General features: G+C 49.5%; 6 protein-coding genes and 3 long non-coding RNA genes across 16 annotated transcripts in view; 1 reads left to right on the forward strand and 8 right to left on the reverse strand.

Annotated features, from left to right (window-relative positions):
- The window catches only part of VSTM1 (V-set and transmembrane domain containing 1), an 18,257-nt gene extending 17,602 nt beyond the window's left edge, over positions 1–655 (forward strand). For both annotated transcript variants that reach the window (XM_082677293.1, XM_082677294.1), the window contains one exon: positions 474–655. In XM_082677293.1, coding sequence (XP_082533419.1) covers positions 474–593 — 120 coding nt within the window. In that variant the 3' untranslated portion in view covers positions 594–655. The remainder of the gene's footprint in view (positions 1–473) is intronic.
- Positions 656–12,661: 12,006 nt separating this feature from the next.
- Positions 12,662–16,697, reverse strand: LOC309837022. The gene is made up of 3 exons (XR_014298201.1): positions 16,216–16,697; positions 15,796–15,960; positions 12,662–12,796 (listed from the first exon to the last, which is right to left on the reverse strand). It is a non-coding gene; the product is annotated as an uncharacterized lncRNA (long non-coding RNA).
- A 283-nt stretch (positions 16,698–16,980) lies between these two features.
- Positions 16,981–18,147, reverse strand: LOC309837021. Its single transcript, XR_014298200.1, has 3 exons — positions 17,913–18,147; positions 17,619–17,802; positions 16,981–17,102 (listed from the first exon to the last, which is right to left on the reverse strand). It is a non-coding gene; the product is annotated as an uncharacterized lncRNA (long non-coding RNA).
- A 5,496-nt stretch (positions 18,148–23,643) lies between these two features.
- Positions 23,644–26,141, reverse strand: LOC309837020. Its single transcript, XR_014298199.1, has 3 exons — positions 26,081–26,141; positions 25,857–25,897; positions 23,644–23,932 (listed from the first exon to the last, which is right to left on the reverse strand). It is a non-coding gene; the product is annotated as an uncharacterized lncRNA (long non-coding RNA).
- Positions 26,142–34,149: 8,008 nt separating this feature from the next.
- Positions 34,150–51,459, reverse strand: CACNG6 (calcium voltage-gated channel auxiliary subunit gamma 6). Its single transcript, XM_082677278.1, has 5 exons — positions 51,420–51,459; positions 49,040–49,480; positions 44,010–44,084; positions 42,129–42,266; positions 34,150–34,837 (listed from the first exon to the last, which is right to left on the reverse strand). The coding sequence occupies exons 2-5, from the start codon at positions 49,353–49,355 to the stop codon at positions 34,599–34,601; spliced, it is 768 nt and encodes a 255-aa protein (XP_082533404.1). The 5' UTR covers positions 49,356–49,480; positions 51,420–51,459; the 3' UTR covers positions 34,150–34,598.
- A 5,132-nt stretch (positions 51,460–56,591) lies between these two features.
- CACNG8 (calcium voltage-gated channel auxiliary subunit gamma 8) lies at positions 56,592–69,694 on the reverse strand (the record flags this gene model as incomplete). Its single annotated transcript, XM_082677283.1, has 4 exons — positions 69,424–69,694; positions 60,127–60,210; positions 58,836–58,976; positions 56,592–57,349 (listed from the first exon to the last, which is right to left on the reverse strand). The coding sequence occupies exons 1-4, from the start codon at positions 69,599–69,601 to the stop codon at positions 56,592–56,594; spliced, it is 1,161 nt and encodes a 386-aa protein (XP_082533409.1). The 5' UTR covers positions 69,602–69,694.
- Positions 69,695–86,084: 16,390 nt separating this feature from the next.
- CACNG7 (calcium voltage-gated channel auxiliary subunit gamma 7) lies at positions 86,085–101,261 on the reverse strand (the record flags this gene model as incomplete). The annotated part of the gene is made up of 5 exons (XM_082677281.1): positions 86,085–86,342; positions 86,695–86,840; positions 99,752–99,892; positions 100,300–100,386; positions 101,066–101,261. 5 exons carry the CDS (start codon positions 101,259–101,261, stop codon positions 86,085–86,087), a joined length of 828 nt encoding a protein of 275 aa, XP_082533407.1.
- A 4,839-nt stretch (positions 101,262–106,100) lies between these two features.
- On the reverse strand, positions 106,101–123,881 carry PRKCG (protein kinase C gamma; the record flags this gene model as incomplete). Of its 2 annotated transcripts, XM_082677253.1 has the most annotated exons (18): positions 106,101–106,289; positions 106,385–106,525; positions 107,801–107,908; positions 108,997–109,077; positions 110,754–110,892; positions 110,997–111,059; positions 111,151–111,242; positions 112,564–112,752; positions 113,086–113,238; positions 115,402–115,431; positions 115,704–115,791; positions 116,073–116,207; positions 116,869–117,025; positions 117,602–117,733; positions 117,883–117,994; positions 122,165–122,247; positions 123,270–123,301; positions 123,712–123,881. In XM_082677253.1, the coding sequence occupies 18 exons, from the start codon at positions 123,879–123,881 to the stop codon at positions 106,101–106,103; spliced, it is 2,094 nt and encodes a 697-aa protein (XP_082533379.1). The 2 variants fall into 2 exon arrangements, with proteins under 2 accessions (XP_082533379.1, XP_082533380.1); XM_082677254.1 differs by lacking the exon at positions 113,086–113,238.
- Positions 123,882–126,457: 2,576 nt separating this feature from the next.
- MYADM (myeloid associated differentiation marker) lies at positions 126,458–134,863 on the reverse strand. Of its 6 annotated transcripts, XM_082677269.1 has the most exons (5): positions 134,808–134,863; positions 134,185–134,416; positions 133,334–133,475; positions 131,059–131,134; positions 126,458–129,370 (listed from the first exon to the last, which is right to left on the reverse strand). In XM_082677269.1, the coding sequence occupies exon 5, from the start codon at positions 129,366–129,368 to the stop codon at positions 128,406–128,408; it is 963 nt and encodes a 320-aa protein (XP_082533395.1). In that variant the 5' UTR covers positions 129,369–129,370; positions 131,059–131,134; positions 133,334–133,475; positions 134,185–134,416; positions 134,808–134,863; the 3' UTR covers positions 126,458–128,405. The 6 variants fall into 6 exon arrangements, with proteins under 6 accessions (XP_082533395.1, XP_082533397.1, XP_082533393.1 ...); XM_082677271.1 differs by lacking the exon at positions 134,185–134,416; XM_082677267.1 differs by lacking the exon at positions 133,334–133,475.
- Between the last annotated feature and the right edge of the window lie 6,966 nt (positions 134,864–141,829).

Here is a 141,829-nt window from a genome sequence, read left to right on the forward strand (position 1 = left end):
CGCTTTGAATTCCAGAGTAGCTGGATTCCAGCTCCCAATGTCCACTATTTATCACCAGTGTGGTCTGAGTCAAATCACAAAACCCCCATGATTTGGACCCTTCCTTTCCTTCCATATCTAAGGGGAATCTAAAAGGCTTGTGAGAGTCTAGTGATGTCATAAACATAAAGGGTTTATTGGAGTTTCTGGCAAATTTTAAGGGTCAGATGGATGGCAGGAAAGCATCATTTAACAAATATTAACCAATTTACATCCATCCAGTTTTTCTACTTAAAAGACTGCTTATTTGTGATTTAACATTAATGAGCATTATAATATCTAAGAGCAGTTGCACATCTGAAATGCATCTGGTGAGACGGAGGACCTCAATTTTTAATTTAATTTAAATTCGTTTGAATGTAAGTCACCGCGCGTGGCTCGTGGCTACTGTATTTGGCATCTCAGCTCTACATGCACGTCTCTTTTCCTGAAAGCCTGAAGAATCCCAGGGAGTGATCTATGTAAAGTTAAACACCAACGCACTGTCTGAGGCAGCTTCTGTCCCCACCGTGGAGCCCCCAGGGTCGTGTGACTACGCAACACTGAAGGTATAGAACTGAAGGAAGAGCTTCTTCCCTGGGAAGGAGAGAATGGATTAAGATGACGGAACTTATGAAAGCCCAGGTGACTCTGTGTCTTTGGTTCATTATCCATAATAATAAAATATTTTCCCTTCTCACTTCCCGTCCTCTCAACAATTACTGGGTGGGTTTTCACAAAACTGGAGCGTAACCTTTGTATGGTTCGACTTAAAACATGGGCTAAGAATACGTATGGTATCTCTGGGCTGGTGGTACTCATAATACTCACTTAGGGAGTTCAGGACGGTACCATGTAAAGAGAAAATGGTTCCTCAGAGAAGACTACGTGATTGCTCTCTGGTGAGCCATCCCACAGACACAGAGATTTCAAAAAGGAGCACAAAACTACAAGCCATGAAGGGAGACACTCAGTTGTGAATTAACAAATTCCTAATTCCTAATTCCAAATTACCATGCACCAAGGTAAGCAGCTAAAAGGCTAAAAGTATTGGGGACATGATTCTTTCAGGCCGTGCTGGGCAGCCCTCAAGTCAAGACCAGTTTCCTCTTTGACATGAATGAAAGGGTTTTCTTACTGCCATCGTATTCCTGTTTATATTCTTTCTTTCTTATTATTAAAATCAAAGGCTGCAATAAAGTTAGACTTACAGAATCTATGTGGGTTTTGTCACTTGGTGCCCATAACTTAACTCACGTTAATACAGCATTGTAAGGATTTTTCTGAGTCTGGGCTTTTTTGTGTATGTGACAGTGGTACTGACCACTTATAGATGGATACAAGTACAAATATATGAGCTTTGCTTCCAAAGTTATGTCACTCAATCAGGTTTCAAAGCCATCTTAAAATATATGAATGAACTGTAAATATTTGGAACATATATATAAATATTCTTAACTCAGTAGCATATGCTGGATAACTTCTTTACTTTTTGGCCGTGCCGTGCAGCTTGTAGGATCTCAGTTCCCCGACCTGGGATTGAACCCAGACCCTCGGCAGTGAGAGCAGGGAGTCCTAATCACTGGACCACCAGGGAATTCCCTGGATAACCTTATTAAAGTTTTTAATTATGAAACAATTCTATCATAAAGAAAAACACCCAATAATATAAGTGGAAATGTGCACTGACCTTATTTTCAAAACATTAACACTTTGCTGTGTTTTCATTCTAGCTCTCCCAATCCATTTTCCTTCCTCTCTTCCTAAGAGGTCGACATTACCCAAAGGAGTATATATTATACCGATGCATTTTTTTCATACTTTTACTCCTCAAGCATCTATCAATAGTCAATCTATGGTAATATTTTGTGTGTTATTACAACATTATACATATATATGGAATCATTATTACAGTTCTGTCACCTTTTTTATTGCCATCGACATTATGCTTTTGAAATTCATCTAGGTGACTTTTGTGTCTCTATCTCATTGTCTGCCGTACAGAATTCAGTCGTTAACCACACCATGGAATATTATTCAGCCACAAAAAAGAATGAAGCACTTTTACATGCCACAACCTGGATGAACCCTGGGAACATTATGCTAAGTGAAAGGAGCCTGGCACAAAAAGCTTCATATGTAGGATTCCATGTATATGAAATATCCAGAAAGGAAAAATCCTTAGAGATGGAACGCAGATTACTGGTTGCCGGGGGCTAGGGGAGGGGAGGAATTTGGAGTGAGTGCAAACAGGCATGGGGTATCTTTTTGGGGTGATGACAATGATGTAGAATTAGACAGTGGTGATGGTTGCACAACCTTGTGAATAAACTAAAGACCATTGAATCGTACACTTCAGAAGCATAGATTTTATGGTAGGTGAATTATATCTCAATAAAAGAAAATTTTTAAAAGGACTTGGTTGTATGCACAAACCGTGGTTTCTCTTCGTTCTTTCCCGGACTGCTAGATGTTTGGGTTGTTTCCAATGCTATGCTGTCAGCAAAATGCTGCAATAAACATCCTTGGAGCTGCCTTCTCGCTCACATGTGCGATCTCTCGAGGGTTTACATTTAGAAGTAAAATCTGTCTTCTATGATGTCCACACCTTTTAACCCACCAGAAGAGGCAAATTGATAACGAAGGTAGTTTCCCCTATTTATTCTTCCCCCAAGGATGTATGTTTCCAATTCCCTGCATCCTTACCAATTCATAAGTGTATTAAACTTTGGAATTTTTGCTGATGAAATATGTGAACCCATGACCTGTCTTAAGCTGCTTCTAGAAAGATACCTCATTGCTGCTTTAATTTGCATTTTCCTGGTTACGAATGAGGAATATTGACCATTCGGGGTTTCTTTTCTGTGAATTGTTGGTATTTTCTGTACTGATTTAAAGGGCATAATTATATGGTAGGCACACCTTTCCTTTGTAAGCTATATGCTGCAAATACCTCCAGTAAATCTATGACTTGTATTTTCATTCTTCTTTGTATCTTTTAATATTGGCTACTCTAAGTAATTCATCTTTTTATTTCTATTTGGAGAGATTTCTTCGTGTCTGGAAACTTAACATGAGAAATAGTCTCTCCTCTATGTTCTCTGAAACTTAAAATCTTAAAAATTTTGTTTTTTTAAAAAAAAGTTTTAATTTGGTTTTCATATTTAACCCATCTGAAATTAATTTTTGTCAAGGAGTGAGGTAAAGATCTAATTTTTCCATTTAGATAATCAATTGTCCCGGTACCCCTTATTGAAAAGCTTGTTGTTTTTCATTTGATGAAATGCCTTCAATTTGATGAAATATGATCATTTCTATTTTCATCTGCACCACCTTCCATTGCCAGCATAGTTCAGACACTTGGATGGAAATGACAAAAGGAAAAACCTAACTTGAAAAGACTTTAAAAGAATAAAGAGGGACTTCCCTGGTGGCACAGTGGTTAAGAATCCGCCTGCCAACGCAGCGGTCACGGGTTCGATCCCTGGTCCGGGAAGATCGCACATGCCGCAGAACCACTTAGCCCCTGTACCACAACTACTGAGCCCGCGTGTCACGGCTACTGAAGCCCGCGCACCTAGAGCCCGTACTCCACAGCAAGAGAAGCCACTGCAATGAGAAGCCCACGCACCGCAACAAAGAGTAGCCCCCCGCTTACCGCAACTACAGAAAGCCCTCATGCAGCAAGGAAGACCAACGCAGCCGGAGAAAACAAAACAAAAAAACAATAAAGAAAGAAGGAAAGAAGGAAGGGAGGGAGGAAGAAACTCAATCATGTAACCAGACAAAGGAAAAAGACAGCTAGAGATAGCCTCAGACAACAGTCAATACATCCACATACCCAAATGCCTTTTTTTCTTTATGTCTCTCGCCTATTTCTATTTCTGTGTCATCATTATTATTCAGACCAGCTGTCCCTATGAGTCTGGAACTGATAGTGACAAGTCTAGGCTCACAGCCTCACAGACTTTCATCCAAAGAGGTAAGGGGGGCCTCCTACTTACTGGATCAATTTAGAAAAAGACATTATTGGCTACCTTTGGAAGATGCTAGAAACACAACTCACAAAATTTTAAAACGCAGAGGAAAGAAATCAAGTGTTTCTCCTGCCTTTCATTTATAACCTGTACCTCAGGACAACCAAATAAATGAATAAGCCAAGTTTCTACTCATACAAGTGCTACAACTAATAGGCAAAGAAGAAAACCTCCAAGTCTTATCTTTGGTTAATGCATGCCCACGTTGTCGGGAATAATAACAGAGGGTCTGGTTAGTGTCTTTTCCTCCAGAAACTGTATGTACATGATAGAACATCCAGAGACAAAGCAGAAGGGACCTCAGATGGTCAGAATCAAAGGGATTTATTTTTTTCAAAGAAGTACCAAAAGAAGTGGCAGATCTCATCTAAAATCCAGGCCAGAGGTCAGCAAACTTTCTGAAAAGGACCAGAGGGCAATATTTTCAGCATCTGTGGGCCACAGGACCTCTGTTGAGACTATGCTTCTCTGCTGTTGCAGCATGAAGGCAGCCATAGATGATACACAAACAGGGACAGCTGTGTTCTAATAAACCTTTATTTATAAACACAAGTTGTGGGCCATAGTTTGCCAACCCCTGTCCTAGACCCATGCTTTCTGAAATCTGAGTGAATCACCAGAAGAAGAACTGAATTAAGCCAGGAAAGGCGTGTTCTAACGTGCAAGGAAAGACATTTTTTAAACCCCTTTCTCAGTTTTCAGATCTCTAAAAGTGAGAGACCAGCAGGATAGGATGGTTTCTGCAGTCCTTTCCATCTTTGATGTGCTAAGTCTCTGGGGCCATATATCCTACAGTGGCCGTGGGTTTGTCCAAGGGAGGGGGCCCAGCCAGCATCTCTTTGGAAAAGAGTCCCAGCTGTTCTGCAACTTGGACGGGGCCGGTTTCCTAGGAAGCTTTGTCGTTTGCACCTTTGCCATTGCTGACTGTAAAATACAGTGAAGAAAAGTGGGTGCAGCACGGGGGCAAGGGGGCCAAGAGTAGAGAGGTCTCCTGACTCTCAGGTCCCTGATCCCCCCACCTCCTTTGTTTCTCCCTAGGGCGTGTCTGTCTCTTTGCTCTCATGCCGTGTGTGGGTTTATGTGTCCATATATGTATGCATGTTTATGTGTGCGTGCACACGTGTATGTGTGTATGTGTTGTGGGAGGCTCAAGGAGAAGACAGAAGGTGGAGGAGAGTGAGGGGTCAGGATGCTTGGAGGCTAGAAAAGAGAAGACACACTCTGGATTTACTTGGAAGGCAAACAATACATGGGGTGGGGGGCTCTGCTATACAGACTCTCTCTCTCTGCCTCTCTCTCTCTCTCTCTCTCTCTCTCTCTCTCTCTCTCTCTCTCTCTCTCTCTCTCTCTCGCTCTCGCTCTCGCTCTCACACACACACACACACACACACATGCGCGCACACATGCACACACAGACGATACTAGTCTCCTCCAGCTGCCACAATAAAATACCATAGATTGGATGATTTAAACAACAGACATTTGTTTTCTCAGTTCTGGAGGCTGGAAGACCAAGATCAAGGTGTCGGTCAATGCAGTTTCTGTTGAGAGCCCTCTCCCTGGCTTGCAGACGGACACCTTCTCACTGTGTCCTCATGTGACCTTTCCTCCCCTTGATACTAATCCTATTGATGAAGGCCCCACCCTTATGACCTCATTCAGCCTTTAATTACTTCCTTAGACGCCCCATTTCCAAATTCAACGGGACTGGAGTTTAGAGATTCAACACAATGAATTTCACGGGGGAGGGGGGGGCACAAACATTTGGTCCATAAGACACACACACACACACACACACACACAGTTCTATACAGACATCCACAGAGCAAGCTACGCAGAGCCTCTACACATACACAGTCACACACCAGCACACACTCTTAGGGGCTGAATTTTGTCTACCCCGAAATCCACATCTTTAAGTCCTAAACCCCCAGTACCTCAGAATGTTGCCTTATTTGCAGAGGGGTCATTGCAGATTAATTAAAAGGATGAGGTCATACTGGAATAGGGTGAGCCCGCAACCAATACGATTGTATCCTTGTCAAAAGGGGAAATTTGGACCCAGGGAGAGCACCACGTGAAGATGAAAGCAGGGGTCGGGATGATATGTCTACAAGCCAAGAAACACCAAAGCTTCCCCAGAGACCCACCAGACACCAGGAGAGCGGTGTGGAACACAAGGAACCAACCCCGAGCACAGCTTGGCTTTGGACTTCTGTCCTCCAGAGCTGTGAGAGAACAGATTTTGGTTGTTTCAGCCACCCAGTCTGTGGTATTTTGTTAAAGCAGCCTGAACAGATTAATACAGGAAAGTAGGGAGGCAGCAGGAATGCCAGGAGAAGCAGGAACCTCGCCTCCAAGCTCTCAGCATATGCTCCATTGTCCCATCGGAATTCACCAACAAAACGCAAAGATGCACGATTAAGAACTTTACGATGGGGCTTCCCTGGTGGCGCAGTGGTTGAGAGTCCGCCTGCCGATGCAGGGGACACAGGTTCGTGCCCCGGTCTGGGAGGATCCCACATGCCGCGGAGCGGCTGGGCCCGTGAGCCATGGCCGCTGAGCCTGCGCGTCCGGAGCCTGTGCTCCGCAACGGGAGAGGCCACAACAGTGAGAGGCCCGTGTACCGCAAAAAAAAAAAAAAAAAGAACTTCACGATGGTGACCGCAGACCGCAGAGCGTTAGAACCCAAGCGTGGGTCTCCTTCTGAATGTGAGGTCCCCTTTGCCCGGGTTGCCTGCCCTTGAAGCTGGCCCTGTCTTCATCCCAGCTTCAACCAGAAGCTGAGGCAGGAGATAGATGGGCCCCAGGAGGAACAGCTGGAGTTTGTCCCCTGTGGACAGATACTCCAAGATAAAGACAGTAACAGGAGGGAGGAGAAGCTAAGCCCTGCCCAGGTAACACACCACGTATTTCTCATTCTCAAGGTCAAGGAGACCTTCCCGAATACACATGTGCAGAAAGGCTCCTTCGAGGTCAAAAAGGGAGCGATGTCAGCCTACCCATAGGCCTCTTCGCAAGAATCCACCTTGGCTGAGAGATGCACGCGCACGCAGGGGAGGACCCTGAGATAAACCAAGTACTGGACTCAGAACCAGGCAAAGCAAGATGACTGGCCAGAGGAAACCCAGAAGAAATTCCCCATATAAGTGATTCAAACTACCACGAGGGCGCGACTCTCTCTCTGAGCCCACCTGTGTGTGCCTATCCACACATACTCTTTTTCCTCCTAATAAACACTTTACTTGCTTCACTACTTTCTGTCTTTGTGGGAATTCATTTCTACAAAGCCAAAGGGCCAGGGGCCTTGTCACTGGCCGCTGGTCTAGTGGTTAGGATTCAGCGCCCTCACTGCTGCGGTCTGACCTCAATCTCTGGCCGGGAACTGAAATCCTGCTTCAAGCCTCTGCAGGCCAAGGCCATCCGAGATCATATTCTCTAGCGATGGTGCATCTGAAGGAGAATTCACTTTGCTCCCCTCCCCACCGAGCCACCCAGCCTGGTTGACAAGGTGCTTAAGTCACAGCATCTTGTCAGGATGGGGAGGCGGGGGAGTGTCTCTGTGTTCCTCTTGCCCTAGAAGTCATTCTCTTTAAAACTTGGGAGCTCTCAGGGACCATCTGTCTCACCATGTGGAGGAAACTCGTCTTTACTGAGAAACACGAAGATGACTCAGAGCATCGGAAAAAGGAGACGGGGAGATCGTGTCTTCAGCTCTGATTTTTGGTTTCTGATTGCTTCCAAAACTCAGCATTTCTTCCCTTCTTACAGCTTTCTTGTTCAGTCATTCTGGGAACCTTCTGAGCCAAAGCCAAAACAAAAAACCCCCAAACGACCCAGAAATTCCTTTGCGTCTAAGCTAGTCTGAGAAGGGATTTTGTTCTGATCAAAGCATCTTGACGAATATTATTAAAATCAATGACCCTAAGAGCTATCTTTTATGGACATCCGCTCTGGTATTTATCCTCCTTAAATTACTATATTAAGTCTTTAATTTTAATGGAGTGATTCCTGAGCTTTTATTTTCTAAAATCACAAATGCGGTAGCAAGTGTAGTCTAGTTTTGTTTTCTTATGTCTTCCACGTGGGACATGCCAGAGAAGAAGCTAAGAACTGTGGAAACAGCACAGTCCTTTGTTTTCAGACAGGGTTGGATACAAGCTTGGGGTCATGCGAACTTGGGAAGATTTCTTTAAAATCTCCAGGGCTCGGGAGGTGGTTGAAGATGGCAGAGTAAGAGGACGGGAAGCTCACCTCCCTGCCACAAACACATCAAATATACATTTAAAGGGATTCCCCCGGCGGTCCAGTGGTTAGGACTCTGCGCTTCTACTGTAGGGGGCCCAGGTTCTGTCCCTGGTCAGGGAACTGAGATCCTCCAAGCCATGCGGGGGGCAGCCAGAAAAAGAAAAAAAAATACATCTACATGTGGAACAATTCTCATGGAAAACTAACTGGAAACTGGCAGAAGATCTCCTATACAAGCAAAGCTGCTAGAAAGATCTCCAGGTAACCGGGTAGGATGGACAAGAAGGCCTTCGGTTAGTATCTGTGCCCCTGGGAGGGATCTATAAGGAGGAGAAGGTCCACCACAGGAGGACCCTCACCCTGGGAAGTGAGAGGTTGAGCCTCAACCTGGGCATACCAGTCCTGGGGTCCTGCAGGGAGGAGACAAGCCCCCTGGCCTACCAGGAAATCTACAGAAACAGATAGAAGGGCTGGAGAAGGCTGGACTCTACTCACGAGGAGTGCCTGTGTGCTGGCTCGCCTGACAGCCAGGGCAGAGAGAGCCCTGCTCTGGTAGCTGTCGCCTAGCTGCACTTCCCAATCCAAAGGGGCCGACACTCTGGCCCTGCTCCCTCCACACCACAGCCACGCATGAGATCTGGGCAGAGACTTGGTCTAACTCTGCAGAGACAGACAAGGGCACCTGGGATGTGAGCCAGACAGAGCTGCAAAGGCCACTGTCAGCGTGCACACAGGGTGGCAGGTGTAGCTGAGCAGACGTCGTCAGCGTGTGCAGGTTATCACCACAGGAGCACGCAGCAGCTAAGCACTGAAGCTCCGGCAGAAAGGCCCCGGGAGAGGATTCACATAGCTGCGCAGAGACAGCCCAGAGGCCCTGGGGTGTGATCCAGGTGGGAGAGCCATGGTCTGTCGGGTGTGCTGAGCAGTACACAGCCGTCTGTCTCCCAGCAGCTCCGTCTGCTCCACAGTGCAGCTTAGCACTAGACCAGGGGTGGGCAGGTCCTGGGAGAAGTCTGCCCAGAGGCAGCCCAGATCCCAGGCAGCAGCGCAGCCACTTCCGTTCCTGCAGCCACAGTGCCCTGACGAGCAGCCCCAGCCTACCCTACATCACAGCCTTATTTATGTATTCATTTATTTGACCTCACCACGTGGCATGCACGATCTTAGCTCCCCGACCAGGGATCAAACCCACGGCCCCTGCAGCGGAAGCGCAGAGTCTTAACCACTGGACCGCCAGGGAAGCCCCTACACCAGAGCTTTGCACTAGATCTGGGATGAACACAAGAGAGAAAGGGGTGCAACCTTGGGCTGCCTCTGAGCAGAGACATGAACATCTACACAGGTGGTGCATAGGTCCTCTGTGACCACACATGACTCACTTGCTTCACCAATCACCTCCCCTGGGGCAGGGCACCCACTCAAGGGCAACAGAGCCTGATTGAAACCGACCCTCAGAGCTGCTACTCCAACAACTGGGGAGCAGACCCGGCCCCCGACAGGGCTGTGACAACCACAGAGCAAAGAGGAGGCCCCGCCTCACATCCAGCACAAACTCTAGACACTATAACACCAACAACACCCCCTATCAAGGGGATAGTGGCCAGCACGTCCTGAGGAAAGGTATGGCTGGTGCCCATACCAAAGCCAGCCCGCGCAGCAAAATATTGGATGCACGCAGTCCACACAGGCACATTCCCAATAAAAACATCCCTTCAAAGCCACGGCAGATAACGGTTTCTCCTAAATTCATAGAGACAGAGAAAGTTAAGTAAAATGAAAAGGCATAGGAACTATTCCCAATTATAAGAACAAGAGAAAGCTGAAAGAACAAATAATGAAATACCAGTCTACTAGACCCTGAGTTCAAAAAAAGATAATAAAAATGCTAACTGAATTAAGAAAGATTATCGATAGAAATGTAGGTCATTGTAACAAGGAACTATTGGGTTGGCCAAAATGAATGAACTTTTTGGCCAACCCAATAGAAACTATAAAGATGAACCAATTAAAAATAGACAATTCAATTGCCCAGATGAAAACCAATCTGGAAGCAACGAATGGCGGACTAAATGACACAGAATGAATAAGTAATATGGAAGATAGAATAATGGAAGTCACCCAATCAGAAAAGCAGACAGAAAGACAAATGAAAAAAAAAAAAAAGAAGGCAACATATGAGGTCTATGGGATAATATAAAACGTACCCACGCACACATAATAGGGGTTTCAGAAGGAGTAGTGAGAGAGAAAGGGATCGAAAATGTATTCGAAGAAATTATGGCTGAAAAGTTCCCAAACCTAAAGAAGGAAACAGATATCCAAGTGCAGGAAGCACAGAGGGTCCCAAAGAAGATGAACCCAAATGGACCCATACCAAGACATATCATAATTAAGATGCCAAAATTAGAGATAAAGAGAGGATTCTAAAGACGGCAAGAGAAAGACAAAGAGTCCGTTACAAGGGAACCCCCAGGAGGCTATCAGCTGAATTCTCTGCAGAAACCTCGCAGGCCAGAAGGGAGTGGCATGATATATTCAAAGTCCTGAAAGGGAAAAACCTGCAACCTAGGATACTCTACCCAGCAGCATAATCACTTAGAATAGATGGAGAGATAAAAAAAAAAAAAAAACTTCTCAGACAAGAAAAACTAAAAGGATTCAGCAATACTAAACCTACCCTGAAAGAAATATTGGAGGATCTTCTCTAAATAGAAAAGAAGCAAGAATATACAGGAAAGGGAAAATCACAAAAAGAAAGGCAAATATATAAAAAGATTGAAGATCACTTAAATAAGCCAGTATATATATTTTTAAAAATCCAAAAATTCTGCGAAAGCGATTATAACTACAATGAACAGCAAAAGGATAAACATGAAGATGGAAAATAGGACATCAAAAATCACACAATGTCAGGGAGGGGAGTATAAAAATGTAGGTCTTTTAGAATGTATTTGAACTTGAATGACTATCACTTTAAAACCAGTAGATATAGTTATGGGTCAGCATACTTGAACTCCATGGGAACCGCAAATCAGAAAAATACAGTTGGGAATTTCTGGTGGCCCAGTGGTTAGGACTCGGGGCTTTCAGTGATGAGGTCCGGGTTCAATCCCTGGTTGGGGAACTAAGATCCCACAAGCTTCGTGGTACGGCCCCCCCAAACAAAAATATTAAAAGTATAGAATAGATCTACAAAAATCAAAAAGAAAGAAACTCAAGCATACTACAAAAGAAAACCATCAGACCTTGAAGGAAAAAACAAAAAGAAGAAAGGGGGGCTTCCCTGGTGGCGCAGTGGTTGAAAGTCTGCCTGCTAATGCAGGGGACACGGGTTCGAGCCCTGGTCTGGGAGGATCCCACAGGCTGCGGAGCAACTGGGCCCATGAGCCACAACTACTGAGCCTGCGCGTCTGGAGCCTATGCTCCGCAACAAGAGAGGCCGTGACAGTGAGAGGCCCACGCACCGCGATGAAGAGTGGCCCCTGCTCACCACAACTAGAGAAAGCCCTCGCACAGAAACAAAGACCCAACACAGCCAAAAATAAATTAATTAATTAATTAAAAAAAAAAAAAAAAACTCACTCACTTTAAAAAAAGAAACAAAAAAGAAGGATCAAAGAACTACAAGAACAACTGGAAAACAAGGATTACAATGGCAATAAGTACATACCTGTATACCTATCAATAATTACTTTAAATGTCAATGGACTACATGCTCTGATCAAGAAACAAAAGGTATCCAAATTGGAAGGGAAGAGGTAAAATTGTCATTATATGCAGATGGTACTCTATATAGAACACCCTAAAGACTTCACACAAAAACTATTAGAACTGATAAATGAATTTAGCAAGGTAGCAGGATACAAAGTTAACTTATAGAAATCTGTTGTATTTCTTTACACTAATAATGAGATACCAGAAAGAGAAAATAAAAAAAAATCCCATTTAAAATCATGTCAAAAAAGTTAAAATACCTAAAAATACACTTAACCAAGGAGGTGGAAGACATATAATGCTGAAAACTATAAAATATTGATAAAGGAAAATGAAGATGATTCAAAGCAATGAAAAGATAGTCCATGCTCTTGGATTGGAAGGATTAATATTGCTAAAATGGCCATACTCCCCAAAGCAATCTACAGATTTCATGTGATCCCTATCAAAATACTAATGGCATTTTTCACAGAACTAGAACAAATAATTCTAAAATTTATATGGAACACAAAAGGTCCAGAATTGCCAAAGCAATCCTGAGGAAAAAGAACAGTGCTGGAGGCATAACCCTTCCAGACTTCAGACTATACTACAAAGCTACAGTAATCAAAATAGCATGGTATTGGCACAAAAACAAACACATAGATCAATGGAACAAAATAGAGAGCCCAGAAAGAACCCCACATACCTACAGTCAATTAATCTTTAACAAGGAGGCAAGAATATACAATGGAGAAAAGACAGTCTCTTCAACAAGTTGTGTTGGAAAACCTGGACAGCTGCATGGAAAAGCAATGAAGTTAGAACACTCCCTCATACCATACACAAAAATAAACTCAAAATGGCTTAAAGACATAAATATAAGAATATAAATATTCCATAAATATACCATAAAACTCTTAGAAGAGAACATAGGCAAAACATATTCTGACATAAATTACAGCAATATTTTCTTAGATCAGTCTCCCAAGGCAAAAGAAATAAAAGCAAAAATAAACAAATGGGACCTAATGAAACTTAAAAGCTTTTGCACATCAAAGGAAATCACCAACAAAACAAAAAGACAACCTGCAGATTGGGAGAAAATATTTGCAAACAATGAGACCAACAAGGGGTTAATATTCAAAATAAACAAATAGCTCATGCAACTCAATTAAAACAAAAAAACAAAAAACAGGGCTTCCCTGGTGGCGCAGTGGTTGAGAGTCCGCCTGCCAATGCAGGGGACGCGGGTTCGTGCCCCGGTCCGGGAAGATCCCACATGCCGCGGAGCGGCTGCGCCTGTGAGCCATGGCCGCTGAGCCTGCGCGTCCGGAGCCTGTGCTCCGCGACGGGAGAGGCCACAGCGGTGAGAGGCCCGCGTACCGCAAAAAAAAAAAAACAAAAAACAAAAAACAAAAAAACAACCTGATCAAAAAATGGGCAGACGACCTATACAGATATTTTTCCAAAGAAGATATACAGATGGCCAACAGGCATGTCGAAAGATGCTCAGCATGGCTAATTATTAGAGAAATACAAATATAAACCACAACAAGATATTACCTCACACCAGTCAGAATGGCTATCATCAAAAAGTCTACAAATAGGGGCTTCCCTGGTGGCGCAGTGGTTGAGAGTCCGCCTGCCAATGCAGGGGACAGGGGTTCATGCCCCGGTCCAGGAGGATCCCACATGCCGCGGAGCAGCTAGGCCCGTGAGCCATGGCCGCTGAGCCTGCGCGTCCGGAGCCTGTGCTCGGCAACGGGAGAGGCCACAACAGTGAGAGGCCCGCGTACAGCAAAAAAAAAAAAAAGTCTACAAATAATAAATACTGGAGTGGATGTGGAGAAAAGGGAACCCTAGTACACTCTTGGTGGAAATGCCTAAATTGGTGCAGCCACTATGGAAAACAATATAGAGGTTCCTTAAGAAACTAAAAATAGAGGTACCATATGATCCAGCAATCCCAACCTGGGTAAATATCTGGAAAAAAGGAAAACTCTCATTCAAAAAGATACATGTACCCCAATGCTCACAGCAGCACTACTTATAATAGCCAAGATTTGGAAACAAGCCAATTGCCCATCAACAGATGACTGGCTTAAGAAGATATATATATATTTATATATTTATATAGTGGAGTATTAGTCATAAAAAAGAATGAAATATTGCCATTTGTAGCAACATGGATGGACACAGAGAATATTATACTTAGTAAAGTAAATCAAACGGAGAAAGGCATATACTATATGATCTCACTTATATGTAGAATCTTAAAAACAATACAAATGAATCTATATATAAAACAGGAACAGAGGACTTCCCTGGTGGCGCAGTGGTTAAGAATCTGCCTGCCAATGCGGGAGATACGGGTTCGAGCCCTGGCCCGGGAAGATCCCACATGCTGCGGAGCAGCTAAGCCTGTGTGCCACAACTGCTAAGCAACCCCCGCTCGCCACAACTACAGAAAGCCCACACACAGCAACGAAGACCCAATGCAGCCAAAAATAAATAAATAAAAATAAATTAAAAAAAAAAAAAAAAAACAGGAACAGAATCACAGACATAGAAAACAAACTTATGGTTACCAAAGTGGAGAGCAAGGGAGTGAGGGAATAATTAGGAATATGGGATTCATGGATAAAAACTACTATACATAAAATAGATTAGCAACAATGATTACTGTTTAGCACAGGGAATTATATTCAATACTTGTAATAAACTATAATGGAATATAATCTGAATAAAATAACTGAATCACTTTGCTGTACACCTGAAACTAACACAGTATTGTAAATCAACTATACTTGAATTTTTTTAAAAAGCTGAGTCGGAATTAAAACAAAAGAAATCTCCCGGGCTCTGCGTCCTCATCATAAAGAGACATATCTAACAGGGGTGTAAGCAGCAGAACCAACTATCCTAGTTTTCCTGGGACTGAGGTTGGGGGTGGGACGGTTCTCAGGATATGGGAATGAGGAGTTTCCCAGGACATGAAAATTTCAGGGCTAAAACTGAGAAAGTCCCAGGCAAATCAGAATTGGTCACCCTAGTTGTAAGCATATGCATTGTAAAGATGTAGGTGTGATAATTACATTGATTCTATTTATTTATGTTTGGCTGCGTTGGGGTCTTCGTTGCTGCGCGTGCGCTTTCTCTAGTTGAGGCGAGAGGGGGCTACTCTTCGTTGCGGTGCGTGGGCTTCTCATTGCCCTGGCTTCCCTTGTTGCAGACCAGGGCTTGAACCCGTGTCCCCTGCCTTGGCAGACGGATTCTTAACCACTGTGCCACCAGGGAAGTCCCACACAGATTCAGAGAACAACTTTTTTCTCATCCCCCTTCCCCTATCATACCCACCTCATAGGTCTAGCTTTTTACCTGTGCCCCTGGGGACATCTAAGGTAAATCTCATGGTTTTTATAGTCATCTCAGATAATAGAGACTTTCAGTCCCAATTTTTTTTTTTTCTTTTTAAGTCACACGCAAGGAAAAAAATTGTGTCAGTTCGGTAATTGCTATCCTTTTGGCAAGTTGCCTGCAGCTGCAAGGGTCATAGTTTTTTTGTTTTGTTTTGTTGCTTTACGCGGGCCTCTCACTCTTGTGGCCTCTCCCGTTGCGGAGCACAGGCTCCGGACGCGCAGGCTCAGCGGCCATGGCTCACGGGCCCAGCCGCTCCGCGGCATGTGGGATTTTCCCAGACCGGGGCACGAACCCGTGTCCCCTGCATCGGCAGGCTGACTCTCAACCACTGCGCCACCAGGGAAGCCCATAGTCAGTGTTTTATTTACGTTCCTACCTGGCGCTTCTATTCCTCCTCCTCCCTCTCTCAAGGCTGCAGCTTTCTCAAGTGTTGTCGGCAGATGCTTCCCCTCCAACAGGTCCTGTGAGGAAACGCTCAAGTCCACGGTTACATTTCCAGCTTCTCCCCGCAGGGTTCATCTCCCACCTCCAGGTGGCGCTCCTGGAAAGGATATAAGACCCCTGATTCATATTCTGTCTCTCCCTCTCCCTCTCTTCCCCTCTCCCCCTCCCTGTTCTCCAGGCTGTCCCAGAACATCTTCAGAGCTGTCAGCACAGTCCTGAGCCCTTGAGATGTTCCAAACGTGAGCGAGAGCCCATTCTTCTCTGGGTCGTGCCCCTCCCCCCATACTAGTGCTCTGAGTGGCTCAGTTGAAGCTTTTCCCCCTTGAAGCTTGAAGTGCGAAAACATCCTCACCACATTCCTATGTCGAAGAGAGACTGGAACCCACAGCGCACCAGTGCTCTTGTAAACAAAGATGAAGACAAAACAAAACAGCTCTTCAGCACCAGGTGGAAAACGGACCCGGGGTGGAGAAGTTGGGTTTCTGGCTTAAGTCACGCGTGGATGGTCCCACTTTCGAGTCTGGCCTCATTGGCACCTACAGTCTGTGGGTCTGGGCAGAAACTGAGTTTACAATGATCCTCCTTTAATGTTCTGTTATATATGTGTGCAGACACCTTGCAAATGTCGCACAAGGGCAAGTTCTGAAGACAAATGGATGGTAGGAGTCCATTTTCACCAAAAAGCAAACACAAACAAGTAAACAAACAAAAAAACCCCACAAGAATTCATGAATAGATGCACACAAAAATGAAAGGTGGGGCTTCCCTGGTGGCGCAGTGGTTGAGAGTCCGCCTGCCGATGCAGGGGACACGTGTTCGTGCCCCGGTCCGGGAGGATCCCACATGCCGCGGAGCCGCTGAGCCTGAGCGTCCGGAGCCTTTGCTCCGCAACGGGAGAGGCCACAGCAGTGAGAGGCCCGCGTACCGCAAAAAAGGAAAAAAAAAAAAAAAAGAAAGGTGACATTCACCAAAACGTTAACAAGGGATGGGAACTTGAGTAATTTCTTGTTTTAAGTACGTGGATGTGCTATTTCTTACATGAAAATAGTATCTGTATAATAAAATGTACTGCAGTAAGCGTTGATGGGTGATGCATGTAAATGGCCTGAATACCATTCATTCCCCAGAAGGTCACTTTATTTTGGTTGTTTTGCAGCTGTCGGTTCATTGCCTCCGGTCAAGGCACAGAAACAGCTGAGTCTTTTCTGTATCCGTCGCTGGAACCACAGTTAAAGATTCCTTTTGGAAAGGGAACAGAAAGTTGGAGGCTAGAGCTGTGGAATCTGGGAGAGAGCCGTGGGCGTCTGCAGAGCCATTTCCTCTGCACCACGAGTGTCATAAGCAAGAACAAATCTGACTCCATATTAAATCTGTTTCTTTGACTTTAACCTTTACTTTCTGTGGCTTTTGTTACAAGTTATTCACTAAGAGGATGTTGCCTATGCTAAAAGCATACATAATGGCCTGTCGCAGGGAACCCTGCTGCCTCTGCCTGAATGTTAAACTAAAATACCTTTGTTCAGCTCCCAGGGAAATATCCTGACCCAGCCCACCTGTGAATAGCTGCTGGAAAGAAGATATTAACGCATCCCCTCCCCAGTCTGGCCAAACCAGGAGATATCTGCAAAACCCTCCGGCCTTTTTACTTTATCCCCTCACCTGCCCCTCTCTGTTCTGTGAAAAGCTAGCAGCCAGGCTCCGGTAAGATAGTTCTCTGGGACTCTAGCCCACCATTCTCTTGAACTCCTGTCTTACCAAATAAAGTTGTTATTCCTTGTTCCAACACCTCCCGATTTATTGGCCTGTCGTGCGTGGAGCAGAACAAGCTTGGACGCGGTAACACGAGGAAACGCCAGAGGGCTTGCCTCCAGTTGAATGAGATTGCCTCCAGAGAATGATGATTAAAAAGCTTCAGCTGAACCCCCATGGCACCCATGCTCTGAAACAAGACGGATGACATTTTTTTAAAGGATGCACCTGCCAACCTCAAATTGGCACCTGCCAGCTACCTCTACAAGGATTCGATCATGAGCTGCTGCCCCTGCTGACCTTCCACATGCCCTGAAAGGAGCTCAGCGAGGAGACCAGGAATGAGGCGCTCTGTGCTCTGGGGAAAACTGGCAGAACAGGTCTTCAGAGAGTTAGAGATTTTCAGGAGAAGATTTTAGGAGCCCAATTCTTGCAACTCCTCATATCTAGAAAAGCACTGAAATCCTTCATGGTGACGTCTGCTCCTTGTGACTAGCAGAAACCTTCTGCAATAATGTGTGCTTGATGGCATGGACCCACGCACCCTTCACCAAAATCCATATGTACTGACCTTCCCCCCGCCTCTTCGGAGCAGTTTCTCAGAGCTCTCTGAAATGCTATCTCCAGGGCTACAGTCCTCATTTTGCCCCAAATAAAACTTGACTCACAGTTCCCACGTCGCGCATTGTTTTTTCAGCCCACACACTCTAAAGTGACTACTCAACTGAGGGACCTGACCGGTAATCCTCAACATGGTCAAGGTCATTCAAAACAAGGAGGGTCTGAGAAATTGTTGCAGTCGAGAGGAGACACATTGTATAAATGTAATATATCCTGGAAAGGAACAAAGGACATTAAGTAAAAACTAAGGAAATCTGAATAAATTATGGGCATTACTTAACAATAACGTATCTATACTGGTTCATTATTTGTGACAAATGTATCATACTAAGAGTAAGATATTGAAAAAAAAGAGTAAGATATTAATAGGGGAAACTGGTAATAGGTAATAAAGTAAATAGGAATCTCTGCACTATCTTTGCAATTTTCTGTCAATCTAAAATTATTCTAAATTTTTTTAAAATTTTAGGGAATTCCCTGGCAGTCCAGTGCTTAGACTCAGCGCTTCCACTGTGGAGGGCCCGGGTTCCATCCCTGGTCAGGGAACTAAGATCCCACAAGCTGCGCGGTGTGGCCATAAATAAGTAAATAAATAAAAGTTTTTTAAAAATTTAAAGGATGAGACAAAGAAGACTATGAGGAGTACATTGCAACCCTTTCTAACATGATGACGTCTTCATGAGATGTCTGCTCATATCTCATAAAGCACAATCACACCCAGCCTGTTCCTCAATTAACCATTAGCAGAGGGTATGGGATTAACATGATGAGCTAAGAGCGTGTATAGTTTCACATGCAACAGAATCACCTGGAGCAATTGTTAGATCATAGATTGCTGAAGCTCACCCTCGGAGTTTCTGATTCAGTAGGTCCGTTTAGGACCCAATTATTTGTATTTCTGACCACTTCCCAGGCAATGCCGTTGTCGCCGCCCTGGAGACCACACTTTGAGAACCACTGGCTTGCTAAGCCTTAGACTAATCAAGATTCACATCTGGGACCAGAAAAGGCCAAATATCACCAAGACTTAAGGATGGTTACTCGATACCTGAACAAGATCAGAATTCTCTTAGCAAAGCAGCTTGTGAGGAGTGGCTGTCTCCTGTATGTTACAATGGCTTTCATCATTTCCCCCCCTTCTATTAGTATCATCACACTGGCTCTTTGGAAAAATTCCTCAATCAGATCTTCTCAGTAATTTGGTCTTCAGCTGCATCCATTCTACTGTTTATCCTGTTATAGGCTAATATTAAACTCTATTTACCGTCATATGTTTTCATGCCTAGTATTTCCACAAAACCCTTGCTTTATAAATTATCGTTCTTTTTTTCACATTGCTAACATGTTTCCTTATCTCTTTGCCGTATATTTCTTTTTTAAAAAACATCTTTTAAAACTATTTATTTATTTAGGCTGCGACGGGTCTTAGTTGTGGCATGTGGGATCTTTTAGTTGCAGCATGCAAACTCTTAGTTGCGGCATCTAGTTCTCCGACCAGGGATCGAACCGGGGCCCCCTGCACTGGGAGTGGGAAGTCTTACCCACTGGACCACTCGGGAAGTCCCTGTTTGTAGTATATTTCTTATACTTATTTAAATTCTTGGTCCACCTAACGCCCCTCCCCCAATAATCATGGCTTCACCCCACCAATCAACTCTTTAGGGACAGAGCTTTATAGTCAACCCCATGGGGAGAATGTGACAGTTTTATGACACAGCTGTACGTTATTTGACACTCCTTCCTTCAAGAGGTGGGGTCTGTGACCCTGTCCCCTCCAATATTAGTGAGTCTGTGGTTGCTCTGGTCAATACTCTGGCAGATCTGACCCCAGGCAACTTCCATATCTAGGTCATAAGACGTGATCCAACTTCTGCCTTGTTTACTGAGCCGCCATGCAAGGAGTCCAACTACCCTGATGTCACCATGCCATGAGGAAGCCTAAGACACACAGAGAGGCCATGTGTACACACTCCAGCCACCTGTCCCCTAGCCGAGCCCAACCTCGGAGTCACCCCAGCCTGGCACCAGATATGTAAGTCAAGAAGCTTCCAGGTGATTCTGGTTCATCCCAGTACCCCACCCCTCATGCCACCCTCAGCTGGTCAAGTCTTCCCAGCTGGAGCTGCAGATACGGTGCAGCAGACGCAGCCATCATCTCTATGCTCTGTCCAAACGCCTGACCCGTAGCATCTGTGAGCATGATACAGCGAAGGTTGTTTTATGTCACTAAGTTTCGGATGGTTTGGTATAAATCAATAGATACCCAGAGCAGAGAAGCAGCATTGGGAAGAGTCAAGGGTCCCAATTTGAAGGGATGAAGTGGTGAAAGCCTTTTGTCCTGTGGCCCCTGCTGTAGGTCACTGCTGCCTTTTTTTTTTTTTTTTTTTTTTTGCGGTACGCGGGCCTCTCACTGCAGTGGCCTCTCCCGTTGTGGAGCACAGGCTCCGGACGTGCAGGCTCAGCAACAATGGCTCGCGGGCCCAGCCGCTCCGCGGCATGTGGGATCTTCCCGGACCGGGGCACGAACCCGTGTCCCCTACATCGGCAGGCGGACGCTCAACCACTGCGCCGCCAGGGAAGCCCTGCTGCCATTTTTTGTCACTAGGAGGAAGGCAGTGATTGTCTTCAGCCCAAGCGGGATGCAGACGGGGCAGCAAGACTCACCAGCCGCTCTTGCCCTAAGCCTAGCATCTAATACGATAACACTTAGAACTGTAATTAACATCTCCTTACAGAAACTCAACCTCATCCTACATGAAATACACTCGGACCTCCGTATCCATGGGTTCTGCGTCTGCGGATTCAGCCGACTGCGAATGCAGAATGTGCCAGTGGGAAGGGCCGGCCGTACTACACCATTTTATATAGACGACTTGAGCATCCGTGGGATTTTGGTATCTGTGGGGATCCTGGAACCAATCCCCCACAGATACCAAGGGGTGATGTACTCTCATTTCCAGCCTCAAGCCGCTTGCCCAATCCCATAAGACTCCCCAAAGCAGAGAAGGGTTTGGACACATGGGGTCCCTTTGTCCTGTTCCAAAGACCCTTGTTCAGTTCGGCAGTTTGAGAAAGGGAGCAAAGCTGGGGAGGTCACTCCCTCTCCCCAGCTTCTGTCTTCTGCCCCACGGTTTGGTTTGTCTTTTGCTGACCCTACAGGAAATGAGATGTGGTTTATTTCTACATCGTACTCTTAAAAGCCATCCCCTACTGAGCTTCTCTTGGCATGAGTCCTCCACTGACACAATAAAAATTCACTATCAGATTCTAAGTCATAAAACAGAATTACCGTACGATTCAGCAATTCCACTTTTGGGTATATACCCAGAAGAATTGGAAGCAGGGACTCGGATATGTATATTTGCATCAGATATCTGTATACCTGTGTTCATAGCAGCATTATTCACGATAACCAAAAGGTAGCTTAAACAACAGAAATGTATTTCCCATAATTCTGGAAGCTAGAAATCCAAGATCAAGGTGCTGGTAGGTTGGTTTCTCCTGAGAGCTCGCTTTCTGGCTTGCAAATGAGTGCTTTCTCACTGTGTCCTCACGTGGCCTTTTCTCTGTGGGGGGGGGGGTTGGTGGTGGAGGGAGAAAGAGAGAGAGAAAGAGACAAAGGGAGGCAGGGAGGGAGAGAGAGAGGGAAAGAGATCAGTCTCTGGTTTCTCTTCTTATAAGGACACCAGTCCTATGGGATTAGGGTCCATCCTTAGGACCTCATTAAATCTTATTTACCTCCTTAAAGGCCCTATCTCCAAATATAGTCACATTGGAGGTTAGGGCTTCAACATATGAATTTTGGGGAGATTCCATTCTGTCCATAACACCATACAATGAACTATTATTCAGTCTTAAAAAGGAAGGAAATTCTGATGCACGCTACAACATGGATGAAACTTGAAGACATTATGCTAAGTGAAAGAGGCCAGTCACAGAGAGACCAGTACTGTATAATGATTCCACTTATACGAAGTACCCAGAGTAGTCAAATTTATACAGAAAATAGTTGCCAGGGGCTTGAGGCAGAGGGGAATGGGAGTTATTGTTTAGTAGATACAGAGTTTCAGTTTGGGAAGATGAGAAAAGTTCTGGAGACTGATGACAACGTGAATGGATTTAAAGCCACTGAAATGTACCCTTAAAATGATTATCGTGGTAAAAAAAATTCTAATGCATATGGATTAACCAGAAAATTCCTAGGCACTGCAGCAGACAGAATAAGATGGAGAAGTTATGGGCACCCTGTGATATGAATATTGAAAACTGCAAAGCAGGGACTCTGCAGGGGGCTCAGGTTCAATCTCTGGTCAGGGAACTAAGATCCCACAAGTCACGTGGTGTGGCCAAAAACAAAACAAAACAAAACAAAAAACAAAAAAACTGCAAAGCAAATCTGCAGGAGAGCAAAACTTCTAACCAAGTGATGTGGTCGGTCAAAGCACCTTGAGTGATTACCCTGGGATGAACCCCAGCTTTGGGGCTTTCATTGCACTGTATGAGAATTGAATCTGTAGGGATTAGACCCTGGCTGGGGAAACAGGAGACTGAATACTGGTGCACCAGAATGCTGTTAAGCAAGTCCTGCTCATTTCTGGAACTATTTCATTTATCCAGTTATTTAAGAAATATTTATTGAGCATGTATGCTGTGCCGGACATTTGGGGGGAAGCAATCAGAATCCCCACCTTCGTGGAGCTTATATTCTACTTGGAAAGATGGGCACAAACAAGCAAATAATATTTATCGATTGTGATGAGCGTTATGCTACATATAAACAGGGTGGTGCTATATAACATAATTGTGTGGAGGGTAGGTCTTACCTTTAGGAAACAGTCAAGGAGCGCTTTGAAGGAAATGTGTTTCAGCTGAGAATTAAAGGCTGTGAATTATCCAGCCGTGAGAAATGTAAAGGGGATGACATTTCAGGCAGAAGATACAGGCAGTGAAAAGGCCCTGAGGCAGGAGTGAGCTTGGCATGTTCTAGTTCTAAAAAGGGACACTCAGTCAGTGTGGCTGGAGCAGAGAAGGCTGGTCAGAACTTAGCACGAGGGCTTCCCTGGTGGCGCAGTGGTTAAGAATCTGCCTGCCAATGCAGGGGACACGGGTTCCAGCCCTGGTCTGGGAAGATCCCACATGCCGCGGAGCAACTAAGCCCGTGCGCCACAACTAGTGAGCCTGTGCTCTAGAGCCGCGAGCCACAACTACTGAGCCCACGTGCCACAACTACTGAAGCCCGTGTGCCTAGAGCCCGTGCTCCACAACAAGAGAAGCCACCGCAATGAGAAGCCCGCGCACCGCAACGAAGAGTAGCCCCCGCTTGTCACAACTAGAGAAAAGCCCGCGCGCAGCAATGAAGACCCAACGCAGCCAAAAATAAAATAAATTAAAAAAAAATAATGATAATAACTTAGCATGAGAAGAGAGGCCAGGCCTCACAGAACTTTGCAAGCCACAACAAGAAATCTGAAGTTCTGTCTAAGCGGAAAAAAGAAGTGCAGTGTGGAAAACGCAGTCATTAACACTGAGGAGGGAGCCACGCAAACTCCTAAGCCCGTCTTATCTTGTGGCTTTTCACTTCTCTCATTTCAGTGTTTTTCCTTGCACGTGAAAAACGAGTAGGCAAGGAATATTTTTTACAGCTGCTGTTGTGAGATTCTGCAGTGTTTCCCCTCCTCTTCACAAAGATTGTGCAACATCTGTTAAAGCAAGGAAGAGGGGCAGGGCTGAGGAGGGGGCGGCCCTCGGCCTCCACAGGTATCCCCCAGCCTGAGCCACCAAAATTCCTCACCCAGCTTATCACAATCACCCCCTAAATGATGACCCTGCTTCTGGCTCATGCACCACGTCAACCATGTGGTCTCAACACGGCAGACAGAGGGATCCTTTAAAAATAGAATGGCCCGATTTAGCACATTCAAATCCAGAATGCCCAGTTAAACTTACATTTCAGATCAACAGCAACAAAATTTTGGTATGAGTACGTCCCTTGTAGTTTTAGGGAGATTTATACTAAAAAAATATTCACTGTTTACCTGAAATTCAAAATTAACCAGGAGGGTCTTCCCTGGTGGCGCAGTGGTTAAGAATCCACCTGCCAATGCAGTGGACACGGGTTCAAGCCCTGGTCCGGGAAGATCCTACATGTCACGGAGCAACTAAGCCCGTGCACCACAACTACTGAGCCTGCGCTCTAGAGCCCGCGAGCCACAACTACCGAAGCCCACGCGCCTAGAGCCCATGCTCCGCAACAAGAGAAGCCACCGCAATGAGAAGCCCACGCACCACAACGAAGAGTAGCCCCTGCTCGCCACAACTAAAAAAGAAAGCCCGTGCACAGCAACAAAGACCCAATGCAGCCAAAAATAAATTAATTAATTAAAAATTAACTGCGAAGCCTATATTTAATCAGGCAACCCTATTTTTTTAAAGTTATTTATTAATTTTGGCCAGGCCGAGTGGCTTGCAGGGTCTTAGTTCCCCTACCAGGGATTGAACCTGGGCCCTCGGCAGTGAAAGCATGGAGTCCTAACCACTGGACCGCCAGGGAATTCCTAGGTCACTCCTCAAACACACAAGATGCATTTCTGCCTTTGGTCTTTGAGCTGACTGTTTCCTCTTTCTAAAATGTTCTGCCTCCAGATAAAGGTGTAACTAACTTTCTCACTTCCTTCAAGTCTTTGCTCAGCTGTTGTAACCTAGCAGGACGCTATGGGGCCTTCCCGGGACAGGGCTTCCCCCATATCCTCTGCTTTAGCTCTTCTCTGAAGTACCGAGATAACAGTATCTGATGTACATTGCCTGAGATGTTGTTTGTTTTTTGTTTTTTTAAATTTATTTTATTTATTTATTATTTTTGGCTGCGTTGGGTCTTTGATGCTGCGCGTGGGCTTTCTCTAGTTGCAGCGAGCCAGGGCTACTCTTCGTTGCAGTGCGCGGGCTTCTCATTGCGGTGGCTTCTCTTGTTGCGGAGCACGGGCTCTAAGCGAGTGGGCTTCGGTAGTTGTGGCACGTGGGCTCGGTAGTTGTGGCTTGCAGGCTCTAGAGCGCAGGCTCAGTCGTTGTGTCGCACGGGATTAGTTGCTCCACGGCATGTGGGATCTTCCCGGACCAGGGCTCGAACCCATGTGCCCTGCACTGGCAGGCAGATTCTTAACCGCTGCGCCACCAGGGAAGTCCTGGGTGAAGAATCCTGTGATGAGACTGTTATTCTGGATAATCCAGAAGGGCCCAAAGCAATCACAAGAGTCCTTATAAGAGAGAAGCAGGACTGTCAGAGTCAGAGAAGGAGATGTGAGAACAAAAGAAGATTTTAGATTTCCACGAGCCGAGGAACGGCAGCAGCCTCTCGAAAGAGTGAAAAAGCCAAGGAATGAATTCTCCCCTCGAGCCTCCAACAAGGAACATGGCCCTGCCGCACTGTGCGTTTAGCCCAGTGAGACCCACTTTGGACTTGTGCCCTCCAGAAGGCAGAACGACTTAAAGAATGCTTTAAGTCACTCAGTTTGTGTTTCTTTGTTACAGCAGCCGTCAGAAGCTCATACACTATCCTACTGAAATGCGCAACACCCTCCAGCCATTCTGATCCTCCCTTCCTTGCATCTTTTCTGATCCGTTTCTTACCTTGCATCTTCTAATCTTTCAAGTCTTCCACTTTCCCGCTTCTACAATAGAGAAATACAAAGGAGGTAAGAGTTATGGCTGGGGTCGAGTGAACCAACCTACAGGCTCTGCTAAAGATGATGGCGTGGATGCTTGGTACCACTATCCTTCCTCTAGGTGCTGAGAAAGGGAGTATGTTCCCTGAGGAACTAGTCAATCAGGCAATAAAGGGGCAGGATATTCACATGCTCTTACGGTACCATCTCGGGGCTCCTCCAGGGAGACAGAGAGTCTGGCGAGGAATGCTGGAATGCTGGAAGGAAATTGGCACCTGGGGGGATAAAGTGGATATCAAAGCGTCTACCTTCTTCCAAGGTAATTGATGAGATATACGGTCTCTCCAGCTACAGAGCCCTAGAGAAGACCATAGTCCCCCAGTCAACTTTGGCCCCTTCACGTGCCCTGTACTGAAATGAGACATCTCGCGCTTTTTTCTTTCCCCTGATTCTCTCTTCTCCTCTAATAAGACTCTAAGTCAAAAGGTAAGTGTGGCAAATGAAAGAGTATTCTCAGAGGCATCCTCTTTACCTGTACCCATGGGCTTTGGTGCCTTGCCACGTTCTGTCCCTTGGCAGGGGAAGTCTATCAGCTAGGCTGAGCTCAGCTGCAAGGAACCGATTACCTAACTCTGGCTTAAGCAATGAAGAGAATTAATCATCTTGCCCAACAGGACGGTTTTATGCAAACACTCGAGGCATGCCAGTAAGGACCAAGCCCTTTCTATCTACCACTCTGACGTCGCCTCCAGACCTTATCATAGCTGGGGCAGCTCCAAGCATCTTGTCCTGGCACCAGCACGTTCGAGCAGAAAAGAGCATCCCTTCCTGCCGTCTGTGTTCTTCTCAGGGAGAAATATCCACCCCAGAATCCCAGCTGGCTTCTTGTTATTTCCTCATCTGTCAGGTGGAATAGTAGTAGGAGCATCTCCTAGGGTTGTGAGGCTTACGTGTGTTCATGCAGAACGCTTAGGACAGTGCCTGGCACCGATGAGGCACTTCAGAAGGTTAGCTGTTATTATTATCAGTAATAATAGTCATAGTAAAAGAAGAGGAAGGAGGAGGAGGAAGAGGGAAGGAGGAAAAGGAGAAGAAGGAAGAGAAGGTGAGAAGCAGAAGAGAAAAGAAAGACATGGAATATGTCCAGAAGCTCTGGGAGCAGGACTGAGAAATTCCTCAGTCTGACTCTCAGGGTGGCCCGTGTCAGTCTCCTCCCATTTTGCCTCAAATAGGTCCAATCCTGCCCACATTCCTCCTCTCAGGAACCACTGAGGGATTTGCTCCCATCTACCCTAACACCTCTGTTGCTAGGCAACCTTCTACTACATCTCCAGCACTCAACTTTCATGGAGCATCGGGCCTCCGTCAATCGTGGCTCAAGTCAGAGCCTGGTGCCTGTCGGAGGACAAGGTGAGGAAAGAGAGATTATATGAGAGATCGTAACATTAAAATAGCTACTGCTTAAGCACTTATTATATAACATTAAAATAGCTACTGCTTAAACACTTATTATATACTTACTATATAAACACATTAGCACCATGCATTATTATCATCAACAGTTAACATTTACAGAACACATACTACTTAGAGGTCTTCTACTGAAAACTTTGCACGGATTAACTCATGAATCCTCGCAACAACCCTATGAAGCAGGTAACGTTATTATCCCTACTTAAGAGAAGAGAAAACTGAGGCACGGTGAGGTGAAGCAACTTGCCCAAGAACATACAGCCAGGAAGCATGACTCCTTCACGAGGCTGGGACCAGTGCCTCTTGTTTCCTCACCACAAGGCTGAACAAGTCTCTCTGCAAGAGAGAGGGTAACTCCTCCCTCCCAATCCCTCTCTGTGAAGAAACACAAAGCCATGCATAAATTGACATGCAAAAAAGAAGCAGAAAGACATCACACAAATCATTTAGATGCAAACCCGTAGACAGGCACCAATACAGAGATACACCAAAGCACAGATGGACACAATTGCATAGACACAAATAGAAACCCATAGAGAAACAGCTACACAAAAACATAATGAGAGTCTTCAAGGCGACAGTACACCACAAACACACACAGACACACACACAGAAAAATACAGAAACAGAGATGCGCGTGCACAGAGAAATTTACACACACAACACCTTGCACATGTGCACACACAAACGGCATGTACACACAACAGAAACAAAGGCACAACCCCAAGACAACTGCAGAGGTGACAGAGCCAGAGCCAGGCATGACCCAAGAAAGGCTGGGACTAGAATGTGCCCCTCAGAGCCATTGTCCCCGGAGCCAATCTCCCTAAACAAGACCAGAGGTCAAAACCTCAGCCAGGGGCTTCCCTGGTGGCGCAGTGGTTGGGAGTCCGCCTGCTGATGCAGGGGACACGGGTTCGTGCCCCGGTCCGGGAGGATCCCACGTGCCGCGGAGCGGCTGGGCCCGTGAGCCATGGCCGCTGAGCCTGCGCGTCCGGAGCCTGTGCTCCGCAACGGGAGAGGCCACAACAGTGAGCGGCCCACGTACGGCAAAAAAAAAAAAAAAAAAAAACCCTCACCCAGATGCAGCCTACAGATTGTTTTCATAGAGCCACAAGCTAAGACTGGTTTGTACAAGCTTACACGGGGTTTCGCTGGGTGGTGCTGGTGCAGGGACACCCCTGAGTTTTCATACAGGCTGTTTCTTGGTCAGGGATGCGGGGTCCAAAGGTCTGATGCGAGCCAGAGGAGCTACTCCCACAGCTGCTAGCAGCAGGCCTTGGTCCCCAGCCCCGTGGGCTCGCCATGGGGCTGCTCATGACATGTTTTCCCCCAGAGTCCGAGAGAGAGAGAGAAAATAAAAGAACAACCAAGATGGGCTTCCCTGGTGGCGCAGTGGTTGAGAGTCCGCCTGCCGAGGCCCGTGAGCCATGGCCGCTGAGCCTGCGCGTCTGGAGCCAATGGGAGAGGCCACAACAGTGAGAGGCCCGCGTACTGCAAAAAAAAAAAAAAAAAAAGAACAACCAAGATGAGACCCACAGTGTCTTGTATAACCGAACCTTGCAAGTGACATACCATCACTTCTGCCATATGCTATGGGTCCCACAAATCAATCCTAGTGCAGTGTAGGAGGGCACTACACAGGGTGTTCTGTCAGTCAGGGTTCTTCAGGGAAATAGAAACAATAAGATGTGGAACATATACAGAAAAAGATTTATTATAAGGAATCGGCTCACGTGATTATGGAGGCTGGCAGGTCCAAGATCTCTAGAGGCTGTACCAGCTGACTAGGGACCCGGGAGAGCTGCTGTTGCAGTTCCAGGGTGAAGGCAGTCTGCTGGGGAATGATCTCTTGCCCAGGGGAGGCTGGGCTTTTTCTTCTATTTTTTTGTCCTTCAACTGATTAGATGAGGCCCATCCATCATATAGAAAGCAATCTGCTTAACACAAAGTGCATCCTTTTTTTTTTTTTTCTGCCACGCCGCTCGGCATGCAGAATCTTAGTCTCCCAAATAGGGATCAAACCCGCACCCCCTGCAGTGGAAGCACAGAGTCTTAACCAATGGACCACCAGGGAAGTTCCCAAAGTGCATCCATTTAAACATTAATTTCTTTTAGAAACACCCTCACAGAAACACCCAGAATAACGTTTGGCCAAATATCTGGGCACAGGGACTTAGAACTAGGTAGAGGCGATGGTTGCACAACTTTGGGAATGTAATGAATGCCACTGAATTGTTCACTTAAAAATGGTTGATGGTTGGGACTTCCCCGGTGGTCCAGTGGTAAAGAATCCACCTTCCAATGCAGGGGATGTGGGTTCGATCCCTGGGCGGGGAACTAAGATCCCACATGCCACGGGGCAACTAAGCCTGCATACCACAACTACTGAGCCTACATGCCTCAACTAGAGTGCCCGCCTGTCACAAACTACAGAGCCTACGCTCTCTGGAGCCTGCCGGCCACAACTAGAGAGAGAAAACCTGCACGCCACAACTAGAGAGAAGCCCACGTGCCACAAGGAAAGATCCCACGTGCCACAACTAAGACCCGACACAGCCAAAAATAAAAATAAAGTAAAAAAAAATTTTTTTTAATGTATGACTTTAAAAAAAATGGTTGATAGTTAATTGTACGTTATGTGAATTTTACCTCAGTTAAATACACTTGTCCCTCAATATCTGAGAGAAATTCGTTCCAGGACCTGCTGCCGGTACCAAAATTCAAGGACGCTCAAGTCCCTTATTTAAATGGCATAGTATTTGCACATAACCTACACGTATCCTCTCCTATACTTTAAATAATCCCTAGATTACTTATATTACCTGACACAATGTGAATGCTATGCAAGTAGTTGTAAATACAATGTAAATGTTATGTAAATAGTCGCCTGCCTTGGCGAACTCAAGTTTTGCTTTTTGGAACTCTAGAATTTTTTTCCCCAAGTATTTTAGATCCCCACTTGGTTGTAAATAAATACCTTAGTAAACATCCTGAAGGCTCAAGAAAATGTGCCTGTAGGTCTTATCCAGCCTTCTGGCCATGAGTTTGAATCCTTTTCTTTGGGCTTTAAAAAAAACAAAAAAAGACAATTACACAGAAAAGTACATACAAAAGGATTCCATTTACATGAAGTTCAAACCTAAGCAAAATGAAACAAGCTTTTTTTAAAAAGAACAGAATTTTAGTTTGTAAAACTACGAAGAAGGGATAAGGAACGATTTAGTCAAAATGCAGGGTGTGGCTGTTTATCTGTGAGAGCTGTGCCTTAAGGTGGGGATATTAGTAAGGAAGTACCAGCAGTTTCCAAGATACTAGTTCTTTTCTTTAGCCTGGGTTCTGAGATCAGTGGGTGCTTTTAATTTTAATTCTTTCAATGGGATGTTGAGTCTGCATTTAAGAGAATCAAACTCAGACTGTTTACAGTTGTATCCATAAGTCAGCACATACATGGTGCACTGCACATTTAAAAACAAATGTTTGCTGAATAAAAAAACCTACACATTTGGGTGTAGGGTGAAATGTCAGCCATAGGTGAATCTGAATAGAGTACGCGGGTCTTCTATACGCCATTCTGGTTCTTGCAACTTCTCTGTAAGTCTGAGATTATGTTCAAAAAAGTAAATGTAAACAACAAGGACAGAAAAGGTGGTAGATTTCAAGAAGCTTCTATTTTCCTTCACTTCAAAAAATATGAGGTGGGGGCTTCCCTGGTGGCGCAGTGGTTGGGAGTCCGCCTGCCGATGCAGGGGACGCGGGTTTGTGCCCCGGTCCGGGAGGATCCCACATGCCGCGGAGCGTCTGGCCCGTGAGCCATGGCCGCTGAGCCTGTGCGTCCGGAGCCTGTGCTCCGCAGCGGGAGAGGCCACAACAGTGAGAGGCCCGCGTACTGCAAAAAAAAAAAAAAAAATGAGGTGACCAGATGCAAATTGATAAATTATCCCATAGTATAATGTGATTCCAGTTATTTGTCTCAGAGGGGTCTCTATTTCCTTCTCCCACTTTTGGAAAATCCACAAATATCCCAAGTGGGAAAGAGGGTGCAGAGTGAAGACCCCACTGGACCAAGGGTCATTCCCCCAAGACCAGAGGATCCCATCCCCAAGGCAGACATCTTGGGGCTTCCCTGAGTCCACTGGGCACAAAGTCAAGTAGTAAAGAAAAATTGTTCCTGATCCCTTTTCCTAGCACTTATCTCACTTTATAATTATACATTCATTAGTGTGATTATGTGATTAATATCTGTTTCCATCACCAGACTTTCAGCCAAGCAGGGGTCCCTATGCACTCTACTGTATGCCCAGCCCAAAGTGCCACTCAATAAATAATAGTGACAGCAAGACTGATGGAGTTATGACCTGTGCCAGACAGTCTTCCAGGGGCTTTGCAGAGATTATTGCAGCGTTCACTCCTCCCACACAGGGACTCTAGGAGGTAAGCGCTGCAATGAGCATGAGGAAACAGAGAGGGTAAGCAAGTTGTTCAAGCTATGAAAAGGGGGCCAGGGTTTCATACCAGACAGTCCGGGTCCAGAGCCCACATTCTCAACCACAGCCGGACACTTCTTCTGCCCCTTGAATCAGAAGCGAATGCACACCCCCAGGTCTCCGCTCAGTATCCTTAGCATGATGCCGAGTTCAGTGCATAAAGAAATAAAGAGGGGCTTCCCTGGTGGCGCAGTGGTTGAGAGTCCGCCTGCCGATGCAGAGGACACGGGTTCATGCCCCGTTCCGGGAGGATCCCATATGCCGCGGAGCGGCTGGGCCCTTGAGCCATGGCCGCTGAGCCTGCGCGTCTGGAGCTTGTGCTCCGCAACGGGAGAGGCCACAGCAGTGAGAGGCCCACGTATCGAAAAAAAAAAAAGAGAAATAAAGAGAATGTCCTGCCAGAGTGCCCCACTGAATCTGAGATGGGGTGCAGCCTCAGCTAATCAAGAAAGGGTTACCCCACACCTCTTGGATGACAAATGATCTCCTCGTGGAGGAAGCTGCTTCCAACCCTGAGACAAGTCATAATTACATTATAAATGTTACAAGACTTATGCAGTATAATATGTTGTATAAATATCATGTTTTATATATATAAGTATTATATTTACATAACAGGTTATATTGTATAAATATCATGTTACATATATATTATATTTATATAATAAGTTATATAAATGTTACATATATATGTATTATATTATTTATATAATATGTTATATTGTATAAATATTATATTACATCGGTGTAATCCTATGAATGCTCTATTTATATAAGATGACAGAATATTAATATATTTTATATAAAGATTATAATATATGTTGTAATTATATATGATTTTATAACATATAGTTGTATTTATAATTAAACATTTATGTGAATATATTAATATATTATAATATCCATAATATCAATATAATAATCTGTTTATTATGATGTAATCATGTATTATATATAATATTGGTATAATATTATATAGAATTTTATATTAAAATATAGTATATTCTGTTAGAATTTTATATTATAATAGAAATCTTCTATTTTATTAACTATATTAATTTTACAATATTACATATATTAATTGAATTTATAGTAAATATTTAAAATTATATATATTTTATGTAATATATAATATATATAATTACACATGTAATTTATAATTAAATATAGAAGCATTTAAGAGAATCACACTCACAATATTTGCATTCATAAGATGGCACATATTCCATATTTTAAACATTTTTCAACGTTTAAGAGACTTTGGCCTTTGAGATCAGCTTCAGCAATTCCTATCTAATGGAAGAATTCATTCGAGTTGTGATTTTTGAGGTGAAATACATACACTGGTCTTCATGAGAGGAGGCTGGGCCCTTGGGCTGAAGGATTTCAACCCTCGACGCCAGGCCTGCATGGCCTGGCCACTGTTAGTTGCGGTTGAACAGCTTCTACCGATATTCCGTTCACGACGATACGCATATTCTCTAAGGTGATGTACACGTCCTCTACAGCAAGTCCTGAGCCCTCCTAGGAATTTCCTTTCACTTCCATATTCCTACCGACGGTGTTGTCAAGGCGATCATGGCTGTTTCTAGCAGGCACCTCAAAACACCTCCAGCTTCTACCCATTCCCCAATTCCAAAGCCACTTCTACATTTTTAGGTACTTGTTGCAGCAGAACCCCACTTGCAGGGACTAACAGGTGTATCAGCTTGCTAGGGCTGCCCTAACAGGGTACCACAGACTGGGGGACTTAAACAACAGAAACGCACAGTCTCACGGTTCTGGAGGCTGGAAGTCCAAGCTCACGGTGTCTGCAGGGCTGGTTCCTTCTGGGGGCTGCAAGGGAGAATCTGTTCTAGGCACCGCTCCTTGGCTTGCAGACGGTCATCTTCTCCCTGTGTCTCTTCACCTCATCTTCCCTCTGCATGTATCAGTGTCCTAATCTCTCCATATAAGTACACCAGTCCTATTGGATTAGGGCCCACCCTAATGATCTCATTCTCACTTGGTCACATCTGCAAAGACCCTACCTGCAAATGAAGTCAATTATGAGGTCCTAGTGGTTAGGACCCCAACAAATACTTTCAGGAGGGACCCCTTCAACCCATAACAGTGTTTGTGTTCCAAACTGTTGAGTTTTCTGTCACTCTCTATGGGTTCATTGACATGTGACTTTGGGGCTGACAAGTAGCATGTGGTGGGTTTCTGGAGAGCACAAGTGACCCCTTTTCTCTACCCTGGAGTGCACAAATCACATCACAACGGACTCCAAATCAAAGTTGTTAAATTTCCAAACCTTTAATCCCAAATCAGGCCACAGTGAGGTCAGACCCAGAGATTCTCTCCTCCCCCATTCCCCTGTTTCCCTGGAGGAAGTCTCTCCCACAAGCAAATACATCCAAATCTGTGGAACAAATAGATCCAACTCCCTCCCAAGACCCCCTGACCTCACCTCCCCCCACTCCCTAGTTACCCCATCAGGTCCCCACCAGCCTTCCCTGGGGATCCTCGTTTGCAAAAATCCTCTCCCCATCCCACTCCTAAGCAACCCAAATTCAGCCCCCGAGAAAAACATATTTACAGAGAAAAAAAGATGAGGGCGTGAGGGGCAGTTCTGTGCAAACAGCATGGGCCCCTAGAGCAGGGAGAACACAGTTTCTCTAGGACATGGGACAAAAGATTCTGAGGGGCACAATGGAGAAAGGCAAAGGGTTTGGGAGTTGCTTAGAGAAAGCACAACGGTGACCCTAGGTGGCCCTGTGCCCCCACTTGGGACAGATGGAGCCCCAGGGCCAGGGAGGCAGGGTGAGCAGGAAAAAGAAGCCACTCCCCAGGATCAGGACCAAGCCGGCCCCCACGCCACAGCCCAGAGACCAGGAGTATTCATAGGTCAGGGCCGGGGACGGGGGAGGCTCAGGGCTAACTCTCTGCAGCAAGGCTTGCACGGAATGGCGGAACACCTCCAGGCTGACCAGAAGCAGCAGGCCTGTGGGGAGAGGAGAACAGATGTGGCCCTCAGGCCCCTGGGGTCCCCAAAGGAGGTCTGAGCCTCTCCCCCAGTATACCCCATCACATGCTTACTCAGACAAGAAACCTGGGGGACCCCCTAGTGATAGGAACAGAGTAAAGGGACAAAGTAGGTGATTACATAGTTAATCCCACTAGGGGACTGTAAGTAAAGAAAAAAAGCATGGGAGACCCCTGTAAGTTAATGATCGCTCAAGAAAGCAGGTTCGCTTAACCACAAAACCAAGCAGGCTCGCTTAGCAACACAACCATGCAACAGAAGCCTGAGACATGCCCCCAGACAATGAAACAATGGTGAAATAAGACCCACATCCTGCCCAGAGAGGCTTGATTCCTAAGGTAACACTCCTCTGCACACATTAGAAACAAAAATATAAGGAAAAGTTGACATTATGCTGAAAGCTGAGATGATTCATCATACTCTAGTATATGTTACCACCTTTTTGCTCATTTCCATTGGACCATGACAGTCCCAGTTTGACCACGTAGGGACAAGAAAACCCTCCCGCCTGACTTGGAGGCGGAGCTGAGGATGGAAGCTTGACGTCTACTCAAGAATGAGGAAGGAGGTGGTCTTCTCCCCCTCCCCACTCTCCTTTGATTATAAAACTGTAGCCCACTACATTCTCGGCGTGGCACCCTCTAGCTCACCCGCTTGTAAGGCGCACGAGCATCTTATTCTAATAAATCACTTCTTATCTATCACTTGGCCTCTCGCCGAATTCTTTCTGTGCTGAGACATAAAGAACCGGAGCTCCTCGGAGACCCCCGAGATGCATTTCTGCAGTTTCACTAGCACCTCCTCAACAACTGCTTATTAAGCACCTACCCTATAGCAGGCACAATTTTAGACGCTGGAGAGAAAGAAAGAACAAGACACAAATTCATAGAGACAGAAAGTAGAAGGTGGGTGCGGGGGGTGGGGAAGAGCAATGGGGAGTTGGTGTTTCATGGGGGCGGAGTTTTAATTGGTGAAGATGCAAAAGTTCTGGCGATGGATGGTGGTGACGGCTGCACAACTGCGTGAATGGACTTAACGCCACAGACGTGGACACTTAAAAATGGTTCAAATGGTAAGTTTTATGTTAATGTGTCTTTCACCACTTAAGAAAAGAACAAAGCAAACCAAGGAATCAAGAATCGCAAAAGTCAAATTAAGACTCCATTCAGACTTGAGTAAAGAGTGATGATGGAATCTGAGTTGAAACCATAGAAGCAGAGAGCAGAATGGTGGCTGCCGGGGACTGAGCGGAGGGGGAAAATGGGGAGGTGCTGGTCAAAGGGCACAAACTTCCAGCCTGAAGAGGAATAAATTCTGGAGATCTAACGTACAGCATGGTGACTATAGTTAATAATACTGTGTCCATAAAATTTGCTAAGAGAGTAGATCTTAAATGTTCTCACTGCAAAAAACAAGTTACTATGTGAGGTGATGAATGTGTTAACTTGTTTGATTGTGTTGATCACCTCATGATGTATATCAAAATATATCAAGTTGTAGGGGACTTCCCGAGCGGTCTAGTGATTCGGACTCAGCACTTTCACTGCCGTGGCCCAGGTTCAATCCCTGGTCAGGGAACTGAGATCCTGCAAGCTGTATACCTTATATACAATTGTGTATACACACATATATATACATATATGTGTGTGCACATATATACACACACACACAATTTATACTTGTCAATCATAGCCCAATAAAGTTGAAAAGAAAAGAGAGTGATGGTGGATTACAAAATGAAAAGAAAATCAGTCATGTCATGCAATTTGATTGAAGAAAAAAAAAGGAACAAGACAGACCAAAGAACCCTAACATGACAGAACCTATGTTCTACTTGGAGGAGACAAATGGTACACAAATAAACCAAGGCTGGCAAAACTCAAATGTCTCCAGTAGACAATGAGAAAGTCCAAACAAGCGAGCAGGCAGGTGCGGTGGGGACCATGACAAAGCACAGCCCAAACCCGGCTCCAGCCAACTGCAGCCCGTCAGCAACGGCGGCTTCGTAGACCAGATCTTCTGAGTTTTCAAGAACAGCTAGCATTTTTTTAAACGATTATGATTTTTACGGGAATCCACCCAACCTTTAAATATTGGCTCAGAGAAATCTGTAGACGCTGCCCGCCAAACAAAGGACATTTATGGGCCGTCGCTGGCCTGCGGGCGACCAGGTTGTAACTGCCAAAGTAAACATGTGAGAAGACGGGATAATTTCAGACAGTGATGCACGCTAGGAAGGAGATAAAAACAGAGTGGTGGGAAGGGCCGTGACATCCAGGGGTGGGGCTGGGGCTTTACATGGTGTCATCAGAAAAGCCATTGGAGCTGAGACCCAAATGGACGAAAAGAAGCCAGCCATGCACAAAACAGCAATGGCTATTCTGGGCAGAAGGGATGGCTGGTGCAAAGGCTTTGCGGTAGGGTGGAGTAGAGTGTGTTAGCGGGGAAAAAAAGAAAAGTCAGTGCAGCGGAGCAAAGAGGATGGGGGAGGGGAGGGGGGTGGTGGGCAGCGGAAGTACAGAGGTGGGCGGAGTAAGATCACGTAGGACCCTCCAATGGTCATGCATGGCTCGTGCATCCTGGCTGCCTCCCCTCTCAGACCCCAGAGTCTGACTTCAACTTTGATCTCTGACCTTCCTTCCTCCCTACACTCCCAGTTTCCCCATGGTTTTGTTTTTTAACTTTTTTTAAAAAATTAATTTATTTCATTTTATTTATTTTTTATTTTTGGCTGTGTTGGGTCTTCGTTGTTGCGTGCGGGCTTTCTCTAGTTGCAGTGAGCCGGGGCTATCTTCGTTACAGTGCGCGGGCTTCTCATTGTGGTGGCTTCTCTTGTTGCGGAGCACGGGCTCTAGGCGTGCAGGCTTCGGTAGTTGTGGCACCCGGGCTTCAGTAGTTGTGGCTTGCAGGCTCAGTAGTTGTGGCTTGCAGGCTTAGTTGCTCTGAGGCATGTAGGATCTTCCCGGACCAGGGATTGAACCTGTGTCCCCTGCACTGGCAGGCGGATTCTTAACCACTGTGCCACCGGGGAAGCCCTCCCCCATGGTTTTAAGTCAGGGGCCTGGAGAATACAGCCTGGAGTCTGCGTAACATGGCTCAGTGGTCCCTTTGTGATCCTTTCTTGACCTCATGCAGGTCAGCATCAGAGCACTGGAGGTGGAAAAGCATCTGTACGAGGGAGCGACACCATCCAGTCCCCTTCATTCCACTGCTGATTCATGCATTCTCTCATTCAGTCAATAGATCTTAATTGAACTCTCATTATAAAATATATATAAAATACAAGAACAAAACTAGGGACTTCCCTGGCGGTCCAGTGGTTAAGACTCCGTGCTCCCAATGCAGGGGGCACGGGTTCGATCCCTGATCGGGGAACTAAGATCCTGCATGCCTCATAGCACGATCCAGAAAAAAAAAAAACCTAATGAAGGGGCTGTCCTCCTGGAAATTCACCCCAAAAGGGGAGATGGACAAAAATCAGGTGAATGTATTGATGTGGGTTGAACTGCATCCCCACAAAAGTTCACACATTGGGGTCCTGATCCCCAGGGCCTTGGAATACGACTATATTTGGAGTTAGGGTCTTTAAAGAGGTAATTCACTTAAAATGAGGTCACTAGGGTGGGCCCTGATCCAGTATGTCCGGTGCCCTTATAGGAAGAGGAGATTAGGACACAGACAAGCATGGGGAAGGACCACGTGAGGACACTGGGAGAAGACAGCCATCTACATGCCCAGGAGATTGGCCTCAGAAGGAACCGAACCTGCTGACATGTTGATCTCAGACTTCCAGCCTCCAGAACTGTGAGAAACTACATTTCTGGTGTGTAAGGCACCCTGTCTGCGGTACTTTGTTATGGCAGCCCTAGCAAACAAAGGCACACATACATGCATAATTTCAGGTAGTGATCAATCTACGAAGAAAAATAAGGCAAGGTAGGGACACAGCAGGGAAGGGGGTTACTTTAGACAAGGTGGCCAACAATGGTCTTTCTGAGGTGGTGACATATGATCAGCGGCTGACATGATCTGCAGAAATGAGACATGGCAAGAGCTGGCGGAAGAGCATTCCAGGCTGAGGGGACAGCAGTGCAGAATGCTCTGAGGAGGGAATGAACTTGGAGGGTCTGAGAACAGCAAAGAGGTTGATATGGACAGAACAGGGAGAACAAATGGTAAGAGGTGAAGTCTCATGTAGGAGCCAGACCACATCAGGAGCCAGACCACATAAGACCCCGGAGGCCCGTTATTCTAGTGGTAGAAATTCATCCGTGGCTTTCGATCTAGGTAGGAACCACAATACGATTTATGGTTTTAAAATGTCACTAACTCCAGGGCTTCCCTGGTGGCGCAGTGGCTGAGAGTCCGCCTGCCGATGCAGGGGACGCGGGTTCGTGACCTGGTCTGGGAAGATCCCACATGCCGCGGAGCGGCTGGGCCCGTGAGCCATGGCCGCTGAGCCTGCGCGTCCAGAGCCTGTGCTCCGCAACGGGAGAGGCCGCAACAGTGAGAGGTCCGTGTACCGCAAAAAAAAAAAAAAAAAAAGTCACTAACTCCAAAACAAGAGGCAGGTAGGATTTGACCATGGGCTGTAGTTTGTGGAGCTCTGGCCTTGACACACTAGCTTTGCAACAAGAATCTAACCAAATGCTCCCACATCTCACCTCTTCCACTAGACCTTATGAATGGGTATTATTATTATTATCCCCACTTTACAGATGGGAAAATTGAAGCCTAGAAAAGAGCCATGTGGGTTTGAGCCCAGACAGGTCTACTCCAGGACTCTTCTCTTAGGCACATCACTTTACCTTCTCCCTGATCGAACCTGACTTCTCTCGAATGACCTAGAAGGGCCCACGTGACCTGGCCCCTGCCTGTTTCTTCAGCCTCCTCTCAAGCTGCCCTTCCCATCCTACAGCAGTATGGAGTAGGACTTCTTTCAGGACTTTACTTTTGTTTTATTTTTATTTTTTGGCGGTACCGCGTGGCACGCGGGATCTTAGTCACCCGGAGCAGGGACTGAACCCGAGCCTCCTGCAGGGGAAGTGCGGCGGCCTAACCACTGGAGCGCCAGGGAAGTCCCATTCAGGACTTTAAATGCACCAAATTTGTTCAAGCCTGGAGACCTTTGTGCTGCTTGGAATAACTGTCTGCTTACCCCTCCCTGAGCCCACCTTACACATCCTCATTCTCTACAGAATTCCTTACTTGAATTACACTTCTTCTGAGAAGGCTTCCCTGACCACCACCAGTCAAGTCTCTGTTGGGTCTCCCTGTTATACATTTTCGTTAGACTCTTTACTTTTCATTTATAGCACTTACCACAATTGGTAATTGTTAACATATATTAATTCATAGGAGCATTATTTATTTGCCTAATTTCTATCTCCTCCCTGGGCTGGAATTTGGGACTCCAACCCAGATCTGTTGATTCCCTGTTGATTTCTTGGTTTGTCTTTTAAACCAGTATCCTCCTTACTGTCCATGCTCCAGCCTCACTGGCGTTCTTTCAGGACTCGAAATCCACCGAGCTCTTTCTAGCTTGGTTACCCATACTTGGATGTTTTAAGTGTCATCTCCTCAGAGAGCCTTTCTCTAATTCTGCTTTAAATGAAGTGCCCTCGTTACGCATCTTCACAGAACTCTACTTTTCCTTCATAGCACTTCCTGCAGTTCGTAATTGTGGGATGATTCGTATCATTTCTGTGTCCTTAACCAGATGATAATCTCGTTAAGGGCAGACACCTTTCTAATGAATAAATGAAAGACAGGGAATGACTGAATTTCCCCCTTCGTTTAGGAAGCTCTCTAAGGCACAAAACAATAATAAGAATGTGATTACTAATAATTTCTATGCGAGTGTGCTCTTGAACATTCATATCTCCCTGCCTCCTTTATTTTTGTTTTCGTTTTGGCCGCGCGGAGCTTGTAGGATCTTAGTTCCCCAGCCGGGGACTGAACCCATGCCCTCTGCATTGAACCCATGCCCTCTGCAGTGAAAACGCAGAGTCCTGACCACTGGACCACCAGGGACCTCCCTTGACTCATCTTGCACCGAGCCCCTACCTCATCTGTTAACTAAGGTTACCATGTACCTTTGCGCAAACTTTGCCCTGCCCTATGCTCTGATCTCCATTCTGTTCATTCGTCTTCCTTTAAACTTGCCAAGTCTTTCACAGACTACATATATGCTATTCCATCACCACTATTGCCATATCAAGGGCATCACCATCATTACCACCACCACAACAAACATCACCAACATGGCCACCACTACCGTCAACTCCACAGTCTGACTGGATAATTTCTGTTCCTCCTTCGATGGTCAGCTTAAATATCACTTTCTCAGGACGTTTCTCTGACAAGCCCCCCCACCCCAGTGTGTACCCCTTATATGCTTTATCGTAACTCTCATCACAATTATAGTTGGATCATTATATGTGTAATTGTTGGTTACTGTCTACCTCTGTCAGAATCTAGGCTCTATGAGGGCAGACACAGTGTCTGTCTTATTAATCTTATGTCTCCAGCCCTTAGCTCAGTGTCTGGAACATAGTAGGTGCTCAGTAGATACACGAAAGATAAATAAATGAAGCTTATATAGTTTATAACTTATCTATCCACCTTAGAAAACATTTGATCCAATGAGGGCTACATTTCACAAGATGCAGAATTCTTTTGGACCCCCAACTCCAAAAATGCGACAGTTCTTGCAGACTCCAGGTCCAAATCTAAAAGAGTGTTTGGAGAACCTTCAATTCCCAGCCAACAACGGCGCTTGGACCATCCTCATATTCGAGCCTACTATAGGTCTTGTGCTTCCCAGCATGCAATGGTACTTAAGAGACCTTCCTCAACCTGACAGCATACAACAGTGCATGGGGACCTCCCTCAACGTCCCAGCTGGCAACAGCACTTGGGGACCCTAGATTCCAATCTAAAGAAGTCTTTGGAGACTCCCCAGTTCCCAGTCAACAACAGAACTTAGAACTCTCCCATCTTTGAGACTTCTATAGCCTTTGAGCTTCCGCCAATTCCCAGCACACAACAGTGCTTGGAGACCCAACCTCCCAGCCTACAACGGGGCTTGGAGACTTCCCTCGACCTCCCAGCATGCAACAGTGCTTGGAAACCCAACTTCCCAGCATGCAACAGTGCTTGGAGACCTGACCTCCCAACATGCATTGGTGTTTGGAGACCCGACCTCCCAGCATGCAATGTTCTCAGTCTGCAGGCTCTCAACCCTCACCTGAGAGGCCAAAGCAGATGGCTGCAACCCGGAGCAGGAACTCTGCCCCTTTGCTGAGCACCATGATGACACAGAGGCACCCCAGGGCCATGACTGCCATGCCTAGCACTGCTATCACCGCAGCTGCCATATTTACCTCTGTGAGGAGGGGAAGGGGAAGTAGAGAATACAGGATGTAGGGAGTGGAGAGAACTCCCATATAGGGACCCAGAAGATCCAGGACTAGAGAAGAATTTTCAAGTAGAAGATCATCCAGTTCAATGTTTTACTTATACTGTTGAAGGAAGAACTAAGATTCAGAAAGGGTCAGTTAATTGCTTAAGGTCACAGAGCAAAGAAAGGACACAGCCAGGATTAGAAGGAGATGGGAACTACCAAGTATTACTTACGATCTGGTCACCATTTGTTTTCCGGTGAGGAAACTGAGGCAGTGGGGTGTGTGGGAGACAACAGAGAAGGTGGTACATTACAGCGGAACGATCCAAGTCAGAACTCTCCCCAGCTACTTCCTGGCTGGAAGATTCTGATAGAGTCACTGAACCTCTCTGAACCTCAGTTTCCTCCTCCGGAAAATCAAGATCAAAATCTCTACGTGACTGCTGTGAGGATTAGAAATCACATATGTAATGTCCCCAGTGCACCACCGGGCACACAGCACTTGTTCCATATGTGTGCCCTGTGATTATTTTGCTATCCTAGGGGAGCACAGCGACTTGCCCAAGCTCGCTTAGCACCAAGGTAAGAAAGAAAGGAGTACAGAGGGTAAGCAGGTCCTCCATGAAGAGTCCTCCACTGTTTATGAAGGACCTACTATGTGCCAGGCACCATACTGCATGTTTTAGCTGCATCATTTCATTAAGTCCTTACAAAGACCAGATAAGGTTCATGACATACCACAGTTCTTTTACTAGTGGGGATATTGACATACTGACCGCAATTCCTTTACTGGTGGGGATACTGACATACTGGGGTGATGGAGAGACTGTGGTTAGAGTAGAAAGGGTAAAGCCTTAAAAGTTTTATTGTCCAGAATGGTAGACACTAGCCACGGAGGGTCTTTTAATTTTAAATGGATTTAAATTGAACAAAATTTAAAACTCAGTGTCTTAGTTGCACCGGCCACATGTGGCCAGTGGCTACCATACGGGTCAGTGCAGATACAGAACATTCCCAATCTCATGGAATATTTTATTGAAGAGCACTGCTTTACATTTGGAATTATTTGGGTTCGAATCCTGCCTCTGCCTCTGCCACTTCCTGGGGAAATAAATTAAACCATTTATGGACTTGTGTTTTCTCATCTGGAAGATTAAGATAGAGCCCCTGCCCTGCAGGGTCATGGCAAGGACTGGAACTCTTATAAATGAAACACCCAGCGCTGTGTTTAGCATGTGGGAGATGCACACTTGTGAGATGCTAACGTACTATCCACAGAGAGGGGCTGGGACTTGCCCAAAGCAACACGGCATGTGGCAAAAGCAGAGCTGAGGGGGGAATGTTGGACACAGGGCTCTGGAGAACCGCCTCTCTCCAAAGATGAGACCTCGCCAGGATTTAGGAGCTTGTGCCCATCCTGCGGCAAAGCAGAGAAGAGTACAATGCTATCAAGAAGCCCCCTGGGATTAACGGATACAAACTACTATACATGAAATAGATAAGCAACAAGGACTTACTGTATAGCGCAGGGAATTATAATCAATACCTTTTAATAAACTATAAGGGAATATCATCTGAAAAACATAACTGAATCACTTTGCTGTACACCTGAAACTAACACAATATTGGAAATAACTATACTTCAATTTACAAAAAAGAAAAAGAAAGAAAAGGAATCCTTTAGCGTGGTCAGCATATCCCCTCCACCGGGCAAAAAGTTCTTACCTTTCTTTGTGGTTCTCTGGAAGATGTGAGCATCCTCTCCCGTGGTGAAGAATTTAAAATAAGTGCAGTTTGCTTCTGTGGCAGCAGGAGAGAGAAAAAGAGAGGTAATGACATGGAGGTCCCTAGTGTAAGCTCAGGGCTGGACATTTAACATAGCTCACAATAACCTAGAAATATGAAATTAACATCCCTGATAGAGAGAACTCATGCTCAGAGAAGTGAAACCACCTGCTATCACAGGAGCTGGGATTCCAATCCAGAGCTTTGAGGTCCAGATCTGCGGCCTTGAGTGGGCTACTGACCTCTCTGAGCTTCCAATTCTTCCTGTATAAAGTGAGTGAATAGTCTGTTTCCTGGCTCTGTCATATGAGTTTGTGTAGGGTCCAGTGAGAATAGAAATGAATGGGCTTCCCTGGTGGCGCAGTGGTTGAGAGTCCGCCTGCCGAGGCAGGGGACACGGGTTCGTGTCCTGGTCCGGGAGGATCCCACAGGCCACGGAGCGGCTGGGCCCATGGCCGCTGAGCCTGCGCGTCCGGAACCTGTGCTCCGCGACGGGAGAGGCCACAGCAGTGAGAGGCCCGCGTACCGCAAAATTAAAAAAAAAGAAAGAAATGGATAATCACTTTATTTAACAAAGCACCCCAAGATCCAGGCAGAAGACTCAGAAGAGATTTTTTTTTTTTTTTTTTTTTTTTTGGTACGCAGGCCTCTCACTGCTGTGGCCTCTCCCGTCACGGAGCACAGGCTCCGAACGCGCAGGCTCAGCAGCCACGGCTCACGGGCCCAGCCGCTCCGCGGCATGTGGGATCTTCCCGGACCGGGGCACGAACCCGTGTTCCCTGCATCGGCAGGCGGACTCCCAACCACTGCGCCACCAGGGGAGCCCTCAGAAGAGATTCTTATCTCAGAAAGGATTCACGTCTAGACTACACAAAGAACTCTTCCAGATCAGCAAGAAAAGAGAGATAACCCAACTGAAAACTGGGCAAAGGATATGAATAGTCAATTCATAGAAGAGGAAGCGTGGATTACTCACAAGTACATGAAGAGATGCTCCACCTCAGCAGGGATCACAGAAATGCAACTTACATCAGCAGGACATGGCACTTCAGATCAGTTAGATGGGCAAATATTCAAAGGATAATATCAAGCATTGGAAGGATAAGAGGAAACAGCTGGGGGTGTAAATGGGTACTAGCCTTTTTGGAAAGCACTCTGACATACTTTATGAAGTGAAAGATGTTTATCCCTATAACCCAACAGTTTCACTTCTGGGTATACATTCAGAAAAAAACCACGTGCAGGAACATATATGGGTTGCATCATGTTCATTGCTACACTGTTTATAATAATAGGGAGGCGGGGGGACGTCCCTGGGGGTCCAGTGGTTAGGACCCTGCGCTTCCACTGCAGTGGGCTTGGGCTCGATCCCTGGTCCGGGAACTAAGATCCCAAATGCCACACGGCACAGCTAAAAAGAAATAAACAAATGAACAGGGAGTTGGAATCAACCTAGGTGCCCATCGCTATTGGAATAGACAAGTAAATGTGATGGGCAAGTCTCTGCAGCACCTAGTAGCCACAAACTAGACTGACAGAAAGATCTGAGAAACAGTGTTGAGGAAAAACATCAAAAATAGGAAAAAATCTATAGCACGATATCATTTATGGAAATTAAAATACATACATATATTAAAAACACTATTTTTCTAAGTTAAAATACATACCCATGGATGCATATCAAATGCATTAAAGAGATGAGTTAGGAAAGAATGGAAAAAAGAATAAGAATGTAAAATAAAGCACATGAAGGATCTTGCAAAGGCTGGGAATGATTTTGTGGCATAAACTGAAAAGGATGATTCATCCAAATTTGTGTACTTGAAGTTCAAGAAAGCCCACGCTAAAAAAAAAAAAAGAAAAAGGTGCTTTCTAAATTGCATTTTAAGACCAGAACTTCCACAGAATTCACCTACTCCAACTTTCTCATTCCACAGATGGGGAAACTGAGGAGAGAACAGAGGGAAAGGGAGGAGAGAGGTCGAGAATAAGAGGGGTATTAAGAAATAGGAGACAGGTCAGGTGGTCTGGGGAAGTGGAAAGGAACTTTCCGAATTGAAGGGGGATGCTGAGGGATAAGGGATAAACTCCAGAGACAGGTGAGGTGGTGTGGGACACTCCACCTGGTACTGTCAAGGAAAGAAAAGGGCATGAGATGTCCTGGCAGGAGCAGTGGGAAATGTGAGTCCTGACCCCGCAGCAGCGAAAAGTAAAGGATGCTTTGTGCAGCAGAACAAACGGCAAGGACGCTATCTGCCACAAGTCGGTGGGGGGAAAGCGGGCTTCCTCTACAAGGGAAATGGGAAGTCTCAACTAGAGAATAAGAAGGTGTGATACATCTTTCTGAGAGACTATGGGGTGTCTGGCATCCCATTTTGGCTACTAATGATTTAGGGCATCTTGTCTCTGACCCCAGAGGATATGGCATATCCCATTTGGAAAAGAGTAGGATATGGGTCACCCCCCTTTGGGATGTCCTTTGATGGGCCATGGGATGTGTGGGATATTTCTGAAATCTTGCAATTTGGGAGATGTCCTCTGAAGGGTCAGGATTGTGGGATGATGGTGATGGTCCTTTAAGGAGACTGAAGCTCTTTCTGACCATTAGGGAGACATCAAGGGATGTGAGGGACCCCATATTATGCAGCCAGGTGGGGCGGGACAGCCCCCCCCCCCCAGTGCAGTGAGAACCTTTGCGACATATTTATGGACTAGTGAGATACAATACAGTGTCGCTGTTAAGAACAGAGATGACCAGGAACCCTCCTACACTGTTGGTGGGAATGTAAATTGGTGCAGCCACTACGAAGAACAGTATGGAGGTTCCTTAAAAAACTAAAAATAGAACTACCATATGACCCAGTAATCCCACTCCTGGGCATATATCCAGAGAAAACCATAATTCAAAAAGATACATGCACCCCAATGTTCATTGCAGCACTGTTCACAATCGTCAGGACATGGAAGCAACCTAAATGTCTGTCAACAGAGGAATGGATAAAGAAGATGTGGTACATATATACAGTGGAATATTACTCAGCCATAAAAAAGAACAAAATAATGCCATTTGCAGCAACATGGATGGACCTAGAGACTGCCATACTGAGTGAATAAGTCAAACACAGAAAGACAAATATCATATGATATAGCTTATATGTGGAATCTAAAAAAAGGGTACAAATGAACTTATTTACAAAACAGAAGTAGAGTCACAGATGTAGAAAAAAACCTTATGGTAACCAGGGGATAAGGGGGGTAGGGATAAACTGGGATATACACACTACTATATATAAGACAAATAAATAATAAGAACCTACTGTATAGCACAGGGAACTCTACTCAATACTCTGTAATAGCCTATATGGGAAAAGAATCTAAAAAAAGTGGATATATGTATATGTATAACTGATTCACTTTGCTGTACAGCAGAAACTAACACAACATTGTAAATCAACTATACTCCAATACATTTTTTAAAATTTTTTAAAATTTAAAAGAAAAAGAAAGAACAGAGATGACCAGCGTTCAAACCCCATGTGACTAGCCTGGGTGCATAGACTGTGACATTTGTATTTCTTGCTCCTCATTTTGGGGACGATAATAACTACTCATAGGGTTGCTATGAGGATTGATGAGTTCATGCAAGTGAAATACTTAGAACAGAGCCGGGCACTACCTTAGCATCTAATATTTTTTATTGCCAGAGTATCCCACTTGTCAAAAAATTGGGGAACTTCCTGCTTGAGGCTCTGAGGGGTGCAAATTAGCCGGTCTGCGCGCTGACTGGGTGGTACCTCAGATAACAAGGGTGCTTCGCATCCCACTTTGCTATCAAAGGCTTGGAACATCCTTATTTGGACCCTAGGGATGTAACAGATCACATCTGGAAAAGTGAAGGAGGAGGGAAATCCCATCTGGAGCCCAGAGGGATAGATCTTCTTTGAGGGGTACTGAGATTATAGGACATCCTTTGGAGAGGAAAGAGTGTTGCAGATGCCATACGGGTGACCAAGCATGCGACATCCTAAATGGGCTCTGAGGGGTGTCAGATAGTTTCCTTGGGTCAGTAGAGGTGGAGTGAGATCCCATTCCTGTCCCCTAGGCATATAGGATGTCTCTCTGGTATAAGTTTAGGGCATGGCGTGGCCTGTCTGGGAGAGTGAGAGGTATGGGATAGCTCTCTGGCATGGGTAGGGGTGAAACAGCCACTCTGTAGGGAAGTGAGGGGTGTCGGGGTGCCTGGAAGAGAAAATGAGAAGGGCTGGAGTGTCCAGTTGGGGAATTTGAGGTGAAATGGGTAGGAAAGGAAGCAGATTTTCCAGGAAGCACAAGGTCTGCCCTGGGATGTTGGGAGGTCTTTGGTGAGAGCTGTTTGGTGGAATCGGCAGGAGGGAACAGCATACTCTGGGGTGGGCGTCAAGGTGGTCTTTCTCCCCAGGGCCCACAGGATGAGGGTGCAGGCTGTCTCAGGGGCGCGAGCGTTTCTGGGAGACAAAGGCTGTCTGAGGGCACCAGCTGCGTCCAGAGTCATCGGCTGGGTCTGGGGGCACAGGCTGTGTGCAGAGGCATAAGGCTTCTCTAGGAACATGGGCTTGCTGGGGGTACAGGTTGGTCTGGGGACACAGAAATGTCTGGGATCACACGCTGTGCTGGGAGCATAGGAGCTCTGGAGGTCACAGGGCAGTTTGAGGACACTGGCTGGTCTAGGAGCACAGACGGGTTTGGGGAAACAGGCTGCTCTGGGGGCAGAGGCTGGTCTAGAGCTACAGACTGGCCTGGGGGTGCAGGCTAGTTTGGGGGTACAGACTCCCTCTCTGCACAGTTTGTGCCTGGGGCAGAGGCTGTCCCCGGAGCACAGGTTGATGTGGGTAGGGGCGCATCTGAGGGTGCAAGCTCTCTCTCCTCGGGGCTCGGGCACGGGTTTCTCAGACACGGGATACAAGCCCTGCGCGGGGGCGGCGGCCTCTCACCTCCGGGCAGCTCCGCTGGGCCGCAGGTGTCTCTGCCGGCGGGCACGTCCGCCTGCCACAGTCGTTTGGTGCACATCTTCCAGAGCCCCAGGTGGGCAGCATCACAGACGGCACTGCCGTTGTCCCTGTAGGTGTTGAGTTCCACCCAGAACTCGGTGCCCACGGCCAGCACTGCCAGCGTGGCACCCACGGAGGTCAGCAGCAGCGCCAGCTTAATCTTCCCCTCGTGCTCAGGGGTCATCTTGGCCTTGCGCGCCCCGTGAGCTCGCCGCCGGCGGTCCTCCTCGTGCATGAAGAAGTTGGACCACATCATCATCCTCGTCGCGGGCGATAGGGCCCAGGTGCGAAAGAGGCAGAGCTGAGGAGGGCTCCTGAGGGGTGGGAGTGGGGACGGAAGCGCCTGGGGTCTTGAAGCAGGTGAGGGGCTCAGTTTCCACTGGTCTGTGAAATGGGAAGATCTGAATCCTCCCTAGAACCTCAAATGAGGAAATCGAGGTCACTTCTGGGACCTAGATCCTCTGCTGGGAACCCTCTGAGGTTCAGAGAAGAGCCTGGGGTACCTACAGAAGCTCAGCAAAGAAGATGAGACTAGAGATGAAGCTAGGTTCCCCCAGCCTCACGGCTAGAACCTGGGCACCCAGGAGGGGGGCCTGAGAGCTCCAGAAGCAGGAGAGCTGAGTGTCAGCTGAAGCTCTGAGGGGCTGCTCTGGGGTCCCCACTGGAGGGAATCACCAAAGGGAAGCTGTGTTTCCTTGGGGGGAGGGAATCCGAGCTTCCCACTAGGGCTCAAAGTTTGGGATACACAGGAAGGGGAGCTGAGGTCCTCTCTGTGTTTGAGAGGAGATGCTTCCTGGCTTCTTTGGGGCTCAGAGTCTGGTGAAGGAGAAGTTGGGTCCGCCCTGGGGTTCAGAAGAGGAAAAATTGGGGTGCAGGGAGTTCAGAAGGGGAGGTCAGAATTACTTTGGAGTCTCAGAGAGGCAGTAGGATTCCCCCAACTTTCACAGGGGGGACCAGCAGAGAGTCCTGGCTGGGGTTCAGAGACAGGAGGCTGGGGACCTGCTGGAATTCAGGAAGAGGGGAGGGGGGTCTCCCTGGCCATTCAGAGAAAAGACCAGAGAAGGTCTGCCCTAGGGGCTGAGAGAAAGGGGCTGAGGGACACCCCCAAGGCTCAGGAGGGGGACCTGGGGTCCCTGCTGGGGCTCAGATGAAGGTGCTGTGGTCCGCAATGCGGCTCAGGAAATGGGGACCAAGTCCCCTCACGCGGCTCAAAGGACAACTGGGACCCGGAAGGGACTCGGTGTCCCTTTGGGATCACTCGGCTCCCCTCCCCCGGGCTCCCAGGGCCGGCCGGGTCGGGACGGCTCCAGGCTCAGCTCCAGGCCAGGCGCCTCCCTCAGGCCTCCCACCCCCGTCTCCTGGGTAGGGACCCCTCTCGCTCTCCTGCCTCTGCGCGGCGCCGACCCCAGCTCCGCGATGCCTCCGAGCCGTCGGTTCTGCACGCCACTGCCCGCTCCGCCCGCCGGCCCGGCAGCTCCGCTCACTCCCAGCCTCGCCCCCATCCGCCCACCCCCTTCACCATCGCCGGCTATTTCGGGCTCGACCCGTAAATAACACCCGCACCTGTTGCCGCCGCCTGTTGCCATAGGGATCCCGGGTATTTTAAGGGAACGAGGGGCAGGGAGAAGGACGTCTGCCCTGGGAGGAGGGGCTGGGGGCCAGGTCCTGACCCGCTGGAGACCGAAAGGACTTTTACTTCCTTAAGGGGCAAGGGCGGGAGCTGAGGGTCCCATCTCCCAGCTGGCAGGAGAGGGGGCAGGGCAGGGAACCAGGAGTTTTGGTCCGGAGCAGGCCTGGCTGGGAACCCGAACTGCTCGGTCCAGGGGAAGAGGGGCGGGGAGGCAGGACTCCTGGGTATGAGGGAGGAGAAAGCTGGGGCCGGGGGTCTTGGGTCCCTGAAAGAGAAGAAACTGGGGACTTTAACTCGTGAGACGGGAGGGAGGGGGCTGGAGGCCTGGACCCCTGGGTTTGAGGGGGGAGGGGCTGGGGGCCTGGACCCCTAGTCTGAGGAGGAGAAGACTGGGGCCCAAATCCCTTGCATCTTGAAGGATGGTAAGGGAGAGTCCCGGGCTGGGGTCCTCAGCTCCCCAGGAGGTGGAAAGGGCAGGCCTCAGGGAGAAGCTGGTGTTAGGGGCGTGGGAACCAGAGCCATAGTCCTCTTCATCGAGTTTATTAGACGGGGCACCCCCGGGGGACCTTCCATGCAGTTTCAGCTCCCCCAGGGACAGGGACGGGGACAGCCGTGTGGAAGGGCAGCAGGGCCTGATCTTTACCCCTTCACTCCCTCCCGCAGCCCCTCTGCGATGGCCCAGGGGGGACCCACCTTTCACCAACTCCTTTGCCCATGGTTGACGGCTCCAGCCGGCCCGGTGCCTCCTAACCTTCTCTGTCCACCGGGCGCCCTGTGCTGCTTCCGTTGGAGCGTGCATGGCCCTGGGATGTGATTGCGATTGTGTACAGCTGTGTCTGGCTCTCCCATAAGCCTCTGGCAGGGCTCGGGTGCAAGAGAACCCCATCTCATTGGCCTCGGCACCACCCAGCCCAAAATGTTACACAGGAGGCCTTAGGAAGCGTGTATGGGTGATCTGCATGAATGAACGAATGAGCAAATGGATGGACGGATGAAGGGAGATGGTGACACACAGACGTCCCCTCCCGAGCTAGGGAAGGGCCCCCCTTCAGAGCACACCTCCCTCTGCATTCCGATTGGCCGCGCTGCCTGTCTTCAGATCTGAGTTCCCAGCTCTGAGATTGCAAGGCCTGGTGCCTGGAAGGCCTCAGGGACTGTTTCTTAAATGAATGAGTGAAACCTGTTCTTTCCCTCACCTCACCGGGTATTCCCAGGCCTGGCAGGACTCAGAGGGGAATCGGAGAAAGTGCCTGGTGCTGGCAGCAACATGAGATGGGAGTTGGGCTGGGTGACATCCACCAGCGGCTCCATTCTGAGAAATCAGACACCTTCCTGCAGCGCCTCTGCCCTGCCTCCTGGATCCATCTTCCCCTCCCGGCCCTGGGCCTCCCCATCCTTCTCAACCTTGCCTGTGGTAATGGCTGTCTCCTTTCGGGAGTTATTTTTCTTTCTTCCATCTCCCTGTCTGCCAGCCTTCCTTTCTCTCCTTTCACAGAAACGGTATGAACTTTCTTTGGTGGGAAAGTTCTTGTCACTTTCATACCAGAAGGATGGCTTGGCCTCGCTTTCCCTCCGCCTCCCCTCCCACAATCTCTGCCTTCCACTCACTCAGGCAAAACTCCAGTCCCTACCACTGCACGGCGATGACCTCGAGTCAGGGTCATGTTATCTTTGCTCCACGGATCCTTTTCTGGGTCTCAGCACTGGTCTCTGCCTACTTCATGGTCACTCCTTGCCCCCTTAACTACATCTTCTTCCCCGCCCCCCACCATGCAGATGGCCCCGAGTCTCTGGCCGGGTTCTTTCTCTGTCATCCACACTCATCTCCTAGGTCACCTCATCCAGTCCTGAGGCTTTAAACACGCTGTCTCCTATATGCGGACATTTCCAAAACTTATATTTCCAAGCATGACCTCTCCCCCAAGCTCCAGTCTCACATATCCAACTGGCTACCTGATACCCCAGCTTGGATTTCTCACAGGCCTCTCTTAACTTGTCATGGCCCGAGGAGGATGCTTGGCCCCTCCCACCTGATCCCTTCCCCCAGTGACCCCTTTCCAGGCAACACAGAGCAGCACCACCCAACTTCACACAGTTAAAAGAGTTTTTCTCTTCTCTCTCCTTGGTTTTTCTTTCCGTCCTCTGTTACATCCAGTTCGCCACCACCATGGGCTTTGCCTCCAAAATCCCATTTCCTGTTCTTCCATTTTTCTCCACCTTCACCAGTTCCACATTGGTCCAGGCCACCATCAGCCTCAACTAGCCAAGGACGACAGCCTCTTAATTCCTTATTTCCACCTTCACTCCTAAATCTATTCTCAGCACAGCGACACGGTTCTGTTATTTTGTTTTGTTTTTATAAATGAAAACAGGAGCATGTCATTCCTATGCCCATCCCACGGGGTCTAGAATAAAATTCCAATTTCTTCCCAGGGCTACAAGCCCCCACATGACAGGCCCCCGGCGCACGCTTCTGACCTCACCCCAATTTTCTCATCCTTGTTCATCTGCTCGCCATGGGGCCTCCTCAAAAATTGGCGACTCCTCAGGGCTTTTGTGCTGTCTCTGCTTGGCCAGAACGCTTGTCGCGTGCCTTTACTTCTCACAACCCACTGCTGTTACTGCTGCAGTGGGTTCTTCCTCAGGCTCCTCCCCTAAAGTCGCCACACCCTGCTTTGCTTTCCCCCCACCCCATCCCCACCTGTGCTGTGTGGCTTGCGGGATCTCAGTTCCCCCCACCAGGGACTGAACCTGGCCATGGCAGGGAAAGCCCGGAATCCTAACCACCAGGCTACCAGGGAACTCTCTTTCCTGCTTCATTTGAAAAACACTTCTCTGCAACTGAAATTCTTATATATATTGTTTATTGTGTCTCTCCTGTGAGTTCCAGGAGAGCAAAGCCTTGGCTATCTGTTCCATACCACATTCCTTGCACCTAGACTGGTCTAGAACAGGTTGGGACTCAATGACTTTATTGAATACTGAAAACAAACAAACAAAAGAAATAGATGGCTCCTATACGCTGCGCGTGCTTCTGTGTCTCCACATTTCTTTCTGGGCACATCTCTGCGTTTTTCTCTGCAGCTTTACCCCTCCATTGCTGTGTATATATATATATATTTGCATCTCTGAGACTTCTCTGTTTTTTTTGTTTTTTGCAGTACGCGGGCCTCTCACTGTTGTGGCATCTCCCATTGGCTCGGGACGCGCAGGCTCAGCGGCCATGGCTCACGGGCCCAGCCGCTCCGCGGCATGTGGGATCTTCCCGGACCGGGGCACGAACCCGTGTCCCCTGCATCGGCAGGCGGACTCTCAACCACTGCGCCACCAGGGAAGCCCGACTTCTCTGTTTTGACTTGTGTATCTTGGTGGCAATCTCTCTCCTGTCCGTTTTCCTTTCCTTTCTGGATCACCTTTCTGTGTCTTTGTCCTTTTCCTTTGTCCCTGTGACTCACCTAGTTTTGGTCTCTGTTGCCCTCATCCTTCCTCCCCCACCTTCCCTCCTTCCCACCGCTCTCCCTTCTGCCCATCCTCCACCTCTTTCTTGCTTTGTTTGGCCTTTGGACTCTAGAATCCACTACCCCCTAGCCAGCTCTGCCCCCGTCTTCCACCAAATTTGTCTCTCCCTGTCCTTCCCTCCGTTTATCATCCCTACACTAAGTTCCCCTCTGTCCCGCTAGTTGTATTCCTTTCCCTCTGTTTCCCAGCATCTCTTTCCAACATTGCCCCCATGGAATCCCTCCCTGGTCCCCTGCCCTCCAGTCTTCTAGTCCATCACAAGACCTGGCAGATGGGGGACCTTGGGAAATCTTTGCTGAGCAAATGAAGGGAAACCCACTGAGCACTGTCCCTTCTGTGTCCTCAGTGACCTTCAAATCCATTCCCCCCATCCCTCTACCCCCAGAAACCTTTCCCAGCTCACCTGCCACCCTCTCTCATCTATCCCACAGCACTGGCCTCCTGTCTAGCCCTTTCCCACATCCCAGGTGCCTCCTTCTGACACCCACGTCTAATCCTGCCCTTCACCTGCTCCAAGCTCTCCCGTGTCTCCTGCTACCCTTAGAATAAAGTCCAAACTCCTCAGCCGGGAACCCTAGCATCCTTAGACTCTGGCTTCTAGCTGCTTCTCTGGTCTTATCTCCCACCGCTACCCTGACCTTCTGCATCCCCAAAGTATGAGCCCTGTCCCCAATACATCATGCTCTTATATCCCCCCCCAAGCTGACTCGAGTTGTTTTTTTCCCATGAAAGCTCTCCTCACCCCCTTCATCACTCATCCTTTTGAAACCCAGCCTGGGTCTAATGTTCTCCAGGAAGTTTCCCCAAGTACTACCCACTCTTGTCAGTTGGTCACTCTGTCTCTTCTTCTCTGGTCAAGCTGCCCAGCCTGGTCCCTGTTACAGCACCGATCGCCCTGCCTGGAGTTCGGTTTTTGACTCCTCCTTGAGAGCACCAGTGGGGATCCTGATACTAATACACTGCCTGGTACATTAGCAGATGCTCAAAAACGTTAAGGAGTGAATGGCTGAATTAATGGATGAGTGAAACATGAATCTCTAAGTCCTAGTGTTTCTCCTGCACACCAGACACCATGCCTGTGCTTCAGTATTTGTGTGATTATCTGCTCCCTCCCACGAGTGAGAGTTTGAAGGGCCAGTGCCTGTGTCTGATGCTGTATTTCAGCATGTCTCTGCCTCTCACTCTCATCTCTGAGTTCCTTCCTCCCTTTCTGTAGCATTCATGTTATGATCCTGTTTAAAGCCATTCCATGTCTCCCCACTGCCCTCAAATTAAATCTAAACTCTTGACCTGACCTACAAGTCCCTGGGCAGTCTGGCCCTGCCTTCATCTCCAGCCTCATCTTGTTCCGTCTGCATGTGGCTCACTAGTACATGTTAGCCTTCTCTGGAAGCTCTTCCTGCCCCAGGGCCTTTGCATATGCTGTTCTCTGGCTAAGACACTTCCCTGGCTTCACCTGGCTGGCTTCTTGTCATCCTTTTGTGTTAGCTAAAATATGCCTTCCTTTTAAACTGGGCTAAGCCTCCCTGAAGGAGCATTTTGGATTTCTCCTTTGCCCTAACTGTAACTTACTGTGGTGTATACATTTCTTGGATTAATGTCTGTCTCATGCACAAGATGTAAACTCTATGAGGATGTTGGGGACCCTATCTGACTTCCCTCCTTCTGTAGGCTCAGCATTTGGCACAATGCCTGGCACTTAAGTACACAAATAAATTGCTGGTAATGAATGATCAAGTCTGTCTCTGGGACTGTTTACGTTCCCTCCCCAGCGCCATGCTGGTACATAGCAGGTGCTTTTAAAGCCCTTGTGGAAGGATGAGTGAAGAAGTGAACGAATGCCCACGTCTGTCCCTTGTCACTTTGCCTTTCTGCATCCCTCTTTTATCTTTCTGTCTCTTTACATAGAGCATATATATAGTCTGCAGGTATAACTATATAGTCGTGTGTTATGGGTCCCTCTCCAGGAGTTGGGCTGGGCTGGGAGTCCCTCCTCCGTGCCCCGCCCCCACATGCACACAGCAAAACATTAAAAAGAAAACATCTCAAAACTGCAGAAAACACCACAGCCCTCCCCCTCCCCCCCACAAAAAAAAAATAAAACACGACGCTCCCTCCCAACGGCCCCCTCCCTTCCCTTCCCCCTCCCTCAGGGTCCCTGATTCGGAGGGTGGCGGGCGCTCCCCCACGCCCGAGAGGTGGGGAGGGGGCGCGAGGGAGCACCAAGCAGTCTCCAGCGCGCTCACGGGGAAGGAGGGGGGCACCCCCGACCCCCGGCAGCCTCGTTGCACGCGCGCCCGCGCACGCGCCCCGGACACGCCCCCCTCGGCGCCCCCCGTCGCGCCCCTACACGGGTGTGGTTTTCCTGTTGAGCGTGTTGCCGTTGGAGGCGGCGGCCTCCTTGGCCAGGGTCCCGGGGGCTGGCGCGGCGGGCGCGGGCGCGGCGGGCGCAGGCGCGGCGGGCGGCCCGGTGACCGTGACCGTGACGCCGCCGCCCGCCTCCTTGGGGAAGGCGTTGTGCAGCGTGAGGAAGCCGGACGCCCCCCCGCGGTCCCGCTCTGAGCCCGCCCCGCCGCCGCCGCCGCCGCCGCCCCCCGCGCCCCCCGCCGCGCCGCCGTACGCCCCGCCGCCGGCACCGGCGCTAGCCAGCCCCGCGGCCACGCTGCCCTTGGACGGGTCGCGGCTGAGCGTGTACATGGAGATGTCCGTGGAGGCGAAGCCCGGGCCCCCGGCGCCGCCGGGAGACGCGTCCCGCGACGGCGACGGCTCGCTGGAGCGGGAGCTAGAGCGGGAGCGGCGGCGGTAGCGGAAGCGGTAACTGGGCAGACGGAGGATGGCCGAGGGGCCGCTCCCGCCACTGCCGCCCGCGCCCCCGCCGGCCTTGAGCAGGTCCGAGCGAGACTGGCAGTGCGCCTCGCGGCTGCGCTCGATGTAGATGTTGACGGCCAGCACGCCGATCACCTCGGCCAGGATGAACGACAGCCCGCCGAAGTAGAAGGACCAGCCGTACGAGTAATGGTTCTTCTTCTCCTCGTCCCGCTTCGGGCCCGGCTCGCCCGCGTTGGCCGAGATGTACACGATCACGCCGATGATGTTGCTCAGGCCTGGGCGGGGACGGTCAGACGGGAGCCTCGAGGCCACCCCTGGCCCCGCCCCCGCCCCGGCCTGTCCCCGCCGGCCCAGGCCCAGCCCCGCTCTGAGCTCCACCCATGATGGTCTAGGCCCCGCCCCAGATGGTCCAGACCGCCCCGCCCACTGGCCAGCCCAGGCCCCGCCCCATGTTGGCCTAAGCTCCACCGTCAGATGGTCCAAGCCCCTTCCCAGATGGTCTAAATTTCTTCCCAGGTGGCCCAGGCCCCGCCCCGAAGGGCCCCAAATCCTGCTTCGGATGGTCCACCATCCCCAGCTAATTCAGGTCCTACTCTGTTGGTCGAAAGCCCACCCTGGTCGGTCTAAACTCCACCCCAGTTGGTCCAGGGCCCACCCCAGAAGGTTTAGGATCGCCCTTAATGGTCCAGATCCCTCCGGGATGGCCCAAGCCCTGCCCCAGATGGTCTAAACTCCTCCCCAGATGGCCCAGGCCCTTTCCTCGCTGGCCTAAACTCTGCCCTTGATAAGATGACCCTGGCTGGGGTTTCCTGGCCCTACCCTGATTGGTCTAACTCCACTCTTAACTTTATAAATCTTGGTGTTCCCTAGGCCTCACCCTCCGCTCGTTTAGTTAATGAGGTAATCCCGCTCTGACTCTCTAGGCCCTGACTCTGGCTGATCTGAACTCTTTCATGATTATCCTCTATTCTAGGTCTCCCCCATACTACTCTTACTAAAGCAGGTCTCCCGTCTACTCTAAGCCCCGCCTCCAGCTTGCTAAACCCTGCCCCCTGAGGATCGCGGTCAGGCTCCTCCCCCGTCCCAGGTGTAGTTAGCCCGGTCTTTCAAATCCTCCAAGCCCCACCCCCTGCAGATCTTGATCCAACTCCAAAGCATCCCCTGCTGTTTATGTTAAATCCTCCCCCTTCTCCTCTGGATTCCATCCCTTCAGAAAGGCTAACTCCTCGAATTTCCCAATACTACTCACTTCGAGGAGAAAGGGGGTCTTACCCCTTAATGCCCTCCCTCACTACCGAGTTGGTCTGGATGCTTTCGCAGGACCAGACCCTTTTTGGGTACACCGGAGCCCACGAGGCCCCGCCCCCTAGAGCAGGCTCCTCCCCATCTGAATCCAAATCACTTTCTCCCTCTCAAGTCTGTCTTCTCTGTCTTCAAGACCGCAATTCAGCCTCAAGGGCCCACCCCCTCACCCAAGCTCCTCCCCTTCCGTCTCCTGGACCGCAAGCTTTGGAATCTAAACTCCTGGCATCCCGGATTACGCGGTAGACAGACACCTGTCTGTGCTGGGTTCACTCGCCCAGAAGACTACCGGAAGGCGACACCTACCTCGCCCAGCGGGTGGCGATGGAGCTTGGGAAGAGCCTAAGAAGGCTCCGGGCCCCAGGGAGCGCCCGGGCAGGGTAGCTTTGCAGGCGCGCGCGCGCTCACACACACACGTGCGCGCTCGCAGGTGGGCCGCCCCCTCCCTCTGCCTCTCACCTGCTGCCACGAACAGGATCCCTGCTCCCAGAATGATGTTCCTCTTGGACTTGTAGACCCGGGAGGCCGCCACGCACACGCCCCCGAGCAGCAGCAGGATGGCGCTGAGGATGGGGAAAATGCTGGAGGCCCGGACGACTCCTGGAGAAAGGAGAGTATGGGGAGAGATGGGGGGTGGGAACCAGGGCGTCAGACACGGCCGCCTGGCCCCCTGGCGCCCCGCGCCTCCTGCTGCCTCCGTCTCCGCTTCTCTCTCGCTGGCTCTCCAATTCTCCTTCTCTGCCTGGTTATTTTCTGTTATTGTCTCACTTTCTCTTCTCTTTAAAATTTCTCTTTATCGATCTGATTGCCTCTCTCTTTTTCTGTGTCTTTTTCTTTCTTCCTCTATTTTTCTCTCTCCTGGCATATTTTTATTCCCTTTTATTTCTCTAATCACTCTCCCTCTTTTTTTTCCCCTCGGAACTTCTCTATTTCTCTGTGGACCCTCTCCCTCTCTCTTTTTCCTTCTCGCACGCTCTTTCCCTTCCTCTCCTGCGCATTTTTTCCTTCCTCCAGATCTTTCTGAATCAAATCTCTAAATACCTCTCTCCCTCCCACCCCATCCCCCCTTCTGCCAGGCTTCACCTATCTCTCTGGGTTTCTCTTCTCTCTTCCCCTGCCCCCCCTCCCTCTCCCGCTCTCTTCTTCCCTTCCTCCTCTCTGTCCCTCCCCCCACCCCTTCCTGCCTGGCTTCATCTGTAGCTCTGGGTTTCTCTTCTCTTACTTTCTCCCTTCTCTCTCTCTCCCCTTCTCTCTGCAGTCCTTTCCACCGTCTCCCAAACCCTAGGCAACCAGATTCTGCGATTTCTGAGCCCTGTTGAGGCCGCAGCCAATCATAACTCTGGATTTGCCGCGTTCTTGGGGTAGCTAACCAATCTCACCACAGGCTTCCCCAGCCAGCTCCCTAGAATGGCCCGTCCGCGCCGTCCGCGCCTCAGGTTGCCTCACGGCCCCAGGGCGCAGCGGCCAATCCCAACCCAGAGAGTCACTGCACTGAGTTGCCTCGAGTACCCAGGCCATCACGACGGCCAATCAGCTCCCGGGATCCCTTCTCAGCCCGCCCCAAGGTGAGAGGAGGGGGCGGGAGAGACCACTGAGCCAATCGGTGACCAGAGGATCTCAGTATCTGGGCTTGGATTGGCTGACAAGTTCATCTCTGCGTGTGGTTCTAAGTGCCGAAGCACAGCCCCCTCTCCCCTCGCACTTGCCCAAGCCCGGCAGTCCCCCCACTCTGTCCCCGACCCCCACGTACGGAGCAGATACTCCGCGCTGTCATGGTCGTAGTCCGTGTCCTCTGGGAAATGGTTGATCTTCACGCAGACGCCTCTTTTCAACCCTGGAGGGGAATGGAGGTGATAGTCGTGGGCACTTAAGAGTGCGGAAACCCCGGGTAAGAAAGGACCCTCCTCAAACCCCTTCTGATTGGGAGACAGGAAGTAATGGCTCCTGATCCTGTCTGTGCACCTGGGACAAACTTTCAACCTCCCGGCCCCGGTTTCCCTACCAGTTAAAAAAAAGAAAAAAGGTAAAGAAAGGAAGGGAGGGAGGGAGGAAATCATCCAACACTCACTAAAAGGCCACAAGAACTTTTGCCCTGTAACCTGTACGGGGACAGTCTCTCTGGCCTCTGTTTCCACCTCTGTAAGAAAGAAGGCGTTGCTTTCAGCCATGTCGTCACTCTTCAACTCAAAATCGGTTGAAAATGCGTGGGAAAACGAAGAGGCGGCAGAGGGCCAGGAGGACTACATTTCCCATGAGGCCCTATAACGTCTTCGAGTCCAATTGTGAGGAGAGAGAAGCCCCAGTGGATCACCGGGGTTGTAGTCTCTTCAATCCTCCATATGGGAGAGGGATTCCCCGGCTCTCTGCGCACTGCACCTGGGGTCCTCTGGGAGGAGATGCAGAGGTCGGAGCTAGCAGAGGCACGCTAGGGGTGCAGTATGCCTCCAGTGGTCCTGCAGTCTCAGCCCCTTCCTCCCCCTAAGAACCCACTTCCTTACACAGCTGCAGACCGATGTATAAATAAGTATAAATTTAAATACATTTTGTTTCCTCAATTCTCCAGGCTCCTTCCAACCTCCCGGCCACTGCCCAATGCTGCAGAACATTCTGCTTACTTTCTTCACTGGCGAAAAACTTACCTTGCAAGCGAGCAGTGCACGGGACACCAGCTTGAGGAAGCTTTCGCTCACACACACACCCCTCCCACCCATTCTGGGGTGTAGCAGCTCCCTGCACTACCACCTTCTTAGCATGCATTGGTTTGATTTATGATCTTCTTCAGCATGCTAGGAGTTCCTGCAGGGGGAGGGCATGGGGTCTGATTCCTCCGTGTGTCCCTAGCATTGCCTGGCACAAAGGAGGCCTCAAGAAATGAGTGTTGAAAGAATTAAATTATGAATGAATATAAGGATGACAGAAGGGGAGATTCGAGGCAAAAGATGACACGGAAAGAAATGGGGGTAAAGGAAAAGATTGGAAAGAAGGACTATAAGGCAGTGAATAATTCCACTAAGAGCTACCATTTGTTAAGTGCTTCCTAGGTGGATTAACTCATCCACAGCTCACAGGAGATCCACGAAATAGATAATGTTATTGGTGTTGTGCGGTGACCAAACATTGAGAACTGGAGTCGCACTGCTTGATAATGAAGCCTGAATCCATCATGTCCTTATTCTGTGACCTTGTTGGCCTTGCTTGGGCCAATTTGCTTCGATCCCTTTTCCCATAACAAGGGGCTACTAGGACCTACCTCACTGGGTTGTTGTGAGGGTTGAATCCAGGTATAGAGATTTAGCACTTTGCCTGGAACACAATTAAGTGTTCAGCTGATACCACGCCGTATACCCATTGTCCAGATGAGGAAGCAGAGGCATAACAAGAGTTCATCAATTCACAGCTGATGGGTGGTGGAAGCAGAATTCAAACACACAGCAGTTTGCCCCCACTGGAATGTAAGCTTATAGGCTGTTCACCACTCTTCAACATCTAGAGCAATGCCTAACACATAGTAAGTGCTTAATAAATATTTTTATGTATGAATGATTGAATGGGCAACAAGCACATGAAAAGATCCTCCATATCACTAATCGTTAGGGAAATGCAAATCAAAACAACAGTGAAATACCCTCTCATAGATATGAGATACCATCCCATTAGGATGGCTACTATAAACAAGCAAACAAACAAAATAAAACAGAAAATAAGTGTTGCTGAGGATGTGGGGAAATTGGAACCCATGTGCACTGTTGGTGGGAATATAAAATGGTGCAGTCGCTATGGAAAATAGTATGGAGGTTCCTCAAAAAATTAAAATTACTATATGATCCAGCAAGTCCCTTCTGGGCATATACTCAAAAGAACTGAAAGCAAGGTCTCTAAGAAATATTTGTACATCCATTTTCGTGGCAGCATTATTCACAACAGCCAAAAGTAACCTAAGTGTCCATCAATGGATGAACGGATAAAGTGTGGCATATACGTAGAATGGAATGTTGTTCAGCCTTTAAAAGGAAGGGAATTCTGACACATGCTACAACCTGGATGAACCTTGAAGATATTATGCAAGTGAACTAAGTCAGTCACAAAAATACAAATACTGTATGATTCCACTCATGTGCGATATCTAGAGTCATCAAATTCACAGAGACAGAAAGTAGAATGATGGTTGCCAGGGGCTGGGAGCAGGGAAGAATAGGTACAGAGTTTCAGTTTTGAAAGATGAAAAGTTTTGGAGCTTGGGTACCCAATGTGAATCTACTTAACATTACTGAACTGTGCTTTTAAAAATGGTTAAGATGGTACATTTCACATTCTGTGCATTTTACTTAAAAAAAAAAAAAAGCCATTGAATGAATGAATGAAGATGCACCTTTTGAGTGCAGATGTTTACCCATCAGCACATCCAGTATGGTGTGGTGGGGGGGGGGGGTCAAGTTCTCTCCTTTCTTGAGTGGGATTATAGTACTTCTCTCAAAACATGAATGATAACTCAATGAGATTGAGCACGGAGAGTACACTGCGTGCAGACTCTCCACAGACTAGTCATGCTGGCAGTAATGATAACTAGTACGTCCTGAGGGCTAACCACACACTAGGCACGGCTCCAAGCATTTGACAGGTAGGTATTAACACAGTATGCATGACCAGCCCTTAGAAATACCAGGCAGTGATAGTATCCCTGCTTTACAGGTGAGGAAACTGAGGCATAGAGTTGAAGAAATTGCTCAGTTCTATAGATGGTAAGTCATGGGGAGGAGACTCTGGGCCTCAAAGGTGAGCTTTTTTTTTTTTTTTAAGGTGAGCATTTTCTTTTCTTTTTCTTTTTTTCCTGGCCAAGCCATGCGGCTTGCGGGGGTCTTAGTTCCCCAACCAGGGATCAAGCCCTGTGCAGTGGAAGCGCAGAGTTCTAACCACTGGACCGCCAGAGAGGTCCCAGAGGTGAGCATATTTGTGGCAGTAGAGTGTAGTGGTTATGTTAGCCACGAGCACGGGCTTTGGAATCACATTCTCTGGACTCACATGCCAGGGCTGCCACTTCCCAGCTGGGTGGCTCTGGGGACTTGGACACCCCTGAACCTCGGCTTCCTCGTTTGGAGAATGCGGATGGTGATAATGACCACATACGGTTTGCGAGCACTCAGTGACCCACGAATGACAGAGTCAAGCGCGGACCGCACGGGGGTTACGCGGCACGCCTCTGCGTGTTATCCGACCAGCTGGGCTGGGAGCTCCTTAGGCGCAGGCATGGTGGTGATGCGTCTCTGAGTCTCCCCAGGGCCCGCCTAACACAGACCCGGGCAGGCAGCGGTGGGGGGGAGTGGGGAAGCGGGATGGGGGGCGGTGCGTAGGGGTGTGTACTGTGGCGAGGACCACGGCTCTGCCCCTCGTACGCTGGGTGGCCATGTGGCTGACTCACTTCCCCTTTCTGGCCTTCAGCTTCCTGCTCTGACAAACTCGGGTGATAATAATACCTTCCCCCTGGAGCAACTGGGAGGGTTCAATGAGATAAGGCACGCAAAGTGCTGAGAACAGGGGCTCTATATAGTCCGCTCGAATAAATTGGGCTGTGGGTCTAGATTCTGGAGGCTGAAATTCCTGAGAAGGGAGCTAGACCCATACGGATCCCCCAGCCCTGGGGTTGGTTCTGGGGCACCTGAAATGTGGCAACTGAGACGGAGTGTGAGTGTAAAATGGGCACCAGATTTCAGATTTGGTATGAAGAAAAATGCATACTATTCCATTAATAATCGTTATGTTGCTAACATGTTAAAATAATGGTTTGGCTACGCTTGGTTAGATAAAATGTATTACTAACGTTTATATTAATGTATTATATTGTATAAATTGTATTTATTAAATTAGATTCATTGAACCTTCCCCTTTGTACTTGTTTTAATGCCACAGCTAGAAACATTTAAGTTATGTAGACAGCTTGTGTGATGTTTCTATTGGGCAGTGCTGGTTGGGAGGCGGGGACTTCTGGGTTATCAAGGAGGGGACACTCAGGGGTTGGTCATCTGAATTCATAATACTGAGAAGAAGAAGAACAGAATATAAACGACATAGTCTAGCCTTTACCCTGTGCCTGCTGGCCTTTTGAATGCTTTACATGTAATAACTCATTGAATTCGCTCCACAGCCCTGTGGGTTAGGGGCCATTATAATCCCCATTTCACCGATGACGGAAATAAAGCACAGAGAAGTAGAATATATGGCTCAATGTCACCTTCCTGTGCACAGCAGACAGGAAGTAACCCAATAAGTCTTGTTCTCGAGTCTATGTCCCAATCACGACTTTCTACTGCACTTCTCAGAAAGACGGAGGGACAAGAGGATGGGACCTAAGAATTCCTGGGGACAGAGTGTCTTCAGGGGGCAATGGCCCGGGGGGGGCAGTTTCTACACCCCTGGATCCCCGATAGGATGGAGGCTAGTGGTTATATTGCTTTGACTCCTGGGAAACCAAAGAGACCTGGATTCAGATCCAGAGTCTACTGCATATTAGCTGTGTGACCTTGGGAAAGGTGCTTTCCTTCTCTGAGCCTTAAGCATTCATTTCTAGGAGATGGGGGTGATAGTAGTACATAGCGCACAGAATTATTGTGAGCATCCAATGACGCATGAGTGATGACTATAATAACAATAAAGTCTACCTTCATTTACCCCCTGCTTAACACAATTCCTTTGGCTCCCAGGACCCAGTTACCTCATTTTCCCCAAACCTCTGTGGTCACTCCTTTCTCAGCTCCCTTTGCTGGCTCTTCTCATCTTTCTGATTGTCTTTGAATACTGGACTAGCTCAGGCTTCAGCCCTTCAACTAATTTTTTGGTTTGTTTCTGTCTCTGCTCATCCATCCACATGCCATGACCCGCCCACCAGCCCAGACTCTCCCCTGAACTCTGACCTCATATATCATATCGCTAACATCCTAGATCAGGGGGTCAGCAAACTATGACCCACAGGCTGAACCCAGCCTGCCAAATCCAGCAAAGAATGGGTTTTACATTTTTTTTTTTTTAATGATTGAAAAGCTGTCAGAGAAGACTATCTCGTGGTACGTGAAAATGATATAAAATTCAAATGTCAGTGCCTGTAAAGGAAGTTTAATTGGAACCCAGCCACACTCATCCACTCACGCATCATCTCTGGCTATTTTAAGGAGTAGCAGCAACAGAGATCACACGCCCCACAAAGCCTAAGAAACTGACTGTACGGCACTTTGTGAGTCCTTTCCTATACTGACTCCTGTCCTACACAGTATCTCAAATAGGCACCCTCAATTTATTTTTGTAATTTTTTTGGGTAAAGGCACCTCAATTTAACATGTCCAAAACTGAGCTCATGATAGCCCTCCTTATAATAAATTGGGTAAGAGAAAATAAAACAAATACAATAAAATACCAGCTGTTCCAGCAGATGAACCTCCCCCACCCCTACCCGACCACATTCTCCGGTGCTCAGGCCACAGCCTTAGAGCAGTGACTCTCAATGAGGGGCGATTTTATTCCTAGTCTGGAGACAGTTGACAATTTTGGTGTCCACACCGGTGGATGCTGCTGGTGTTTAAAAGGTAGAGCCCAGGGATGCTGCCACACATCCTACAACACGCAGGACGCACCCCCCAACCCCAGCCCACAGCCGCAACACGGAATTATCCACCCCCAAATGTCAACAGCGCTGAGGTTGGGAAACCCCGCTTTTGAGACGCCCCGACACTTCTCTCTCATATCCTACAACTGCCCCACCAGCAATTCCTGCCCGCTGTAGCGGCAGAACATACTCACAGTTGAAACCCAAACTCTACGGCTCCCACCCCGATAAGCCACCTCCCATTCTCCCTTTTCCTTTCCTCCTAAATACCCAACACAGCAGCAAGAGCGATGCCCTTAACATTTAAGCCAGCTCCTGTCACTCCTCCCCTCCGATGTGGAAAGCAAATTACATTCCAGGACCTGGAAGCTCGTGGTATCGCCTTGACTGCACCTCCTACCATGTCCCTCCTCACCACCTCTGCCTGGGCCACGCGGGCCTCCCATGATGGTCAGACACAAGGCACGTTCCCACTGCAGAGCCTGAGCAATGTTTCTACAGCCTGAAGCGTTTCCCTCCAGAAGCCACATGGCTCCATCTCTGGGCTCATTTAGCCTACGCCTCGGATGTCACCTGCTCAGTCCCCTTTATCTCCAATTTCTGCAGTTTCACACCCTTGCCCCTAACACTTCCCATCCCCTCCCTTGCTCTTTTTCCTCCTTTGCACTCAGCTCTAACACCCTAGGTGTTGTATTTACTTATCTCCCTTATTATCTGTCTCTCCTGCTAGAATATAAGACATATAAAAACAGCAGTCTTTCATGTACACACTGCTATATTTAAAATGGGTAACCAAGGGCTTCCCTGGTGGCGCAGTGGTTGAGAGTCCGTCTGCCGATGCAGGGGACGCAGTTTCGTGCCCCAGTCCAGGAAGATCCCACATGCCGCAGAGCGGCTGGGCCCGTGAGCCATGGCCGCTGAGCCTGCGCGTCCGGAGCCTGTGCCCCGCAACGGGAGAGGCCGCAACAGTGAGAGGCCCGCGTACCGCAAAAAAAAAAGGGTAACCAACAAGGACCTACTGTAGAGCACAGAGAACTCTGCTCAATGTTGTGTGGCAGCCTGGATGGAGGGGAGTCTGGGGGAGAATGGATACATGTATATGTATGGCTGAGTTGCTTTGCTGTGCATCTGAAACTATCACAACATTGTTAATTGGCTATACTCCAATATAAAATAAAAAGTTAAAAAAAAAAAAAAAACAGGTTTCTTTGCTGTTGGTTTTTTTCTCCTTCCACGTCTATAGCTCCAGAATCACGAACAGCGTCTGGCACACAGTATAAACTCAATAAATAGCGGTTGTTGAGGAGGGGATGAATACATGGAATGACTGCTACTTGCTGTACACTGTCCATCAGTGTATAATGAGAAACTGGGTGTCAAATTATAACATAATGAGAAAATTGGATGGGTGTGAGGCAATAGGGACCAGAGGTGACGGGAGAAAGGGAGACCCTCATGCCTGATCTGAGGAAGCAGCTGCTACTCGGATCCAGCCAACCGTGGCCACTGCAGGATACTGGCTCCGTGTTGTCAGATCTTCCACTAGTTCAAAAGAAGCTGGAAATCGGATTTTCAATGTGCAATCTCCCTATTTTTAAATGTTGGCAACCGATTCAGATTTTGGTTTCAGTTTTAAACACTCCACACACCAGACAAAGCATATCTGCAAATCCCATCCATCAGATCTGAGTTCTCTTGGCTCTTCCCCAGTCACAGCTGGGTTACCTTGGGCAAGTAGCTTAACATCTCTGAGCCTCGGTTTCCTCATCCTCAACAGGAGGGTGGTGCCCTGCCGCCCCCCTCCCATAGGATTAAATGAGATAATAACATTCCTTGCTCATCAAGAGTACCCAGCAAGGGACTTCCCTGGTGGTGCAGCGGTTAAGGGTCCACCTGCCAATGCAGGGGATGTGGGTTCGAGCCCTGGTCCGGGAGGATTCCCACATGCCGCTGAGCAACTAAGTCCCTTTGCCACAACTATTGAGCCTGCGCTCTAGAGCCCATGAGCCACAATTACTGAGTCCTCGTGCCACAACTACTGAAGCCTGCGCGCCTAGAGCCCGTGCTCCGCAACAAGAGAAGCCACCTCAATGAGAAGCCCGCGCACCACAACCAAGAGTAGCCCCCGCTCGCCGCAACTAGAGAAAGCCCCACGCGCAGCAGTGAAGACCCAACGCAGCCAAAAATTAAAAAAAAAAAAAAGAGTGCCCAGCAAAACGGAGGAGGAAAAGATGGGGAAAAGAGAGGGATAAAAAGAGAAGTGAAGGGATTTTGATCTTTTTGGCCCTGGAGGGGGAAATTGGGGATTGGCTGGTCCCACTCCTTCATGTTGCAGACCAGGGCCCTGAGGCTTGGGGAGGTGACAAGATAGTATGCACACAGGGGGATAGATGCACAGGAGGACTGGAACCCAGGTGTCCTGCTTCCCAGCCCATCACTTCCACGCTATGTGGAAAGAAATAGCAAAGCTGAGAGCAAAACAAACAGAGGAGTTGCTAAGAGGAAGAGGCCTGGCGTGGGGAGATGGGAGGCCAAGGGAGCCAGCTGGGAGGGAGCCTGCAAGGAGAGTAGGACCAAGCAAAGAGCAAAGATGGAGATTAGAAGAGGCGGTGGCCTCATCGTCAAGAAACAGGGTCTGGAAGGAGGACGTCAAAGGGAGGATGAATGGAGGGAAGATGAGGCAGAAGCTTCTAAAGACCAAGGAGGACAAGGACCCGCAGGGGAGGCTGGGAGGCCTGATGGGGAGGGAGAGGCGGGCAGACAAGATCCGCAGGAGGACAAGCCACAGAGAGGAAAGAGGAGAGGGCCGTGAGTTACGGGCAGTTAGGGCAGGATGTTTTAGGAGAGAAACAGCCAAAGTGAGGCCAAAGGGACGGAGGAGATGGGGAAGACGCTGTGACTGGGTCCATAAGAGGTAGGGGCGCTCAGAGGGCAGAGGTAGGACGTGGGGGAGAGAAGATGCAAAGGGCAAAAGGAGGAGGGGGGCCCAGCTCAAGGGTGAGCGGGAAGCGGGGAGGCAAAGCAGAGCGTGCCAGTGCTGGAATCGAGGCAGAGGGAGCCCCTCACGCAGGGAGGCCAGGCACCCACAGGGGTGAGAGGGAGGGAGGAGAGGGGGCTTTCCCCACGAATGAAGGAAAGATAAGATTAGGCGGGTCCCGAGCGGAGGGGGCGCAGGACGTGCCGAGTGACGGAGAGGCGTGGATGGGGAGGGTCGGGGAGGGTCGAGGCGAGGGGGGCGGGATTCAGAAGAGGGTCAGGACGCAGAGAAGAGTGAGAAGGACGGGGGAAGGTGTGTGGGCAGGCGTGGCAAGGAGCCCCAGGAGGAGACGGGAGGCCGCAGTGGGGACCACAGGAAACTGGGAGATTTCCCAGGGAGGAAGCCCAGCCGGCCGCGGACGGGACGAGGGGCCGGGCCGCAAATGGAGGGGCGCAAGGCCGGGGCCCCCTCCACCCTACCTTCCAGGCAGCAGATCCTCCAGAGGCCCGAGTGGGTGAGTCCGCCGGGGTCCTTCTTCTCCGAGGAGCCACTGCCCCCGCGGTGGTGGGGCCCGTCGTCGCCAGCCGTGAGGTTGGTGGTGTTGCAGATGAAGGCGCGCGTGTAGAGCCAGTAGTCCGTGCTGATGGCAATGGTCATGAGGCCGAAGGCTGCGAAGGCGCCCACCGTGGTGAGCAACACCTGCACCCCCTTCTCGCACCAGAGGCCCCTCTCTTCGTTCCAGCGCTTCAGCGACTCCAGTTTGACCACGGGCAGCCGGGGGGCCGTGGGCCACCACCGGGGCAGCGGGGGCGGGGCCGTGCCGGCGGCTGGGGGGGTCACAGCGCAGGCAGAAGTGGGGGGCCCGGGGCCAGGGGCTGGGGAGGGGGCGGCGAGGAGGAGGCTGAGGCCGGGGACGGGGTCAGAAGGCAGCCATGGTCGGCAGCTGGTGGAGGGCAGGGAGCGAGATAAAGGATTAGACAGGAGGGCTCACCTCCCTGGACACCCATTTACCTGCACCCCAGCCCCCCAAAGAAACCCCACTCTTTCCTCGGTTGAAGAAACTCCTTCCACTCTGCTTGCCACTGCCACTTCTCTGAAAAACAATCTCCCTGCGTCCAAGAAATTCTTCCCACTAATCCCACTCTGAGACATACCCCACCTATGTCCTGAGTGCCGTAGGACACGCCTCCAGGCCCCTCCAGCTCCGCCCCCCCGGTCTCACCGTCCTCCCCACAGGGAAAGCGTCCCTCACTCCAGCCCCCAGTGCCTCTTCCTCCCCAGGAACCCCTGTCCTGTTCCTCATTTCTTATACAATGTTCTCATAAAGCTCTACCCACTCCCTACCTTCCCCTGCAAGGCCCACCACTTCACCTACTATGGCCCCTACTTAGGAAAAATAAATCTCTCAATCTCTCCTCAGCTGAAAAAACAAAAACAACAAACACAACAAAACTCAGATCTTCCAAACTCATCCCCACAGTTTGCACAACTCAGAAAACCACACAGTTGTCATCACTACCACCCCACCTCTACAGTCTCCTCTGCATGGGAACCCCTACCCCACTCAGAACCCTACGTCTCTGGACCAGGGTTCTCAACCTTGGTTGTACCTTGAAACCACCAGAGGATACTGATACTTGAGAAATTCCGATTTCATTGGTCTGGGGTGTGGCCCTGAGCATCTAGGTTTTTAAAACTTCCCCGGGGGATTCTTTTAAAGAATCCAACACCGCTGGACACCCTGGATTAGAAGAATGCCCCCCATCTCCATCACATTCCCTCTAACCGCCCCACTTGTCTTCCTTGGACCACTCTCCCATCCCCTACTATGTCTTTGACTCAAGGAAAATACTCCACTCTTTCGTTTGCTTATAGGAGTCTTCCAAATCTGGTCCTCAGTATCTCTACAACTTAGACAAACTCCTCATAGCCATCACTTTCTCCTCCATTAAGAAAAATTTCTTCCGTGAGTTGCAGGGCATTTTCTACTCACAGGAATCCCTTTCTCTAGACCCCAAATTCCTCTCCATTCAGAAATCTCCCAAGCTCTGACCTGCATATTCACTGTTGTGGAAGGAAATCCCCCCACTCTACCCAGCATCCCCCACCCCCTTCCTCTGTCCTTCCACCATCTCCCACGACCTCCAAATCTCCTCTCCATAGCCCTTGTTATGGGGATGAACCCCCCAATTCCAGATCTCCCCAGCTCACTTCGACATCCCGCTGTCTCTTGAACTTATAAGAACCTCCCCCCCACACACCCTGACTTCTCTTACATCACAAAGAATCCCCTTCACTCTTGCCACCCTCCTCCACCTACTCTAGCTCCCAGCATCGCTTGTGCTCAGGAGAATCCCCTTCATGTCTCCCTCAGACTTCCCTTCTTGGGAACACCCCCAGAACTCCCCCTTCTATTTCACCTGTGCAGGAACATACACCATACACTCAGTTTTCTTCCAAATTTCAAAAGATCCCCTCCATAGACAGTGCCTCTTAGAAAAATTTGATCCACAAGACCACAACTCTCTTTCAGTTGGGAATAATTTCCCACTCTGCAGCCACAAAGGGTCCATTCATTTTCCTCTCCCACAGCACCCCATCACCACGCCCCCTGCCCTGCCTTTTCCACCTTACCCCAACCCTCCTTCCAGGCATGCATCCCTTACCAGCTTCCACCACTCACTCTATCTATCCTAGACTTCTTCCCCCAAACCCCCTATTCTAGTTAAGAGCCTGGAAGCCTTAGAGGAGGAAAAAAACAAACAAACAAACCTGATTCTGGGTCCCAGTACCAGGGTGACCTTGGCCTCTTCCGCCCCCATCAGCTGGCCCTCACTGGGTCTGCTCCAAGGAGGGGTGTTGGAAAGGTTGTCTATGGGGGGGGTGTCTCCATGGCAACTGGGCCTAGTGCCCCACACGTGTGTTCTCTCCTCACCTCCACTCCTGCCTGCCCACGCACGGCCCCTGCCCTGGCCCCATTCAACAGTGCCCTGGACACTGACATCCCTGTGGCCTCCCTGGCCTCACTTCTGGCCACTTCCTGTCTTTCCTCTCCAGAAAGACGCTGAGTTTCCTCTCCTCTCCATCTCTCGGCCTCTTCTCCCCGCTTCTGTGCCCCCTCACCACCAGCACCACCACCTCCACTGTCCTAGCAGATTTCTGCCTCCAAGGGGGGTGGGAGGGTGAGCCTGTGACCACAGGATGTGCCCATTCCCCTGCTGGGCCCCCTAGGACCCGGGATAAGGAGGGGATGGAGAGGGGAGGCGAAGGATGGAAATTCTTCATCATATAAAGATTCGAAGATCTTTTCATTTTGTCGATTTGGGGGGCACTCTGCTTGGTTTTAGAGGTTCTTCCTTTAGTCCATCTGTCAGCGGCAGCAAAGGAGGGAGCAGGGGACACCCCCAATTCGAAAGCTCCGGGATGTGAGAGGGGTCATCATCCCCTCTCCCTCTGAAGGGGACCAGCTCCTTCCTCCAGAATTAGGGGGGTCACAGAGCCTTCATTTTACATCCACCCACCTCCGATTAATAAAAAGATCTCTCTCACCTCTGTTAACGATAGGTCAACTCTCCGATGCACGGGGGAGGGGACGTTGAGCCCCCGTCGGCAACCCCCCCAGGAAAACCCTTGTGGCTCCCAATTCTCACTGCTCCCCCTCCCCCAGCAGCGAGGGACCCAGGCGTCCGACCTGGTTGGGGGGTGGAGATGAAGAGGCGTCCGGGGAATGGGTGTTGAGGTGGGAGGGGAGGCTGAGGGGCAGCTCTGAGCTCGGGCCCCGAGGGAGAGGGGGTCGGGATGGGGGAAAAGAAGGTGAGGAGACAATTTGGTTCCCGTGTCGCTGGGTAAAGTGCGGAGCTGGAGGACGAGAGAGGGAAGGAGGAGGGAGGGAGGGGGAGGGGAGCCGCTGAGGATGGGGGAGCCACGGAGAGGAGATGGATTGGGGGGAGGGAAGTGATGGGGGGCAGGGTCTGGGTGGCAGAAAGAAGCTGGGGAAAAAGAGAGAGACCCAGAGAGGGAGGGAGAGAGACAGAGCCAGGAGAAGCGGAAAGAGAGAGACCCAGAGTCGGGGAAACAGAAATGGGGGAGGGAGAAATTTGGGGGAGGCAGCGGCTGGTAGCAGAAGGAAGTTGGAGAGGGAGACACACACACACACAGAGAAATATCCAGAGAGAGAAGGGGACAGAGGCAGAGATGCAAACAGAGAAACGCAGAGACTGGGGAAGAAATGGGGGATGGGGAAAGATTGGGGCGAGGGAGAGGATGGGGGTCAGGATCTGGGTAACAGAAGGAAAGAAGGGACAGAGAGAGAGTCATCCAGAGAGGGGGAGGAGAGACAGATGGAGAGAGAAAGACAGAGAGAGACTGCGAGGATGGGAGAGAGAGAGAGGGAAAGAAAGAAAAAGTGGGGAGAGAAATTGGGGATGGGGCAAAGGTCTTAACAGAGAGAAGAATGCGAGAGAGAGAGAGAGAGAGACAGAGAGACAGAGAGACAGAGAGACAGAGAGACAGAGAGACAGAGAGACAGAGAGACAGAGAGAGAGAAGAGAGAGAAAATTTTAAAAATTTAGGGGAGAGGGGTCTGAGTGGCAGAAGGTGCCCGGAGATAGAAAGGCAGATGCAGAAGGAAAGAGAGGGACCCAAAGAGAGAGACAGATGGGGAGAGACTGAGACTGGGAGAGAGAGAGACCCAGGGAACGAGACAGAGGTAGAAACTGGGGAAGCATCAAAAGGAAGCCGGAGAAAAATAGGAGAGGGGCCAGTCTCAGATGAACGAAGGAGGTCGGAGATAAAGGATACCCCTGCCTCCTCCCCCACCCGCATCCCCAGCCCCTGCTCCCTACCCCCATCCCCATTTCAAAGCCACCCCCCCACCCCCACTAGCCTCCATCTCTCCACAGCATCGCTTGCCGCCGCCACCGCCTCTTCCTGTCGTCATAGCAACAGGATCCAGGCGCCCAGCCAAGGCTGGCAGCAGCGGCCGGAAATGAGGGGAGGGCCTTTTAAAATGGACCCCAGGAGCTCTCCCCTTTCCCAAAATCCAAGGGAAAGCTCCACCTCCCCGAGTCTTCCCACCATTCCCCCCCACCAAGTGGCAAGGGCAAAGAGCCACTGAAAATAAAATTATACTAAACTTACAAGGATAGAAAGCCTTTTGCGTCTCACCAAGAATTTTTTTTTCTTCTTACGAGCTACCCACCCCTAGCTCAAAGAGTTAGATTCCCCCAAGATGGGGATGGGAGTGAGGAGAAAAGTAGGATGCGCAAAGCTTGAGTGGAAATAAGTTTTAAAGAAGTCTGTCTGGGGTTGGGTCGGAGGGCTATGCAACAGTTTTGAGAAGACTGGATTTGCAAGTTCTAGAACTCGCCAGTGGGTAGAAGGTGGGACAACTCCAGGGAGAAAATCTCAGATGAGAGTCAGAAAGTTTGGTCTTGGGTTCAAATCTCAGAGATGCCTGTAGCCACTGTGTGACCTTGGGCAAAACATTTCCTCTCTTCTACACTCAGTTATAATGGGTGCAAAAACTGCCTGCAATTAAACGGGAACATTGGTGAGAAAAGGTCTTTGCATGCTGCTCTAGACAAGCAGTTATTTCAAGACTGTGTCTTCATGGGAACATGATCAAAAATTAAGCTAGCCATAACCACAGACTTGGGCTAGGGAGTCTGCATACTGTCTCACGGAATTCTTACAGAATCCTTGTAATGTGGGCACTGATATTCCCATATTATAGGTGAACAAACTGAGGCTTGGAGATGTGCAGTGATTTGCCCACAATCACCCGGGAAATACAAAGTCAGCACTGGAGATGAAGCAGCCTCTTTGTGGGGAGTTGCCAGGAACAGTCAGCAATAGGTGAACTTCAGAGCCACTTAACCATTCCTGCGTCAGCTCCTCCCTTTTGGGGGCTGACAGAAGACAGAAAAAACCTGAGTTCCCCACACTTTCAATCACCTCCCCTGAAGGAGCATCTCAGATTTCCACTGGAATTTCTTCAGGGGAAAGGAGTTTAGGGAAGCATTGTGACACCCTTGGTTTAGAAGCAAAGAAATGCCAGCCTCGAGGGAAGGGGCCTGGAATTCATTCGTTTAAGAAACATTTGTTCAGCCCCCCGTTCTTTTGCCAGGGAGAAGGATACAGCTGGGGACAATAATGGTAATTGATAGAAACTGAGTGCTGAATGTTACAGACTCTCAGTGATTTGCCTGCACGGACTAGGTCTTCCAGGTTCTCTTATTAGCCCCCACTTTAAAGATGCGAGGCTGAGAGACGTAAGCACATCCTGCACGTAGGAAGCGGTAACAATGGAAATCAGAGTCAAGTCTTCAGATTCCAGAACCTGTGCTATTTTCACTGCTTCTCTGTCCTTTGGTGGGGGGAGGGGGGTGTTTATATCCTAAATGGGGGAACTATAAATAAACAAACACAAAAACAAATACTTTGAAAGGGCGAAAACAGCATGAAGCTGATAAAATAAGCTGAGGTTTCTAAATCTCGGAACCATTGACATTTGGGCTGGATAGTTCGCAGGGCGGGGCGTGGGGAGGGCGCTGTCCTGTGCATTGTAGGATATCCAGCAGCGTCCAGTAACTCTGCTCACTAGATGCCAGTAGCAAGGGACTATAATCAAAAGAATTCAGTCTGTTCCACCTCAAATCCTGCTCCATACTGGAAGTCTTTTAACATTTTCAGCTGTTTCTTCTCTTACTTGCCTTTGCATCCCTAAATAATAATTATCTTCTAGATGTGTCAGCAATATACATTGTAGATTCTTCTCTCTGATAGATAAGGATTTAACTCATGGAGACCTCATTTTTCCTCCCTATAAGTATTTTTAATTCTTCTATTGGTTAATTTTGTGGCATTAACTAATAGACATATCATGATTTCTTCTTTCAGAGGGCATATCTTTTCTCTCCCTTTTTAAGCAGCTTTATTGAGATAGAACCCACATACCATGCAATTCACTCAAAGTGTATAATTCAATGGCTTTAACTATAATCATAAAATAGTGCAAGCATCCACCTTAGATCCATTATAGAACATTCTCATTTGCCCAAGGAGATATCACACAGCCCTCAGCCAGTCACCCCCAATCTCCCCACACCCCCAGTCTCCCCACCCAGCGCTAGGTAATCACTAATCTAGTTTCTGTCTGTATAGGTTTGCCAATTCTAGACATTTCATATAAATGGAATCATACAATATATGTTCATTTGTGATGGGCTTCTTTTGCTTAGCATAATGTTTTCAAGGGTCATCATGTTGTAGCATGAATCAATACTTCATTTCCTCTTATTGCAGGATAATATTCCATTGTATGGATATACCACATTTAACTATTGGATATTTGGGTTATTTCCAGATTTGGCTACTATGAGTAATGCTGCCGTGAACATTTGTGTACACATTTTTGTGGGAAGGTATGTTTTCACATCTGTTGGATGTATACCTAGGAGTGGAATGTCTGGATCACATGTTTATCCTTTTGAGAAATGAGGCAGCATCTCTGGACTTCATTCTGCAAGACAGAAATATTAGACCCACTGAACAACTCTTCAGCTCACTGACGGACTCTTCAGAAGGGGTGTCCCAGAAGATGCAGGTGATGGACGCTTTCAGCTCTCATTTCTAAATTTGCTCATGAATTCATCTCACATTAGCCGAGGTCTCCCATGGGGTTAACCTGGAGACCTAGAGGCTGTAGACTCAGAGACAAGTCTGCTAAGCCCCTAACCTTGAGAAGGTCCTCCACCCTCACTTCCCCCGACCCCATGTGGTAGGCAGAACTCCAACATGACCCCCAATATTCCCACCCGCTTGTGCAATCCCCTCCCCTTGAATGTGGGCAAGACTTGAGAATAGGATGGGGTGCCACCCCCATGATTAGGTTACATTATATGCAAGGTGAAAGAATTTTGCTTGTGTAATTAAGGTCCCTAATAAGTTGACTTGAAGTTAGTCAAAAGGAAGATTATCCTGGGTGGGCCTGACCTAATCAGGTGATTTTTTTTTTTTTTTTTTTTTTTTGCAGTACGCGGGCCTCTCACTGATGTGGCCTCTCCCGTTGCGGAGCACAGGCTCGGGACGCGCAGGCTCAGTGGCCATGGCTCACGGGCCCAGCCGCTCCGTGGCATGTGGGATCTTCCCGGACCGGGGCACGAACCCGTGTCCCCTGCATCGGCAGGCGGACTCTCAACCACTGCACCACCAGGGAAGCCCCAGGTGATCTCTTTTAAAAGGGTCAAGAATCACCTCACACCAGTCAGAATGGAAAGTCTACAAATAATAAATGCTGGAGAGGATGTGGAGAAAAGGGAACCCTCCTACACTGTTGGTGGGAATGTAAACTGGTACAACCATTATGGAGAACAATATGGAGGTTCCTTAAAAAACTAAAAATAAAGCTACTGTATGATCCAGTAATCCCACTCCTGGGCATATATCTGGAGAAAATGCTAAGTCAAAAAATACATCCACCCCTATGTTCATAGCAGCACTATTTACAATAGTCAAGGCATGGAAGCAACCTAAGTGTCCACTGACAGATGAATGGATAAAGAAGATGTGGTATATATAGTCAATGGAATATTACTCAGCCATAAAAAAGAATAAAATAGCGCCATTTACAGCAACATGGATGGACCTAGAGATTATCGTACCAAGTGAAGTAATTTGGACAGAGAAAGACAAATATCATATGATATCACTTATATGTGGAACCTAAAAAAGTGGTACAAATGAATTTATTCATAAAACAGAAACAGACTCACAGACATAGAAAACAAACTTATGGTTAACAAAGGGGAAAGATGTGGGGGAGGGATAAATTAGGAGTTTGGGATTAACAGATACACACTACTATATATGAAATAGATAAACAACAAGGTCCTACTGTAGCACAGGGAACTATATTCAATGTCTTGTAATAACCTATAATAGAAAAGAATCTGAAAAAAATATATATGTATTGTATATATATATGTAATACATATATGTGTGTGTATATGTGTGTGTGTGGATATATACATATATCTGAATCACTTTGCTGTACACCAGAAACTAACACAACATTGTAAATCAACTATAGTTCAATTTTTTTTTTAATTTATTAGTTTATTTATTTTTGGCTGTGTTGGGTCTTCGTTGCTGTGCGTGCAGGCTTTCTCTAGTTGTGGCAAGCGGGGGCTACTCTTCGTTGCGGTGCACGGGCTTCTCATTGCAGTGGCTTCTCTTGTTGCGGAGCACGGGCTCTAGGCATGCGGGCTTCAGTAGTTGTGGCACGCAGGCTCTAGTGGTTGTGGCTCGTGGGCTTAGTAGTTGTGGCGCACGGGCTTAGTGGCTCCGCAGCATGTGGGATCTTCCCGGACCGGGGCTCGAACCTGTGTCCCCTGCATTGGCAGGCGGATTCTTCCCCACTGCACCACCAGGGAAGTCCTATACTTCAATTTTTAAAAAGAGGGTCAAGAAGTCATAGAGACTCAAAGCAAGAGATTCTCCTGCTGTCCTGCAGGAGCCAATTGCCCCATTGTTAAAGAGGCCCACGTGGTCAAGACCTAAGGGTGGGAACTGCTAGCAAAACACAGGGACTTCTGGGACTTCCCTGGCGGTCCAGTGGTTAAGACTCCGTGCTTCCACTACAGGGGGCAGGGGTTCAATTCCTGTTGGGGAACTAAGATCCTGCATGCCACACGGCACAGCCAAAAAATACAAAAAGCAAACAGTCCCCACAGGAACGTCAGTCATACAACCACAGGAAATGAATTCTACTCAACCTGAGGGAGCACAGAAGTGAATCTCTCCGTAACTGAACCTCCAGGTGAGGACCCAGCCAGCCGATATCTTGGTTTCAGACTTGTAAGACCCCCTTACACTGTACTGGATTCCTGATCCACGATAAATTGTGAGATAGTAAATACGTGTTGTTTTAAGCCCCTGTGTTTGTGGGAATTTTTAAAGCAGCAGTAGATAGCTAATACTCCCTATAAATCACACAGCACCTTGAAGTTCACACAGGGGCCACTCAGGCTATACTGCGTTAATGCCTCCTCAACGCCTTCCTCTCCCCCATTCCTGACAACCAGCCAGGCTCCATATGTGGACCCCTCTCCCTCCTGGATCACTTTCGTATCTATTTCCTCCTCTCTGTCCTGCTCTTGTTTGGACTGTGCCAGCAGCCCACACCACTGTCCAATTTTCACTTGGCTCCTTTGTAACATTCAGAATTGACCTTTTCCTTCCTCTGCTCAAGATTCTCCTATGGCTCCCTATTGCTCTCAGGAGAAAAATCTAAGCTCCTCACCTGTGTCCTTCTGTCAAGGTCATCAGTCTCCTCTTATGCCATCTGCACTGCAGCCTCCAGCAAACTGGAGTTATTTTTCCCTTCTATGCCCAGTTCCTTCAGGCTTTTGAGGTTTCTTAGTGTGGATCCCCTTTCTGGACTCTTCCATCTCCCAGCCATATGACAAACACTCTACCTGCTCTTGAACAGTCAGCTTACATGCTTCCTCCTCCAGGAAGTCTTCCCTGACCCCCCAAGGCTGCATCAAGGATTACAGCTGTGCTTCCACCATGCCCTATAGGGTTCCCATTAGAGCACAGTCACCCTGTATTGCAATCAGCACATCGGTAGGTCTCCCCCAGGAGAGTAGGAGCTGTTCAGGATGGGCATGTGTCTGGTTCACTTTGGTGTCCCCCAGAGCCCAGCCCTGGTAGACAGGAAGCTTCAGTTTACAGGTGCTGAATGAATGGATGGATGGGTGGGTGAAGGAATGAATGAATGACTCAGGGAATGAGTGGATACATATTCCAGGGTCCTTACCCCCCAGCAGTCCCTGCCCAACCACTCTCCCCGCCTCACATCCTGAATGTGCTTTTTCCCAGGTGCTTGAGTGTTTCTCATCAACAACAGCTGGGGCCTTTGTGTCTTCTCGAGAGGAACAGAGTGCTGGTGGCATGTTTTCCCGCTGTACCAGGAAGGGAAGATCAGCGTTTCTAAAACGTCCTCATTTAGGGTGAAGTGGAAATATTCCAGCTCTGGTGAGTCAGGTGGCCTGAGTTCCAATCTTTGCTTTGCCTTGCCTCCCTAAAGGACCCAGAACCAAAGCATTGTTCTCTCTGACCCTTCATCCTCTTGTCTAAAAAGGGATGGAGGGGTGCAGTTAGTGATCTCCCTCTGGATGGGATGCTCTAGGACTGTGATTCAGAAACTACACTTCCAAGGAATTCTGGCAGGGCTCTTTTGGTGCCTGTGAAGCCCCTGAAATTATGTACAAAATTTTGTGAATATGAGTATTGTTTTCTGGGGGTTCATAGCTTTTATCTGATTCACAAAGGGATCCCTAATCCCCTACAAGTTAAGAGTTACTTCGTATAAATGGATTTAGCGAAATCTCATTTGTGTTAATAAAAATAAAGGCCAAAAAGAAAAAAAAAGCAAGGGAGAATATATAAATGCATAGGTAATATCTGAAGCAGGTTTTTCTCAACCCCAGCATGAGTCACATCCTGGACCAGATCGTTCTTTGTGGTGGAGGGCCACCCTGTGCATTGTACGGTGTTTAGCGGCATCCCTGGTCCCACTAGATGCCAATAGCGTCCCCTCCCCAGTTGTGACATCCAAAAATGTCCCCAGACATTGCCCGATGTCCCCTTGGGGCAAAATCACCCTGAGCAGGGAACCGCTCATCTAGAAGAAGAAACTGATAACAATTTTTCCCTTCGAGGAACAAACCTGGGATTGAGAAAAACGAAAAGAAAGTTATTTTTTTCTTTCTACACTTCTCTGCTGCTTAAATTTGAAAATCATGACTGTGTTACATTTATAATAAAAATGAGTTTATTGTTAAAATAAATTACCTCCATTCAAGGGACCACTATACAGCCATTGAAAAACTCAGGCAAATCTCTACATCTGATACATTACCTGCAGGGCATGCAGCAGCAATGATTCAAACTCTTGCCCTCAAGACCCCTCTATACACTTAAAAATTGTAGCAGACCCCAAAGAGCTTTTGTTTATGTGTGTTGTGTCTGTCAGTATTTAACATATTCAAAATTGAAGCCGAGAAGATTTTAAAATATGTATTACTTAAGTAAAATAATAAATTCATTGCATATTTGCATAAACAGACTTATTTTAGTGAAAAATAACTATTTCCCCCCAAAATATAGTGGTATCGGTTTATTTTTTTAACTTTTTAATATGTTATATTGGAGTATAGTTGATTAACATTGTTGTGTCAGTTTCAGGTGTATGCTTTATGTTTTTGAAAATCTATTCCGGGAATTCCCTGGCAGTCCAGTGGTTAGGACTCCGTGCTTCCACTGCGGAAAGCCTGGCTTCGATCCCTGTTAGGGAACTAAGACCCCGCAAGCCTCGCAGCGCCGGGGTGGGGGAGTGGGGGAGAAAGAAGAAAATCTATTCAATGTTTGGCCTAATAGAAGAAAGTTAGGTTCTCATATCTGCTTCTGCATTCAATCTATTGTGTTCTCAGCCATTGTGAAGCCTCCAGAAGCCTCTGGACTCCATGTACTCATGAGAGACTAAGAGTGAAAAAGGCAAATAATATCTAAGTATTATTATAAAAATGGTTTTGACCTTGTGGTGGCCACACTTTGAGAACCACTGATGCATAGTACTATTCTGTAAATGAAATGAGTACAAAATACTTTGTAAACATGATGATAGATACAAAGATGAGATTGCGTGGCTTCAGTATACACGGAGGTATACACTTAGGGTTAATTATCGGTAGGCTCAGGAGATTCCCAGGATTCAAATCTTAGCTTGACCACTTACTAGCTGTATGACCAGGAGAAAGTTAATTAACCTCTCTGTGCCGCAGGATCTCATTTGTAAAATGGGGATGATAATATAATAAAAGCACTGACCTCCTTGGGTTATTCAATGTAAAGTGCTCAAGACTTGAATGCAAAGTGTCTGGCACATAGAAAACAGTAGACTATGCAATTAATTTATGCAAACTATTATTATTAAGTAGCTTTAAAAAACATAAGGTAGGGATTTCCCTGGTGGCGCAGTGGTTAAGAATCTGCCTGCCAATGCAGGGGACACGGGTTCGAGCCCTGGTCCCGGAAGATTCCACACGCCGCGGAGCAACTAAGCCCGTGTGCCACAACTACTGAAGCCCACGCCTGGAGCCCGTTCTCAGCAACAAGAGAAGCCACTTCAGTGAGAAGCCACTGCAATGAGAAGCCCATGCACCGCAATGAAGAGCAGCCGCCTCTCGCCCTAACTAGAGAAAGCCCGCCTGCAGCAATGAAGACCCAACGCAACCATAAATAAATAAATTTAAAAAAAAAAACAAAACATAAGGTAGAGTTATATAACTGATGCTAAATGATCTCCATAACACATGTGAAATTGGAGGGTACAGAACTCTGTGCATACTATGATAAATGCTGTGTCAAATAAACATGTATGTGCTACAGATTCACTTGTGTGTGGATTTAAACACATACACATATGCTTAGATACGCATATAGAATTCTTGAAATTATACATTAAAAGATAATACCTTAGGGCGAAGGGTATTTCTGGATGTCAGGAGGTCAGAAGTAGGACAGACTTTCCACAGCATTCCTTCAAAAAAAAAAAGATAAATCTTTAACTATGGAATCCCATTGTATTTTCAAAATGTAAAAAACAAAACCACCACCAAAAACACTAACTTAATTTTTTTTTTAAAGAACACAGACTTTAGGATTTTAAGTTGTTAAGTTCCAGGCAAAATCAGCAAATACCTCAGCACTTGCACCACAACTACTCATCCTGCACGCAAGACAGACAGCACCAAATGATCAGAACGGCAGACAGCACCAGTCGATGGGGACATCCCTTCCCACTGAGCAGATGTTCAAATCCTTCTTAACACTGTGCTCCAAGAAGCCACTAGGAATCAGTTAGTCTTGACAAAGAAGCTGAAACACGTTTGCCATCCCAGTTCTTGAGCGTGACCTACAGAAACTCCTGAAATCATTGAAAATGACTCAGAGTATTTCCCTCAGGGAATCTGATCCTGCTGACTCTTAGTTCTCTTCTGCTAACCTATCCCCACCTCTCTTCCTGTTCCAGAGGGATTTGGAGTCCTGCTAGCCCATCCCCCTCCTTTTTTACAGAAAAAGAAACTGAAGCTCCAGAGATTAAAAGACTTGCTCAAGGTCACAGAATGAGTTTGCATCAAATTCGAAGTCAGATATAGCAGCAGGAGAGAGGAGACTCTGGGATTAGAAAGGAATGGGTGTGAATTCTTTGCATCTTTCAAGCTGGGTGACCTTACCTCCCAGTCTCAGTTTCCTCATCTACAAAATGGGGCTCTTTGGAATGCCTAGCTCAGAGGATGTTTGGGAGAACCCAATGAGCTGATAAATGAAAAGAGCTCAGCACAGTCCCTGACACCTCACAACAGCTTGATCAATGTGTCCGTGGCCATTACAGGATGCGGTAGTGGTTTCAGACGTTGTTCTGATTGCCCCCAAGAGACTAAGTCTAGAAGAGGTGTAGAATCCAAGCTAGCACTGTGTTTCCTTTTTAATATATTTCAAGAATAAGCTTATCTGGGACTTCCCTGCTGGTCCAGTGGTAAAGGATCTGCCTTCCAATGAAGGGGAGGCGGGTTCGACCCTTGGTCAGGGAACTAAAATCTCACATGCCACCGGGCAACTAAGCCCGCGCGCACCACAACTACTGAGCTCGGGCCCCTCAACTAGAAAGCCCGCCTGCCGCAAACTACAGAGCCCATGTGCTTTGGAGCCCGCATGCCCGCAACTAGAGAGAGAAAACCCACCACCACAACTAGAGAGAAGCCCTCTCGCCGCAAGGAAGTATACCGCATGCCTCAAGGAAGATCCCGCCTGCTGCAACTAAGACCCGACGCAATAAAAAATCAATAAAATAAATTTAAAAAAAAAGTTTATCAAACATTCAGGCTGTTTTCAATCCCTCAGTGTGGTAGGTGAGATCACAGATCTTAGAGATCACTTTGAGCCTCCATCCCTCACCTGTAAAACGTGTGTGTGCGCGCGCTCGCTCAATGTGTGTGATAATTCCTACCTACAGGGCTGCTGGGAACATCTCCTGAGATCATGGATGGGAGGAAAGTGTGTGGCTCATAGTAGGTGCAATAAATAGTAGCAGTTATCTCTTCACAGAGTGACCAGGCATTAGGAGAAGCCGCTGCTCCCCGGTACAAAAGGAAGGAAGCTCAAGGTTTGGAACCAGCTGAACCTAGTCCCAACTCACAGCTCTGCCGAGTTCCACCTGTGTGACCCTGGGTGAGTCATTTCACCTCAATGGACCTAGCTGCAAAATGAGTCCAATAAACTCAACATGCAGGCTTGGGGAGAAAATTAAATGAAGCAGGTACTTCCCTGGCGGTCCGGTGGTTAGGACTCCGCCCTTCCACTTCAGGGGACACAGGTTCGATCCCTGGTTGGGGAACTAAGATCCTGCATGCCTGCGCAGCGTAGCCAAGAAAAAACAAAAATTTTTTTTAATAAATAAATGAAGCAAGGAAGGTGAGTAATAGTAACTGTTCTCTAAGTGGTCATAGTGATACCAAGAGTTAATTTTTATTGATCCGGACCTGTGTCATTTGCTGTCTTACACGCTTTACATGGCCTGAATTATAAAGTGAGGCTGTTAATTACAATGATTAAGCTATTTAACAAACAACCATCTAACCTTATTTTGTAGCACTCTAGCCACAGCCTCTCCCCCACCCCGCCAGGGTGGAGACCTGGACCCGCCCTCGGTATCCAATGCCCTCCCCCTGGGCAGGCAGAGACGTGTTTGAAATAAAGTTTATTGAAGTTTCTGTCGGTATTTACATATGATACACGGTAAATAACAGAGCCAGGCCCCCCACCCCATCCCTTCCCCACCCCCAAAGTCCCCCTCCCCCCAGCCTCGTTAAAAATCGCTGCGTAAAGACAGGTTAACTGCTGCGGTCCCCCCTCCCCCCTCCCACCTAAGATGCAATCTAAAAGCCCCCGTCCCTCCCCTGCCCCCTCCCCCCACCCAGGGGGCCTTTCTAGTTCCGTGTACAACACTGTGCTACCTCGCCCCTCCTCCCCTAATAAGGGGGTGGGTGAGTTTCTGGTGACCCCCCCATCTGTCCAAGGGGGCGGACGGACCCTTGCAAGAGGCCAGAGTTGGGGGTCTGAGATGGGAAGGGGGACTTCAATGAGGGGGAGGGCCAGAAAATGGAAGACTTGGAGGTTTGGGGGGCGTCGACCCCCGCTACTGCCTCTCCCTCCCCCGACGGGGCCTCGAGGGGGAAGAGGCGGGCACAGGCGTGGAAATGGCGTGGAGGAATTCCCTCCACCCTAGGGTCTCCATTCTTGTCGCGTGGTATGTGGGGCTGGATGCACCGACGGGCTTTGGATGAGCGGGTGAAGAGGAGGCCGGGAGACAGAGGAAGGAAAAGAAGCCAAGGTCAGCTGAGAGAGCAAGAAAAGCCGTTAGAGAGAGCCCTCGAAAAGGCAGGTAACCTTCAAAAGGCCGAGAAGCGTCCAGCAGGTGAGAAAGAATGGGGTCTCCCGTGGGTGGGGAAGTGGGGGAGGGGACACCATACCTGCGGCCTCCAGCCCCACCCCGGCCGCACTACACCCGAGGACCACGAAAGTCCGGAGGTGAGACTGGGCCGGGAAAGAGAGAAGCCAGGGCAGAGAGCAGAAGAGGATGCTTGGCATTTCCGGCGGCAGCTGGAACCTACTCTCCTGCCCAGAGCCCCTGCAGCGAGGCGGAAGGCTGAGGGATGGCTCGCGGAGGTGGGCGCGCTCCGCCGCTCTGCCCAAGGAGCAGAGGAACCTGGGAGGCGGTACTAGGCCGGGAGGGGAGTGGCCTAAGGAAAAGGGGCGGGTCATCTAGAAGGAGGTGTCATCTGGAAGTGGAAGGGACCAATGAAGTGGAGCGGTCAGGAAAGAGGGAGGGGTTATGGTGACGGGGCGGGGCCACTGGGAAGAGGGCGGGGCTAACGCGTGCGCAGCGTCCTACGGGTGGGACGAGGAGTCCCGAGGGCTTGAGGGGCAGCTGCGTTGTGGGGAGACCCATGAGGAGTAGGAAGAAGAGGAGGAGGAGGAAGAGGAGGAAGGGGGGCCCTCCGGGGGCGGGGCCTCAGCAGGGCGAGGTGGAGATGTGCAGGTGGTCCGGGTACTTGATGGCTGGAGGGTAGTTCTGCGTCATCTGGATGGATACGTCGCTAGAGATGTCGGAGGGACTGCGGCCGCGGCGCCACGCCTCGGGCTGCAGAAACTGGCCCGAGTAGTCGGAGCAGTCGCTGAGACGCGGGCGGTAGAAGGCCGGGTGCGGACGGTACATCTCCTCCTCCGCGTAGCGCTTGGTGAACAGGTACACGGACATCACGCCAGCTCCCTGTGGCAAGGCAGGGTCAGAGTCGCAGAGGCTGGCCCCGGGCTCCCTCTGACCCCAAAACTCAAGACCCCCAGTCCCTCCTCTCCCAGGACCCAAGATTCCAGGCCTCCAGCTTCCTCCTTTCCCAGAACCCAGGAAGTAGAGCCCCAGTCACCTCCTCCCCAGGATCCCAGGAGTTGGAGCTCCCAGACCCTCCTCCTCCAGGACCCAGGGGTTAGGACCTCAGCCACCACCTCCTTTTAATTCAGAGTCTACACCCACAGCCTCCTCTTCCTCCTGGACCCAGGAATCATGCCCTCCCCCCCAACCCCCCCCATTCAAAACTCTAGAGTCTGGGCCCCACAGACATCACCTCTTTGAGTAGGAAGGAGGAAGCTGCGAAGGCAAAAGACCACCCGTAGCGATAGTGGAAATACTGCTCAGAGCTGCTGGGCCTGTTCATGACCTCGTCGTTGATGCTGGAAATGTAAAGAACCAAGCCCACCACCAAGGAGAGGCCTGTGGGGAGCAGAGGGGTGCCCTTGGCCCATTAGCAGTGGGCCCCTTTCCCCAGCCCCAGGCCCCCTGCATCTCACCGCCATCCTCTCCCCTCTCCTCCCTGCTCTCCCCTGGACTAAATTCCATCCGTTGAAGTTCCTTGTGTGCTGGGCCTCGGCTGGGTGCAGGGAGCCCAGAGATAAATCAACAGCCTCCTCCTCCCTCCCACCCCCACCCCTAATCTGCCATCCAGGAGCTCACAATGCAATTGGGGCAGGCAAACATGAACACTGATCAACAGTCACATCCATGGTGACATGTACTGTAAAGAAAACAGTAGCACAGAGCTCTGTGGGTCCAGAAGAGGCACCAAGCCCACCTGGGGCAAGGGTGGGGGGAGCCAAGGAAAGCTTCCTGGAAGCATGACTTTGTCGAAGTCCTAAAGGATGAGGCCCAGGGAAGAATTAGGGTTTACCATTATACCACTCCAGGCAGGGCGGAGGGGACAGCATGGGCAAAGAGTTGGAGGGGGAACAATGAACTGATCCCTCCACGTAGCTAAAACATGAACCACAGCCACAAGAAATGAGGCCAGAGAAGGGGGCAGGGGCATTGCCATGATGAGGCTCGAATGCCAGGCTGAGGAGCTTGGCATCAATGCCAAGGGCACTAGGGAGCCATGGATGGTCTGAAGCAGAGGAAGGACAAGGCCAGATCGAAGTGTTAGAAGATCCTTGTGGGGCTGATTGGTTCTGGGAAGAGATTGGAAGGGAGAAACTGGATATTGTGATATTCCAAGGGAAGGAGGATGAAGCTGAGCTGAAGCTGTATAGATCATAATAGCAACAACAACAACATCAGTAACAATAATAATAATAGCAACTGCTTATATAGGTCTTGCTCTAAGCTACGCACCATTCTCAGTGTTATATATGCATTAACTCATTCAAACCTCACAACACTTTCAAATTGGTACCATTTTTATCTCCATTTACAGCGGAGGAAATAGAGGCACATGGAGAAGGTGGAGAGGAGAGGTCTGATTTGAAAAATTTTAAGAGGCAACTATCACTTCTTCAAGCTGAACTTTCTTTTAAGCAGTAGCCATGCAGAGCGATAGCCATACGTAGGGTGGCTTAAAGAGGCTATAAAAATCCCTCCCCCCAAATTAATCCAAGTAATCCTCATCAGCATCTTCCCCTAGAATCCTACAAATAAACATTCCTGTGCCCGTCGCACCCAGAATAAATCTAAATTCCTTCCACTGCCTACAAACGAGGTTAGCAAACACAATGACCGCCCAGGGCTAAATCCAGCCCACCTCCTGTTTTTGTATGGCCTACTAGCTAAGAATGGCTTTTATATAATTAAATGGTTGAAAAAATCAAAAGAAGACTATGTTGTGGCACGTAAAAAGTATATGAATTTCATTTGGCAGTTCCTCAAAGTGTTAAAGATAGAATTACCATATGACCCAGCGATTCCACTCCTAGGTATTTACCCAAGAGAACTGGAAACATATGCTCACACAAAAACTTGCGCACAAATGTTTGCAGCGGCATTATTCATAATAGCCAAAAAGTGGAAACAACCCAAACGTCTATCAACTGAATGGACGAACAGAATGTGGTATAGCCATATAAAGGAATATTATTCAGCCAAAGAAAGGAATGAAGTACGTATTTATACTACCACACGGATGAACCTAGAAACTGTGCTAAGGGAGAGAAGCTAGATGCGTAAGAGCACATATTGTATGGTTCCATTTATATGAAATGTCCAAAACAGGCAAGTCCATAGAGATAGAAGGTGGATTAGTGGTTGCCAGGGGGTGGGGTGGAGGGGGGATCATGATTAGCTATTAAAGGGAGTGAGGTTCCTTTTTGGGGTGATGAAAATGTGGTAAAATTAGGTCATGCAGATGGTTGCACAACCTTGTGAATAGACTACAACTGCTGAATATATGAACTTTATGTTATGTGAATTATAATGTCTCCATTTAAAAAGCATATGAATTTATAATTTCAGGGTCCATAAGTAAACTTTTGTTGGGACACAGCCACGCCCATTTGTTTACATTTAGCCTATGGCTGTACCGGCAAAACTGAGTAGCTGCGGCAGAGGCTGTACGGCCAGTAAAGCTGAAAATATTTGTTATCCGGCATTTTACAGAAACATGTACCTGACCCCTGGACTGCAATGCCTACAGGGTCACCTGCCAAACTCATCTCTAGCCATTTCTCCTTGCACCTGCTACTTAGGTCCCACTCTTGCTTGAACACAAGCTCATTTCTGCCTCAGGGCCTTTGCTCTCCCTGTTCCCTTGAACTGGAATGCTCTTCCCCCAGATTTCCACATGTCTCTCTCTGTCACTTCATTTATTATTATTATTATTTTGGCCGCATGGCATGTGAGGTCTTAGTTCCCCGACTAGGGATAGAACTTGCTCCCCCTGCAGTGGAAGCACGGCATCCTAACCCCCGGTATCTGTCACTTCATTTAGATCTCTTATTCCTTGTCACCTCTTTAGAAAGGACTTCTATGCTCTCCTTGTTTTAAAAAATTGCCCCTTCACTCAGAATTAGAGAAATGCAGGTGAAAACGATGAGGACATACCATTTCTCATCCATCAGATCGTCAAAAAAAGCTTCACAACATACTCTTTGTGAGGCAGGGAAATGGAAGCTCTTATATATTGCTGGTGGGGATGCAAAATGAATGGTGCAACCTCTATGGAGGGGAGTTTGGCCATGTCTAACAATACCACACATATATTTATCCTTTAACCCAGCAATCCCACTTCTAGAAATTGACCCTGAAGATACCTGTCCAACAATATGAAAGCACATATGTACAAGTTAATTCACTGCAGCATTATTCATAATTGCAAAACATTAAAAATGACCTAGATGCCCTTACATAGAAGATTAATGGAATAAACTATAAAACGTCACATAACAGAGTACTGTGCCACTATGAAAGGGCGATGAGGAAGATCTCTAGGAACAGATATGCAGTTCAGTGATAGTTCCAGACCATATCACTAATTATTTAAAAAGACTATACAGAATGCTAGCTTTTAAGCCCCAAAAAGGTACATAAAATACATATATGCGTCTGCTTATTTTTACAAAAAGAGACATAGGAGGGGAAACAAACATGAAGTTGATTACTTTAGGTAGGTGAGAATAGGAAGGAAGAGATGGGAAGGAAGTGGCACTCCTCTGAGTATATATTTTTGCATAATTTTGACCTTTGGAACTATGCTAATATTTTATATATTCAAAAGATAAAATCAACAAGGATCTGGGGCTTCCCTGGTGGTGCAGTGGTTGAGAATCTGCCTGCCAATGCAGGGGACACGGGTTCGAGCCCTGGTCCGGGAAGATCCCACATGCCACAGAGCAACTAAGCCCGTGCGCCACAAACACTGAGCCCGCGTGCCTAGAGCCCGTGCTCCGCAACAGGAGAAGCCACCACAATGAGAAGCCTGTGCATCGCAACAAAGAGTAGCCCCCACTTGCTGCAACTAGAGAAAGCCTACGCGCAGCAACGAAGACCCAACGCAGCCAAGAATAAAATAAATAAATCTATTAAAAAAAAAACCAGGATGGGGAAAACAACAAATTGAATACAAACAAAAATAAATGAAGCTAATTTATATCAGATGAATAATACAACCACAGGAGGGGGGAAAGTAGTAATCCAAGTAACTTTTGGACAAAGTACTTTGAATATATATCTCAGTTTAAAGACAGAAAGGTCTGTGAAGAAATCTTGAACTGTATTTAATAAATTTTTATTGGGAGTGGTGTAGGGGTAGCAGTACTTAAGTTATTCTGTGTGGATAGTAGGGTTGAGCAAATGTGCAAATATACTGATGTTTGGGGGAGGTGGAGATCTCATTCCGAAAGAAGGAAGAGACAAATCACAATGGAGTAAGTCAAGAAAGACCCTTGTGGTGTCAGTATAAACTCCTGTTTTACAAATATATGTAATTTCCCAGCTCGTATCCTGAAACATCCTAGGAGCAGTGACACCCCAGCAGCAATGAGCACACCTAGCACCCAGATTTTGGTCTCTACTATCACCCCCACTACATCAGGAGCTAGGAAGAAACAGCTCATTTGAAGCCTGAGGCAGGGGCAGTAGAGGTGTACTGGTACCACAAAATAAGGAAGTACTCAAAAACAAAATGGAGACATGTCAAAAGAGGACACAGGAACTCATCTGAAGGAGGTTCCTGATAGCCCAACTGGGGACAATCTGAACATCAAAATGAATACTAAAAGTAATGACATACAATACACTGAATTTTTAAAAAATGTGAATCCATACTGATATATTCTTTAAGGAAATAAATAATAAAAGAAAAGAGAAAATTTGGGAATTCCTTGGCAGTCCAGTGGTTAAGACTCCACACTTTCACTGCTGAGGGGCCAGGTTCAATCCCTGGTCTGGGAGCTAGAATCCCACAAGCCACGTGGCCAAAAAAAAAAAAAAACAAATTCTTCTTTTCGGTGACATCCGTGTAGATAGAACAACAGAGTTAAGAAAACACCATTTTGCAACCCTTGTAGTAATATTAGGATTTAGGCAAGCATCGTCGACAGTGGACATTAAATCACTGTATGACAGAATCTCCCCATGGAATATCTATTAATTATGAAGATTTTTGAAAACTTCCTTTATCATAAAGGAACCTGACAGATACCATCTGAACCAAGAAACCAAAGCTAACATCACCAATAATGGGGCAAACGGACACCCCGACCTCCTGATGTGATCGTGACGCTACTTCGTTTATGTAGTGTCCCTACTGGTAATTTGTAACACGGATCCACTCCTGTGGGAACTGTGGGGTGTTCTACAAAACACTGGCTGCATTCTTCAAAAAAACATCAACAAGAAAGATTTTTTTTTAAAGGTACAGGAACTATATAAAAGATGAAAGGAGGCGAAAGAGATACAGCAAGGAAAAACAGAACTGGATCCTGAATCAGGGGAAAAACTGACTATAAAAGGCAGTGTGGAGACAACTGGTGAGATTTGAATGAACTGCGTATCAGCTGTAATACTGTATAAGTGTTAAACTTCCTGAATTTGATGATTGTACTGTGGTTAGGAAAGAAAATGCACTTGTGCTTAGGACATAATTGCTGACGTATTTAAGAGTGAAGTGTTTGCAATTTATGTTCAGGTGGTTATATAATAATATAATATAATATAATATAAGTTACATAATATATACATATATAGATATATACACATAAGATACAAAGAAACAGAAATACAAATGTGGAAAATGTTATAAATTGGTCCCAGTGAAGAATATATGAGAGTTCCTTGTATAACTCTTGCAACTTTTCTGTATGTTTAAAATTTTTCCAAAGCAACACATTTTGAATAAAATGGACATCCCCAAACAGGATTTTTCCCCCAAGGTGCCAAAATGTTACCCTGCAAATGACTTATTCGTTGTAAAGAGAAAAATGTACCTTTTCAGTGGAGAGCTCTAATGATCACCCCCTTTTCCAAGGGTTCAAACTTTGTTCCACTCCGGTAGGAACAACGTGATGTTATTTGCTACCTGAAGGGATGGGCTGTAAAGAACGTGGTACCACCTCTAAATCTTGCCAAACATATTTAACCAGAATCTAATCAAGTCTCTACCCTGGACATAACTTCCAGGCTACAGAAAATACAAAGAAAGAGGAACAAATCAAAGGATGCCACAAGGAAACAAATAAATGTGGGATGTGGGGTGTTCTACAAGACACCCTGTCCTGCAGATTTCAAAATGACAATGGTATGAGCCAAGCTGTAATACTAAGCAAGTGTCTGATCTTAACATCTCGAATAGCGACACAACCAGATAGTATTAGGTCTCCTGATGCAATACAGTAGGACATAATAGCACCACCTATCTATGAAGTACTTTATCACCACCACCCACCCCCCAAAAAATCAAACCTGGATCTGATCTACAGTTTTACAGGAAAACACAGGATGGAGGAGCATATTAAATCACAAAAACACAATTAGAAAGATCTAGAGTGTGGGAATTCTATGAGACAAATGACTAGATTTCTTCAACAAATAAATGGCAAGGAAAAAAATAGAAGGAGAAGGACTGTTATAGATTAAAAGAGGCTTCAGAGATCTATCAACTAAATGCACAAGTGGAATTTGGATCCTGGTCTGCAAGAAACTAATGGTAAAAAAAAGAAGGCATTTATGAGACAAGTGGGGAAGTTGAACACTAACTAGATATTAATTTATATTAAGCAGCTATTCTTACTTGTTTGGGCATGCCAGTGGCACTGTGGCTAGTTAAATAACAAAGTACTGATTTCTCAGAGATATACTGAAATATTTGTGGATAAAACGATTTAATGTTTGAGACCAACTTTAAAATCATGTAGTGAAGTACAGAAGGGAGGTATGGCAGTATGACTAAAAAAAGATTCACCATATGTTGATAATTGTTGAAACTGAGTGAAGGGTACATGGCAAATTATACTATCCTTTGTATATTTTTATAATGAAATATATTTTAAAAGTCAGTGTTGTAAAAAAATATAGTATGGAAACTATTCTAGACTAAAAGAGAATTAACTAAATGCTACGCGTAAACAGACTGAATCCTGGTTCTGGGGGAAAAGCTATAAAAGGCATTCTTAGAACAACTGGGACAGTTTGAAAATGGAATGAATTATATTATGGAATTATTGTAAAATTTCTAGATTTGATAATGGTGTTGTAGTTATGTAGAAAATGTCATTACTCTTAAGAGATGCATATTAAAATGGTTAGAGATGAACGATCACGATGCCTGCAACTTACTTTCAAACGGTAAAGCCAGAAACAAACAAAAACCAAACTGTGTGTAAAGAGAGAGACGGAATATAGCAAAACTTCAGCAAAATGCAAGTATCTATGTGGATCTAGGTGGAAGAAGTACCAGTGTTCACTGCACTATTCTACAGATTTCAGAGTTTTCTTTAAAAATTTGGAGTGATTGAGGTAAGATTAAATAATGACGTTCCCATCCATCTCCTTCCCCTTAACTGTTTTATTTATCTTTGTTGCACTTGTCACTACCTAACATTATATTTTCTATCTATTTGTAGTTTTTAGTCATGAATCTCCTCCACTTCCTCTAGGATGCTTGAAACTCGTCTACCTTGTTTCCTACTGCATTCCTAGCACCTGGTGCAAGATCCAGCCGATAATAAATACTGGTTGAATGGATGAATATACTTGCCATGCACCTGGAACTTCGAGCTCGTTAGCTGCTTTTCCCTTTTAAATCCACTCTAAATCCCCATTCCTCTGTCTCCTTTAAGCATTAGCTTTTGCTGAACTTCCATAGCACTTTCAACTTCTGGTATTCCATAATTTTGATGTTCAAGAAGAGGGGGCCCATGAAGTGTTACATGGTGAAGGCATCTGCTATAGGTCTTGAAAGATGAGCAGGTTTATAGGAAAAGAATACCTAGGGAATTCCCTAGCGGTCCAATGGTTAGGAGTAGGTGCTTTCACTGCCAGGGACCCGGGCTCAATCCCTAGTCCGGGAATTAAGAGCCCACAAGCCATGAGGCATGGCCAAAAATAAATAAAATAAAATAAAATAAAATAAAGTAAAGTAAAATAAAGGCAATGCGTGACTCTAAACGGGATCCTTAAAAAAAAAAAAAAAAAAAAAAGGAAAGAAACAATACTTAAAGATCCTTTAAAAAAAAAAAAAAGAAAGAAACAATACCTTGATTCCCAGTCCCCCATCCAAGGATGGTCCATCATCAAGTAATGTCTATGTTACTTCCTGAATCTCTCAAAATCTAAACCCCTTTTTGCATCCCCAAGTCCTCCGACCCAGCTAAGGCTTATTCCCTATGCCTGTTCCACTGCCTACAAATCTTTATCTCCCTGTTTTAGATACTGGTTCTTTCTAAAGCCCATACCTGCTAACCACTCCTGCCTCACCTCAAGTCCCATGTTTCACATTTCAGTTGTAAATAACAAACATTCTCCATACAGAGAGTCAGGAGCAGGGGTGATGAGAAGGAGACAAATATTTCCAAAGAGAAGAAAAATAAGAAAAAAAAAGAAACAGAGAAAGAGCTTTTTGTTGTTGTTTTTCACCCTTGTTTTTAGTAATTGAAAGTTGTCTAAAAACAACGTCAAAAGGTAAGTTATTCTTGTCATTCTTTCTCCTTCCTGGTCATTTTACAGTGGCTCTGCTTCTCTAAAAAATAACGTTCTTTTCCCTTTTTTCCCCTTCTCCCTTTTTCTCTCTCCCTTCCCCCTTCCCTGCTCTGTAATCCAACTCTCTCCCTCCCCCCTCCGCTACATCTGCTTCAGAATACTTAGAGCACAGTAGGCAAGAATCACCTACATTCCAAGCTCAACAGGCACAAGCTGCTTTAGAACAAAGAGTTTCAGGACCACGGAGAGCTACACAGCTGGCTACTTGTCTTAGCTGCTTTCTAGGGTCTTAACACATGCTGTGAATTCCATCTCTGTACAAGGCACTTTTCTCTCTTCACGTGAAAAACTTCCCCTCGCCCTTTCTGCATCGTCAACTTAGATGTCACCTGCTCCTGAAGTTGTGGTCGTTCCCACCCTTCCCACCACCTTATTGTGTCAGCTTAATGCATCTTCGCTTTTCCCAGAATGCCCTGAGCTGTCTTTACCATGCACCCCTTCTACATTCATTGTGGACTTTGTGCCAGCAACTCATCTAGGCTCTGAAGATACAAGCAAGAGCATGTTCCTGCCTTTTGGAGTTTACATTCCAGTAGAAGGAGACAGAAAATGAAGATGACAATAGCAATAAGTGCTATGAAACAAATATAAAATAGGGAATGTGATGGATAGTATAGTGGGGGCAAAGCAACATGGGGTACCACTGTCAGAGAAAGAAACTCTGAAGAGGGAAAGTTGGAGTCTTTGAGAATTAGGGGGAAGAGACTTCCAAACATGGAAGTGAGGCTGAGATGATCATTTTTGAGGAATAGACTGAGGCCAGTGCAGCTGAAGTTACAAGCAATGGAGAGAGTGTTAGTGAGTTAGGTAATAAGGCCAGAGGTCTGAACAGTGGCCAAATCATGGAAGACCTTGTAAGCCAGCATGAGGAATTGGGATGTATTCTAAGTGCAATGGAAATCCATTAAAGGGATTTAAGCGTTGTGTGACAAGCACTGACGCACATGTAGCTGGGAGCTGTTTTGTGGCTGACTGCCTGCAGACTGTCATGCATTCCAATATACATTAGGTGCAGACAAATACTGTTTGATTCCACTTATACGAGGTACCTAGAATAGTCAAATTCATAGAATCAGAAAGTACATTGGTTGATGCCAGGGACCAGGCGGGGGTTGGGGAGGGGGAATGGAGAGTTAGTGTTTAATGGGGACAGAGTTTCAGTTTAGGAAGGTGAAAATTCTGGGAGATGGATGATGGTGAGGGCTGCACAACAATGTGAATGTACTTAGTGCCACTGAACTGCACAGTTTAATATGGTTAAAATAGTATGTTTTATATTATGTGACTTTCACCACATTAAAAAAAAAAAAAGATTCAGTATGTCACCAGCACCCAGCACAGGGCGTGGCATGTAAGATGTCTCTGTAAATGTTTGATGAGTGAATGAATGAATGAGCAGATGCATAGAGCATGATTGAGGATCAGGGGTTAATATGAGCCATGCATGGGAAGCATGCCTCTTATGACCTGGAAAAAGAAAATCAATGTCACTCCAGCCTCCTCCCCTTCTCTCACCAACCATATCCAGTCAGTCATCTGGTTCTATTGATTCTTCTGTCAATATCCCTCTCTCTCAAAGCCATCCAGTCACCTTTATCCTTCCACACCCCCTCCCAGCTCAAACCTTATCTGCTATTGCCCGGACCAATGCATAAGCCTCCTCCTCTGTTTGCCCAGTTCCAGTCTCTTTCCTTCTAGTGCATTCCAAACACAAGTCCCTGAGGGATCTTTAACGTCCCGGTGTGACCCTATCCCTTTCCTGCCCCAGCCCTCTCACCACTTTCTCCAAAATTGAATGCCAACTTCACCATTTCCCCGACCTCGGGCAACTCTCGTCTCTTTCTAAGTCTCAGTTTCCTCATGGGGAGCATGAGGTGGTTGGACTAGATCATTCCATTCCAAGATCTAAGATATTGTTGGTACTATTTCCATTCTTTCCCCTGTCTTTTGGGCCCCATCACGGAGCATGCAGGATCTTGCTTCCCAGACCAGGGATCGAACCCGTGCCCCCTGCAGTGGAACTGCAGAGTCTTAACCACTGACCACCAGGGAAGTCCCCCTTTCCTCTCTTTTAATCTCCTTTGTCTTTAGGATTTTTAACTGTGGTAGGGCAGCAGAGCGCCAGGGTGAAAGTCTGGTTTGGAATCCTTCTTCCACTATGGAGCAACTTCTGAGTGCTTCAGTTTCCTCAAGTGGAAAATGGGAATAATGATAGCATCTGCCTTATGAGGGGAAGAAAAAGAAATAACTTAATTTGCACAAAGCACTTAGAACTTCCCCAAACCATGGCCCTCAATAAAGTGTTTATTATCACGGTTGTTGTTGCTACTACAGCTATTTATGAATGTATGTGTGTATGTATTTATTTTAAATTACCACGTGTTGAATACTTACTGCTATAGACCAGGCACTGGGTTGGCCCTTCACGTCCGTGATCTAGAGCAGGGGTCAGAAAACTACTATCTGTCCTGCTGACTGTCTTTGTATGGTTTGCGAGCTAAGTGTGGTTTTTACATTTTTTTAATGGTGGGGAAAAAAAAACAAAAGAAGAAGAATATTTCATAACCCATGAAAATTACACTGAATTCAAATTTCAGGGTCCATACATAGGATGATTGGAACATAGCCAGGCCCATTGCTTCCCCTCTGGTTGCTCACAAAGCCTGAAATATTTACTATTTTGCCCTAAGCAAAAAGTTTGCTGACCCCTGAACAAGACTGGTCCTCTCAACAGCTCCAGAAAGGAAGGCTGTAACTCACACACCGAGTAAGTGGTAGGATTTTAACCCAGGTCTTTCTAGGTTCACAGGAGCAGGTGCCTTCAGCCACTACCCCCTACAACCTGTAAAGCACACAACTGGATACTTTGGGTGGGGTGCATAGGTCATAGTCTATGAAATGAAGTTCAGGAAGCGGGGTTCAATCCCCGCCCATTACTCTATTATTACATCAGAGGCCTGACTTGCAGCCCTGAAGGCACCATTGATCCTCAGCTTGACCTTGGGAAGTCAGGTCCTGATGCAAATCAGGTCCACGAGCATGGCTTTTGGGAAGAGAATATCCTCGGTTCTAATGCCAGCGCTGCCATTTACCAGCTATGTCACCTCTTTTGTTTCAACTTCTGTGAACCACGAACAATGGGATTTTCCTTCTTCTAATGTTTCAGGTGGGTTGAATAAATGTTCCCATGCTCCTTACCCTTGCCCCACTTTCTGTCTCTCTAGGCCACTATTTTTCCATCTGACACTCTGGGATGGAGATATTCTACGTGTCTTATTTTAGCTCTGTGTCTGGCTCTACATGCTGTGATTCAAATTTGCACAGAGGTTGCACCCTGGTTTCCCTGGGAAAAGGTCTCATCAGGTTAGGTTGGAAACACGGGGGAGGTTTAGCCTGGAGAAAGCTGGGTGAGGAAAAGGGAGGAGACTGGGGGAGAGGATATTTGAAGATCTATCTTCAACTATTTGCAGAGCCAAGTCAAAAGAGGCAGCCGAATGCGGTCCCAAAGGGACAGAACGGAAACGAGACCAACAGCGGGGTTTGTTCATAACGTATCAACTGAATTAAAAGGGCACGAATGGGGTTTAATTAAATCACGTTGAGTTAATTCGAATTGAACTGAAGAAATGAGTCAGAATAGATTGGGGTTAGTTGGGCCAGACTGATGGAGTTAAGTGTGTCAGAGCCGAGGTGATCTGGGCTGACCTGAGCTGAGTTGGACCACATTGGACTGGACTGAGCTGACATTTGGAGGAGGGTAGCACTTCGGAAACAGCTCTACTCTGGAGCTCAGGACACTTGGGTCCCTGGGGAGCCAGCACTATGTTGGTATCTTAGGCAACTCCCTGCACAACTGCAGGCCTCGGTATCCCCATTTTATCAAATGAGTGCTAATAATAACTCCCGGGCAGAGATGTTATGAGAAGGTTATGAGATCACTCATGCAAAAGAACCCTGAATCTCAAAAGAAACAAGAACTATAAACAAACGTTGAACTCTAGCTAATGACACGCATGGTGAAGAATTTAGGGCAAAGTGTACTGATGCCTGCAACTTACTTGGAAATGCATTTTAAAATGATAATAAGATAGACTGATGGATGGGTAGAGAGACAGATGGACAGACACAGGATAGAGCAAATCTGTGGTATGGTAATTGTCGACTGTAAGTGGTGGGCACAGGGTTCTTGCAACTTTTCTGGTTGAAAAATGTTCAAGTAAAATGATGCACAGAACATAAAGAGCCTTGTAATCTGTTAATTGCTCAAATATCAGGAGTGGTTAAAAATACAGCCTCTGGAGGCGAAATGCGTGAGTTTGAATCCCATCTCTGCCTCTCACTGGTTGTATGGCCCTGAGCAAATGACTTCATTTCTCTGAGTGTTTGTTTCCATATCTGTAAAATGGGGCTATTAATAGCATTTACCTCACAGGGTTGTTGTGAGTATCAGAACAGAGCCTGGCACCTAATTAGCACCCAACAGGCATTCGCTGTGATTTGGCGGCTAGCTCCATTTCACAGAGGAGGGAACTGGGGCTCAGAGAGGTTCTGCAACTCCTCCAGGATTACACAGCAAGGAAGTGGCTTTCCTATTGGAAGAGGAACCCCAGGTTCCTGGAACCTAAAATAGTCCCACGGCCTTTAAGTCTTTTCCTTGGGCTTACCCGATAGGATGAAGAAGATGCCAGAAACGAAGGCCAGAATGGTCCTCTGTGGGCGGATGTGGCCGATGTTGCTGATGACGAAGGCGGTGAACACGAGGAAGAGACTGACCATGGGGAAGGGGGTGGCTGTGCGCACTGTCTCTGGGGGAGGGGTAAGAAGAAAGACAGGGGTGAGGGGGGACTCTCCAGGAGGACACCTCCCCATTCTCCTGACCCCTCCACTTCCACCCCCCACCTCCCAGCCCTGACCCCGCTCTTTTATGTGGTTCCTCCCCTTTCTGAAACTTCCACTGCTGGCCCCACCCCTTCACACAGGCCACACCTCCTTTGGTTTGACCCCACCCCTTGCCTATTGACTCCACCCACTTCCCAGGCCCCACCCCTTCAACCTGGCCCCTCCTCCTTACCCAACCACTCTGCCTGCTGTCAAGCCTCCACTCCTTCCCTCCCACCCCACCCCTTCTCTGGTCCTAGCCTTTCTCCCAGGACCCGCCCTGCCACCCTGCACCCTTGTTGCCTGACCCTCCCCACCCCCTGCCTCCCCTCACTCAGAATATTCTCCGTGTTTTCCGTCACCAAGTTGATCTCCGGTTCAAGGAAATATTCTGAGGCCACGCAGCGACCCTTTTCCCGGCCTGAGGGGAAGATAAGAAGGCAGGGCTGGATGAGAGGCTCCTGAGCTTTGGAGAGGCAGTCAGGGGCAGGACGCACAGTAGAGAGACCCCAGGATGGGAATGTGAGGTTTAATCCAAGGATCATGGTCTGTACTACTCTTAGGGGGTCGCAGAAGGGGGTGGGCAGGAGTCCGAGAGCTCCTATTGCAAGCTGCCTTAGAGTCCCTTGGATGGAGGACAGGGCTGGAAGACTGAGTCCTAAGTGAGGAGGGGCTATGGGCCAGGACTCCTGGATTCCTAAAGAGGTAAGGTCTGGGGGTTGAGGTGGGACAGGATTCCTAGAAGGAGTGGTCTCTGGGGTAGCTGGGAGGCACAGTTTTTTTTTTATTATTATTATTCCCATTCAGCTCTGGAACTGTCCAGGAGACAAGTTCTGAACTTAGACTGCTGCTTCTAAGGGGCCAGGGGCTCCAGGAGGTTACGGGGATTGGGGACCTGGAGATTGTGTGAGCATTAAGGTTCTTAGATCCAGGGAATAAAGGGCTAGAAATTGAATCTCCAGGTAGAAATTTGACTCTCCAGGAGAGAAACAGGACTGATTTCTGGATTTCTGGCACCCATGGGATGGCACTATGGATAAAGACTCTCGGATCCCAAGCAAGGCAGTGACAGTTGACTGGTGGGCAGGTGAGGTCTGTACCTGCGAAGAAGCAGACGCGCCATAGGCCGGCATGCAGCGCCATCTTGACCTCCGTGGTCTGGTTCTGTGGCAACACCGTTCCCTCTTCCATGTACAGCCAGTAGTCCGTGCTGACCGCAATGCCCACAAGCAGCAGGCCACACGCACCAAACACGCTGCTCAGCAGGGTCAGGGCGCGGCTACTGCAGTGACTCATCCTCAGCGGCGGGGGGCGCCCTGCGGGGCCTGAGGGACGGGAAGCTGCAGTGGAGGGCCCTGATGGGACCACTAGAGTCCCCAGACCCCATGCAGCCACGTGGGACATCGGACTCAGGCCAGAAACAACAATCCCCAAACTGAACCCTCTAAAATCTGACCTCTGTGTCCTGACCTACAATTCCATCCCTGGATTTGAACCAGTAACTTGTCTAGAAACCCTAACCTAGGCCACCAATCCTGACTCCAGGCCCAGACCTAACACCCTGACCCCTTTCTTTTGGACTCTGTCTCTGAATAGCAACTAGAAATCCCCCAAGTGGGTCGCTAGCCAAGGACCCTAACCCCATACCCTGGCCTTGACCTCAGACCTCCCATCTAAGTTTAAACCCTTAACATCCAATTCTAATACCAAGACCTTGACCTTTTAACTCTGACATGGTGTCTTGACCTCAATTTGGTATCCCAGTCTGAGATCATGGACCACGACCCAGATCCAAGATTCCAGAACCTTAATTCCCCCCTCCCCCCATCCCAAATCCCCGCAGGCCCCTGAACCTGGAATGCTAGAACTCCACCCCATGTTGCTGGATCCCAGAATATTGGGGCCCAGAGACCTGGAGCCAGGATTTTGGCTAGAGACTCCAGAACGTCAAAACCATGATCTGGGAGTCCCCCATCTCAGCACCCTAATCAGAGCACTCCAGTCAAACAAGTGACCCTCCTTCAAACTAGGGATCAGTGCTCTGAGCTCTAAAACCCGAATCAGGAAGCCCAGGATCCCCATTCTCCCCATCCCCATTACAAGATCCCCAGATTCCCTACCAGAGGTTCTGGACTCCAACTTCCCATACTAGGATTTCCAAATACAGACCCTCTTCAACATGCAACCTGGAACCCAGATCTCCCTAACACTGGACCCTCAAAAAAGAAATCCTCAGTTCAAGGCTGTGGCCTCCAAAATTCCAGTCAGAAGTCTGGAGACTCCAACTAGGGAGCTCTTAATCCCTTACCCACCACACTCACCCTTTATCAAGAACATTTCCCTAAACCACACAGTCTCATGATTTGGGAGGCTCAAATTGCAATCCCCATCCTATCTCAGCCAGAGACCTCAACCTACATGAATACCACAATCTCCATCACCGTTTTAACTATGAAGGTTAAGACCCCGAATCAACAGCCCCCCAACAATGCAGCCAAGACTTGAGACCCCACTCTCCTGAACCAGAATTCTTGTAGCCTTGAAACTTGACACCACCCCAATAAGAACCCTGGAGTTTGAGACAATCTTCATCCCGCCTGCCCCCCCCATTGCAGCATCTAGTGCCCCCAGCCCACCCGCCACGCCCCCAGCCTCCTGGAGGATTCAGGAATCCGAGGCTGGCAGGGCTCCGACCAGCTTTTCCTCCCATCCCCCGTCCCATGGCTCCAGGGCTTGACTGCTAGCTGTCTGCTCCTCTTCCAGTCCACTCACCTCGGAAACCAGCATCAAAAACCCTGTCACCCTGACTGTCTTAGTCCCAGGTAGGTGACCTCAGCTCCCCCCATTGGCTTCTCAGACTCCCAGCTGGGACCTTGCCAACGTCACCCTTCTCACTTCCCCTCTGGAGGTCCCCTCCTTCCTTGCTTGATTCCTCCTCACTCGAAATGGCCCGCCCAGATCTCCTCATTCTCCTCCAGCCTCCAGCCCTTCCTCCTTTGGGACCCCCCCTCCCCCCCAGGCCCGGAGCCTCCTTCTTATCTTCTTTATTCCAGCCTTTCCTGGATATAGGCTTCTGGATCCCCGGGGTCCCATTCTCCAAGCCCCAAGTCCAAACTCCACTTCCCTTCGATACCTTGGGAGACGTGCTCCCTCTTTCTGGGGACCCCTTCTCAGACTCCAGCCTGCCTTTACTGGGCCCAGGCCCTCCCCGCTCAGCCAGGACCGCCTCCCTCAAGGACCTGGCCTGCACCCTCCCCGGTGCCCACGGTCTCCAAGACTCGGACATTAAGAGTATAGTTGCCCCACTCTGGGACCCTCGGACCCCGTCCTCCCAGATTCCTTAGGCCCAAATGTCCCTCCATCCCCCATTGCCCCCGAACTCGGGCGTCCGACCGCCAGAATCTCAGCCCCCGGAGCCACTCAGGCCCCTTTTAGCCCCAAGCCCCGTCCCCCAGCCACCTCCAGAGGAACCCCCCGCGCCCACCTCCTTCCAGGACCCTCCCCTCGCGCTCACCTCGCTCAGGGTTGGGCGGACGCTCCGGGCCGCGGGCCCCGCAGCCGCATGACCGGCCCCGCGGCTTCCCCCGGCCGCCGCCGCCGCCGCCGCCGCCACCGGGGTCGCCGGTGCCCGCGCCCCCCGCCCCCGCCCCGGAGCCCGGCGTCCCGGCCCCCTCCCGGCCTCCCACCCCCCACCCCCCGCGCCCGCGGCCTCACTCGGCGGACGACGCCGGGAGCTGGGACCGGCGGCCGCTCATTGGCTACTGAGGAGGAGGGGAGGGGCAGGGAAGGAGAGGGGAAAGGATGCGGGGAGGGAGGGAGACGGGCCTCGAGAATGGGGGAGGCAGGGAGCGAGAGAGAATAGAAGCAAAGGTAGAGAGCCCGAGAGGGGCAGGGGCACACAGAGCGGCAGAGAGACAGAGCAGAGAATCCAGAGTCACACCGAGACCTCGAGGCTGTGAAATTCTGAGACTCGCAGGTCTGGAGACTGGAGAAGACACAGAGATGGCCTAAAAGAGACAGAGAGAGAAATGGAGAGGCAGAGATCTGATCTAGGATCCCTCCTCTTCCTCCAGGCTAAGAGATTCTGGGGTCCTGGAAGTGGAGAGGTCACAGACAGAGAGAGACAGGTAGACCGTCAAAGACCTTTGGGCTGAGAGATGCTGAGACCCAGAGACCTTGAGATAGGGAGAAAGAGAGAGAGAGAGAGAGAGAGAGAGAGAAGAGACCCTGAGAAGAAAAGACAGCAGGGGCAATCCTGGGGTACCCTGATGAAGACTGGGGCTCTGCCCAGGCGTGGGGCGGAGCCTGGGGTCTGGGCGGCTGGAAGAAGCTGGAGGGGGCGTCCCGGGCCGGGGTCCCCTGAGCAGCAGGCGGGCGCAGAGCGGAGCCGGGTCCTGCAGCCGCCGCGGAGCCGGGAGCCGGGCCAGCACCCACCCCCCCCGCCGTGATGTCAGCGGGGCACTCTTAAAGGGGCAGGCCGCCCGCCGAGGGTCGGAGCAGGGGCTGGGGGCCGCGGGCACCGGATGGGGGTACCGCGGCGGTGCTGGGAAAGAGAGGAGAAGCCCCAGCATCCAACTGGGCCGAATCCCGGAAACCCAAGAGCCTGCAGGGACCAAGAGACGCCGGGGTTCCCCGAGGGAGCCTGCGAAGCTTTGAAGCTCAGTCCCCTCCAAATACACAGACGGAGGCACACCATTCCATTGGCCTGTCCCTGTCCAGGGACTACACTTCCCATCAGCCCTGGCGGCGGGAGCCGCACTTGGGGGAAGGGTCCGCCGCAGTGTCTGCTGGGAAGTGTAGTCTATTTGGACTGCCCTCTCCACGCCCCTCACTCACAAGTGGGTCAGGGGAAAGAGGCCCGGAGGGCGCATCTGCCTGCCCTCTGCCTCAGTCTCTGATTCTTAAGCTCACGGGTGTCTCTGTTTTGGAGGGTCTCTCAATAGCAGGCTTGTCTTTCATCCTCCCTCTTAGGACTTCCCAGTCGCTGGGTCTCAGTGTGCCAGTGTGTGAGCTTTATTGCTCTGGGCGAATATGTGCGTGCTTGTCTTTGTGCCCGGGATCTCTACCTGACACGCTCAGTGGTCTATGAGTACACCGCTGCCTATTCCTGCACGTGTCCACTTTGGTCCTCTCTATGGCACTCTGTGTGTGGCTCGATCGCACGCTCTCTCTCTCTCTCTCTTTCTCTCTCTGCTTTCTCCAGGTCTCTGTTCTTTACTCTCATGCTGTGGGTATCATCTCTCACTTTATGGGTCTCTGCGTTCTCCCTCTCTCTCTGCAGACCCTTCCTCAGCCTCTGTCTCTGTTTGTTTCTATGTATAGTCGTTGTCCCACCTGCACACCCCCTTCATTCTCCAAGCTTAGAAGAAAACATCCAAACACTTCAGCATCAGCATCCCAAATTTATTCTCCAGCAGCTGTGGCAGGGTGGGAGAGGCAGAGGATTGGGGGTGGGGAGAGACCCCGAGAGTGGCAGGCACTGGGGTAGGGGTTGGGTTCCAAGCAGGACTGGAGAAGCCATGCAGTGGTGGGTTTAGGATGGGGAGTCTAGGACAAAAGCTGACTGAGAACAGCTGGGGAGAGAATCCTCCATACATCCCAGGAATCCCCAGAGCGTAGAAGAGGGGCACTGGAGCACAGAGGCACAGCTTCCCACTTACTCCAGAATGGAGTGGAGGTAGGTGGGGCCTCGGGGGAGGGGGGTTGTCCTGAAATCCCAGTCTGAAACAGCCCGCCCTGTGACGCTATTTCCCAGAAATAAGAAAGAAGAAGAAGAAGAGGCATAGATTCTACCAAGATGGAGTCTAGAACTCCTTGGAGTTGGGATGGTGTTGGTGGCTCTGTAACTTGGTGGAGCGGAATCCAGAACACTGAGGCAGGTCAGAATCTAGGGCTCAGCCCAGCAGAATCTAGAACACGGTAAGACTCCAGAGATTGTATGCAGTTTAGAATGCCAGGAACGCTTGGGAGGGGCATCTGGAACCCGGGGCAGGGAGGGGGAGGGCAGAGGCCAGAACGTTGGGGAGCAAGATCTAGAATTGGAGAGGGGGTGGTGAAGTACGGGGGCGCGTGAGGTAGGGGTAAGGCTGGCGCGGCGGAGGGAGCCATGGGGACACCTAGTGGCGGCAGGTGAGATTACATGACTGGCACAGGTGCTGGGCTGATGGGGCTGCGGGCATCCGGGTGCACGAAATCCGGGTTGACATAGGTGAAGCCTTGGAATTCGGTTTGGTCGATGCTGGCCAGAACTAGGCGGTCTGGGGGAGTCAACGCTGGCGCCGCCCGCGTGAAGAACTTGTCGAAGTTCTCGCCGCTGCGGCCACACTGTGGGAAACACCGGGAGGGAAACGTGAAGTACTGGAGCTCATGGATATTCCACCCTCTAGGGGCCAAGATTTTGTTCCCAGAAGGTGACTGACCGGGCGGGGTCTGAAAGGAGGCGCGATCTCTAATCGTTCCAGCCGTTCCCAGTCGATCCAACGGAAAAAGCCATGAGCTCGGATGGTGGGTTCTCCATCTGGCCCCGAGCCCAGGCGCTTTGCTGGGTGCTTGGTTAGGAACTGTAGGAAACACAGAGGGAGACGGACAGACATACACAGTCCCGGACAGGGAGGCCCAGAGAACGACAGAGAGAGAGGAAGACAAGCAAGGAGGAACAGAGAGACAAGCATAGAGATCCAGAAAGAGAAGAATGGGGGGGGGCAGGGGGAGATGGGACAGAGATGGGGGGAGGGAGTGGAAAGAAGAAAGGGAGAGAGAAAGAGGAAGAGGGGGAATAAATGAGATGGGGTAGATGAAACCCAGATCCAGAGACCCAGGGAGAGACAAAGAAAGAAGCAAAATTAGGGTGTGAGGGTATAAGGGGCGGAGAAACCCAGAAACAGAGGAAGAGAAACGGAAAGAATCCCAGATGGGGGATGGAGGCAGAGAAGGAAAGAGGGAAAGTGTCAGAGAGGGAGAAGGGGGGAGAGAGAGGAGATTGAAGACCCAGAGAAAGGGGGGAATAGAGATCCAGAGAGAGGAGGAGACTCAGAGGGAGGACAGATACCCAGAGAAGGTAAGAGACAAGCAGGGGCAGGGGTGGGGGGAGACAAAGGTCCAGAAGGAGAAGAGGATGGAGACCCAGGAGACAAATGCCCAGAGAGAGGGATGAAGACCCCATATGAGGGCAGAGACTCAGAGAAAGGGGAGACAGAGACCCAGAGAGAGGAGAACAAAGATGCAAAAGGGGGACAGAGATTCCCGAAGGACACAGAAAAAAAGGTAGCAACACAGAAAGCCCCATGATATGTAGATGGAGGCAGAGGGATGAGACAGAAGCCCAGAGAGAGATAGTCAGAGAGACGTGGAGACGGGAGCTAGAAGCAGAAATGTCCTAACATCTGTTGAACAGCTGCTATAGGCTAGTCTCTTCCTCCTGCTTTAACTCCACAACCCCAGAGAAGGAGACTGAGGCTCCCAGAGTTTTGGTGACTTGCCCAACCGAGATCCCGCAGGAAGAAAAGTGGCAGGAGTTAGGTTCACCTGACCCAGCCAGTGCAGGAGAGGCAAGCCTTGGCCTTCCAGCACTTCCTGCCATGAGCTGGGGAGAGGAGCTAGCACAGGAGGACAGGATAGAGGCCATTCTTGGACTGCAGGTGGCAGCAGGGCAGTATGTTATTGTTCTAACAAAATCTCTGTATTATATAAATTTTTTCAGCGGACGGGAGTAAAGCAACTTGAGGAACGGGTGCCTTTTCCTAAGGTGCACGTAGACAACGTGTGGGCAGCCCTGGACAGCAGCAGTGGGGCGTGTGGCTTATGGGTCTGGAGAATCTAGGAGTTAGGTCTCTCACCCCCTTGCAGATGGCCACAGCTTCCCGGGAAAGCGACTTGGGGTAGGTGACAGTTTGTTCCATGATGGACTGGAACAGTTCCTCCTCGTCTTCCCCATCAAATGGGGGCTAAGGAAGTAGAGAGGATAGTCAGAGACTCGGCAAACTACCTGGCCGCACCTTCCACACCCTCAATGCCCACCATGAACACAGCCCACCCCTGGGCCCCCAAATTCCTAGGGAAAAATTTGACCAAACCGCAAAAGCTGTATCTTTCACACTTTCAGACTCTGTTGTTTTCTATCTCAGATGCTTCAGCTCTCTGCACCTCTTTGAGGTTCTGTCTCTTTCTCTGCTACGTAAATTGGCAGGGTATTAATTAGGCAACGTGTCATTTAAATAGAAGAGAGAAAAACTGCAGGAAAAGCTGTAAAAGCATTCTCCCGGTTGGATGAGTGGCCTCCAGTCTTCTGGGATTAGCAGAAGCAGTACCCAGGCAAAGCTTCTTAATGTGAAGTCTAGGGCGTCTGTTTACACCATTGAGGGGGGCCATGAATTTGGATGGGAAAAAACATGCATCTTTATTCTTTAAAATCTAAAACAAATTCAGCATTCATGGCAATTATAGGAAACAAACCCAAATAGTGGTAACTGTCACTTCATCACCAATGGAAATCACAGATATTTTCTTAGCACCTAAGAGTTGCAAATATCTCAAAAAATCAGTCATCTCTACTTCAAAATCACTGGTAGACCTTCCTATTTACTTCCTATTCCTGTGAGATATTACCGTTTACTTCATTAGTAGGATATCACACATAGGTCCATATTCTAATATGTTTAGACAACCGTACACATTTAAATTTATTTAGTTGGTTAAATTACTCAATTAAACCTTTAACATTTTGATAACCATATTTCAACATGATTGGCTTCTTTTGTAATGCTATTATCTTACTTCATGCATTTAAAAACATTGTTCTGAGAAGGGGGTCCGTGACACAAGAAAAGTGAGGAACCCCTAGCCTGTGGGAAGATAATGCTTCAGGACCACGGAGAGCGCTCTCCTATCTGGCTGACCTTCCCCACAGCTTCTTATTAGCCTACAGACGGACATCCCTTCCTGACCGGCTCCTCCTGAGATGATGGCCATGTAACAGGTGGCACCCCATCCATGTTGCCTTTAGTCAAACCAGCCTCTCCCCACCTTCCCTTACCTGCCCCGCCAGCATCTCATACAGCAGGACCCCAAAGGACCACCAGTCGACAGACTTCCCATAGGGCTGGTAGGCAATGATCTAGCAGGGGAGGAAGGAAGGCAAGGGATTATGATTTGTGATTCAAGAAACCTAGGGCCCCTCTGGCTTCACCGCCTGGGAACCCTACCCACTTTAAATGTTTTCAGCACAAACTTTTCCCATTCAGAACACTTTGGCTCCATCCTCTGGAAAATTTGGGAAACAAACTCTACCTACTTGGAACATTCCTTTGGTCCCAAATATAAAGACTATCTAAAGACCAAGTCGCAAGTTCCACGCATCCGGAATATCTAGGTAACTGGACTCTCTCCTTACAATATCAGGTGCATAGGGCAGAATTTCAGAGACCAGAGAGTCTTAAATCTGGACACATATCAGATTCTTCTAGGGGACTGTTTTTTGGTTTTTGTAAAAAATAAAATTAATTAATTAATTTTGGCTGTGTTGGGTCTTCGTTGCAGTGCGCAGGCTCCTCATTGTGGTGGCTTCTCTTGTTGTGCAGCATGGACTCTAGGCGCACGGGCTTCAGTAGCTGTGGCATGTGGGCTCAGTAGTTGTGGCTCGCGGGCTCTAGAGCACAGGCTCAGTAGCTGTGGTGCACGGGCTTAGTTGCTCCGCGGCACGAGGGATCTTCCCGGACCAGGGCTCGAACCCGTGTCCCCTGAATTGGCAGGCGGATTCTTTGGCTATGTTGGGTCTTCGTTGCTGTGCGCAAGCTTTCTCTAGTTGCGGCGAGTGGGGGCTACTCTTCCTTTCAGTGCGCGGGCTTCTCATTGCGGTGGCCTCTCCCGTTGCAGAGCACGGGCTCTAAGGTGTGAGGGCTTCAGTAGTTGTGGCACACGGGCTCTAGAGCGCAGGCACACGGGCTTAGTTCCTCCGTGGCATGTGGAATCTTCTTGGACCAGGGCTCGAACCCGTGCCCCCTGCATTGGCAGGCGATTCTTACCCATTGCGCCACCAGGGAAGCCCCGGCAGGCGGATTCTTAACCACTGCGCCACCAGGGAATTCCTAGGGGACTGTTTAAAGAGAGATGTCCCCAGACCTGAAGAATCCCAGCCACAATAGGCCAGAGGCAGAGGCAGGAAGATGTGTGTATGTTTCAAAATCTCCCCAGGTGATTCTGATTACCAGTTATGTTTTGAAACCACTGGCATTGGTTACTTGGGCACTATCATAGAATCGCCAGGAAAGATCAAGGAGGGCACCACCAACCCCACCTCCTCCATCAAGTGAGAGGTCAGGACGTGCTCTCAGTCTACGTATATACAGTCAGATCATTAGCTTCACCCCCCCGCAACAAAATCAGAGCATACTCTGCCCACTTGAAATATTCAGGGGACACCCTCCACATGCCTAATGTTCTGGGGGATGGGGCCCACCCACTCAGAGTACACCAGAAATCATCTCCACCTTCTTAGAACAGTCCAGTAACAGGCCCTGTTCTCCTAGAATCCCTAGAGCTGGTCCTTCTCTTTTCGAACATTCACCCACAGGTCCCCCCACTTTGCCTATTTAGAGACTCAGCTCCGCCCACTTACAACGCTCCGCCCACTTACAACACTCCGCAAGAGCCTCTCTTTGCTGCTTGCTGTCGGAACCCCCACGACCCAGGTAAAGACCCCAGGGTCAAGTCCCCATACTCTGAATACTGGACGACCAGCCACACCTACTCAGTGAATTGGGAGGGCACCAAGAGCAGTGGAGGCAGGATTACCTCGGGGGCTATGTAGTCTGGGGTCCCACAGAAGGTGCGAGTTGTGGTCCCGGGGAAGACGTTCTCCTTACACATGCCAAAGTCAGTGATTTTGATGTGTCCTTCAGCATCCAGCATCACGTTGTCCAGTTTCAGGTCCCTGGGGGTGGGAAGGGTACAGTTCAACGGGCTGGAGCCTTAAGCTCAAATTCCTTCTCTTCTGGGGGTCTGATTCCCTCCCCTGAAAGGCCTGGGACTGCTCACCGATAGATGATGCCCTGATTGTGAAGGAAGAAGAGGCCGATGGCGATTTCTGCTGCGTAGAACCTGGAGGTGGAGGTGGGGAGTCAGAAGGCCAGAGACTGGAGCCCACTCCCTTCCACCTTCCCTCTACCCTCCTCTCTTGGCCAAGACTCACGCTGCATGGGGCTCCTTAAACTTGCCCAGCTGCTGAATGTGGTACATCAAGTCGCCCCCAGTGACATACTCCATCACAAAATACAGGCGATCCTGGGGAGGAGTGGACGGGACTTAGAGGCAAGGACACGCCCACCAGGGGTTGGAAACGTCCATCCCTGCCCACTTGAGACAAAGGCTCTGGATCCACCCAATCAGAAATCCAGAGCAACTGTCTGTGCCCACAGGGAGGCCCCGAAGATTCTCAACTGGCCACCGCAGAATCTCCACCCACCCCATCCCCTGTTACTCCAAACTGTCGGCTGTTCCGGTCCTCCATTCTCGGAATTTAAGATTGAGGCCCACCATTTGCTTGAAATCCCTGGGATACTGAAACCTCTTTCCACACCCACTCACATGCATATGCAATCATGGCCACCTGTTAGGAACCAAAGTTGTTCAGGCCTCACTAGCAAATGATAGTAATTTTTAATTTATTTTATTTTCATTTTTTTGGCCGTGCCGTGCCACTTGCAGGATCTTGGCTCCCCGACCGGGGATTGAACCTGGGCCCCCTGCAGTGGAAGCGTGGAGTCCTAACCACTGGACCACCAGGGAATTCCCGATACAGTACTAATTTTTAAAAAACTCCAGGAAGGGGACTTCCCTGGTGGCGCAGTGGTTAAGAATCTGCCTGCCAATGCAGGGGACACGGGTTCGAGCCCTGGTCCGGGAAGATCCCACATGCCATGGAGCAACTAAACCTGTGTGCCACAACTGCTGAAGCCCGCGCACCTAGAGCCCATGCTCCACGACAAAAGAAGCCACCGCGATGAGAAGCCCGCGCACCGCAACGAAGAGTAGCCCCCGCTCGCGGCAACTAGAGAAAGCCCATGTGCAGCAATGAAGACCCAATGCAGCCAAAAATAAATAAGTGAATAAAAATTTAAACAAAACAAAACCTCCAGGAAGCTGGCTACGCCCACTCAGAGCTCTTGGAAGTAGAGTCACGTTCTCTCTAACCCCTGACAGTTGTCCCATTCCACAGCCTTCGGGAAACACCCTGTTTCTGACAAGTCCTTAACTCAGAATCCAAGAGTGACCACCTCACCACTCAGAGCCCACTTGCAGGCATGCTCACTTAGAAGACATTCTCCACGAATTCTTTTACTCCAGAAGCCCTTACTCAAAAAACACCCACGCAACACCTAAGGGATTCAGGCCACTCCCACGCAGGATCCTAGCCTCGTGGCCACGCCCTCCAGGGGGGCACCTGCATTCTGGCCACGCCCACTGAGGAGCCCGCCACACCCAATCAGAGTTCACAGGGTTCTTCCGCCTTGCCAAAAACTCAGAATCTCAAAGCCAATGCTTGATACATCCAGTGGGGATGAGGCAGGGCTCCTGAGCCGGCCTCTGCCACCTCCTTTCTTACCGGGGTCTGGAAAGTGGAGTGAAGCTGGGTGAGAAAGTGGGGCCGGCCTCCGGGGCCTCGACCCCCCAGGGCTAACACGCGTTTCTCCACCAGGGTGCAGTCCACGTCATCATCCTGGACAATCACGTCTTTCTTCAGGATCTTGATGGCATAGAGCTCATCGGAGCCCCTGCGCTCGGCCAGCATCACCTAGGGGCAGAGGCGGGAAAGGCCCAGTCCATCTTGGGAACCAGAGGTGCGGGTCCCTACCCCTCCCTTTCAAGGACACAAACGAATGGGAGTCCCAGGTCCTCCCTCTCCCTCTCAGGGGACCAGATGCCCTGACTTTGCCAACTACTCCCTCAGAGAAAGTAGCCACATCTTTATGCCTCTCCTCTCCAGGAACTCAAGAGACCCATCAAACTCTCTTTGGGGACTCAGTAGCCTAGTTCCCTCCCCCCTGCACTTCAGCTCTAAGAACCAGAAACCTGAGCCCCACCCCCAGACATTCTCCCCCTTCTCCCAGAGCCCCAGGAATCCAACCTTCCCAAAACTGCCTTTTCCTAGAACCATGAGGAAGCTGAAGTCAGAGATGTGCAGACGTCCAGGGCTTGCCCCGAAGAAACAACGCTTGGAGTCAGTGGGACTAGGAGATGGGGAGGGGATGGGAGAGGAAGAAGGACCCATCCGCACCCTCTGTGAGAAAGGGGAGAGATCCAAAGCTAGTCAGGCCCCAGAAGGGGATAAGGAGGTGCCCCTCAGAGAGACAGCACCCAAGAACGAAAGGGACGGGGAGAGATGGAAAGATGGAGAGAGAAAAAAAGTTGTCTCCACCCCCCTCTCTGGCTTAAGAACTTTCTCTGATTTCCCGTAGCCTGGAGGGTTTATTATTCAACTAGCACTTAGATAGCTTACTATATACCATTGATCCTCCAGGAGACCCTTGTCACCCACCCCACCCCCCATTTTAGAGACGATGGCACAGAGACATTAAGTAACTTGCCCGAAGTCACACAGCAGGTAAAAAACAGAGCCAGAAATCAACGTCCATTAAAGTCAGAGAGTGTGTCTCCCTCCCTTCTGTTTTTCTACCATCGCCCAGCACATGACTTGGGTCTCAGCAGGAGTGGTTGAGTGGATGAAGGTCTCAGGAGATGAGTGCTGAATGCACAACCTGTTGCTCTATGTTCAGAGCACACCCAGAACCTGAACATCTTTACCATCATTGTCCCCTGGGCGAAGCCACTGGCAACTCCCCTCTGGGCCTTCACGATAGCCTTCTTCCCCCTTCCACCATCTCTTCTTGACACAGAGGCAGTTATCTTGCCCAAACAGAAATCATCTCAGGCCACCTCCAATGCCCTCCCATCTCACTTGGTTTAAAAGCCAAAATCCTTCCAATAAATGACGAGGCTACCCCCACTCCTTCTCTCTCTGACTCCATCTCCTACTTCTTCCCACCCTCATCCCTCATCCCTCCCTCTGCTCCAGCCTCACTGCTGGTCTGGGCCCACCTCAGGGCCTTTGCACGTGATCTTCCCTCCACCTGGAAGGCTTTCCACTATCCTCACAGCTCGCTATTTCATCTCCTTTATGTCTTTGCCCAAAGGTCACTTTCTCAGTGAAGGCTTCTCTGCTTATTGCTACTAAAATCTCAAAACAGCTTCCCTGGTGGCGCAGTGGTTGAGAGTCCGCCTGCTGATGCAGCGGACACGGGTTCGTGCCCCAGTCCAGGAAGATCCCAAGTGCCGCGGAGCAGCTGGGCCCGTGAGCCATGGCCACTGAGCCTGCGCGTCCGGAGCCTGTGCTCCGCAACAGGAGAGGCCACAGCAGTGAGAGGCTCACGTACCGCACACACACAAAAAAAAATCTCAAAAAACAGCACTCCCAATCCTCTAGCATTTATTTTTCCCCACAATCACATATCACCTTCTGACATAGGACCATTCACTCCTTTATTTTGTTGAATGCTTTCCAAGGGTAAGCCCCACGAGGGCAGGAGGTTGTCTCTCTCTCTCTTTCCCTCTCTCTCTCTCTCTTTCTCTCTCTCTCTCTCTCTCTTGTTTTCTGCTCTATCCCCAGTGATTAGAACCATGCACACAGAGGGCTCAACAAAATGTTTTTTGAAAGAATAAATGGGAGAGAGAGAGAGAACGAGCGCATTATTCCTTCCTTGACCTGGAAATCTCGTCTCCCTGTCCTTTGCCTGGGGAATCCTGCACTTCCTGTCTACGAACTTTTCTCTGACTCCCCCAGGTCCTGCCAGAGGCTTAGGACTCCCTAGTGCCTGAAGCCATCTCCGTGATCAAACACACTCCTTCTCTATCTGTAACTTTCTCCTATATTGAAAGAGGAGCTCCCCAGGGAATGGCCTGATTCTACTCCCAAAATAGGGCTTGGTTTACATAAAACCTCAGGAAATAGGTGTTCAGTAAGTCAAAAAACCAATGGAGGAGAGAAAGGCACAGTGATAAATAGGCAGAAAAACTCAAGGAGCAATTCAGGTGTCACCTCCTTAGGGAAGTCCTCCCTGACCACCTCCACCCCAACCCTCTGGCCCCAGGCTGGTGTTAGTGCCTCCTCTATGCTTCTTTGTTCCCTGAGCTACCTCTAATTTAGCACATCATCCTGGAATCTGAGTATCTGTGACTGTGTCCCTACCTTGAGGAGTTGCCTGCGGGTCAGATTCGGCTCTGGAGAGCTAGGATTACTCAGCAAACACAAGACCTGCCACCAAGTATGTGCTCAACCCATGTGTGTGGAAATGAAGACAGATGTTGGAGGAGAGAGAGGTGGGGGGACGGATACAGACCACAGGAAAGGAAACTGTCTCCATTCCAGGCCTCCAGCTCTGCTCACCTCGTACAGTTCCAGGGGGTAGTTACAGGCCTGGGGGAGAAGAAAGCCAGAGTCAGAGCCCCCAGAGAGGTAGGAGATTGCCCTAAAGCAGGGGATGGGGGTCCCCAGACCCCCAAGCCAGGGGGATGGATAGGAGCTCTAATTCCCAGCAGTGCCCTAGAAGACCAGAAAGAACTCCAGGGCTTTCTGGGAATTTTAGTCCCAGGGCCAGTGGGCAACGAGCGATGGAGTTTGGGAAAGGCCAGCTCTGAACTGTGGGTGACTGGGCTGGGCTCCTTGTGGGGAAGCCGGGGTCTGGGTACCTCAAACTTCTGGAGGAGGCTGCAGTTGTCAGCATCAGCCACTGGCACATTGTAATATTCGCCCTCCTCCTGGTTCAGTAACTTGTACCTGACACACAGACGGAGACCAGAGGCGGGCAGGAGGAGGGGAGACGGACGGGGAGGGGGGTACCCGCGGGAGCGGCAGTGACATCAGACGGGGGGAAGAGACAGAGAGACGGAGAAGGAGAGAGAAAGAGTGAGATAAGGAGAGAGGGGCGGGGGAAAGAGAGAAAGAAGCACAGGGAGGTAGAAAAGATAGTGCCCTAGAGAAGAGGGACCACCCACGGAAGTTGATGCAGATGCAGGGGCCCCGCCCCCAGCCCCGCCCGGCCCCGCCCCCGCCCTCACCAGCCGTCCACGGGAACCTTGAGCAGCTCCGAGACGCCAAAGGACATGGCACCCATGAAGTCGTTGCGGGAAGTCCGGTCCCAGTCCCACACCTCCACACTGAGCCGGCGCTCCACGTCCCCCGGCTTCAGGTTGCTGCGGGAAGGGAGTGGCACAATGAGGGGCCCGGCTCTTGGCTGCCCACCTTTCCGCCCTGGGGAAGAGCAGGCAAACCCGGGGAGCTGGGGGGCCTGTTTCCTGCTCTGTAAATTGTTTTGCCACCCCAGGTCCTGCCGAAGAGCGTCTCTCTCCCTGTCTGGGCCCTACGTAAACCTAGACAGCTCTCAGTCTCCCTCCCTCCCTGGCTCTTCCCCATCTCTGTCTCCCGGCCTTTCTCTCCAGGCCTCTCCTTTTCACGGGGCCCCTCTCCTCCCTCCAGATCTGTCCGTCTGTCTTTCTGTCAGTTGGCTTCTCTTTCCCTCCCTGCCACCCACCCATCGCCATTCCTTCTGTGTTTCTCTTTGGGTTTATGTCTCTTCTTCTGAGTTGCAGGGTCTGTCTACCTCTCTCTCGGATCCCTGTCTCATTCTAAAGCGGTGAGCTTTGATGGAGATCAAACACACAGATGTCTGTCTCTCGCCTTCTGTATCTCTGTCCCTCTCCCTCAACCACTTCATTTTCTTCTCCCACCACCTTCTTCTGCCCTTTTTGGGATTCCCCCAATGCTAACACCTGCTCTCTGGGGTGTTCTGGGCCACCAGGACCCTCAGATCATTCTCTATCAGTAATTACAGCCTCCCCTGCACCCGAGGCTCACAACACAAAGGTCTCGTTCCACACAGGGTTTAGCGTGGCTTTCACCGTCCGGGTCTTCTGTTTTGTCAAATTCCGAGGATCTGGGATGAGCTTCAGTTTCACATAGGGATCAGACAGACCATTGGGGTCCATTGGGATGAGGTTACGGGCCTCGCCAACTGAGCGGGGAGGGGAAGGAGGGTAGATGGGGTTAGAGATCCAGGAAGAAGCCCCCGAGCCTTCCCCCAGCCAGCACTCAAGAATTCCAATCTCTCAGCAGCCTCTCTCAAGACCCAGGTGTTTTTGATCTTTTACTTCTCCAGTGCCCAGAAGACAGGGCATGAAGCCCTTTCCCCAGCCAGTGACCCAGAAATCAAACCCAAAGACCCTGGCTCCATTAGGACCCAGGAGTCGGGACCCTGGCCATATCACCACTAGTAAACCCGAACCTCCTTCGGAACCAGCTCTTCTCTCATTCCCCACCCCCCATCCCTCCACCCCCAGGACCTTGATGCCCAGAACAGCCATTAAGAGGCGCCAGAGGCATGGCTGGAGGAGGGGCCTCGAGCTAGAAGGGGCGCGGCCGAGTGGTGTTCAGCTTTTGCAGGTGGGGTCAGGAGTGTGGGTGCGACCTCCGCGAGGGGCGTGGCCTTTCTGAGTCGGGGGGCGGGGCGGGGTGGGCAGCTCAGGGGCATTCAATCGGTTCCTCACGCTCCGGTAAAGGGGCGGGGCCAGGCGAGGGGGCGGGGTCTCACCCGTGACGTGGATCTCATCCGAAGTGGGAGCTCGGATTTCCAGCTGCAGGCGGCCGCGGCGCTCCGTGTGGTCCACACCGCACAGAGAGGGCACGCTGCGCACACAGCGCCGGTGCACGTTCATCTCGCAGCCTGGGGGAACAGAACTGAGGGTAGCACTTCAGGTCCCGCCCTTAACCCCAGACTCCATTCCCCAGCATTTACCGGAAACCCAGACACTGCACTTTTGCAGGGGCCCCGGAAGCGCCAAGTTCTGGCGGGCGCAGCAAGCGTAGACTCACAGGAGCACTTCATGCCCTGGTGCACCAGCCCGTAAAGGAGGGAGCCACAGTGGTCGCAGAAGGTGGGGCTGCTGTAGCTGTGCAGACGGAACTTGTGCTTGTTCCGGGGATCCTGGGGGTAGGGAGGAGCCGGTCAGAAGGGGTCTGCAGGGCGTCCTAAAAGAACAGCCCCCTGAACTCTTTCTCTTCCGCCCTGCTCTCCCGTCTTCCTGCGGCTCCACCTCACTCATTCACTCTACAATATTTATTGAGCACCTCCTGTGTGCCAGCACGGTTCCTGGTGCCGGGACCTAGCCCTGAGCAAAACAAAGGAAAACTCCTGTCCATGTGGAGTTTACTTTCTAATGGAGGAAGAGAGAAAATAAACACGATATGTAAAATATATAGTATTACAGATGGTAATAGGTGCTCTGGACAAAAATGAAGAAGAAAAGGGGATTGTGAAATAGAGTGATCAGGGAAGGTTTCACTAAGAAGGTGGCATTTGGGAAGAACCTGAAGGAAGTGTAGGCTTCCAAAGTCCCATAGTCCCTAATCCCCAACCTTCCACAAGCTGTTCTCCCGAGGACTTGTGGGCCACCATGAACCTCAGATCACTCACTGTCAGCCTCTGTCAATGTCTACCCGCTGATGATCTGCCTACTCTGAGCCCCCTGTGGGATGGAGAATATGACCTCTCAGTTTTAGGGACCCAGGTGTCCTAAATGAAACATTAAGTGTAAACAACAGAGCCGTGTCTGGCATGTTAAATGTGCTCAGTAGCGTTACTGCTGTCATTACTGCCGTGGTTATTATTAGTGATTTTATTGCAGTCCCCACATACCCTTGGGTTTAATCAAGAGCTGGGCCTGGGCTTCCCTGGTGGTGCAGTGGTTGAGAGTCCGCCTGCTGACGCAGGGGACACGGGTTCGTGCCCCGGTCCGGGAAGATCCCACATGCCGCAGAGCGGTTAAGGCCCGTGAACCATGGCCACTGAGCCTGCGTGTCCAGAGCCTGTGCTCCACGACGGGAGAGGCCACAACAGTGAGAGGCCCGCGTACCGCAAAAAAAAAAAAAAAAAAAAAAAGAGCTGGGCCATTTCCCAGCTGCGTGATTTCAGACAAGTAAGTGCCCAATTTTGAGGCTCAGCGCCCTCCTCTGCACAGTGGAAATAAACAATGTATATCTTGAAGAGATGCTAAATGTCGAGTCCAATTAAGCATGAATTTAAGACACCAATAAAAGCATTCCTCCTTCCACCCTCAGCAATGTCTGAGTGTTAAATAATCTGATATTTGCCTTTTTCTACGAATGCATTGCAAGAGTTATCCCTAGGGTGAAAATTCAGGACATTCTTGGGCTTTCACTTATTTTGCAGTTTAGTGGGGATTCTATTTTGAATTATACTTGGACGGAGGGAGGGTGTTGGCAGGTGCATGTGCTGGACCTCTAAGGATCTTCATCTGACCGTGGCTCACGGTGTTCCTGCCGCATGAAGTGAGATGCTGTGGGTGAAAATTCCCAGCAGGGTACCTGACACAGAAGCTGTTGCGATTATCCTCAAGGTGAAAGTAGCTATTAAAGAGGAGACAGTACTGTGGCTCCAGTTCGAAAGATCAGGGTCCAGATTTTTGACTCTCCCGACCACCCAGCTGTGTGGCCTCCCCCCACACCACCCTTTTTAGAGACTCAGGTTTCCTCCCCATAAAATGGGGCCATGAGCCCTCCCTGAAAGGGTTCTTGTGAAGATTGAATGAAATCATGCTTGTCGAGCCCTGAGCATTTCTTAAGCCCTTGATCTGTGTTGCTGACAACAAGATTAAAAGCTTAGTGCTTCACAAAGGAAAAGAAAGCCAGAGTGATATAGAGGAAAGACCTGGTCCTCTGTTTCCTCATCAGTAATAGTAATAATTTTACAATGATAATAATTAATACTTTGTGTCTGGCTATGTACCAGGTGCTGTCCCAAGTATTTGACTCATTTAGTCCTTAAAACGGTCCTACAAGATGAGGGCATGGTTACCATCCCCATTTTATAGACAAGGAACTCCAGAGGTGCAGAGAGGTAAATAAACTTTTGGAAGGTCACAGAACCAATACGCGGTGGAGGTGGGATTCAAGCCCAGGTGTCCTGGCCCAGGAGCCTCGGTCAGATGAGGACAGGAACAATACCTAACCTTACAAGCTGTTAAGCAGTCAGTCCTATACTATATACAAGATACCTGATGCGTGCACGCAATGAGCCCTGGATGACTCAGATGTAGTGTTTGTTGGTGGTGGAGGCAGGCGAGGCAGCCAAATCATAACATATATAGGTGCTGGTAGACAGTGGTGCTCGATATGTATTCTCAGAGGTCACATCCTCTATGTAAACTTCAATTTTCTCGACCTGACAAGCTGGCAAAATGCCTCATGGACTTCCGTGGTGCTCTCCCTCTCTCTCTCATTCTGCCTTTCTCCAACTGCTAATCATAAAACCATCTCCAGCCCTGTGTCAGACCCCGGGCTCTTATCCTGCCTGACTTCCCTGAAAACAAGCCTGGGCGGGGTGCGGGGGGTGGGGGGCTTCCCGGGCTTCCCTGGTGGTGCAGTGGTTAAGAATCCCCCTGCAAATGCAGGGGACACAGGTTCGAGCCCTGGTCCGGGAAGATCCCACATGCCGCAGAGCAACTAAGGCCGTGTGCCACGACTACTGAGCCTGCGCTCTAGAGCCCACGAGCCACAGCTACTGAGCCCACATGCCACAACTACTGAAGCCCGCGGGCCTGGAGCCCGTGCTCCACAACAAGAGAAGCCACCGCAATGAGAAGCCCGCACACCGCAACGAAGAGTAGCCCCCGCTTGCTGCAACTAGAGAAAGTCCGCGCGCAGCAACGAAGACCCAACGCAGCCAAAAATAAATAGATTAAATAAATTAAAAATAAACAAGACTGGGGGCATCTAGACTCATGCTGTCCCACATGGTAGCCCTAACCACAGGTGGCTATTTAAATGGAAATCAGTGGATAAACAACAAGTTCCTAATGTATAGCAAAGGGAACTATATTCAATATCCTGTGATAAACCATAATGGAAAAGAATATTAAAAAAGAATGTATATATGTGTATAACTGAGTTACTTTGCTGTACAGCAAGAGATTGGCATAACGTTGTAAATCGACTATACTTCAATAAAAAAATAAATAAATTGAAATCAATTCAAATTAAATGGGGTTTAAATTTCTGTCCCTCGGCAGTTAGCTGTGGTGGCTGGCAGCTGGATGGCGAAGATACAAAACGCTTCCATCATTGCAGAAAGTTCTATTGGTCAACACTGGACGGTGAGCCTCATTATATAGAGGAGGAAACTGAGGCTCAGGGAGAAGAGCCCCACAGCCAGAAAGAAAGTGAAGGAGGGATCAGGGGTAGGCATGCAAGGTGGGCAGTTCTTGTAAGCCCCTGATGTTGGGGGGCGGGGGGAGGGAGAGAACAGTTGTGTGTATCTGTGTGAGCGCACATGGGGGATCTGTACATGCACGTGTGTGTCCATACACGGGGGTCTAATATGCATATATATGTGTGTGTGTGTGTGTGTGTGTGTGTGTGTGTACACAGGGGTCTGTATATGCATATATATGTGTGTGTGTGTGTGTGTGCGCACACGGGCAGGGTGTCTGAAAATGCACATGTGCATGTGTATGACAGGATCTCTCTGGGCTTCCCTCTCTCAGCACCTCCTAAGCAGTTATCCTTATCTACCATTTTCTATTCTAGTTTCCCTTTCTGGGTATCTACCGCCCCGTCTCTCTGAGTTTCTGTGTCTCTGTCTCTCCCAGTCTTTCTGGGTCCCCTTTTCCTTCCTCCTGTGTCACTGTCTCTGTTCCATTGCTCTCACTCTCTCTGCCCCAATCTCTCTGTCTGGCTCTCTGTTTTCTTCTGCACCTCTGGGTTCTCTCTCTGTCTCATCTCAGGATCTCGGTGCTTGCATCGATTTCTCTCTCTGTCTCTCTGTCTCTCTCTCTGTCCCTCAGCTCTCTATTTTTTTAATCTCTTGACTCCTGGATCACAGTCCACATCCGTGCTGAGGTCCCCTCACCCCGTCTCCTCTTTGTCCCCCGCCTGGGTCCCCAGCCTGTCTTGGTCACCTCTCATTCCCCCTTTCCAGGCCAAGGGCAGGGAATCTGGGCCAGACTAGCTCTCTCTATCTCTCCAGCCCCCCTCCCCTCCCAGCCTTAAAAATAGCAGGTGAAATTGGGACGGACGCCGAGGGGGTGAGGGCGGGGGCACAGCCCGAGGAGGAAGAACCAGGTGTCTGGGCACTCACGTCTGTCTGGGGGCCCTTCCCAGCGCCTGGACACTCGAAGGTCACAAATTCGTGGCATCGTCGATGAACCACAAAGCTGCAGACTGAAGGTGAGAATCATAGAGACACAGAGACAGAGAGAGACCCCAATGGACAGAAAATCAGAAACAGAGGAGACCCAGACAGAAAGAAGACCAGGAGAGGAGGATCCCCATAGAGTTCAATACAGAGAAAATCAAAGAGACCTTGACATGCAGAGAGACAGAGACAGAGACACTGGGAGACAGAAATTCAAAACGTGGACCCAAAGAAAGAAACAGAGATGCAGAGAATCACAGAAAAAGAGAAAGCACAGAGAGCCCAATGCATACCCACAGCCAAAGGGAGACAGAGACACAGAGATAGAGAGACAGAGAGAGAGAGACAAAGAGAGAGGAAGACAGAGAAAGAGATGGAGACAGAGAGAAAACAGGATCCCATTGACACAGACCCACAGACTGCGATAAGAAAGCCAGGAGAGAGGCAGGCCAACTAGAAGAGAGGAAACACAGAGAGAGGTCCTCCAACAGAACAGAGAGCATCAACTTGGGCAGAAGTGAGTCTGGGGGCGCCGCTGCCGGCCCGCCCCCCTCCCTGACTCACTCAGTTCTCAGCAAGTAGCAGCTGGTGCTTTAGGACTCGGCCCCCTCTCCCGGCCCCCATAACTGCCGGCCCCACCCGGCCCCCACCCGCCCATCGCCCATCGGTGACCCCACCCGGCCGGCCCCTGCCTAGGACGGTGGTGTTGTCATGGCAACGGCAGGGGGGGCTCTGACTTTGCATCTCCAGCCCCCCTCCCTTCAGCTCCCCTTTTCCAAATCTCACTGTTCCCATGGCAACAGATTCTCCAAATATCTGTCCCCACCTGGAGCCGGCCGAGGGAGGGGCCCCCAGCACCACCTCCGCGTTGGCCCCGCCGTCAGAGCACCCTCCCCACTGCAGGTTGTGTCTCTGCCACACCCCCCCGCCCAGGGCTCCCCCGCGCCTCTCTGGGGACCAGAGAACACGTGTGTCAAGCAGCCTAGGCTGTGGGGCCCCAGCCTCCACCCTCCTGAGGGTCCTGGGAGTCCAGGTCCCCAGCTCTTACCTTGACATTGCAGGCCCTGTTTTCCAATCCCCCTGTAAGAGTCAAGGATCTGAGGTCAGTGCAGAAAAGGGTACCTGGACCTCTCACCTCTGCCAGTCATAGGAGGCCTCCGTCCTCCCATCCTCCTCCTGCAGGACCCAGGAGTCTGAGCCCCAGCTGCCTCTCCTTTCCAGAACCCGGAAATTCTGGCCCCCCAGTCTCTCTTCTCTCAGACCCAGGAGCCCAGGCCCCCAGCCCCTTCCTTCAGACCCAGAAGTCCAGGGCCCCAGCCCCTCCTCTCTCTGACCCAGGAGTCCAGGCCCTGGCCCCTAGACCCCACCTACCCTAGGGCCAGGAGCCAGGGCTGCAGCCCCCGCTTTCCTCGTCACTGTGGGGTCTGGTGCGTCAGGGGTCTTTAGCACTAGTCTCCTTATCCCTCAGGGCCCCAGCCCCCTTCCCTCACCATATGAAGTCAGTGCAGTGGCTGCAGAAGGTTGGCTGCTTGAAGAAGCGAGCGGTGAACTTGTGGCTCTTGACTTCGTGGACCACCTTCTGCCTCAGAGCCCCCTTTCTGCAAAACAGGGGCCGGGGTCCCCCCTCTGAATCGCCTCCGCCGGGGCCCAGGCCTGCCATGGCCCCAGTAACGTAGCAGGGACCAGGATCCTGCCTTTCTCGGGAAACAGGTGGAAAGGCAAGGAGCCGAAAGCTCGGAAGAGCAAAAGAGCCGGCGGGAGATTCCGAGGTGGGAAGGAGAGGGGCGAGGCACCTCCGGAAGCGGAGCGCGCAGGACAGGGAGCGGCACCCCGGGGCGCGCCGGCTCCGCCAGGGGGAGCGGGCGAGTGGGGCGGAGAGCCGAGGGCAAGGGCGCGGAGGAGCCGGAGGCACGGGCGGCGTCGGTGGTGGGAGCTCCAGCTCAGGCACCTGCTGAAATGTGGGAGCCCCGGGTGGGGGGAGGCGTTGCCATGACGACCGAGAGGCGGGGTTTCGGCTTAAAGGCGTCCCCCTCCTTGAGACCTGGGACAAATGCCGTCCCCTCCAACACACACACACGTGCGCACACCCACGCCGGGGGCTGGCTGAAGGGAAGGGACATCCTCCGAGCCGTGCCCTGCCCCCTCCCCAATCTGTCGCCCGGCCCCGTCTTCCTCCCCGACTAGGGTGCCTCGGTGAGTCCTGTTAGGCCACTGCAGCTCCTCTCCGATCTCTGTGTCTGATTGTGTCACTCTGTTTCATTGCACAAACTTTGTATTAGTGCTGGGGTCCAATGGTGAGCAGGGAGGCTTGGTGTCTCAATTTTTCTGATGCCACCCGAGTCTTGATTTCTCTCTCTAGGCTTCTGTGAATTTGTACTTCTAGGTCTCCCTCTGGGAGTGTCCATTTCCCTGGGTCTCTGTTCCTTTCCCTAGTCCTGGCGCTCTCTCTGTCTCTCTGGGTGGGTCTGGGTTCCTTCCTTATCTCTGAGAATTTCTGTTTTTATTTTCCTGTTTTCTTCGCTGTGTATCTCCATTTATGTCTGTCACTCATCCTGTGACCCCCTCTGGGTCCTGGTGTGTGCGTCTCTCTCACTCCATGTCTGTCTCACTGTGAATCAGTCTCCCTCTGTCTCTCCCCATCTCATAAATTCTTGCATTTCTGTCTCCCTGAATCTCTTCCTCTCCCTGTCTCTTTGTCTCTCTGGCTCTGTGGATCTGTCTCTCCCTCCCTCCGTGTCTTTCTCTCTGAGAGTCAATCTCTGTCTCTCTCCCTGTCTCATTTTCTATGTCCTCTTCTATTTCCCTCGATTTCTCTCCCCTCCTCCCCGTGTCCGTGTCTTTGTAGATGCTTTTGTCTCTGCCTCTCTCCCTTCCTGTGTCTCTACGAATCTCGCTCTCCGTTCGTGCGTGCCTCTTCCTCCTTCTGTATCTCTCTGTGCCTGTCGCTCTCTCTGACCCACTCTCTGGCTCTGTCAATCTCTCCATCGCTGGGGGTCTCTCTCGGAATGTTTAAGTTGCTCTCTCTCCCTCTCCCTCTCCTTCTCCCCTCCCCAATTCTATCTTTGTCCCTTCCTCACCCACTCTATTTATCTCTCTGGCTCTGTGAATCCCTCTCGTCTCTGGAGTTCTCTCTCTCCCTCTTTCCCCCGCTGGCTCTGGAATACTCTGTGCATCTCTGTCCGGTGATTGGGAGGGTCTCTCCAAACGTTGGCCCGGTCAGGTCTCCTCCTGTCTCTCCCCTTCGTCGCCCCACCTGAGTCTCTGCCTCTCTCTGGTCCCTCCCCCAGCTCCCGAGCGCTTCCTAGTCCCGGCTCTACAGGTAGACCCCCGCTGTTGCCAAGGACAACCACGGCCCGCCCGGGGCTGCGGGGTGCAATGTATTCTGGGACTTGTAGTCTGGGCCTGCCGTTCAGCTGTTCTCGCAGCGCGACCGAGAACTTTCTCTCCCGGCATGCCCCGCGAAGCGGGATGGTCCGCTGAGGCGGAGCCTGGGGACTCGGGCCGGCCGCTACATCCTGTGACTTTTGGGGCTCGGGGTCCAGCTTCTGGAAGCCGAAGGGGAGATAAGAGAATCCGAGTACTCTCCTAAACCCCAAAACATGGGGTCCACTGGCTTTCCAGCCACCTCCAGGCGTCCGCCGTACCCCAGGAGAGAGGATAGGGGGCGGGGGTGGCCCCGAAAACTGACCTAGGAATCCCACGGCGCTCTGTTCTAGTTCTGCTTGGGTTCTTTACCACATCACCAACATATCACCCCAAGGTTCTACAGCTGTTCTGCCTGGTGCCTTCTAGAAGGGGTTTAAGCGTGGGATGGGGGAGGGGTGGGGGTGCGAGACGGTCTTCGACAAGGTAGGGATTGGTGTAGGTCAGAATTCTGGGATGGACACTGCAGACATCGAAAGGAGGATTTTCCTCACTAAAAAGACGTGCGCCTGCTCTAGTTAGCCTTTCCCCCTCTTCCAGCGGGACCCTTGCAATATATCTTGCCAATTGCTTTTGCGGGTGTAGACGCAGAAAGTGGGTTGCATGATCCTTGATTTTTCCCAGAGTCATGTGTTTATGTAGTTGTGATTGTCTTGGAGAAACCGATAAGATGACCTTCTGTGGGACAGAGATTCATGGCAGGAGTAATTCATGTGATCTTCATCGAAGTGTTTTATTGACCACGTGTGTCAGAGAACTTAGAACTAAGGGTAAAATGGAGCTGAGAGTGGGAATATAGGCAGCGTCAGATCCCAAAGGCCTTGACTGAGGGCCTTTGGTATTACCTATAGGCAATGTGGAGTGGGATACGGAAGGATCTGAGCAGAGGGGGACAGGATCAGATCTGAATGTCGGAAAAGGAAAGCACCCCTCTGGGGCCAGGGTGGGCTGGAGGTAGGATGCTCCAAGGAGGAGGCTGGGACAGTAGCTCAGGTGAAACGAAAGGAACCTGGAGGAGGAGAGAGATATAAATAGGATTTAGGAGGAAGTATACAGTGTTTGATGACTGAGAGGGCAGATGGTAGGAAGTGGTGACGGGGTTCTCGCCGTGAGAAATGGGAACCTGAAAGCATTGATTTTGGAGGCAAGATGCTGCACTCAGAATGGGACACGGTATTTCTGAGGTGCTCGTGGGACTCCAAGGAGGGAGAAGTCTTGTTCATTTCTATCCTAACTAGCTCTCCTCATTTGAGAGAGAGTAATGTGTAAGATCCAGACTCAGTTTTTTTCTGATGGGGCCAAAGCTGTCTTGACCCCAGCCCCGTTCTCCTACCAGACCCAGCAACCTCGGCCTGGCCCTCTCTCTTGGAGCCCTCCCCATGAATAAAGCAAGCACAAGTCATTCTTTTATCTTTATATTGGGGTTTTAAAAAAAAGAATATAATGGATGTGGGAGAAGGGACAAGGCTTCTCTCTATGACTGACAGCAGGGGCTGATGGGAACCAGAAGCTCCAGGGAATTAAAAAAAAATAAAATATATATTTATACATTTATATAGATCATGTTACGCATGTGAGTCCCAGAGCAGCAGGAAGCAGCAGCAGAAAGCAACTAGCACGCACAAACACACGTGTGTGTACACCACACACTCAAGCAATGCACTTCCTTTGACTATGGCACAGTAGCAATTCCCACCCCGCCAAAATTGTTTTCAAAAGAAACTTCCCTTTTAAGAAAAGGGCCACCCAGTGATTGTTGCTCTCGTGACCAGAAAAAAAAATAACAGGCTAACATCACCTTTAAGGCTGGCAGTGGCCATTTTCTTCTCCTCCCTGCAAAGGCAGGAGATGCAGTTTTTGACACTGAGGCTGGAGGGCCACATCACTGGCCCTTACAAATGCTTCAGACAGTTGTCTTCAAGACAATGCAGTTTTTTTGCCAGTGTTTTGATACCCCAGGGAGTAGTTGGGATGGAAGTCATACACCCCTTGCTTCCTTTAAGATGGCCTCTAGGCAGTGGGTTTTTAGTAAGCCTGGCAAAAATTCTGGAGCCGATCTCAGGCGAGGCTGAGCACCAGGCGGGATCTAGGGACCGAGGGTCTATGTTTTAAGCCTCCCGCCCACTAGAAATTATTGACCTCCAGAGTTTTTTTCTTTCTTTTAACTTAAAGGGGAGGTACACTGTACACCCCGCCTCCACTGGGAGAAAGGGGGCCCGATCCCTAGCTACCCACCCCCACCCCCCAGACACACACACATACACACCAACTAAGGCACAGCCAGGGTGGGCAGGCATGCTTTGGCAATGAGGCCCCTCTGGAGGGCCAGGGTATGAACAGCTGCAAAAGGGGTGTGTGATGTGGGGCTCAGCACCTTTGGAGGTGGCAGTGGGCTGTGGGGCAGAGAAGGACGAAGTCTCAGGGCTCCTGATTGATCAGAAGGAAAGTGGGAAGAGCTGGTCAGACAACAGGCAGTTGAGAAAACAAACAGGATGACCAGAAAAAAGCCCCAAAGCAGAACGTGTAGAAAAGAAGAGAGCAGAAAGAGAAGGAAGCCAAACAGGATGTGGTAACCAAACAAAACAGAAGGGAGACAGAGCAGAAGGAGTGAAAGAAACAGAAAAGAGAGGAGGGTGAGCTGGGAAGGGTATGAGAAACGCAGGAGAGAGGGGAGCCGGGAAGAGGACCTCAGAGGGCCTCAGAACTTGGTAAAGAACCTCCACTGAGAAGAGGGAATCGGTAGCCCCTCCAGGGCAGAGCCTCAGGCCCTGACAAAAACCAGGCGGGCCGAGTACACCAGGTCGGCCACGTAAGCCAGCAGGTTGATGGCTGTCAAGATGGCCACAGCCAGTCGGCGGTCCCAGGAGCACACGTAGTAGGTGTGCCTGTTGCTGCAGCTCACATCCATGGACCGCCAGGGCTGGCCGTGGTACTTCTCGTTGAACTGGTAGAGCGGCCAGATGATCAGAGCCGTGGCGTAGAAGAGGACGGAGAGCAGGGCCAGCCCGGACAGGAAACTGGGGAAGGGGATGGGCAGCATGTTGGTGCAGTCGCCCAGGTTCAGCAGGATGGCCACGGCCGCCAGGATGAAGCAGATGGAGTACACGGCCACGCACCACTCTAGGGCCGGCTGGTGCTGGTACAGGTAGGGGTTGCTGATGAAGGCGAAGATGACGCAGGCCACGAAGGTCTCCAGCACCTTGAGCAGGCCTGGCACGGTGGCCATGTAGCCAGTGATCTCGCCGGGCCGTGCCCGGGTCCAGGCCACTTCGGTGGCATAAGCCACGCAAGCGATGCAGGAGAAGGCGGTGGCGGCAATGGCGTGGTCCCGGGAGCGGCCGTGAGACAAAAACTGGACATATGTGGTAGGGTAGATGATGGAGGCCGAGAGGCAGAAGAGGGCGGCGTAGCAAGCGTAGGTGATGGGAAAGTTGCGCCAGGACAGGGGGAAGCGGGCCTGGAGCCCGCCTAACTCAACGATGAGGATGATCAGGGTCACGGCGAAGCAGAAGCACCAGGTAAACATGGACCAGTTACCCATGGCGCCCGTCCAAGCGCCCACACTGGCCACCAGCGAGAAGGCCACGCAGGTGGAGATCAGCTGCAGCAGGCGGAGGAGGCCCAGGGGCTGGGTCAGTGCCCGAGGGGACCCCACGGTGGTCGGGAAGCCCGGGCCCGAGGACGACGTGGTCGTGATGGTGGTGCGGGTCACCGTCACCGGCATGGCTGGGTGGAGGGGAAAGAAGGTGTCCTAAGAAGGTTCCAAACTGGAGGATCCAGGCCCCCAGCACTTGCCGCCCTGGAGTGAGGGGGCGTGTGGACAACGTAATCTCGACTCTAGCTGAGGCGTACCCAGGATGTGAGTTTTCATATTGGGCCAGTCCCAGCCCTCCAAGGACGAGGTGGTCGCCCGGTGCTAGCCTCCTCCTCCCTCCAGCCTCATGTCAGAGCTGAGGAGTGTAGTCCCCTATCTCTTTTCTTCCCAGGACCCTCCTTTCCTCTCCCCAAAAGCCAACTCCTGTGAAACCACGTATCTTTCTTCCCACTCCAAACACACAAAGCTGCCCTCCGTCCCTCAGGGACTCAGCAACCCAACCACTCAAGATTCTGCTCTAGGGACTTCCCTGGCAGTCCAGTGGTTAAGACTCAGAGCTCCCAATGCAGGGGGCCCAGGTTTGATCCCTGGTCAGGGAACTAGAGCCCGCGTGACGCAACTAAAAGATCCCGCGTGCCACAACTAAAACCCAGCGCAGCCAAATAAATAAATAAATATTAAAAAAAAAAAAAACCAGCAGCAGCAGCAGAAGAGGCCCTGTCTTCTGTGACCTCTCAGAAACTCCATCTCTGCACTTCCTCCCTTTGGGTACCCAGGACGCTGCAGCCCAGCCTCTCTTTCACCTAAGGGTCCTAAACATTGCCAGCCTCCAGACATTCAGGAGTCCAGCCTCTACATGGAAACCTTCTCAGGGACCCACATCTGATCAGAGCTTCCGTCCTTCCAGCCTGTCTCCTCTCACTAAGCAGGAGGCTGGCCCCAGCTCCTGGAAGACAAGAGCCCTCTCTCCCTTCTGGAACTGGGTCTTACCAATCTCGGCAGCACCCCTGCCATGGCCAAATGGATTTCGGTCTGGAGTACTTCAACCCAAAGGGAGCCTCTCCCCCTTCCCCAACATGAGGTCCAGCCCCCTAGTTCCCAAACTTCTGGGAAACTCAGCTCCCCAGATTCTCTCAGCTGGCCCAGTGCCACTGAAATCTCTCGTTCTCCCTCATTCAGAAATACAGCTTCAGACCCCAGGGCTCTGGGCCCTCAGCCGTGAGCACACCAGACTCAGGGAAATCAACTTCTTTCTTCTATCCCTTTAGAACCTTTGACTTTGATGTCCTTGTCCTAAACACCCTCAGGAATGAAGGCCTGGCCTCAATTCCTGACCAGGTGTCCAGGTCCTCCCTCAGGCCCTAAAATAGCTAATCTCTTGGTTGCCACCTCTAAAAATCTCAGGAGGCCTCTCTCAGCCCCGAGACAATGCAACACCCTCCTTCCAGTGTCAGGAGGGCAGTGTCACAGCCTTTAGCCCAGCTGTCCCTGTACAATAGTTTCCTGGGGACACAGGAGGCCACAGCTGCTGAACATCCTTCTTCCTCATATCCACAGGTGTCTGGGCCCCTCCCTTTGGAACGCAAGGTCCCAGGTCTCAGGATCCAGGAGTCCAAGTTCCCAGCCCCTCCTCCTTAAGACCCAGGAGCACTGCACTCCCCAACTCTTATCTCAGAACCCAATGTTCAGGGCCCTCAGCCCGCTCCTTCCTCTGACAAAGCAGCTCAGGCCTCAGGTCCCTCTCCCTCAGACCCAGGAGTCCAGACATCAGAACCTCTCCCTCCTCACACCCAAGAGTCAGAGCCCCCAGCCCACTCACCAGCGGTCTTTGCTGAGGACCCCACCAGAGAAAGATCCGGCTCTGGAGGCGGATTAAGTCAGACACCTGGAAAAGGCTAGTCAGAGGACAGGAGGGAGAAACAACGTCAGCGTCCGCTCAGACCCGGCTCCACCCTCCCGGGACCCAGGCGACCAGCCGGCCTACTGCCCGGGGCTCGCCCAGAACGCGCGGTGAGGCTCCGCAGACCCTGGGCGCGCCTCCCAGCCAGGGCGGGGATTTGGCCCGGAGGCCCTAAGAGGTCGGGGATGGTGACCTCGGGGAAGCCCCGCCCCGCCCCTTCTTTCCTCCTCTTTCCGCAAACTGCGAGGACGGGAGTGGAGGGAACCTAGCCAAAGTGCACGCCCCGCGGGCCGGCGTGGGCGTGTATGATCGTAACCCTGCCCCCGCCAGGAAAGCCGCGGGGCTGGCGGCCGGAGGGCCCTGGGCGGTGGCTGAGGGGGCGGGCGGCCCGGGCGGCGCCGCGTCTCCGTCCTTATAAGGGATTCAAGTCAGCCCATCCATTTGGAATGTGGCGGGGGCCGGGAGGCGGTGCTGGGACCCCCGCCCTGCTCGCGGATTCCGGCGGGGGAAGGGGGGCAGAGCCCGGGCGCTGGGTCGCAGGAGGAGAAGCCTGCACGTTCGAATTTCTGGGTCCTTCAAAATGTGAGTTCTGGGTCCCCATAAAGTGGGCCGGGAGCCTGGACCCCCCCCCCCACAAGAGCGTCTCTAAGAGAGGAGTGGCTGTGTACCCGGACCCCTGGGTTCGCCTTGCGGACGCCTCCCGCCCCGCGGCGAGAAACTGTGCACAGTGTTGGAATACAGTCCAGAGAGAGTGGCCACACCTCCCAGCACCTCCCGTAAGGCTGGTCTCCCAGGTACAGCTGGACCTCCCGGGCCACCTCCCGCTTCCCCCGACCCGTTAGGAGGAAGGTGGGACAGGCCCAGGAGGCAGAGGGCGGGCCACAGTCAGTTAAGTCTCCCCTGGAAGGTAAGTTAGCGCACGGACCACCCGGAGAGGAGGAGTCCGTCTCCACTCTCAGAGCCCCCAGCCGTCGCCTGAGGTCAGAGCTCAGGAAAGAACTGCCAGAGACCCGAGGAGGGAGAGGAAAACACCCTTTGGCTTCGCGGAGAAGCTGAGGATTTCGCTGCCACGCCCAGTCCTCTCCCCACCTCCACGCCAGACACCACACCCCATCACTCCACAAACTCAGAAGCGCGCCCTGTGCTGTCAGCACCAAGGGGCCCAGCTCCATCTTCACTTTGGGACCACGGGTGCTGAAGCTCCATCTCTGGCCTTTTGAGTCTAAAGTTCGGATTCTGCCCCCTGGATGGGGAGGAGGTCAGTAATTCTGAACCCCAGCCACTCCCTTTCTCAAACCCAGGACTCCCAGTTCCAAGCTTCTCCAGGCCCCCGGCCCCTCCTCCCTCAGACCCAGGGGTCCAGGTCCCCAGCCCCCTCCTCCATCAGACCCAGGGATCCAGGCCCCCGGCCCCTCCTCCCTCAGACCCAAGGGTCCAGGTCCCCAGCCCCTCCTCCCTCAGACCCAGGATCCAGACCCCCGGCCCCTCCCCCCTCAGACCAAGGAGTCCAGACCCCCGGCCCCTCCTCCCTCAGACCCAGGGGTCCAGGCCCCAACCCCCCTCCTTTTTCAGATGTATGACCCGTATGAGTTCATGTCCTCAGCCCTCTCCTCTCCAGAACCCGAGTCCTGACCCAGCCCATCTTTCTAGGGACTGAAGACATTTGGAATCCCTCTGCACCCAAGAATCCTGGACGCTGCTCCCACTCTAGGGGGGTCCTGCAGCCTCACCTTACGGGCCTGTGGCGGCTGCGGCTGGTGCAAAAGCGACAGCTGCAGACTAGGAGGGTCTGCGGTCTGGGTGCGGTTGGAGGGCCGGGGAGTGAGCGCGGGCAGGGCTGGGGGCGGGGCCGGAGCTCTGGGCTGGAGCCGAGTAAGGGACACCCCCTGCCAGGGCTATCCCAGTCCCGCCCCGAGGGCGGGGCCAAGATAAGACCACATCCCCAGAGATAAATACACAGCAGCTCTCCCGCCCCGCCAGCGGTAGGGGTGGAGGGCTGAGGTCACCGTTTCCGTGGTAACAAAACAGGAAGACACAACAGCTGGCGGAGTGGATGCTCCTGGGGGTGCCCTCCTCGACACAGCACTGGAGGTCTCCAGAGCAGTCCCGGGGAAGGCCGTTGCCATGGCAACCCGTCTATTTAGACTTTGTTTAGGACAGAGCCCCCCAGCTCAGGTCCCCACCCCAGTCTCACCTCAATCCGTTCTCCCTCTCCCTTCCTGGCCCTGCTCTTCCAGGATGGACGAAATTTTGGACTTCTAGGTCGCGGTGGGTTGGGGGACTGGGCCTCTCAATTTAATGGGGTCTGTTTGCTAGGGTCTGTGTCTCCTGGGTCCCTGAAATAGGAAAGAGTTGAGGGTGTGCCGATCCCTAGGCTTTAGGGGGTTTCTGGGCTGAGGTCCCCGACTCCTGGGTCCCCAAAAGAACAGTGGTTCGATTCCTGTAAGTAAGGAATTTGAGGGAAGAGCAGAATGGGTCTCCTAATGCCCGTTTACACTGGGATTCGCGGTGTAAGGGACTGATGGGCCAGACCCCTAGGTCCCATATGTCCCTGTCGATGGGGGCAGGGGAGGGGGGTTGTTGGTAGCAGGACTTCTGAGATCGAGGCCATAGGAGTTGGGGGCATGGACTCCGAGGCCGCGGGCCCAGAATCTTGGCTCAAAAGAGCAATTGCGGCTCAGGCTCCTGGGTTTTCGGAGCAGATGTGGTTGCTAGCCAGGCCTCTTGGGTCTGTAAGGGAGAGATATTTTTGGCTTGCAATCCTGGCTCCTGAAAAGAGGGAGGGGCTCAGAAGCTTAATGAGGACGAGACTGGGGGCTGGGGGTGCCAGATTCCTGGTTCCTGCAAGAGGGGAGGGCCCAAGGGGCTGGTCTGCCCGGGCCCCAGAGCACGGGGGTCCTTTTTTAGGGGCGGCTCTGGGGCCCTGAGACGGATTGACGAGCCAAGAAGCAAGCGGCAGCTGAAGGTGGGGAGGCACTGCCCGGGGCTGGGGTGGGGCGGGGACCGGGACGCCTGGGTCCCTCCCTGCTGGCCGGGCTTACTCACCGCGCTCTGCAGTCGTCCCCGGCGCGGCCTTGCTCTAGGCTGCCGTTGGGCGGGGCCTCGTGGCGGCCGCGGAGGCTCGGCGACCGTTAACTGCCCGCGTTGCTACTGCTGGGTGTCTTCCAGGCCGACTACTGAGAAGGCTTTGAGGCCGAGTCCCAGGGTGGAAGACTCTCGCGTCGCGAAGGGAGGGGTCCGAAGGGATGCGGGAGCTCTGTGTCCCCGGCTGCGTGCCCTACGGAGGTGGGAGGGGCTGGGGGGGGGCACCTGGACGCTGTGTGCTCTGCAGAAGTTGGGGGGGGTATGGTTGGGGTGGGAGGGGTGTGGAGCCTGTATGCCCACTTTTGTGCCCTGCAAAGGCGGTAGACACAGACCCTCTCTGTCATTATGTGCCCTGCTTAGGGGAGGGGGGTCTCTATGAGCCCCGCATCAGGATGTGGAAGGAGTCAGGACATGGTATTCGTTGGAGGTTCTCCAAGGACGACCCCAGGTTCTATTCACACACCTCCTTGACGCCCCCGGGGGGTCAGGCCCCCCTTCTTGCCCGAATCAATCACTCTCTTTGCTTGACCCTGAAGTGGCACTCCTGAGATACCCCAAATAGTCAAGGGGCTATCACCACTCACAGTTTACTGCAGTTGTGCTCTCCGGTAGAAGTGTTCCCCCTTTAAGGCATTCAAACTTCAAAACAGCAGAGTTCAGGGTAGCAGGAACAGGAAGCAAACATTTAAAGAGTGAGTCATCAGTTGTGACCCCGTAGGGTTCCCAGGTCTTGTGTAATCTGGCCTCGTGTATGTGCCACTGGTTCAGAGTGCTTACCCGTCCTGCAGGAGAGCAACCCAACCCCAAAGATGCTGTCTCCAACCTGGCACTGAAACCCAGTCTCAAACAGGACGTGCCTCTGTTCTCTGAGAGTAGCTGCTTTCGGGCGATCAATACACGGCCCCGCCCCCTAACTTCCTAATAAACTGGGTTCCTTGATCAGAAGCAATATTGTGTGTGTTAACATGACGGTGAATAGGATCATTGAACGTGTACACAGATGCTGCCATTGGCAGGAGCGAGGAAGGCAAGGAAAGCAAATACAGCCCAGAGTTAATTACAACCCAGGCAGGAAAAAGTTATTGTCCGATCCATGATGGAAAGGGTCCAATGTGCTCCTCGGGCGACCAGGTATTTGGCTGGTCTCCCTAGGAAACCGCACCACGCTGGGGGCCCAGCACTGCTTGCAGCAAGGTGGGCCGACATCAGTGACAAAGTTCCATAGCTTTGATGAAGCAAATCCATACATAGCCCACCATGGCTGCTTTGTTCAAAAGCCCATTAAGCAGGTACTGGGGAGATTGGGGAAGCTGACGGAGAGCCACAGAAGTCATCTGATCTACCTAAGTCTTAATAGCTCTCTCTGTAATGGAGGGTCTTGAGGGAAGAGTTTACCTGGGTACAGATTATGAACTGGTTTTTGCTCCCAACATTTCTGACACCAAATGTGTGTATGTGTTGGGTTTTTTGTTTTGTTTTTGTTTTCACATCAACCACCAATTCTCTAACTCTGGACACGAAATGAGTGTCCAATGATTCAATTCTTTTTTTTTTTTTTAATAAATTTATTTATTTTTGGCTGCGTTGGGTGTTCGTTGCTGAGCGGGGGGACTACTCATTGCGGTGGCTTCTCATTGCGGAGCACAGGCTCTAGGCGCGTGCGCTGGGTAGTTGTGGCGCACGGGCTTAGTTGCTCTGCGGCATGTGGGATCTTCCCAGACCAGGGCTCGAACCCGTGTCCCCTGCATTGGCAGGCGGATTCTTAACCACTGTGCCACCAGGGAAGTCCTCAGTTCAATTCTGAATCTGGGTATACTAACCACTTGGAGTTATCATCAGACCCCACAGGTTAAGGGCTCAGTCCCACAAGGCCACCCCCACTTCAAACTCCAGCCACAAGTCCCAGGCCTCCCATACTTCTGAGGACAGTGGGAATATCCCCTCCAAATAAAGGAGTTATTACATGTTGAACCCTTTGCCACTACCAAATGAGATAAAATCTCCATTACAGCAGATATTCCTTAGCCTGTTTTGTTCTCACATAGGAGACATTCATAAATATATTTGTTGATAAATGAATGAAATTTTCATTTTCAACTGGCTAGAAAACTGGGGTTCCCAGGACTCCCTCCCTGGGTTCCATAATTTGCTAGAATGGCTCGCAGAACTCAAGAAGGCCCTTTACTTAGTACTACTGACTTGTTATAAAGGATGCAACTTGGGAACAGCCAAACAGAAGAGAGACACAGAGCAAGGTATGGGGGAGGGATGCAAAGCTCCCATGCCCTCTCCGGGCTCACCGCCTCCCAGCACCGCGATGCAGTTACCAAGCTGGAAGCCCTCTGAATCCCGTTGTTCAGGCTGTTTACGGAATTTCCATTATGGAAGCATGGTTGATTAAATCACTGGCCATCAGTGAACAAGCTCAATCTCTCTAACCTCTCTGCAGGTCAGGGAGTGGGGCTGAAAGTTCCAATCCTCTAATCACATGATTGGTTCTTCGTGCATCCAACCCCCATCCAGAGCTAACTAGGGGCCTATCAAGAGTCATCTCATTAGTATAAACTCAGGTAGGGTTGAAGGGGGCTTATTATGAATAACAAAAGACAACCCTCCCACCCCTATCGCTCAGGAAATTACAAGCGTTTTAGGAACTTGGTGCAGGGAACTGAGGACAAAAACCAAATATACAGATCTTTTTTTTTTTAATTTATTTATTTAATTTATTTATTTTTGGCTGCATTGGGTCTTCATTGCTGCGCACAGGCTTTCTCTAGTTGCGGCGAGCGGGGGCTACTCTTCATTGCAGTGCGTGGGCTTCTCATTGCTGTGGCTTCTCTTGTTGTGGAGCACAGGCTCTAGGTGCGCAGGCTTCAGTAGTTGTGGCACATGGGCTCAGTAGTTGTGGCTCACAGGCTCTAGAGCGCAGGCTCAATAGTTGTGGCACAGGGGCTTAGCTGCTCCGCAGCACGTGGGATCTTCCCAGACCTGGGCTTGAACCCGTGTCCCCTGCATTGGCAGGCAGATTCTTAACCACTGCGCCACCAGGGAAGCCCCAATGTACAGATCTTATGTCATTGTAACACACAGATCTTTCCTTACTCTGGGTCCAGTGGAAAATTTCATGCATTTATCAACAAATATATTTATGAGTGTCTCCTATGCGAGAACAAAACAGGCTAAGGAATATCTGCTGTAATGGAGATTTTATCTCATTTGGTAGTGGTAAAGGGTTCAACATGTAATAACTCCTTTATTTGGAGGGGATATTCCCACTGTCCTCAGACTATTGGATTCTCAGGAATGTCCCTGAGTGATAGGCTTCCCAATTTTTATGGTGTTTATCTTCCATGCTCTGGCATGTGTGTGTGTGTGTTTTATTAATACATACAGTGTATCTATCTGCTCTTTCCTGCTTTCAAGGTCTTATCAGTATGATGTCATCCGTGCAATTGATCAGAACGGAATCTATGGGGTACTGAAAGCACAAGTTGCTTTTATAGGAGAATTTGGTGATTCTGGAACCGTATCATACAGCATATCTCTAGCTTGGGAAAAGATCAAAATTCAAAACTTGAAGTACAGTTTCTACTGTACGCAAATCGTTTTTGCACCACTGTAAGATCAAACAATTGTACATCAAACCGTCATAAGCAGGGGACTGTCTGTATTATTTCTTTCCTTGCCTGTATTGAAGTGGATGTCTCCCCCTAATCCGTTCTCTGGCCATAACACCTTTTTGTTATCTATGGACCTCCTGGTCACTTGCCCTCATTTTCCACATGGTTTCCTGAAATTCTATAGAGAGCATCCCACCAGATATGCCATGAACAGGTCATATTGTTTTCCCCCAGCCCTCTGAGTGGCCTGGTTGCCTCTGGCTGTTGCCAGACTCATCTGTTCATCTCCATGAGCTACAAAAAATATTATCATGTTTTTATTTGCCCCACGATGTGAAAATGCTGGGAAGCACTGACTTAGAAGGCCTGCCACGTGAACATTACCCTCCACACCATAGCAGTCACCTATCCACTCAGTTCTGCACGCCTCTCAGACATCAACCATTTCTCCTTCCATCTTACTTTCTCAGCAATGGCCACTTACGACCTTTTCTTAACTTGATAGGTACCCCCAGTCCATCAGCCCTCTCTTTTCTTTGCTTTCCTCTTTCTTCAGATATGATTCCACGGTCCATCATTTCAGTGACCCTCTTTTCATGTTAGGATATCTAACACTCCTCTGCCCTTCTGTCTTTGTATCACCCCAGTCGTTGAAAAGAAAAAGCCTATCTATAGATGATCTAAATAGACATTTCTCCAAAGAATACATACAGATGGCCAAAAAGCATGTGAAAAGTTGCTCAACATCGCTAATTATTAGAGAAATGCAAATCAAAAGTACGATGAGGTATCACCTCACACAGGTCAGAATGGCCGTCATAAAAAAGTCTACAAACAATAAATGCTGGAGCGGGTGTGGAGAGAAGGGAACCTTCCTACACTGTTGTTTGGAATGTAAATTTGTACACCCACTATGGAGAACAGTGTGGAGGTTCCTTAAAAAACTAAATAGAACTACCACATGATGCAGCAATCCCACTCCTGGGCATTCATCCGGAGAAAACCATAATTTGAAAAGATACATGCATTGGAATGTTCATTGCAGCATTATTCACAGTAGCCAAGAAGTGGAAACAACCTAAATGTCCAATCGACAGATGAATGGGTAAAGAAGATGTGGCACATATATACAATGGACTGTTAGCCACGAAAAAGAATGAAATAATGCCATTTACAGCAACATGGATGGACCTAGAGATGATCATACTAATGAAGTAAGGCAGACAGATAAAGACAAATATCACATGATATCACTTATATGTGGAGTCTAAAAATGGTAACAAATTAACTTATTTACAAAACAGAAACAGACTAACAGACTTCAAAAACAAACGTATGGTTACCATATGGGAAAGGGGGTAGGGATAAATTAGGAGTTTGGGATTGACATATACACACTACTATATATAAAATAGATCATCAACAAGGACCTACTGTACAGCACAGGGAACTCTACTCAATATTCTGTAATAACCTATATGGGGAAAGAATCTGAAAAGAGAATAGATATATGTATATGTAAAACTAAATCACTTTGCTCTACACCTGAAACTAACACAACATTGTAAATCAACTATACTCCAATATAAAATAAAAATTTTAAAAAAAGAAAAAATTCGGGCTTCCCTGGTGGCGCAGTGGTTGAGAGTCCGCCTGCCGATGCGGGGAACACGGGTTCGTGCCCCGGTCCGGGAAGATCCCACATGCCGCAGAGCGGCTGGGCCCGTGAGCCATGGCCGCTGAGCCTGCGCATCCGGAGCCTGAGCTCCGCAATGGGAGAGGCCACGGCAGTGAGAGGCCCGCGTACCGCCAAAAATAAATAAATAAATAAACAAAAATAAATTTAAAAAGAAAAAATTTAAGAAAGAAAAAGCACATCTATCAGCGTTTTTTGTTTTGTTTTGTTTTGTTTTGTTTTTCCTCCTGTGCTTGCCCTTAAGCGATTAAGCATTACTGGAGAAAGTCATATTACAAGGCATAGAGACAGGGTGCCCAAACTCAAATGTGTCCTCAGTACTGCCCACAATCTCACTGCAATCATCTGGTAAACTCATTCTCATTCCCATAGTGACAAGCACACTATTTTTATGCTCTTCGACCTCTGCCCTCAGCCCCCATTCTCAGCCTATGACCTACTTCTTTAGTTAGAGAGGTAACAGAAGCTGTTCACTGGTAAGCCCCTCAACTTCCTTATACTGAAGCCCAAATGTGACTATATTTCCAGGGCTGTTCTTGAACAATAGCGACGTTTTTATGCTAATCCTTCTTCTTGTCTTTATTTTTTTGCATTTTTTTCCTTTTTTGAAATTGTAGTATAGTTGATGTACAATATTATATAAGTTACAGGTGTACAATATGATGATTCATAATTTTTAAAGGTTATACTCCGTTTATAGTTATTATAGAATATTGGCTATATTCCCTGTGCTGTGCAATATATTCTTGTAGCTTATTTTATACATAACAGCTTGTACCTCTTAATCTCCTACCCCTATACTGCCCCCACACACACACTCCCCACTGGTAACCACTAGTTTGTTCTCTATATCTGTGAGTCTGTTTCTTTTTTGTTGTTGTTGCTATATTAACTAGTTTGTTGTATTTTTTACATTCGGCATATAAGTGATATCATACAGTATTTGTCTTTCTCTGTCTGACCTATTTCACTTAGGATAATGCCCTCCAAGTCCATCCATGTTTTTGCAAATGGCAAAATTTCCTTCTATTTTATGGCTGAGTAGTATTCCATTGTGTGTGTGTGTGTGTGTGTGTGTATACCTTATATATATAAAATAGATATATTGGAAGGAAGGTTCTTAACCACTGGACCACCAGGGAAGTCCCTATTTTTTAGTTCTTAACCTTTTGACCTTGCAAGTAACTGATGCTGTTAGTCCCTCCTTCTAACTTGAAACTGTCCTCTAGGATTGTATGGCATGTCATCCTCCTGGCTTTCCTTTTGCTTCTTTGGGCTTCCTTTACAAGCCCATGTTCCTTTTTTTTTTTTCTCTCTCGGTACGCGGGCCTCTCACTGTTGTGGCCTTTCCCGCCGCGGAGCACAGGCTCCGGACGCGCAGGCTCAGCGGCCATGGCTCACGCGCAGGCTCAGCGGCCGTGGCTCACCGGCCCAGCCGCTCCGCGGATGTGGGATCTTCCCGGACCGGGTCGCGAACCCGTGTCCCCTGCATCGGTAGGCGGACTCCCAACCACTGCATCACCAGGGCAGCCCCCAAGCTCATGTTCCTTTAGATACTAGAGCTCCTCAAGGCTCTTTCCCGGACTTCTATACTTCTCACGATATACTCTCGCTAGGGGATTCCATACACCCTTGGCTTCAGGGAGCCCTGATGAGTAAATGACCCATGTACTAGAGAAGATGCTCATTCAGCTGCTATAACAAAGGCAAAATATCACCGGCCTAAACCAGCGCTGACCAATAGAAAAATAATGTGAGCCACATGAGCAATTTCTAGTAGCCACATTAAAAAGAAGTAAAACAAGTGAGCTAGTTTTAACAACGTACCTTATTTTAATCCAATATATCAAAATATTATCATTTCAGGGTGTGATACCAGCTGCATTTCAAATGCTCAATGGCCACACATGGCTCGTGGCTACCATATTGGACAATGCAGGTCTGGAAAAGGTAATGGTATATTTTTCTTTCTTGTAGCAATCCAAGAGTTGGCAATCCAAGGTTGATATGATACCTCCACGGTCTCAAGGAGTCATTCTCCGTTGTTGTGTTGTCACCTTTGACAAGGGCTTGCATTTGGGCTCTAGCATATGACCCAGATCAAACCACTATATTGTCGTTGCAGCCACAGGAAGAGGACAGGGGAAGGGGTTGGCACGCTTCTTCCCTTTTAAGTGTGTGATCCTGCAGCTACACATATTCCTTGTGTATCTTACTGTTCAGAACTTAGTTGCATGGCCACACAGAGCTGTAAGGGAGACCGGGAAATACAGTCTTTTTTTTTTTTTAA

Source organism: Grampus griseus, assembly GCF_964374135.1.
Source record: "Grampus griseus genome assembly, chromosome: 19".
Classification (NCBI taxonomy): domain Eukaryota; kingdom Metazoa; phylum Chordata; class Mammalia; order Artiodactyla; family Delphinidae; genus Grampus; species Grampus griseus.

Coding starts and splice junctions, on each gene's coding strand:
- CACNG6 (XM_082677278.1), bottom strand. CDS start 49,355: ATGATGATGTGGTCCAACTTCTTCATGCACGAGGAGGACCGCCGGCGG. Junction 44,085..49,039: donor CCCAGCGGAGCTGCCCGGAG/GTGAGAGGCCGC, acceptor CTGCTGCCACAG/AAGCAAACTGCACTTATTTT. Junction 34,838..42,128: donor CATCTGCTTTGGCCTCTCAG/GTGAGGGTTGAG, acceptor CTCTCCCCACAG/GCCTGCTGCTTCTGGTCAGC.
- MYADM (XM_082677271.1), bottom strand. CDS start 129,368: ATGCCGGTGACGGTGACCCGCACCACCATCACGACCACGTCGTCCTCG.